The sequence below is a fragment of the Eurosta solidaginis genome, chromosome 3 (genome assembly GCF_040869045.1).
Source record: "Eurosta solidaginis isolate ZX-2024a chromosome 3, ASM4086904v1, whole genome shotgun sequence".
In the NCBI taxonomy this organism is placed as follows: Eukaryota; Metazoa; Arthropoda; class Insecta; order Diptera; family Tephritidae; genus Eurosta; species Eurosta solidaginis.
In genome coordinates this window covers 94,145,509-94,289,687 of record NC_090321.1, presented here as the reverse complement: position 1 = coordinate 94,289,687, position 144,179 = coordinate 94,145,509, and the positions used below count along the sequence as shown (strand labels likewise).

General features: G+C 36.9%; 2 protein-coding genes across 7 annotated transcripts; one reads left to right on the top strand and one right to left on the bottom strand.

Moving 5' to 3' along the window:
* Window positions 1-38,010: 38,010 nt before the first annotated feature.
* On the top strand, window positions 38,011-129,696 carry LOC137244166 (sodium-dependent nutrient amino acid transporter 1-like). 5 transcript variants are annotated; one of them, XM_067772779.1, is made up of 10 exons: window positions 38,011-38,072; window positions 104,173-104,437; window positions 104,528-104,831; window positions 127,027-127,252; window positions 127,320-127,590; window positions 127,661-127,764; window positions 128,584-128,773; window positions 128,853-129,129; window positions 129,201-129,377; window positions 129,441-129,696. In XM_067772779.1, exons 2-10 carry the CDS (start codon window positions 104,267-104,269, stop codon window positions 129,689-129,691), a joined length of 1,971 nt encoding a protein of 656 aa, XP_067628880.1. In that variant the 5' UTR covers window positions 38,011-38,072; window positions 104,173-104,266; the 3' UTR covers window positions 129,692-129,696. The 5 variants fall into 5 exon arrangements, with proteins under 5 accessions (XP_067628880.1, XP_067628883.1, XP_067628881.1 ...); XM_067772782.1 differs by having other exon boundaries at window positions 38,039-38,072; window positions 104,237-104,437; XM_067772780.1 differs by lacking the exon at window positions 38,011-38,072 and adding an exon at window positions 38,082-38,243.
* On the bottom strand, window positions 92,837-95,887 carry LOC137246535 (nuclear valosin-containing protein-like). 2 transcript variants are annotated; one of them, XM_067777635.1, is made up of 3 exons: window positions 94,560-94,584; window positions 94,077-94,490; window positions 92,837-94,009 (listed from the first exon to the last, which is right to left on the bottom strand). In XM_067777635.1, the coding sequence occupies exons 2-3, from the start codon at window positions 94,227-94,229 to the stop codon at window positions 93,764-93,766; spliced, it is 399 nt and encodes a 132-aa protein (XP_067633736.1). In that variant the 5' UTR covers window positions 94,230-94,490; window positions 94,560-94,584; the 3' UTR covers window positions 92,837-93,763. The 2 variants fall into 2 exon arrangements, with proteins under 2 accessions (XP_067633736.1, XP_067633735.1); XM_067777634.1 differs by having other exon boundaries at window positions 94,077-95,887.
* Window positions 129,697-144,179: the final 14,483 nt, after the last annotated feature.

Sequence of the window (144,179 nt, the reverse complement as noted above, 5' to 3'; positions counted from 1 at the left end):
ATCTTAGCTGAAAAATACTAAAAGTTTATCCACATTTAAGCAACTCTCCACATGTTCATAAAGTATGAACGCTCGACTTTTAAAGAATTTCTGCTGCATTAACCGAATTTCGGACAGGAGGATGATAGGTTCCATCAACTACTAAGAGCTGCCCAAAGAATTATAGGTTGACTTAATTTTACATATTTTTTTATCTTTATGTAGAATTATGTATAGTATAAGTCAGAGCGTGCCACAATTCCCAAAATAATGGAGATTTCCTGGCGTGAATGTGTTACTGCTGCCAAATAGTAACACATTAACGCGATGTAGGGACTGAAATCGAAGGCCTATATAAATAATTTTTTTGTGACATTTTAAAAATATTGGTCCTTCTTTTGTTCTTTCAAAAGGAATTTTCGTCCAGAAAAAAGATATGTTGTGGCAACCGTGATCATGAAATAGTGACCAAGGCTGCCGAATTTCAGCGAAAAGTACCCAATTCCTTCTTCAAATACCAGAATGGTACATTTTTTCTGCTGATTTTACCCACAGGGGAAAAAAAGGAAATTGGAAATGAATATATAGCTAAATTATTCATTTCATAAAATATTTCAACCGATTGCTCCCCTCGCAGCGGGGTCATTATACACATATTGTAATAATAAGTATTAAAGAAGAAAGTGTATTGGTTAATGTTCCCAAGGTTGGTTTTGAAATAAAAGGTTCAAAAAAGCGCAAAAAGTATAACATTTCGGTAAAGACTATACTAATTATCTCACTCCGATGAAAGGATCAAGTGAAGACCCATGTGGCATTCCTTGATGCTTCCAATTTTGTCGGCAGGCAACGAAACGAGAGAGAAACTATCCAGCTTTATTTGTCGGGAAAAATCGTGTAACTGATTAATTACGTAAGCAAGTACACTGTTACAAAGAATAAGCAAAATTTAAATAAACTTTGTTTAGTTCGATTTAATCGATTAAATCGATTTTTTTCTAGAATTGAAAAAATCGATTCTTAAAACAATCGAATCGAATCCAGTTCTAGCAACATACACAAGTCAACTGAAATAATCTTTATTTATGCCGAATATTATGAGATCTCCCCAAATCAAAGCAAATATGTCAATAAATATAGGTATGTATTTATTTACGATAGATGGAAAATTTCTAAGTAAGGTATCTGTGTGTACATGAACTACATACATGAATACAATAAAGGTCGCGGCACAATGACATTTTTCATATACATAAGCCGTGTTTTTTTTTTACACGCGTAGGAGACCCATCTAGCGGCAGTGGTTAAATAAATAGCTACAGAAAAGGGTGTACCGAAAAGCGGAGACACAACCCTCTGATGGCCATAGTGTATAACATATAGCTGAATCAGTTGTCATGAATTGTGGACACGCACCATTTTAAGAGGTGATACATAGAATTAGTGTAGAGGTGAAACATAGACACATATTTCAGTTACATCTGAGTATAATGCGTATTGAAATTTAGTAGTAGTAATTTTATGTGCAGCAATTTCAGAGGAGTATTTAAAGTTTGACCCTTAGCAGTCCACATATATTGTAACGAATTTACTGCAATTCCTCTTATTTGCAACCTTCTACTAACGTTCGAATCACTAAACTGTTGAATAAATAACTCCACTATTCAATAATGCAAAATGGCCTTTATTCAAGTATTTCACAATACTGCTACTTCTCGACAGATAGCGTGCTTAAATCAAACTCATTATGATTCTCAGCTTTACCTCCTTTTATACTCTGTGATTTCTCGTTCGCATACTTCTAGGCGTTTCTATTTCTAGAATTTACTTCTCGTTTACAAGCTATAAATTTCTCAGCTCTAACTACAGATGCACGATTTTTTAGGTTCTCGCAGAGCCCACGCGCGTGCATATGTGAGTGATACTTGCACATATGATTGCATACTTTCGGGAGTATCTCAGATATATGCATGTGTTTGTGCGTTACTCTCCGCTGCTTGTATGGACACATGGGTAGACATAATGATTGATTTGTTGATGTGCATACAAGTCACTGTTTTAGTATCGGCTTAGAGATGATAATATCCCTTAGTGTTGCTAATATTCGTCACAATATTTTCCATGTCAGATGGTGCCAGTGCCTCCCAATCTACCGGTCTGCATAAAAATAGATGCAATACACTCATAATGCCTAAGATTGAGTTAAACGCATCTATATGAAAAACTGCTTATGTAACGGGGCTTTAAATAAGTGCATATAGTTATATACGTCTGTTAGATCGACCGCTATTTGCCAACAAATATTTTTTTGTTGAGTAGGAGCAACAACTAGCTACGATGGTTAAGTAGTTGTTATTACAAAGCCCATTTGCTTTTTTTAAATACATTCACGCATTTTTAGCAAGCAATTATTTAAATTTGTATTAATTGTTTGGGAAAAATTTAAATTATAGCTAGTTGTTATTGCTCTTACTCAACATAATAAAGAACAAGTAAGGGCGGGACTGTCTTCGGCTGTGCCGAAGACTTCATACCTTTCATGAATGGGGCTGAACAATAATCTTATACCAATCGTAATCTCAAAATAATGCGCTGTATAAGATAAGAAATATATAGTGAACAGATGTATATACCTAAACGATTTTAAGATAAATATAAACAAATTCCAAACAACCCCCTTATCTGAATGATCGGTTGTATGGGATATATATTATATATAGCTCCGATCGAAATGATTTTTAACGGAAATCTTCTATGATATATTAGAATATATATCACCAATTTGCACGATTTTATATTGGAAACTAAGGGAGAAATGGCCAAAAACCTTTCTATCTGAAAGATAGGTTGTATGGGATAGGTATATACTATATACATATAGCTCCCATCAAAGGGATTTTTTCAGGAAATCTTCTATGATATATTAGAATAAATATAACCACGTTTAACGTTTTTATATTGGAAATTAAGAGAGAAATGGCTAAAAATCTTTCTATCTGAACGATCGGTTGTATGGGATATATGTATACTATATATAGCTCCGATCAAAGTGATTTTTTCAGATAATCTTCTATGATATATTAAAATATATATCACCGAGTTTCACGTTTATACTTTCTAAACTAAGGGAGAAATGGCCAACAATCTTTCTATTTGAATGATCGGTTGTATGGGATATAACTATATATAGCTCCGATCAAAGTAATTTTTTCAGGATATCTTCTATGATGTATTAGAATATATATCACCGAGTTTCACGTTTATAATTTCTAAATTGCGGTAGGAATGACCGGCCGGGATCCCCGGCACCTCTGTGAAAAATTAATATTTCCAAAATCTGCCCGCACAGTTGACTTGGTCGTTCCTGGCTACAGATTGTGGAACTCTATTCCGGCATTTGGACACTGCCTTCTGGCGTCACATGCCTTTAAATTAGCCTTGGTGAGTGATAGCAAGTGTAGGACGTTTTGTGCTCGTGCCTTGCGCTTGGCAGGCTAAAATACCAGTGATCAAGCTGTCAGATCTAGAAGCAGCAAGTGGCATAGGCCCTAGAAAGTATTTGCTAAGAAGACGAAGTTTTTTTATAGCATAGGTCCTGGTTTTTGATAAGGTTTTTCAGTTTGGTCAGTAACACTACGGACTCATTCAGTCTATGTGAGGTCCTCATGGATCTTAAATATAACTAGCTTAACCCATTAGCGCCGGGGTACGTAACCCGTGGACCTATTTTTATGACCTTTTATACACAAGCTACTTTTGTCCCCTGTATGCAAAAAATGATTTACACAAATTTTTTTTATGACTACGCCCATTTCCCAGGCTGTACTTTTTAAAGTACAACCGGCGTTAGTATATACTATTTTTCATGTAATCACATATTTGTTTATACAAAGCAAATGATTTTAGTTTTATTGAAATATAAGTTCATAAGATAAAAGTACACTTTCGACTTCAACATAGATTACAAAAAAAACTCATAAACACAAAAAATAAGAGTAATATAAGAAAATTAGGTATGATATTGCGCGAAACAATCTCGTATTATGGAAAGCGTTTTTTTTGCACATGGCACATGACCAAAACATCCTTTGATGGCACACGACGCAACGCAATTGTCCTGCATTTTTTTGTGGAATATGTCCATTAGTACTCCTTTCCACAGATGAAGATGGTGCACGTCTTTTTCTTGGGACTCGTGCCTTACTTTATACATTTTGTCTGTGGAATTATTGATCTTAGTGTTGTCTGCAAAATGAAGGTACCTATCTTTTTATTTCGACATAACGATCTCTAGTCATGGCTTCTGAGGCTAAGGGTACACCAAGATCCTCGTCGAGCGACCAGTATGCACGTTCTGTTGGTAACTTATGGTAACCAGTAAAAAACAAAATAGCTATAAAGACTCTCATCTCCTCAACGTTAATTCTAAGCTTTGGATTATTTTTATCGGAGTGTGCATATAACATGGTTTGATCACACAAATTGAACTATTTCGTCCGTTAAAAATTCTTCGAAAACCATGGTTGGTGTATACTCAGCAAAACTCTCTTTAGTTGTATCAAATGTTTCAATATATATATTGTCATTGTATTGGATGGAGTATCTTGGACCTTTTTTAACCATTTACAATTTCGTGTATCTATAAAAGAGAAGTAGGCAAGCAGTAAATGATTAGGGTACAAAATATTCCATAACTAGCAAAAAGCATAGGTAACCAATTACCAATTGCTAGGTATTTCTCTGAAATGGAGTTCGATGAAGACGTTGAAGGTTGATCCTGCTTTTTTAACGGGGAGTTTATTACTGATGCTGAGCCCGTGGATTGATCACACTCAATCATATCCTCATCGATATCGAGTTTAACACGTCCTGGCAAATCTGTTGGCAGCATGTTATCATCTAAATTGTCCTCATCAAATTCTTCGGAGTCGGTTAGTGGGTCTAGCTCGGGAGGAATGATGATAAAGTCGGGGTTTGCCACATCATTATTCTCACTATCATCATACAATAGTGCATTAACAGCTTCAGCAAGCCCTCTGAAATCATTTTTTGCGTGGAAACTATATTTCGTTTTGTTGCAGACATTTCTAAATTCGGGGTAGAAAGAAGAAAATATGAGAGCGTATATACCGGCTGTACTTTATAAAGTACACCAAATTTTCACACGTGAAAAGTTAAATATAATTCCACTTCACAAAAAACCTTCAATATAGGATGTCTACTCTTACCTTATGGAAAACTTTTATAATTACCAAACTTATTCAAAACAAAACAATACACTTTTATATCACTTTGTAGAAGCACATCTCTTGAAACACGGAATTTTTTTGTAATTGATTAGTTTTGACACTTCATAAATGTCAAAATGTAAATCCAATGGCTTTGAAAAAATTATAAGGTGTACGTTAGACTGTCAACTAACTTTACAAGTAATAACTTCACAAAAATCGATAACTGTTTGTCCATGAAAATTTTCGGAAAGTACTCTGTACTTTGTAAAGTACAGCCGGCGTTAATGGGTTATATACATACATATAAATACATTTTCGGATTTGCTCTCTAAATTTTTTTATGCAATACCCTTCGGGCTGAACTTATGCATAATTTCAAATATTATAGGTACGTGTTATACTAGGTTCAAACACACACCAAATTGGCAATTTATACTATTTGGGCAATTTATTACGCAATTTGTCATATAATAAATTGTAATAATAAATTGCCAATTTAAAAAAAATTGCGTAATAAATTGTTTCAAACTGCAAATGCAACATTGTAAAGTGTGTTTATTGAGTATATTTAAAAGTCAGTTACGCATGGCTGAACTATATGGTTGGCTCATCTCATCAGCTGATTTTATGTCTTTCATTTCCCTGGAGTAGGGATTGTCAAAAGAAGATGGCAAAATCAAAATGAAACCAAGACATTGAACACATTTTCTTACAACACACACAAATTTCAAAATTTTATGTTTTCATTCCATTCCATTCACCTAATACCATCACGCATATTTTGACAGTCTCAACAAAGACATGTTCTTACTGCAGAGATGAGCCAACCAGCTATCAAATTACTATTGTGTAAGCTATATAGAGTTGTATGAACACCACTCAATTTAAATCGAAATAGCCTCAATTTATTTTTCTGTTTGAACATAGCATTATGTACATGAATATCAATTAATTTTTACTTACTTTTTCTTTCTTTTTTACCTGACATTTCCGATTCACCAAATTGTACTGCTATGTTTTATGATTTAATGTTTTGATATAAAAGATACTAATCTATTACTGCACTAATCTCTGTTGAAATTCAAATTCAAATTACGACTACTGGTGCGGTAATGATGGAAGGTTTTACAGACCCACTTGGAAGTGATCGTAATAGCGCAAATGTGTTTCCATCCCTAAAAACCGTACAAATATTCAGCAGCATTTTTGTTGGTTTGGTGGCCACCGTGGTGTGATAGTAGCGTGCTCCGCCTACCACACCGTATGCCCTGGGTTCACACCCCCGGCAAAGCAACATCAAAATTTTAGAAATAAGGTTTTTCAATTAGAAGAAAATTTTTCTAAGCAGGGTCGCCCCTCGGCAGTGTTTGGCAAGCGCTTTGAGTTTATTTCTGCCATGAAAAGCTCTCACTGAAAACTCATCTGCCTTGCAGATGCCGTTCGGAGTCGGCATAAAACATGTAGGTCCCGTCCGGCCAATTTGTAGGGAAAATCAAGAGGAGCACGACGAAAATTGGAAGAGAAGCGCGGCCTTAGATCTCTTCGGAGCTTATCGCGCCTTACTGTTATTTATTTATTTATTTGTTGGTTTATCGTTATACAATAGATCCCCCTTCGTCGCTCAACTTCTTATTTTACTTCGTAATTTATATTAAAATTACCAATTTTCCTTCCGATTTAGCAAAACAATACAAGAGAAAATCAAAATCTCTATATAAGCACGTACGTGGGAAGGTAATATTAATGTTTAATTTTGTCATGGAGTATACAGTACTCCTGAAATTCCATATCGTCTGTCACAACGAAGACTACCTCAGTTCGTTATTTGTGTCGAAGACTATTTCAGTTCGTTTTGATTTTTGAAAAACTAACAGCTTTCGCTTAATTGCTAATTTTGTATTTTTTTGTTTAATTTTGCTTATTTTTGTATTTTTTACTTTATTTTATTTTTGTCTAGGTTATCTTATTTTATTTATTTTTATTTATAAAATTAATTTAAAAAAAATAAATAAAAATCTAAGTAATTAACACAAAATAAACAAAATAAAATAATACAAAAATAAGTAAAATTGAACTAAATAATACAAAATTAGCAAACAAGCGAAAGGTATCAGTTTTTAAAAAACAAAACGAACTGAGGTAGTCTTCCAACCAACCCAATAACACGGGAAGAAATTATTGAGAGATTGAGTGTTAAGGAGCGAATACTAAATTTCGTTTTATAACAAACAGAATTAAGGTTTCAAAAAAAGATTTTCAAATTAATTGAAATAAATGAATAATAACGCAATTTAATTGAAATAATGCAAGTATTTCCTTTGAAGTTAACCATTTTGCATAAGTATATGCATGTATATATATATGGGGTATTCCATCCCATTTCGACCAATTTGGAACCCGACCCCTTTAGAATTGGCTGAAAGTTTTTCTTCTTTTTCTAGCTTACGAAAGACGTTTTCCAGAATTTTTTCAAATTCTTTCATCCATCTCAAAAAAAGTTATGAATTTTAAAAAAAACACCGTATTTTTTTTCAAAATGCTATAACTTTTTCAAAAATTCACCGATTGGGATCTTTTTTTTTAAATTTGTTTTTAAATGTACTTTTCGGAAAAAATACAAAAAAAATTTTAAAGTTTTTTTTTTTGTAATTTTTCAGTTTTTCGAGATTTTTCGAATTTCGCCATTTTTTTTTTTCTCATAAAAACCTTCAATCAATTCTGCAATCATCTCCACTAATCCCGGAGTGGGCCGATATATATATATTTGTTTTTATTTAATTGAAAAAAAAAAACTTTAATAATTTTTTTGTATTTTTTGCGAAAAGTACATTTAAAAACCAAATTTTAAAAAAAAAAAGATCCCAAACGGTCAATTTTTGTTATAGCATTTTGAAAACAAAAACGGTTTTTTTTTTAAAAATTCATAACTTTTTTTGAGTTGGATGAAAAAATTTGAAAAAATTCTGAAAAACGTCTTTCGTAAGCTAGAAAAAGAAGAAAAACTTTCAGCCAATTCTAAAGGGGTCGGGTTCAAAATTGGTCGAAATGGGATGGAATACCCCATATGTATATGATGGTAAGTATTGCTTCTTTATAAAGAAATACACACAGATGGTAAACCTAGTTACTGTGTGTATTTAACTTCTATTTAACTTAAAATAAATGATAGCTCATCCCCCCTTAGCAAAATTCTGGATACGCCCCTGGGTGGTGTTATTGTAGGAGTGACAAAAACAATCCCCAAAGTCTTCGGTAGCGCTGAACAAGGCAAAATCCTTGGTTGGATATGACGTGAGTACAAATAGTTTGTTTTAAAAAATACTTGTTTCAGTTTGTTTGGAGACAAATTAAACATATAATTATTATAAACGTCAACATGTGATCGTAATATTTTGGCATGGCCTTACTTCTTGAAGTCAACACCGGAAATACTCAAGTGATGAATCTATTTAATAAAAGACAGTATGGGTCCATCGATATTCACCTTTTTGTTAAAAAAGAACTAAAAGTAGCATATTCTACTCCTGAAAAGTGCAAAAAACAACAATTTTTTTGCTACAGGTTAGGTTGAACTGACCGGGCAATAAAGACCTCACATATACTGAATATGTCCATAGTGTTATCCGAATTTGTTTAACGACCAAACGGAAGAACCCTAATCAGGTGCCAGGACATATGTTAAGAATAACTCCGTCCTCTTGGCAAATACTAGCAGTTCTCTAGGACACAGCTTAATTGCTGCCTCGAGATCTGGCAACTCTGCCACCCACACAGAATGTGCACAACCGTTTCTTCCTGCAGCTCACACTTCCTACACTTACTGTCACTGATGAGGCCTAACTTATAAGCACGTGACGCCAGAAAGCAGTGTCAGTCACTAGCCTTAAGTCTTCTCTACTCCGTCTCAATTGTGGCCCCAAGATCTATTTGGAAGCTCAGGCACGGGACCATATATTCTGTTTGCCCGATATTAGATGGCGCTATACTGCTGTCGCCATGAGGCCTGCACTCAAGCTGCCCCGTGTCGTGAAGCCTTGTTGCAGTTGCTAACGTGATATTTTTGGCCGTTAGGTCTGCAGGCGGGATGTGTAGAACGGCATGCAATGCTGCTGTCGGGCGCATCCTCTTGCATGCTTCCTTCGCTCTCTCTTCCACATGGAGTTTCCACGACAACTTACTATCTAGTATAATTTCTATCCTCTCTGGTAAAGCGCCGAATACCGCCGCTGCCGCCGCGTATATTTTTGACATTCGGCGGCAGCAGCGTATATCTCTAGTAATAAAGCCCAATGCTATGTTCAAATGGACCTTCTCTAAATATCGCGCTCCCTGTAGAAAACTTGTTTATCCTTAATGGAATAGGGCCCAAAGCTATATTCAAAATTTCAGGTCACTGGGTTATTGGGAAATTCTTTAAAACTCGAAAGCCAAATTTTGAAGTTAAGAAGTTTTTTTTAGAATTTTCCCGATCCCTGGACCACCTAAATTTTTTTCCTCGTGTTAAATTGTCACCGTGCTCCAAGCTTAAAGACTATAGCTCTCTCGGAAGCTACTAAAAAATGTATTGCAAGATTCTCCAGTTTTGTATGGAATTTGGCGAAAGAACACCAAACAATACTAATACTGTTTTCACACAGAAACTTAATGATCTCATTTCACCTGCTAATGAAATCGTAAATTTTTTGCTTTCACACAGAAGTAACTGCTCGATTAGTATGAAGGATGAGACAGACAATCATGGCGGAACGATACAAGGTGGGAGCATGGTGACATACCTACAAACAAAAAAAATTCCATGTACTTGTAAATTCGATGGACAAATGTCAAAATCGTACTGCGCCGGTAGTTGATGTATCAAATCAAATAAAAAAGGTTATAATCAGCTGTTCGATGCGGCCACCTTGTATCGTTCCGCCATGCAGACAATGACATTTGCTTTGAAAAGTAAGAAACGGAAACGGAACGCTGCCAACAGAGTTGCATTGTGCTTTTGACTTCATTAGGCATTCGATTAGCTACTAATGAAATAATAATAGATTCGAATTTTGTAGGGAAGATTGAGCTCAATAAGCGTCTTAATGTAGAAAATTGCCTTTATTATTCAATAAGCCGTCTGTGTGAAATTAGTATAATATAAAGTAAGTAAAAATCGTACCGCCCCGCATGGCCATAGGGTTATATTAATTTATTTTTTTTTTGTAATTTTCCATTTGTTTTGCAATACCGATTTCCATTTTTTAGTGTTGCTTAAAATTAAGAGTACTTACTACCCTACAAGATATTTTTACATATATTTTTTGGGCTTTGAAACTGTAGCGCGGTGAAACGCGAAAAAAAACACAAAAATTTACATTTCCTCATGCAGGCGAATATATGGGCTGTAATTTTACAGCAATTAGTGTACGAAAAGGTGCTTGCTTACTCATTACTCATGGGCATGCAGCAGCAATAAGCTTTTACCCAAAAAAGACGGATACTAATTTGTATATCATTCGTTAAAAAGAATTCTAAACACAATTTTTTTTATCGGGTAAGAAGGAAGGTAAATATTCATATGTAGGGTAGTCTTTATATATCATTTGAAGGCGATGGTACTTTTTCCTACATGGTAATGTATTATTTTAACATTTTAATATATAACATTAACATTTTTAATATATAATAACAGAATTCTTGTGTTTTGGCCAGGCATGCTTAAGCGCCAAATACACGACACGAAAATATCCGCGAACATTCCGCAATCTTGGTCGCAGCTTTGGCCATACACCATACAAACTTTTGGCCGAACATTAGTTCTCTTTCAGACAGCGATGCATGCGGACAACAATCGTGCTGCAGCAATATTGCTCGCTGTGGCAATTAAGCGTAAAAAAAAGAGAAGATCGCAAAAAAAGAATTTGGTGCAAAGAATGGTTTAAAAAACGAGCAGTTCTTGGACAAAGTGAGCTTATTAAAGAACTGGAATTCACGTCACAAAATGATTTTAAAAATTACGTTCGTATGAGCAAGGCAACATTTGACCAACTTTTACAAAAAATTTTGCCACTCATAACGAAACGGGATACAATAATGAGAGACGCGATTCCCCCTCATCACCGCCTTGTGGCAATAGCTTTGAAGACTTAAAATTTTTGACAGCAATTGCGCCCAAACGATTGGGAAAATAGTTACAGAGACTTGTGATGCCATAATAAGTCAATTGAAAGATTTTATTAAGGTAATTATTTATTGATTAAATTATTTGTTTTCGACTAAACAAGAAAAGTTTCATGTGTACATATGTGTGTCTGGAAGTTATTGGTTTTTTGAAGTAAAAATAAAAATAAATTATTCGTCCGTTTCAAACGATGCAAAGAAATTTTGTAAGTTTTCTACCGAGCTCGAATTAATGGATGATGTCGCTTCAACGATTCATACGTTTTGTGTGACTTAAGGTGACATTCTACTACTGTTTATGGACGAGCCTCTACTTAAAGGAGTCGGAACTCTTATTGTATAATTCTGCATGTGTTGGGGCACCGCGTAGTTAATTTGCGTAGACGTGGGCATTGGGTATTGCGGAATGACATTTGGTGTTAATATTTGACTTGGGTTAAAAACATTTTGGATTTAAATTACGTGTCTAAATTCCAATGCTCCCAAGCAACCTTGAAATAAAACATCTGATATGATTTTTCGCGCAATCTTTTCTGGGAGGCCTCCATTTCACTATATTGCGAAGCCCACGATTGAGCCACGGAGTCACCTTCTGTGGGTCCGCGGCTGTTGGCAAGTCTCTCGCATGCAATTTTAATAAGTGTATCTTCTTCAGAAACTTTTCTTTTGCTTGGTCGAACAGTGAATTCCTAAAAAGAAATATTTATAAGTTTTTCATTACTTTTCAGCTTCCACAAACAGAAAAAGATTGGAAGGTAGAAGCGAAAAATTTTGATGCACCCTGGAACTTCCCAAATTGTATAGGCCCAATTGATGGAAAACACGTCAATATAACAAAGCCACCTGGATCTGGATCTTTTTATTATAATTATAAAAAAAAATGTTCCATCATTTTAATGGCAGTGGTTAATACTAATTACGAATTTTTGATGGTGGATGTTGGCACAAATGGAAGAGCGTCTGATGCCGGTCTTTTTAGCGAAACAAAATTTTTTTCATCTCTAAAAAATAAAACATTGAAAATTCCTGACCCTCAGCCGCTTCCAAACTACGAAGAAAAACTACCATTTGTATTCGTAGCTGACGATGCTTTTCCCCTGTTAGAAAATATCATGAAGCCATTTAGCCACAACACACTCAAGGAAGAAGAAATAATTTTTAACTACAGGCTTTCTCGGGCGAGAAGAATTGTTGAAAACTGTTTTGGCATTTTAGCATCAAGATTTAGAATTCTCCTACAAACTATTAATTTATCACCAGAAAAAGTCACGAAAATTGTGTTAACCTGTTGCTACTTGCATAACTTTTTACGAAGGCAAAATGAGGAGACGTATTTTGAAGGTGGATTCTTTGTTGAAGAAACAGATCCCGGAGCGATAGAATACGCCGATTGGCATAATGACCATGGGCTTACAGCTCTTCAAGCTTCAAGTGCAAAGAATGCATCCAATTTAGCAAAAACTACTCGAGAAAAATATTGTAATTATTTTAATACAGTGGGAGCAGTTCCGTGGCAGAACAATATATTAAATATAAGAAAGTGAATCATTTACGGAATAAAAACAAAATGAATGTTTGTGTTCACAAAAAAAAAGAAACAATAGAATTACTGTGTTTGCGAGGAAAAAATATACAATATACAGTGGCTCTAAAACTAATCGCTGATAATTCTAAAACTGTTCGCTATCAGGGTTTCAGGGTTGCCCTTTTTATACCCAGCTGTACTTGTACACAGGGTATTATAACTTTGATTGGATAGCGGTTGGTTGTACAGGTATAAAGGAATCGAGATAGATATAGACTTCCATTTATCAAAATCATCAGTATCGAAAAAAAATTTGATTGATCCATGTCCGTCCGTCCATCCGTGTGTCCGCTAACACGATAACTTGAGTAGCAATAATTTATTTTAAGTTAAATAGAAATTAAGACACACAGCACACAGTAACTAGGTTTACCATCTGTGTGTATTTCTTTATAAATAAGCAATACTTACAATCATATACATATATACATGCATATACTTATGCAAAATCGTTTACTTCAAGGGAAATACTCGCATTATTTCAATTAAATTGAAAAGCTTTATTTAAGGCTTTAATTATGTTATTGTTATAAAACGAAATTTAGTCTTCGCTCGTTAACACCCAGTCTATCAATACTTTCTTCCGGTGTTATTGGTACATCGAGATGCATCGCCAACATTGTCAAACCATTCAGCCCAGCAGTGCACTTTTGATTTAAGATATTTGAAAATTGTTGAAGTGATTATATCGTTGGTTCCATGGAAGACTATCTCAGTTCAAATTGCGTCGAAGACTATTCGTTCGTTTTGTTTTTTAAAAACTAACATCTTTCGCTTGTTTGCTAATTTTGTATTATTTAGTTTAATTTTACTTATTTTTATATTATTTTATTTTTTTTATTTTTGTGTTAGTACAGAGTACGTGATGTGTGCTTTAGTACAGAGTACGTTTTACACCGCTGGGTGACTAGGGTCTCGAGATATAGGCCAACACACATGGACCCGGATACCCCTAGAATGTGTGTGTATTATGGATATCAAATGAAAGCTGTTGCTGAGAGCTTTAAAGTAATTTTCATTGCGATATTCGATTTAGTCGCATCAACCTGGCAAAACTGATAAATATGCATGCGAAGCCGAAATAAAGACAAGAATTAATAATACCCAGATACCTATTTACATACGTCCTATTCGATTTGCCTGAAATTTGGTATATAAGTTTGCCTATATTAGTATTTACGACGCTTTTTTCCGGGAAGTAGACCAGAGACGGACTGGGACTGGGATTAGGACTAGGACTGGGATGGACACTGAGACTGACACTCGGAGTGGGACTGGCACTGAGACTCGGAATGGGACTGGAACAAAATACATATCACCCTCTGGGAGTGGCAATAAGATATGAAGAAGAATGAGAAAAACTTGAGAGAAGAGAAAAGAGAAAAGGAGACTGAGAAAGAGATAGAATGAGACCAAGATGGAGATAGATGAAGCGAAAAATGCGTAGGGGGGAGTGAACAGAAAGATTAGGAAAAAGTGTAGAGGAGCGAGGGCAGAGTTAGACGGAAAAAGCTTATTAAAATATATGCAGATAGACCAAATTTAGGGGAGAACAACGTCTGCCAGGTCTGCTAGTGCAATATATATGTATAATAAGTATATCCATCTTGAACTTTTCTACAATCACAAATAATCACTTATGCACTCGTATCCTTAACTTGATTCTAATTGGGGCAGGTCAGCATACACAATACCAGCAAACACAGTTTCTAAAGTTAGAAATATTTTGTAGTTTTATATTAGTTCTCAAATGCATTTCGAATCGAAAACTAGGTTAGAGAACTAGGTTGGTATTCGACTGTGAATCGATTCGAATAACACTAGAAATGCAATGTTATTATTATTGTCACAGTTATCGATTATTTTCACGACATGATCACTCATCCATAGTGTTATACAAACAAAATAAAAATAGTCAAGAGTTGTGTGGAAATATTATAAGCTGCGCAATAAGTTCTTTTATTTATAATAATAAATACTAGTAAGTGAAAATAATAAAAAAAGTTAAAAAGGGAAAGCGAGAAAATTATTGAAGTGCTCAAACCAATGCCGAGCTCAATCCTGAGGAAATAAGTGGATGCGAAAATTTCAACACAACAACTAGTACTGAAAACTGTGAAACATAAGATAGGATTTTGAATAATTTTTATTATAACTTATAAGCTTATAACCAAATAAAAGTATTTGATACAATGAAACAATGAAAATTTCGCTGATTTTAAATAACTGAACTTAATTGCGCATCACTTAAAAGTTCTCATTGGAAACCCATTAGCACTTGACGTTAGAATTCGATTAGAATTCTAACCCTTTTCTTGATATTGAGAGCGAACTCCCCTTTTTGTCGAGAATGCTATAATTCGCGACAGTTTCGCAAATCGTCCTCTAACCTTCTACCTTTTTTCAATCCATTTTTAACTAACTTCCTGGTTACCTAGAGACTTGAAACTTGACACTTAGTTAGAGGCCTGGTGACAATACAACTTATAGAAAACAAAGTTCGCTAGGTGGCGCGCAAGTCAAGATAACTGCAAATCCTTTAAAAACAGGGGGAATCTTGCGATCGATTTTCGAGTAACTTGCCGATGAGCTAGAGACATGAAACTTGGGCCGTAAGTCAGAACCCGGTGACAATGCAATATTTTATCAAAAAAATTTCGCTAGGTGGCGCATGGATCGAGATATTGAAAAAACTAGTTTTAAATTGGCAATCTTGCAATCGATTTTTAACTAACTTCCTGAATATCTAGAGACTTGAAACCTGAAATATAGTTTAAAACTCGGTGACAGTGCAATGTTTGATCAAAAAATTTGAGCTACGTAACGCACAAGTCGAACTATTTAGAAGATTAGGCCATACTTTCATGGCTAGCCTCCTGAGTGTTGCAGGCGTTGTAGAATTCCACCTCGTTGAAGGCCCAACTCAATGCACGTCTTTGCATACTTTTAGGCGTACGCGACTTTCACCACGATACTTTTAGACTTTAAGGCGTATGCGAATTTCACCACGATTTTCAGCTGTGCAAATTAAGTAGCTGACAAACGAGGTAGAATTCTCTTGTTATGATGCGAGGTGAAATTCTGTTGTTTTCGCCAGTGTTGTCAGCGAAAATTCCGCTAATTCTCTTAAATCTTGCTATTTCGAACAAATAAATAAAGATAAGAATTTTCACTTAGGAATTACTTAAACCAAAGTTGGAATTGCCTTTTTGTAGGCCGTACTAAAAAATTTAAAAAGATGAAGGACTACACGCCCACTTTTTAAAAAATTTTTTTTAAAAGTCAAATTTTAACAAAAAATTTAATATCTTTACTGCATATAAGTAAATTAAGTCAACATTTTAATGATATGATGCAACAAAATACAAAAATAAAAGAAAATTTCAAAATGGGCATGGCTCCGTCCATTTTCATTTAGTTTGTCTAGAATACTTTTAATGCCAAAAGTCGAACAAAAATTTACCAATCCTTCTTAAATTTGGTAGGGGCATAGATTCTATGACTGTAACTGTTTTCTGTGAAAATGGGCGAAATCGGTTGAAGCCACGCCCAATTTTTATACACAGTCCACCGTTTGTCCTTCCGCTCGGCCCTTAGCACGATAACTTGAGCAAAAACCGATATATCTTTACTAAACTTGGTCCACGTACTTATCTGAACTCACTTTATCTTGGTATAAAAAATGGCCGAAATCCGACTATAACCACGCACACTTTCTCGATATCGAAAATTACGAAAAATGAAAAAAATGACATAATTCTATACCAAATACTAAAAAAGGGATGAAACATGGTAATGTCATTTGTTTATTGACGCAAAATATAACTTTAGAAAAAACTTTGTAAAATGGGTGTGACACCTACCATATTAAGTAGAAGAAAATGAAAAAGTTCTACAGGGCGAAATCAACAGCCCTTGGAATATTGGCAGGAATACTGTTCGTGGTATTGCATATAAAAATAAATTAGCAGTACCCGACAGATGATTTTCTGGATCACCCTGGTCCACATTTTGGTCGATATCGCGAAAACGCCTTCACATATACATCTAAGGGCCACTCGCTTTTAAAACCCTCATTAATACCTTTGATTTGATACCCATATCGTACAAACACATTCTAGAGTCACCCCTGGCCCACCTTTATGGCGATATCTCGAAAAGGCGTCCACCTATAGAACTAAGGATTACTCCCTTTCAAAATACTCATTACCACCTTTCATTTGATACCCATATCGTACAAACACATTCTAGAATCACCCCTGGCCCATCCTATGGCGATATCTCGAAAAGGCGTCCGCCTATAGACCTAATGCCCACTCCCTCTTAAAATGCTCAGTAACACCTTTCGTTTGATACCCATATCGTACAAACATTCTAGAGTCACCCTTGGTTCACCTTTATGGCGATATCTCGAAAAGGCGTCCACCTATAGAACTAAGGATTACTCCCTTTCAAAATACTCATTTCCACCTTTCATTTGATACCCATATCGTACACACATTCTAGAGTCGCCCCTGGCCCACCCTAATGGCGATATCTCGAAAAGGCGTCCACCTATAGACCTAATTCCCACTCCCTCTTAAAATGCCCAGTAACACCTTTCGTTTGATACACATATCGTATAAACATTCTAGAGTCACCCTTGGTTCACCTTTATGGCGATATCTCGAAAAGGCGTCCACCTATAGAACTATGGATTACTCCCTTTTAAAATACTCATTACCACCTTTCATTTGATACCCATATCTTACAAACACATTCTAGAGTCACCCCTGGCCCAACCTAATGTCGATATCTCGAAAAGGCGTCCACCTATAGACCTAATGCTCACTCCCTCTTTAAATGCTCAGTAACATCTTTCATTTGATTCCCATATCGTACAAACACATTTTAGAGTCACCCCTGGTCCACCTTTATGGCGATATCTCGAAACGGCGTCCACCTAAGGAACTAAGGATAGGATAGGTTAGGTGGTAGCTGCCCTGATAAGGATAGCTCACTTGGACAACACGAAGGTCCGTTGTGATACCACATACACCAAAAATAACGGTGACCTAGATCCAGCTACTTAGAGAATCGTTGGGTAGCAACGATAAAGCTCCGAATGATACCGATCTCAACTTTGGATATATCCTCGGGAGATCCAAGTGAGTCGCGACCGAAGTACTTTCGCCTAATTCTGGCAAAAGCTGGACAATCAAGCATAAAGTGATTTGGTGATTCCACCTCATCATCCTCCATACAGCTGCAGCAGGATGGAGTTTCCAGTATATTGAGACGTACCGCATGGATACCCATGGGACAGTGCCCTGTCAAAACCCCAATGACCATTGATAGGTGAGCCTTAGTGAACCCAATTATTTCAGCAGACCTCCTGCCATCCACTTTCGGCCAGAAAGATCTTGCTACCCTGCAAGACGTGGTATCCGCCCAACGTTTGCTGAGCTGATTCGAGGCCCAGCTATGGAGGAGCAATCCACAGGTGGCCAGCGGGATCCCGAAGTCCCTACAGCCATCTTCATCCGGTTCAGTTGTACCGATGCGGGCTAAGAGATCCGCTTGACAGTTACCCGGGATATCACTATGGCCCGGGACCCAGATAATCTTAATTGTAAAATAATTCGATGCAATCGCAAGCGAGGTCAGGCACTCCCAGACCACCCTCGATCGCACTGTAGTTGAGCTCAAGGCCTTGATAGCCGATTGGCTATCAGAGTAGATGTTAAATTCCCTAACCGTGGTAGCACTGGATAGCATTCCATCCACCGCATCCTTAATCGCAGCAATTTCCGCTTGGAATACACTGCAGTGATCAGCCAACTTAAACTTGCGGCTTAAATTTAGCTCTTGACAAAAGACCCCCCCACCAACCTTTCCATCCAGCTTTGACCCATACGTGAACAAGTTAACCGGTCCCATGCCCCAGATAATTCCTCTTCTCCAATCCTCTCTCTCTGGAATAACTGGGGTGAAGGTTGTATAGGGAGCTGTTATCGGCATACAGTAGTCCGTTCTGTCCGGGATGAAGTCGAAACTGGTAAGAAGGCTAGAGTGTCCGCGGTCAGAAAGTCTATATCCCATATCACGAAGCCTGACCAACGACCTTGCCGCGGCCGCCTTTCCCGCAATATCTACTGGGTATATGTTCAGCATGACGTTCAGTGCCAAGGTAGGCGTTGTTCTGAGAGCGCCACTGATACCGATCAGCGCCGTCCGTTGCACTGACACTAACATTTTGGAGGTGCTCGCCGTGTCCAGTGCTTTCCACCAGACCAGCACCCCATATAGCAGAATCGGTTTGACCACCATCTCATAAAGCCAGTGTACTATTCTTGGCGAGAGTCCCCATCTCTTTCCGATAGCTCCTCTGCAGCAGTACAAGGCAATGGCGGCCTTCCTGGCCCGATCTTCCACATTGGGTCTCCAGGACAGTTTCTTGTCCAAAACAATCCCCAAATATTTAACCCTATCAGAAAGTACCAACGGTACCCCTCCAATCGAGGGAGTTCTGAAATCGGGCACCTTATATCTTCTTGTGAAAAGGACCAATTCCGTTTTTCCCGGGTTGACCGCCAATCCACATGATTCAGCCCACCTAGCCACAGTATCCAGGTAGCCCTGAAGAACATCGCGCAGGGCGCCCAGAAATTTGCCTCTGACTAGGATAGCGAGGTCATCTGCATAGGCAACCACCCGACAACCATTGGCTTCCAGCTCCACAAGAAGCTCGTTGACTACCACAACCCAGAGGAGAGGAGATAGGACACCCCCCTGTGGCGTGCCCCTGCACACCTTCCTCTTAATTATGGCCCCTCCCCACTCCGCTGCGACAATTCTGCCGCATAGAAGTTTGCTAATAAATTCAACCAGAGCCGCCTCGACTCCTAAACCCACCAGAGATCTTTCGATTGACCCCGGTAAGACATTGTTAAAAGCTCCCTCGATGTCTAGAAAGGCACCCAGAGCATACTCTTTGTGTTCTAGGGACCCCTCTATTTGCTTTACAATCGAATGGAGAGCCGTTTCCGTCGATCTGCCCTTGCAGTACGCATGTTGTGAAGCCGACAGTAACCCCCGAGGTATCCTTTCCCGTAGGTACAGGTCAATCAACCGCTCAAACGTCTTAAGAAGAAACGACGAGAGACTGATTGGCCTGAAATCCTTAGGTGATACATGAGAGCTTCTGCCGGCCTTCGCAATGAAAATAACCCTAACCGTGTGCCAAGACTTCGGGATATAGTTAAGCCTGAGGCAGTTAGTATATATGATGGCCAACCAGCGGCAGGAAATCCCCAAAGACCTTTGAAGCTGCGCAGGAATGATTCCATCCGGGCCCGGAGACTTATAGGGCTTGAACGACCCTATAGCCCAGGTTATCTGACTTTCCCGTATTGGAATGGCAGGCACTTCTGCATGGCCAACGACCGCCGACCATGCAGGCGAAGATCCCTGCGCAACTGGGACATCGGGAAAATGATTGTCCAGTAAAAGCCTTAGGGACTCCTCGCTACTCATCGACCAGTCCCCACCATCATCTCTCAGATACCCCAGAGGAGCGGGGTTCCTAGAGAGTATTTTTCTAAATCTCGCGGATTCATTGCAGCCTTCTACGTTTTCGCAGAAGCTTCGCCATGCATCTCGCTTGGCTATCCTTATTTCATATTTATAAATCCCCAGACTCACCTTATAGAGCTCCCAGTCCGAGGGTAATTTACTCCTCCTGGCTCTGTTGAAGAGCCGCCGACTGGACGCTCTTAGGTCGTCAAGAGAATCCGACCACCAGGGCGGCTTGCCCTTCCCCCTGTAAGTTTTCAATGGGCAGGACAGCTGAAAGGCGCTATTGCTTGCCGAGGTGAAGTTTTCCACCAGAACGTCTATCTCAGATTCGGACAGGCCCGAACTAATGATAGGCACCGCAGGCAGTAGCTCTCCCAGCTTCCTACAATACAAGTCCCAGTTAGTACTTTTAGGGTTCCTAAAAGATATTTTACCGGGACGTTCTTCGTTCACTGAGAACTGAATATATCGGTGATCAGAGAAGGAGTGCTCGTTGAGAACCCTCCATCCAGATATCCGACCTTCCAGTTCTCTACTAACCAGGGTGAGGTCCAGGACCTCCTCCCTTAACGCAGTAATAAAAGTCGGGTTATTCCCCCTATTACATATACAAAGTCCCTCATCTACAATAAAAGTAAATAAAGACTCACCTCTAGTGTTGGTATGCGAGCTTCCCCAAATGCTATGATGGGCATTTGCATCGGCACCGATGATCACGCCAACACCTCTCCGCCTTGCTTCAGCGGTGATTTCACCCAGTATCGCAGGTGGTGGTCCCACTACGTCCCCGTGGGGCATGTACGCTGAGACCACCCACATTTCATTACTTCCTCGCTCGAGGCAGACCGTGGTTACGTCAGCATTGCTGAAATTAGAGAGAATAAAAGCTTTAATCTCTTTTTTAACAAGCACACAGGATCTGGGCCTACTTGCCTCCCCATGCACCAAGGTGTTGAATTTTCCAGTCCTTAATCCAGAAATCTTACTGCCGTTACTACTCAGCCACGGCTCCTGGACAAGGACTATATCCACTCCGCCTTTTTCAAGGCAGAGCAACAAATTTGCGGAAGCCGCCTTAGAGTGCTGAAGATTGATTTGACGGATTTCCATCAAAAGCGCTCTTCTTCCGCACCCCATCCCCCCCACTAAGGATCACCCCCTTTTAAAATACTCATTAACACCTTTCATTTAATACCCATATCGTACAAACATATTCTAGAGCCACCTCTGGTCCACCTTTATGGCGATATCTCGAAAAGGCGTTCACCTATAGAACTAAAGCCCATTCCCTTTTAAAATACTCATTAACACCTTTCATTTGATGCCCATATCGTACAAACACATTCTAGAGTCACCCCTGTTCCACCTTTATGGCGATATCTCGAAAAGGCGATCACCTATAGAACTAAGGCCCATTCCCTTTAAAAATGCTCATAACACCTTTCATTTGATACCGATATCGTACAAGCACATTCTAGAATCACCCCTGGCCCACCTTTATGGCGATATCTCGAAAAGGCGTCCACCTATAGAACTAAGGATCACTCCCTTTTAAAATACTCATTACCACCTTTCATTTGATACCCATATCATACAAACACATTCTAGAGTCACCCCTGGCCCACCTTAATGGCGATATCTCGAAAAGGCGTCCACCGATAGACCTAAGGCCCACTCCCTCTTAAAATACCCATTACCACCTTTCATTTTATACCCATATCGTACAAACGCATTCTAGAGTCACCCCTGGTCCACGTTTATGGCGATATCCCGAAAAGGCGTCCACCCATAAAACTAAGGCCTATTCCGTTTTAAAATATTCATCAACACCTTTCGTTTGGTACACTATTTACATTGTTCATTTTGAGCGCGGTTCCGTTAAACTGCACGATCTTAAAAGCAAAGTAAAATCCCTATTTCGTGTTATTGTAAGGTGGGACTACCAACGCAAATTGAAAAACAGAATAATACAACGTCGAAACTGTCAAATGTATAGGCATGGTGAACGTGGATGTTTTGTGACACCAAATTGCGCAAATTGTGCTGGAAAACACAAAACTTCTTAATGTTTCAATGCGAATATAGTGCGATGCGCAAACTGCAACAACAACCATAAAGCAAGCGACGTTACGTGTCTGAATCGAAAAATGTACATACAAATTAAAGAGAATATAGTCGCCCTCGTACATTAACACACACTTCGCTGTATAAGAGAAACAATCAAACAAATTTTGAATTTTCTGATTCACAATTCCCACCTATCTCTGCAAAAGAGCCGATACCAGCAATGAATACAGCAACTAAGCCACAGGCATGGTTCTCTCCTGACGGTGTTGCAGCAGAAACAGCTTGTAACAGCAACTTGTTTACAGAAAATGAAATTACAGAACTTACTTTTGAGCTTATATTAAAACTAAAAGAATGTAAAACAAAACATGAGCAATTTAATGTAATAGCAAAATTAGCGATTAAGTTTGTGTACTCTAATTCTAAATGATAGGTACAACAAAACTAAAGGTAATATTTAAGAATTGTCGTAGTATACGAAATAAATTTATGGAACTTTTTGATTATCTCGTTAAAAATGATATTGATATTTGCTTACTCTCTGAGACGTGGCTTAAATACTCAGACAAATTGTATAACCCAAACTATGTTTGTGTACGTAAAGACAGAGAAGCAAATGCAGGTGGCGGTGTTGCCATATTAATTAAGACGTGTATTAGTTTTATTATGATACCGCATATAAACACGGAGGTAGTGGAAAATATCGGAATTCAAATTATGTCTTCAGACAATAAAATAATTAAACTGTTCAGTACTTATTTTCCGGTTGGCGCTAATAGCTTGGAACTTAAGAACAAATATAAAAAAGATTTAAGAAAACTTTTCAATATCAGTGGAAATTTCCTATTTTGTGGCGATTTTAACAGTAAACATCGTAATTGGGGATGTATAAGAGCGAATAGCTGGGGTAACATACTAAATGAGTTTACCACTTTCTTTCCAATAACAATATCGCATACAAACCAGCCAACGTATATACCAACATCTAATACTTTTGCCCCCTCAAATTTAGATTTAGTACTCTCAAATATTCCCTTGCATCTAACTCAACCAGTAGTTTTGAATGAATTTAATTCAGACCATTTGCCTGTCAAATTTTTACTGAATTTAAATTTTTCCTACTGTCAAAACCTTGAAATGGATTACAGTAAAACAAATTGGAGTATTTATCGTCGATCAATCAAAAATGCACTGTACAGTTTACCAACAAATGTCTATGATATTGTCTTAACTGAAGAGGTTGACAAAAATATAGAAGTCTTCTATGATAGTATAAATGTTGCTGTGAGAAGTGCTGTTCCGCTTAAAGAGCCAAAAACAATTTTTTTAAAACTCCCTTATTTTATTATCAATATAATAAGGGTCAGAAATTACCATCGCCGACAGTGGAGTCGATATAGGCAAAAGTCAGACTATGACCTTGTAAAATACTATTCTGCAAAAATTCAAAGTGAGATTTTCAAATTTAGAAATGAATCGTGGAAAAAGAAGCTTAGCTCGCTCGAAAAAAGGAGCGAACCTCTTTGGAATATTTGCAAATTGCTACGAAAAAAGCACATACAAATACCACCGTTGCATGACCATGATAAAATCGTTTTCCCCGATGATGAAAAGGCAAACCTTCTTGCTTACAAATTTCTCAATAATCATAAAGCGTCTGCTCACTTAGGTACATCACAGATAGAAGATTTAGTAGCCCAATCAGTAAGCCAAATTCATTCACAGTTTTTGGACACTCCCGAGTCTGAATACGTAACAGAAGAGCAGGTTCAAGACCTTATATACCAGGCGCCATTACGAAAATCAGCAGGTCATGATGATGTCAAAAATATTATGTTAAGGTATCTGCCTAGGGAAGCAGTGCTGTATTTCACGTATATTATAAATTCTTGCCCTAAATTGCAATATTTTCCCAAGACCTGGAAAACAGCCAAAATTATACCTATTTGGAAGCCAGGTAAACCAAACAATATTGCTGAAAGTTATAGACCTATAAGCCTCCTAAGTTCCCTATCTAACATTTTTGAAAAAGTCATAAAACACAAATTATGTCTATTTATTGACTTATACCAAATTTTGCCATATGAACAATTCGGATTTAGGCAGTATCACAGTACAACGCATCAGGTAAAACGCATATCCAATTATGTAAAAACTAGTTTTGGTGTCAGGAAGTCTACTGGTTTAATATTACTTGACATTGAAAAGTCCTTTGACTCAATCTGGCATGATGGATTGATTCATAAGTTAATCAGTTTTAACTTTCCTCTGCATATCGTAAAGCTGATAAAACGTTTTTTGGCCAATCGTTATTACAGTGTATGTTTGAATAATGAATACTCTGACTTAATTGAATTACCCGCTGGAGTCCCTCAGGGATCAGTACTTGGCCCCCTGTTATATATTATTTACTGTTCAGATTTTCCACAAGTTGAAAATTGCCAATATGCTATGTACGCTGACGATATTGGTATATTCTATTCGCATGAAATTGGCGATGAAATTGTAGCAAAACTGAAGCGTGCGGTACGTAGTATTTCTGACTATATGCAAAATTGGAAAATTAAGCTGAATGCTGGAAAAATACAAGCCATCTTTTTCACCAGAAAAAGAAGTCCTTGTTATCTACCTAGCACCAGGGTAAGGCTAGGCACTCATCAAATACCATGGGAGAAATCTGTTAAGTACCTCGGAGTAATTTTTGATAAGAAGCTCAATCAATTAGAACAATTAGGACTGTGATATAAACTGTAAGATTTAATAATTTAGGTGTAAAGTTTTAATGTTAAAAATATATAATTATGTACAATATAGAATTTTTTTGTCGCAGACGAAAAAGCCTAATTATCGTGGCGGCCACCGTGGTGTGATGGTAGCGTGCTCCGCCTATCACACCGTATGCCCTGGGTTCAACTCCCGGGCAAAGCAACATCAAAATTTTAGAAATAAGGTTTTTCAATTAGAACAAAATTTTTCTAAGCGGGGTCGCCCCTCGGCAGTGTTTGGCAAGCGCTCCGGGTGTATTTCTGCCATGAAAAGCTCTCAGTGAAAACTCATCTGCCTTGCAGATGCCGTTCGGAGTCGGCATAAAACATATAGGTCCCGTCCGGCCAATTTGTAGGGAAAATCAAGAAGAGCACGACGCAAATTGGAAGAGAAGCTCGGCCTTAGATCTCTCCGGAGGTTATCGCGCCTTACATTTATTTTTTTTTTATTTCTTTAGAGTCAATTTATTGTTTACTTTTTAGTTAATTTTATTAACCAAAATAATAAAAGCTTATTTTTAAAAAAGTTTTTTTTTTCTTTAATTTTATTTTTTACTTTTTAGTTCGTTTTATTAACAAGTAATAGAAGCTTGTTCTTATAAAAGCTTTAAATATAAGTATAGGGGGTGAAACAAAAACACATATATCAGTTACATCTGCGTATAATGCGTATTGGAATTTATTAGTACACATTTTATGCGCAGCAACTTCAGAGGTGTATTTAAAGTTTAAAGCATTGTAAATATAAGTATTGAAGTCATGAGCCTGGGCATTCGCGCAATTTTAGTGATGTAAATTGCATGGCGCCAGCGCCAATGCGGTGCCAGCTCAATGGTAGCTCATTGACGAAATTACTCCAAGCGAATTTTTGACGCTTCTTAGTAGTGAGTGCGTAGTACATTTTACTTGCGCTATTGAGTGAAACGACTTTTGTGTGTCAGGCACGAGTTTGGTGTTATTAGCGCTACTGGCAGTGATGACACTGAGCTGTTGACGGTAGCGCTGGTAGTTCAGATTTTGAATCAGAGAAAGAATTGATGACCCGTGTGAATTATTATGGCTTTGGCCGTGTAAATTATTATGGTGTATTTGTATATTTTAGATTTAATGCACAATTAATATTTGTGTGTTTGAGCGGCCAAATAATAACAGTAGTATTGCTAAAGTGCTGCTTAGTTGATGGAATGTCGCTAATTTCTTAGCGATGATCAGCAGATTGTCAATATTTCGTTCAACGGACGCGCGAAATTGCCACATCTGCTCAAATTTTTCAAAGATTTTCCATTCTTGATTTAACTTAAGCTGTTATGCCAATATTTTTCAGCCAGCTTTTTTCAAATAGGTAATTTTTCCAAAAGCAAAATAAATTACAGAAAAGATTACAGGGTTAAACAGCCTTAAAAATTCAGCTATGTTGGTTATACACAGAAATACAACAGAGGGTTGTGTCTCCGCTTTTCGCAAGCGATGAGATTCACCACGCGTGACACGTGATTCACCACGTCCAAATATCACAATCCACGGATAGGTACCGGCGTGTTTGTATGGGACTTAGGCTGTTATGCCAAAGTAAATACAAATCTTTACCGATAACTGTGTTATCGATTAATTTATCGAATTCTAACAAAGTAATATTGCATTGTCATCGGAGTTATACATGTGTGCAAAATTTCAGCTCAATCGGACACCGGGAAGTGTATCAAATTTAACAAGATTCCATTACAGACAACAAAAGTGAAAGTAAATAAAAGCTTATAAAAATGACAAAAATTTTGCCTATAAACCGCACAATACACTAAGGAGAATCTTTACAAAAACAAAAGACAGGATAGACAAGGAACAGCAAAGCAACGTAGTCTACGAAATCCAATGCAAAGGCAACAACAACAATAACTGCAATAAGTGTTACATAGGCACAACAAAAAGTGCATTAGTATCGAGACTATACGAACATCAAATGGACGTGAAAACAACAACAGCGCTTTCTCAACACCTGATCGAAAACGAACACACAGCTGATTTTGCGAACGCTAGGAGTTTGGATGTTGACAGAAGAGAAAAAAACGGATGACACTGGAAAGTCTCCGAATTCAACAGCAACTCACAAACGTAATGAATTTTAAAGAAGACGTGGACAACACAAACAGCGCTTACACAGCTGTGATCAAACATGTAAACAAATAAAAATACAAAAACAATATGTTTAATGTTAATATGTGATGTTTTTGTAATTTAAAAAATTAATCAAATTAATGTGAGTAAAGTTCCAAATGTTAATTTTTATGTCTATTGATTGTGTTGTATTCTTATATTTCATTTTGTGTTTTCATGTTTCTGTTTTTTAAAATAAATGTAGACCTTCCTGATGATGACGCGAAAGCGCCGAAATGCATAGAGGGGAAAAGCAAAAACTTTTTGGTTTTTCTTTATTAATCTATCGGCCGAAGCAGCTCCTACCCAGCAAACATTTTAAAAAGAGTTTGGCCCAACTAAATATCAAAAATTTTGAATTAAAGTTTTTCGTATGAAGTTCAGGACTTTTAAATGAATCAATATATATATATATATGTGAGGGCATATGGGAGTGCTATGCACATTTTTTTGTATATTCAAAGTGTGAATTTGCATCTGTGCCTTTTCTTTAAAGCAAACCAAAAACAAAAGTGTTATAAGTATATAGAGGTTGAGCAGCTCTGCGTAAAATGCAAAAAATTCAACTTTTTTCTTTATATTGTACCATTTCTTAGATATTTCTTTCAATAAAATTAACATCTTTACATCGTTCGAAGCACAAAAACGTACTGTATTGAATGACCGAAAAATTGATCCAAGAATAAACAGATGGAAAGTTATATACCAGTTTATATCTCCGCTTATGTAGAACGATTCTTTATCCCGGATTTTGAGCAAGTATTCCAAACTCCAGGTAGATGCATATTTAATTTACTCATTTACCCTTAAAACTTGAGGTATGTCTCGCAGAGAATATATTTTCAATGATATATACTGTTACTCATTGAGCGTAAAGATATTTGAGATTTCGTACATCTACGGGCATAGGGTCTCCTTTCACCTTCAGTCTCTCATTTGAGCCGTTTATTTTGAAAGTGGCATAAGTCATTTCATGTCGTTTAGGTTCAGTGATAATTTGTTTGTATCTCTCCTCGCCTCCAGTTTTTATTACAATTTCCAGAATTTTTTCTATGTTCGGCAATGTATTTATCGGCCTTAGTTCTTCTGCCATTACTGAATTTTTTACTTTCCTAATTGGTACTATTGTCGAAATTTTCCACATGTCTGGCACTATTCCAGTAGTCATGGATTTGTTTATAACGGTTGCATAGAAGAAACCCATGTACGATACCGAATATTTAATTACGCCTTCTGAAAGTAAATTTTTCCCCCCAGTTATATGTTTGAACCTTTTTGCTATACGTATAACATCCTCAACCGTAATTTCTTCGAATTTTAAACATGACCTAGCTGTAAGTTGGAAGTCGTTCTGACTCTGAACAACTTCAATTTCCCTGTTTATATCAACAATGCTATCTATAAAGAAGGAGTTCAATGCTTCAGCAATATCGCGAAGTGTATCATATGTCACCCCTTTAACGATCACCGTCAAGATCTTTTCTTGTGGCCCCGTTAAGTTAACAGCATGCTTAAGATGCTTCCACATTAGCTTGCTATCTGAACTATTGATGTCAATATTATTCTCCATGTATTTAATCTTTTTAAATTTGATTAGTTTTTTGTAGTACTTCGCGACCATGTTATATTCGGTATAGTCACCCGTTGTTCCAACTTGTGAGTGCAACCGGTATTTTAGTTTATTCAATTCTGTCAATTCTTGGTCATACCATTTATTTCTTAACTTTACCGTATTGTTTTTTTCAAACGTTAGTACTCCCATACAATCTAGTAAACAAGTATTTATATAGTTGACCATGTCGTTGACATTCATGCTTCTTATTAAACTAATATCGCAATTCCTCAGTAGAGCCGTCAAGTTATCGGCAGAATAATTCTCCCAAGATGTTGATGAAATGACTCCTCGTAACGGGTTTGAATTACTTACTTTTATAGCAAATGAAATAGTTTCGTGATCGGATATTCTGTGGTCTTCAAGATTTACACAAGACAGTATATCAGCGTTTGCATATAATAAATCTATTTTTGTTTGAGAAGTTTCCGCGACTCATGTATTGAAATTTATTTTTTGTTTCATTCCGCTACGAGTACAAATTTCATTCAGTTTGTAGCTACTCGAAGAGTTGATATTTAAGTTTATATTGAAATCTCCAACTAGAAGTGAATTCGTACCTGAAAAAATACTCTCTACGTGATTAAAAAAATCACTGTCACTAGAACTTGGGGAATGGTACAACACACCTATTTGCCACTTAATGTCCACTTGCTTTAATTTTACTATAGCACACCATACCTTTCTATCAATTGATCGATTAAACCTGACTTTGTACTTGATTTCCTTTTTCAGTAATAAAACGAACCCTCCCGTATGTCTACTATGAGAGTCGCAGCGAATTAATGTATACGGTGCAATATTAATTTCAGAATCAAGAATATCTGAAGTTATACGTGTTTCTGAGCATAAAACAATGTCCGGATCCACTTCTTCTATCATTTTTTCGAGCTCTGCTTTATTTGCTAACAAACTACAAATATTCAAGTAGACACATTTCAAATCGAAAACATTTATTACTGGGCTTGTACGTCTTGGTTGCTAAAAACCAACTCGTTGTTTTTCCAGTTTAAGTTTCCTTTGATAAACTGGGCAGTCATGGCTCATTATGTTATGGTCTATATTGAGCTTAAAACCTAACTGATTATTGGCATCTACGCAATTACCACATTTATTAATGGGCATGCTCTCCTTGCAGTTTTCTGCCCCATGTTCTCCCAGACATTTACTACACCTCTGTTTCAGGGTGCAATTGGCAGCTATGTGGTTAAACCCTAAACATTTGTAGCACCTTTTTACAGTTTGACCGTCATAAACTGGGCAGCGATCCCATCCAACATTAATTTTCCTATGTCTCAGGATAGCCTCATAATATTTATGCTCTCTTTCTATAACTGCATTAATATGTTGTCCTCTATTTTCTTTTTTAGCGCGTTTAATTGTAATACATTTCATTTTAGCTTCCCTCAGTGTATCATTCTGCGCAAGAATCCGGCTAACTATTTCGCTCTCGGTATGCTCTGCACTAATATTAGCTACCACAACTCTAGGAAAATACACTTTTGGCTCAGCTATATTATACACATTTTTATCCAACTTTTCTGTTAGCGTATCTCTAATTTTGTGCTTGTCGCCTGCTGTATTAGCGCTTATAATTATGGTGCCATTATTTTTGTTTTGTACCCTATATTTAAATGGGATGGATCTATTTTGTTTAAATCCGTTTTTGTTTTCTCAATGGCTTGTTTCACTTTGGGCTTAATAACAATTGGGGGGATGCCTTTTGTAACAGTGGCATATGTAGAAACCTTTCCACCGTCAAAACCTTTATTTTGATTTGCAGCCTTCTTAACCTCTTTTATAATTTCCTCTTTCTGTTTATTAAATGCCTCATTAGGGATATTAGCAACCTTTTTAACTTCATTAATAATTTTATCCTTTTGCTTAGTGAACGCCTCATTTGGTATACTAACTTTACTTAGTTTATCCTTATTTTCTAAGCACAAGCATTCTATTTTTTTCATTAACTCTAGTTTTTCTGAGTTCACCTTATAGATTTTTTCTACTATTATTTTCATCTCTCTTTCGTTGTGAGTTATGGAAGCGTTTATTTCCCTTTTAAGCTGGAGACATTGGTGCTTTATCGGTAACCGTATCGGTAACCTTTTAACAGCTGATTCGACCAACCTTATGAGAATCAATGCAATCGATTATTGGTGCCGCTAAAGTCGTAACCGTATCGTAGCCAACCAATTGGGTTTTGGTTTACCGTCGTAACGATAAACAGCTGATTACGTTAGGGATACGGATACAGCGATACGACATACGGCACCAATGACTCCAGCTTTATGCTCACTCAACATTTTTTCAATTTCGCTTTTATGCTCTTTCAAATTTACTTTGTTTACCTCTGAAATAGCCAAGATTTCCCTTAGAGGTACTAAGAAATTTTTTTTTAATCCAGGAGAGTCTTTAGTTGTTCCATGTGCAAATTTTAAACCGAATTTCAAAAGCAACGAATATTGATAATGATTTTATGCCTGGGTCTTCGAACAGTGAGACAATAAAAACATCAAACAAAAATGTATGTTTACATGAATCCGAAATCGTAAAGCTTTCCTGGTGACACTGATGAAGGTTCATCTTCAAAAAGTCTTCCAACAATGCCACCAACTCTGTATCAAAGTCCAGATTATTTAAACGACTTCGATATCGGTACCTTGAAAAATGAGTTTTTGCGATCTGAAGAAGTCAAAAAAATAATTCATCGAGGTCATCAAAAGTGTCCTGTTATTTTTCCATGTGATTGTCATGACGAGGCATTTCCTACCTCGTTGTTAAACAGAATCTTGCTAAATGGAGAGAAAGTGGAGCGTGACTGGTTAGTGTAAAGTGCCAGTAGCAATGCTTTTTATTGCCTGCCATGTCGTCTCTTAAGCACCAATACTTTAAATCGACCTAAAATTTTTTGTCCTGGCGGATATTCGAAATTCCAGGTATGGAAGAAGCTATACGATAAACTGCCATCACACGAAAATACTCAAGATCACATTAAATGTTATATTCAATGGCGATCTTTACAAAATTCAATTCAAAAGGAGGCTACAATTGATACACTTATCAATGACCAGCTAATCACTGAAACTCAAAAGTGGAAAGAAATTATATATAAAATTTTGGACACTATTTTATTTTTGGGTGAAAGGGGCCTAGCTTTCAAAAGCGAAAGTATATATCTTGGTGAACGAAACGATGGACATTTCTTGGGCATCTAAGATCTCATAAGCCATTATGATCCGATACTTAGAGATCATTTGGAGAAAGTTAGGATTTCACAACAGCAGCACAAACGTTTACAAGTTCACTATCTTTCCCCAGACAATCAGAACGAGTTTATAGAAATTTGTGCAAAGCACGTGAGGGAAACTATTAGATCAAGGCAAGAAAGCCAAGTATTTTGCTATTATCGTTGATGCTATGCCTGATGCTAGTCACGTTGACTGCGTTCATTTTGCGCTAACTCCATTTCAATTCGAAAGCACAAATTTTACAATTCAAGAAAATCGCTGATCTAATTTGCCGTACTCTAGGTAAACATGAAGTCCCATTAAAAGATTGTCGTGCACAACGGTACGAATAACGACGCCAATATGAAAGGAGTATACAACGGAACACTACGTCAGATTGATGTTGCAGAATGTTGTACGGCTGCAATTACTTTCCTCGGAGTTGTACAAAAATGTTTTGCTATTTTTAGCAGAAGTCCACAACGATGGGATATCCTCAAAAAAAATGTACCGAGCTCTCTTCATAGTCTTTCTGACAAAACCAAATTTGACAGCGCAAGCATACGGAGATGTTACCGGCATTCTCAAGTACATCAACAAGTTCGAATGTATCTTGCTGTCCTCAATTTGGTTAAAATACTGACTACCATTAATGAAAGAAATGTGGTCCTCCAAGCTAGAGACGACACCATAGATATTAAGGTCCGACATCTAGATGCCTTATTAGCTGATTTGAAGTTGATCAGGAACCAATTGGAAACAATTTTAAACGAATGCAAAACAGTTGCTATTCAGTTGAACATCTCGCCAAAGTTTCCGGACAATTGAAAGAGAAACCCCAAAAGACGTTCTGAAGATAAGTTAAATGAGATGATTATGGACGATTAAGAGTCTTATTTTAAAAAAAATATATTCCTGGTGATCGCCGATTCGGTAATCACTGCCATTACTGAACGATTTGCAGCTATGAGAAGTTTGAGCGAGACGTTTTCTTTTTGTGGCAATTTGAAAACATGGATGAAACTATGATTCCGCCGAGCACAGCAAAATTTGTCGAAAAATACAAGTCGGACATTTCGCAATGCTTAGAATGCGAAATAGTTCACTTGGAACACATTTACGAAGCAAATTTTGATAAAGGTCTGTCACCATTGGTATTGGATCTACATATGTTCAAAATCTGTATATTATTTTCCCCAACATTTGTGTTGCTTTACGTATCTTTTGCACTATACCTGTCACTGTAGCTAGTGCAGAATGTTCCTTCAGCGTCCTTTCAAGAATCAAAAACTTTCATAGATCGTGTTCATCTCAAGAGCGAGTTTCAGGACTTGCCACGCTTTGTGTTGAATCTGTTTTCGCAAAACAGTTACATTTTGATATTTAAAGCTTTATTTAATATTTTATTTTTTTTTATTATTTAAAAGTTGTTTTACAATTTATAATTATTTTTCAATGAATATTTTTATACATCAAAAAATGAGCAACAAAGAAAACTATCAAAAGATAGTTATTTTAAAGTTATTAATGTTCAAGTGTATTTATGGTTTACAGATATTATTATAAAAAAAAGCCACTCTTTGATATCCGAACCTTCTATATTGAATAATTAAAATTTATAATCATCATTAAATTTATCAGAAATGTATTAAAATGTTACCAAATAACTAGAAAATATTATTTAAAACAATATGTGGCTGTTTTATTTATTTATGTGGCTGTTAAAAGAGAATTTTATTTCCACGTTACAATAAAATAGTATAAATAGCAAATATTCTGTGTTAATTTTATTTTCAGCTCTTAGTCCAAAAATCATTTAGTTTATGTGGCAAAAATTTTTTTCTAAGTAATCCATCAATAATGATTCATGAATGAGACATCATTAATTCAAATTAATCAAATGTATGAGTGGATGTTTTATAGGGGGCCCGTAAATTGTTTAGTCCCGGGCCCGGATTTTTTCTCTACGGCCCTGGTTACGCATATTACATCTTTTATTATCAATGAAAAAATAATTTAGGACTATAATACTACTTCATTGATCGATACTTTATATAAAAGATTTAAAAGAAATCATTTAAATTCTAACAGTTCTGAAATAAATCGTAATATAAAAGAGCATTTAAATTATATTCCTCGAATCGCATCACATGATTTTAGAGCTTCTTCTTCTAAATAAAATTCTTTGATGGCAGGAAAACTATCAGAGATTTATATAATGATTTTAAAATACAGCAAACAAATAATGGCAAAGAATCTAGATGAAATGCAAGCCGCTATAAAATATTTACCCAAAAAGGATCAGTGTGATCTCTGTGTCGCATATATGTAGCTCTAACAATATTAACCCAAATCACGAGTTAGAGGAACAATAGAACTCGTGTTTTTAAGAAAAAGGTTTAAGTAGAATCGAAATGGTCAATGACCGTAGAAAAGTAAATAATATCTTAAAAGTAGCTGTATATTATTTGGAGGCGGTCTTACAAAGTTCTTTATAAATAAATTGCTACAACTTTGCTGTGACAGAACTAACTAGAAAATAATCAAAAAAACCGTACGAGAACGATCGTTATTATTTTTTGTCCGAGTGTATGACATTACTTTAAAAACTTTAGCGACCAAAGAGAGAAGGAAATTGATAAGATATTTTAATCCGATCTCAAGAATAGTTTTAGGGATGTAGTGCACGTGAAATTATTTATTTTAAAACAAAAGGTTTTTTAATGAAAGTGTATTATTCAGAACATGGTTCAACTATATGGTTGACTCATCCCTACAGCAACAACATACCTTCGCTCAGATTGTTTAAATCCGTATGTTGGTGTTAGGCGAATGGAATGGAGAGAAAGCATCAAATTTTGCAATTCTTGTGTGTTGAGGGAAAATAATGCGCTTAAATAGATAAAAACATAACTTATCTTTTTATAAAAAATTTAGCACCACGGCAGTAAATAATTGTCTATGTGTTGGTTACATTTTGCGTTTGCCATCTCCTTTTGACAATCCATATACCAGTGAAATGAAAAAAAATTAAATCAGCTGATGAGATTAGCCAACCATATAATTGAGCCATGATCCAGAAATACTCCGCATGAAATTACTTTCCAGTTAATAAATTTTCATATTAAAGTGAATGAACTCGAAATGAAAAAAGTAAAGCTTGGATAAAGAACTTTCCTTTAATTAATATGAAAATAAGATCGCGGGTTCAAGTCGAGCTCAAGGCCTAACAATAATTATTTCATAATTATTATTATGATAAATTATTATAATAAAATAATTTTTCCTTAAAGGAAATTTTTTCTCGCTTAAGGAAAAAATTTATGATAATAATAATGATAAAATAGTTGTAGTTAGGCCTTGAGCTCGATTCGAACCCGCGATCTTACAAATCAGTAGGCCGATATAACAACAAAATTTGTTAATATGAAAATATTTTTTAACCGTGTAATAGCTTAATAATTGTAGTTCAACTTAATATATTCCAAATTGGCGTCAACCCTTCGGAGCTTTCGTTATAAGCCGGAGAATTGAACTCTTGAAAATCAAAAAGCTTTGGCTGCGTTTTCCCAAAAAAACATTGGATGGCATCTGTTTACAATAAAACGTGTGCTATGTAGGCAATTCACAAGAGTGCAGGGGTGCTATCACCTCTACTGTGGACGCTGGTTATCAACCAACTGCTCAGGCAATTCGATGAGGGACCCGTAAAACTTACGGCTTACGCAGATGACGTTGCAATTGTCATAAGTGGAAAGCGCCTTCCAACGATTAGCTCTTTGATGGATCGGGCGCTTCGGGATATTCATAACTGGGCATCAAATGTCGGGTTGAAAGTCAAATGTCGGGATGGAAGTCAACGCGGAGAAGACGGATATGGTCTTGTTTACAAAGAGGTAAAAGGTCTCAAATTGGATCAGGCCTAAGTTAGCAGGGGCGACCCTACAGAAGAAACCTTGCACAAAATATCTAGGAATTATCCTAGACAGTAAGTTGTCATGGAAGCTCAACGTGGAGGAGAGGGTGAGGAAGGCTTCAACGGCACTTTATGCATGTAAAAGAATGCTGGGTGTACGTGTGGCTTATCGCCCTCTCTTTCTCATTGGGTTTTTACAGCGATTGTAAGCCCTATTCTATACTATCAACTCTATATACAACAACCACCTCAAAAATTTAGAGGGGGTATGCGGACTATCAATGCTTAGCGTTACGGGAGCCCTGAAAACAACCCCGACGGCTGCACTGTATGCCATTCTGCACAATCCACCTGTAGACCTTGTAGCAAAGAACATATCGTTAACAACTGCAACCAGGCTCGGTGTCTCGGGGCACCTTGAGCGCCGACCATACGGCCATAGTAGTGTAGCGTCATCAATCACAAGACGAACAGATTACCTGACTTCTTATCTGCGCTTCGAGGGCGATCTTATGGCCACAATAGAGGTGGACGGTTGGCCCAAGCGTGCTCAAATGGCACACGAGGTGATACATGTGTACACAGATGGTTCCAGAGTATTGGAAGGAGTAGGGTCTGTGGTATACTGTGCTGATCCGGAAATAAACAGATCCTACAGGCTGCCGGATTGCTGTATCGTTTTCTAAGCGGAAATAGTAACCGTTACCAAGGCAGTAGAAACCCGGGAAGAGAATAGCCTAAGCTGCAATCGTGTTAACTTTTATACTAACAGTCAAGCAGCAATTAAGGCATTAATCTCGCATAACACAGCATCTAAATACGTGTTAGAGTGTAAGCAGTCTCTGGAGATAATCGGGACAGGGAGAAGCATACATCTATATTGGCTCCCATCCCTTGAAGCTTGCTCCGTAGACGTCCCAATTAGACTGGGCGAGATTAAGCGAAGGCGAGAGGTGCACATGATCGGCCAAGCAGGAAAGGCGTGGGTTCAAGCGCGGGGCTGTAAAGTGTCGAAGATTATGTGTAGGTATTACTTACTTAGTTGGCGCTTAACCGTCTAAACAGTCAGTGATAGCAGATGTAGGAATTGCGGGCTGGAGGAGGAAACGATCGAGCACGTTCTGTGCTCGTGCCCTGCGCTTGCCAGGCTAAGACCCCAGCTATTAAGAGTGATACAGCTGCCAGATCTAGAAGCAGCAAGTGGCTTAAGTCCTACGAAGCTTCTAGTATTTGCCAAGAGGACGGAGTAATTTTATAACGTAGATCCTGGTTTTTGATAGGGTTTTTCAGTTTGGTCCTTAAAACAAACTTCTGGTAACACTACGGACTTATTCAGTCTATGTGAGGTCCTCATGGACCGGCCAGTTCAACCTAACCTTACCTTTTTTGGGAGATCTGAAACAGTTGGCCTAGAGGTAAGGTGTTTATTGATCATAGTCTTAAACTCCAGAACGTCTATAAAAAGTCGATGTGAATACATGAATGACAACTCACTTTATCTAGACATTTGCTTAATTTAGTCTTTAGCAATTGAAAACAATCCCGAAATTGTATAAAATATTTATATGTATTTCAATAACGGTATCGACAACGATCATTAATAGCTACACGAGAACCCATGTACATATGTGTGTGCTTTTGTATATTTGTGCCAATATGCATTCATAGTATCTAGTTAACTGACTTTGGTGGTACCAATTGCTTTTATTGTCATTGGCTCGACGTCACTTCTGAAACAGGTATAGGTACCGCTGATATTTATAAATGAGACGCCGCATAACTCAGTTTAAGAGTAACTGCCTAAATAACAACACCTATCGTAAGAAGTGAGTCGACTGAATCGCAGAATTTATTTTAGTTACAGTGACTAAATAATCTATTATTTTTAATTTGAAACAAAAAAAATTTTTTTTTTGGCAAGATTATAACATTGTGTATATTCGTGTATTAAAAATCAAACACCAGTGTCATTGGGTTATTATATTAATATTTTTTTGGTAAATAAATAATGAAATAAGTGAAACCATAGTTGAACCGCAAAGGCTTACAAACCAATCAGATACAAAAATTTGTGCTTTAAGTGGGGAAATGTGTTTGTATATAATGTTGGTTTGTATAATTACTATTGTAGCATTGAACGCCAGGGACCCTGACTGACATATGTACGTTTTCTATATAATTTACATTCCTCTTAATGGTTACTTCTGATTATTTAGTAGTGATTGCATTTCAATTTTTATTTTTGAATCAGGAAATATATTACGGACTATTTTTTTTTATCACTATTACAATATAGTACATAATAAAATCCTTATTATAAATTTTTTTGTGAAGGTAATAAATTATCTCTTTTTTGATAGTGACATACACGCTTTGAAACTTTCTTAGCACTTATTTTGTAGGATAACTGTAATATTACCAGAAACCATTTTATCACAGTGTACTTAAGTCATATCAAAAATAATGCGTCATTTATATTTATTTACGATGTATTATAGTATTACAGACCATTAAATTTGAGTACAACAAATTTCAAGTATCAAGCTCCTGCGCAGCGTTAAATTTTAACATTGTGCTGTACTCTGTTTCTTATGATTTTTGAATTAGAAAATGCAAAATAGACAACAGCAATAAGCGTACTACAAACAAACTAAAGGCAGCAAAAAAAAACTTTTAACAAACACTACGGACCCTGTTTAAAACTTGATTGGTATAATCTTAAGTTCTCAATTGTTAAAATATTTTATAGCTGCTAGTACAAGACTTAAATATATACAAGTATATGTGTGCAATTATGTAATTGACCATGATTTTTTAATTTATTTCGTGTTATGTTGGTTTTTGTGCAATGACGGTAGCATGCAACAATGTGCATACGCACCCCGCAGAAAAAGAAACTAAGTTAGCATAAGTTGGGTTTAAATAAGCCCAAATAAGTGCTCATTTTTATTAGATTATTTTTTTTTATTTTATGACAATTGCCGGAAAAAAGTTAAGAGGCGGTCTTCCCTGCTTGACTTGACAACCAACAAGTAGTGAGTGGTGGTGGTATTGCAACTAGTTTAATACCTGAATTTAAATTAAAAAGCAAAAACGTCGTGCAGAAGAATGTCAAGTCAAAGGAAATTTTTCATTGATTTCGATTAACTGACATATCGAGCCTTTACCGCCAAATTGGTGTAAGGGACAAATAACAAATTATACAGGGGGAGGTTTTTTTTTAATTATCTCTGTTAATAAGCAAAGAATTTGAACTAAATTTTGTACACGGCCCTAGTTGTGCTCTAAGTACATAACGCAATCAATTTCAGTAGGTAAAATAAGTCGTGGTTGTGTTTTTTGTTACTTACATCAATTTAGCTGGCACACTCACCACCTGCTGCTGAAATATTATGTTACTTACATCAAAATAATCATAAAGTTTTTTCACATATAAACTTTTATTTCATTCAAAGAACGTTACAGTATATTTTATAAAATTAAGAATAATTCGTTAAACGTAATTTAAGCATATCAGTGACCGTAAATAACAACTGCTAGCCAAAATTAAACCAAAAATCCGAAATTCACAAATTAACTTATTATTTGTTATTTAAAACCTAAAATGTAGCTTCCTCGTCAGTTTCAGGTAACTCATCTGTCATTGTTGCGCTTTGTTGCATATTTAAAAACTCATTGTGAAACTGTTTTGGTATAGCGCCTTTTTCGCAAAGTTTTTTTTAAATCGTTAAAATTTTTTAAAGAAATTTTCAAGGGCTTATCATACAGAGAAAGGGGTCCTTGGTTTCTAATGGAAATATTGCGTTTGGACTGACGCATTGGAGCTAGATTGTATTCTTTTATCTGTGAGTTATTGCAGTATCCATGCTTTAAAGTCATAAGAGATTTAAAAAAAAAAAGCGAACATAGCAAGCATGGCTCTGTTTCGATTTTGTCCTGCACAACTGTCACAGTAAAGGCTAATAAAGGTATACGTTCCTTTTTTATCAAGGAGTTTTAAGTACTTAAAAATTACTGTGCATATCTCATTACATCCCCGTTTTCCGTCCTTTTCGCCCCACAAAAAGCAATAACCATTTCTTGTAACACCTTCATAAATGCTTTCATTGTAGTAGGCGTATTTTCTCGAGTAAAACAAATTTACACTTTTTGAATGGGGCGTATTAAGCAGCTTTTGTAAATCAAAGCTCTAACATAAGAATGAAGAATTTGTTCGACCTTGCTTTTGGTCATTTAAAAATACTTGATTTGACGTTTCTTTATCCTTAAGGTGCTTTTGAAATTCTTCAGTTTGCCTTAAAAGAATCTGAGTTTCACTGTCCGAGTCCTTAAATTTTTCACATAAAGCACATCTATCTTTTTTGGGCATATGGGAGCCAATGTGAAAGTCGGTATTAAACATTTTTCTAAACACTCTTAAAGATAACTTAGATGATTCCTTATTAATGTGATTTAAATGACTTAAATAATACTTATACAGAGTTAATATGTTTTGGAATTCTGATGGTAAATAAAGTTTACTGCTTTTATTATGACAGTAATGTGAAGGTCACCGTGGTGTGATGGTAGCGTGCTCGCCTACCACACCGTATGCCCTGGGTTCGCACCCCGGGGAAAGCAACATCAAAATTTTAGAAATAAGGTTTTTAAATTAGAAGAAGAATTTTCTGAGCGGGGTTGCCCCTCGGCAGTGTTTGGCAAGCGCTCCGGGTGTATTTCTGCCATGAAAAGCTCTCAGTGAAAACTCGTCTGCCTTGCAGATGCCGTTCGGAGTCGGCATAAAACATGTAGGTCCCGTCCGGCCAATTTGTAGGGAAAATCAAGAGGAGCACGAGGCAAATTGGGAGAGAAGCTCGGCCTTAGATCTCTTCGGAGGTTATCGCGCCTTACATTTATTTTTTTTTAATGTGAAGGTACAGCAGGCAACTGTGTAATAAAAGATTTCAAAAGTGCTACTTTATTTTCATCAGACTTATTGTGTCGTTTAAATTTTTTGTTAGCTTCTTTGGTTGTTTGTAGACACTGTGCATTATTTCTAGTATAGATTAGCATGTTTTGAGATACACTGAGAGTGTGAAGCAAAAACTTTTGGCATATTTTTGCTTTTATATTATTAAAACGTATTGTGTACTCAAAACTCCACTTCTTTTAGTACTTTCGGATGCCTTATTTTATTCCCCATACCCCAGAAGTGCTCGCTTATTGCCACACTATCTGATTCCGTAAATTTGTCCGCACATGATTTTCCACAATTTTTATTCAAACAGGGGTTCGGTTTAACGCCAGTGGATTTCCGACTCTTGTTTTGCGGTTTTTTTCGGATAACTTTTGACTTTTTAAAGCTCCTATTACCAACACACGTTTCATCATCAATGGAAATATTGGACTCACTTTCACTATAGTGGACGAGAGCATGTATCTTTGCAAACTAAAGAAAACAACGATAAACTCATTTATTACTAAGCCCTAAATAGAAAAGTTCAATTTTTCCTATTGCTTGCAGCCAAAATAATTACCTCTGGTTCAAAAGCTTCCATTATTCGCACAAAGAACTATTTATTATGTTATTTTATATATAACTTATCTCCGTGAAGCGCATTTAGTTTATTCGAATTAAATATTTTTTGCTGCAAGCAACAAAGCACACTAGATATTTTTGATGTAACTAACAATGTGCGGTCATGGAAAAATATAAACAAAGTGTATTGCGCATTTACACCAAAATTGTTTCTGCTATAACTTTATAACGGTAAAACAGAGAACTATGAAATTTTCGGAGATGACAGACCAGGACAAACATTATCGACTTCGATAATAAAAAAAAAAATCGATATTTTGTCCCTTACACCAATTCGGCTGTTAAGGCTCGATATTGTTGTACAAGGCGTTGTAAGGAAAGTAATCAAGAAGGAGCAATCAGCTGTTGGGATAACAACATTAGGTACTGAATTTTCTTTGAGCCTTACAAATTTTGACAGCAAAATGTGACTTAATGCGGCCGCATTTTAGCTTTAGTATTTCATTTTGTCATCAGTATTTTAATGCGAAAAACAACCTTGCATTCTTCGAAAAATTTCACGAAACGTTGGTCATGCCGATTGTTTTTCTTTTTTATTTTACCCACTGTCATTCGTTGTTTGTTTACAAATGAATTGTACTAAGGGTTGCCGCTAAGATACAATTGTATCCGTTATTAATGAGTGGACACAAAGATACAAAAAACCTTTAATGTATACATTTTTAAGCTGGAAGATTAAATCAAAGTTTAAAAACTGTTATAAAAAAAATTCAGTAGGATTAAAAAAAAAAACAACATTAAATATCGGAATGATATCTATGCAAGTTGGAACCACATAGCGTTAACAACTGCAACCAGGCTCAGTGCCTCGGGACAGCTTGAGTGCCAAACATATGGCCATAGTAGTATAGCGTGATCAATTACAGGACAAACATACTACCTGATTCCCTATCTATTGTTAAGTTATTGTGCAGTGGATTTAAAATATAACAAGAACAATCTTTATTGTATGAGATTTTATAACAGAAAGACAAAATAATTTTTCTCTATTTGAAAGGTATTGAATCAAATGCTAAGCTTATTTTGTAGATCAATAAAATACAAAGTATAAACTCAAACAAGTACATTGAAATTGATATTTCTAACACTATCTGCGCTGCAAGGGAGATCTTAAAGCCACAATAGAGGTGGATGGTTGGCGCAAGGGTGCTCAAATGGCGGGCGAGGCGATAGCACACAGATGGTTCCAAAGTAGTAAGGTCTGCGGTATACTGTGTTGATCCGGAAATAAACAGATCCTCAGATCCTACAAGCTGCCAGATCACGGTAGCGTTTTCCAAGCGGAAGGATTAGCCGTAACCAAAGCAGTAGAAACACGGGAAGAGAATAGCTTAAACTGCAACCGTGGTAACTTTTATATTTATAGCCCAGCAGCAATTAAGGCAGTAATCTCGCATAGCATAGCATCTAAAAGTGTGTTAGAGTGTAAGCAGTCTCTGGAAAGAATCGGCACAGGGAGAAGCATACATCTATATTGGGTGCCAAGACATATGGGAATAGATGGGAATGAAAAAACAGATGAACTAGCTAAAAAGGGCGTATCAGTTGAAGCTTGTTCCAGAGACGTCCCAATTAGATTGGCCGAGATTAAGAGAAGGCGAGAGGTGTACATGTTCGACCAAGCGGGAAAGGCATGGGTTCAAGCGCAGGGCTGTAAAGTGTCGAAAAATTAGGCTTATTCAGTGATAGGATATGTAGGAAGTGCTGTTTGGAGGAGGAAACGATCGAACACGTTTGGTGATCGTGCCCTGCGCTTGCCAGGCTAAGACTCCGGCGTAGGTAACACTACGGACTCATTCAGTCTTGTTTTGGAAGCACTAAAAAATTCTCGAAGTTCTCAGATATTTGTTGCCGAGGGTGTTGAGTAGAATTTTTTTCAAACTTATGTTCTATGGAAGTGTTTAGAACAAAATGCTTTAAAGTCTTTCGTTTTTTATTATTCATTCCCTATAAAAAAATTGGTTCGTGTGTATGTACATGCGTGAGAAGTTATATTTCTTTCGCATTAAAAAATAGTTTTTAATTGCATGCAAATAATTATAAAAAATAAATAAATAAATGTAAGCCGCGATAACCTCCGAAGAGATCTAAGGCCAAGCTTCTCTTCCAATTTGCGTCGTGCTCCTCTTGATTTTTCCTACAAATTGGCCGGACGGGACCTACATGTTTTATGCCGACTCCGAACGGCATCTGCAAGGCAGATGAGTTTTCACTGAGAGCTTTTCATGGCAGAAATACAATCGGAGCACTTGCCAAACACTGCCGAAGGGCGACCCCGCTTAGAAAAATTTTCTTCTAATTGAAAAATCTTATTTCTAAAATTTTGATGTTGCTTTGCCCGGGTGAGAACCCAGGGAATACGGTGTGGTAGGCGGAGCACGCTACCATCACACCACGGTGGCCGCATACTAATTAATTATAGTAAAATAAAAAAAGAACTGTTAAAGGGTAATCAGCAAAGCCAATAAAGTTCAGTTAAAACTGCAAAATGAAATAAATAATTACTAATTTTCTTACATTAAGTGAAGCACAAATTTGCTAGTTAATCGAATGTTTTTTTTTACATTATGTCCACTGCCATAGCATCTTCCGGTAATCACTGAATCGGAACTTCAGTTATCAGTGGCTTATGATAAAAAGGGCTACTTACATATAATAGGCTTTATCGGCGGTGGCAGCATACTTACTATAAATAACTTGATTTTCTCATTTATAAAAGTAATATTTAGGGAAGGAAATCGACAGTTTTACCATTTCTGACCTCCCACGGCAACCGGTCCTACATATATACTGGAGTGATCCGGGCCTAGCCCTCACACCGAATGCCAGCACATAACTTATAAGACTGCGAAATCGAATTCATACCATCGTCGACGTCGGTTTCCTAGAAGGTCTAGGTGTAGCCACAAAGGCTTTCTGGCGAATGTTCTTGCCGCTTCATGCTGCCAAGCCACATAGCCCACAAGAGTCTATTCGAACCACCTTGAAACGTTAAGCAGTAGCTATTCGGCCACGGATGCCACCCTCGAAATCATAAGCTGTTGAAGTGGATATCACTGCGTTACTCATGGGTGAAAATCGTATAATCCTCGGGGACTATACATAATTTCAGTTTTACAAGTGGGCGCTGAACTTCTTTATGCTAAACTGTATAATTTGCAGACGTTTGTCTTCGAAACATTGATTTTAATAATCTTTGTTAAACCAAAGCATTAAACTAGACATTCTTAAATGAGTATAAAATACAGAAACGCACCGAACGCCGCCGCGCCGATATTAATGACATTCCATGGCGTCGTGCGAAAAACGACAAAAATCGGCAGCCGTTCACATCTCTACTACCTACCTATATAGCAAACTTCAGGCAAATAGAACAGTGAATAGAAGTTGATCGAATAGGTCGGTACCTAGTCTATTTCAGGAAAGGAACTTCACAGGAACACTCCCCAGGTTCGCACAATAAATACCCTGGTCCAATTTCCGAAAAGAGAGGAAGGAAAGTATAGGGGACACAAAATTTCAACCAAATCGGCCTGGTTCAATTCCCGGAATGAAAAGTTTCTCAAATATTATCTTCGTCAAAGAGGTAACCCAGTACCGAATCAAGCAAATCGGGCCATAAATAATATTTTTTAGAATATGTCTGTCCTGTTTCACTTCCCGGAAAGAAAAGTTTCTCAAATAATCAGCTAGTTACGAAAGTATCCCTATACTTAATTTCCAGCAAATCGAACCATACACTGCTTTATTTGGAAAAGGTCGGTCCCTGGACCACTTCGGAATGAGAAGTTTCTCAAATATTTTATTTGTAAAAAAGGTACTCCTGTACCGAATTTCCGGCCTTGATCCACTTCCCTGCCCAAATTGTGATCTTCAAACCCCCTTGCACACACACACAAAATTCTGCAAAAACGGTCCAATCATTCAGTAACAAAGACACGTACATACATAAGAAATATGTATATAACATAGATTAAAGCGGGAGTCATTGGTGCCGTATGTCGTATCGCTGTAGTCGTATCCCTAACGAAATCAGCTGTTTATCGTTACGATGGTAAACCAAAAACCAATTGGTTGGCTACGATACGGTTACGACCTTAGCGGCACCAATAATCGATTGCATTGATTCTGCAGCTTTAAGCTGCAAACATTGGTGCTTTGTCGGTAACCGTATCGGTAACCTTATAACAGCTGATTCGACCAACCTTATGGGAATCACAATATGTGTGAAGGCGTTTTCGAGATATCGACCAAAATGTGGACCAGGGTGACCCAGAACATCCTCTGTCGGGTACCGCTAATTTATTTATATATGTAATACCACGAACAGTATTCCTGCCATGATTCCAAGGGCTTTTGATTTCGCCCTGCAGAACTTTTTCATTTTCTTCTACTTAATATGGTAGGTGTCACACCCATTTTACAAAGTTTTTTTATAAAGTTATATTTTGCGTCAATAAACCAATCCAATTACCATGCTTGAACCCTTTTTTCGTATTTGGTATAGAATTATGGCATTTTTTACATTTTTCGTAATTTTCGATATCAAAAAAGTGGTAGTGGTCATAGTCGGATTTCGGCCATTTTTTATACCAATAGAAAGTGAGTTCAGATAATTATGTGAACAGAGTTTAGTAAAGATATATCGATTTTTGCTCAAGTTATCATGTTAATGGCCGAGCGGAAGGACAGACGGTCGACTGTGTATAACAACTGGGCGTGGCTTCAACCGATTTCGCCCTTTTTCACAGAAAACAGTTATCGTTCTAGAATCTAAGCCGCTACCAAATTTCACAAGGATTGGTAAATTTTTGTTCGACTTATGGCATTAAATGTATCCTAGACAAATCAAATGAAAAAGGGCGGAGCCACGCCCATTTTGAAATTTTCTTTTATTTTTGTATTTTGTTGCACCATATCATTACTGGGGTTGAATGTTGGCTTAATTTACTTATATACTGTAAAGATATTAAATTTTTTGTAAAAATTTCACTTTCTCCGATTTTGCTAATTTTTATTAGGCATACATATTGTAATAGGAGTAACGTTCCTGCCAAATTTTATCATGATATCTTCAACGACTGCCAAATTACAGCTTGCAAAACTTCTAAATTACCTTCTTTTAAAAGTGGGCGGTGCCACGCCCATTGTCCAAAATTTTACGTATTTTCTATTCTGCGTCATAAGTCTAACCCACCTACCAAGTTTCATCGCTTTATCCCTCTTTGGTAATGAATTATGGCAATTTTTCGATTTTTCGAAATTTTCGATATCGAAAAAGTAGGCGTGGTTATAGTCCGATATCGTTCATTTTAAATAGCGTTCTGAGATGAGCGTCCAGGAACCTACATACCAAATTTCATCAAGATATCTCAAAATTTACTCAAGTTATCGTGTTAAGGGACGGACGGACGGACATGGCTCAATCAAATTTTTTTTCGATACTGATGATTTTGATATATGGAAGTCTATATCTATCTCGATTCCTTTATACCTGTACAACCAACCGTTATCCAATCAAAGTTTATGTACTCTGTGAGCTCTGCTCAACTGAGTATAAAAAATTAGTCAGAAATATATGAGCATTGGCGGATCCAGGGGGGGGGGGGGAGGGGCGCAGGGGCACGTGCCCTCCCCCGACCGGACTTTTTTTGTACTGTTGAGATTTTATCAGAGTACATATTTTTGGAAATGCACTCGATAAAATTTCTTTACAAATTGTTTATTGGTTTCAAGGAATTTTTGCAAAGTGATTTAAAATTCACATATTTTCCAGTAACAAAAAAATCTAGTTAATTAAAAGTTTTAAAATTAAGTAGGAAATAACGTTTTGAGTCGCCTAATTTTGCTGTTTTTACCCGTTTTTTTTTTTTTAATTGTAAACAATAACTCAAATAAATCAAAACCATACTTCTTATAGATTTTGAAATTCTACAGAAATATCTATGTTTAATGAAAGTTTCTCTTGTGAACTGTATATTTATATACATATATACATACATAATATTCGAATTTAATTTTAAGGAAATGGACTTTTTAAATTTATTTTCACACTTCTTAATAATTTTAAAACAGAGAATTTGAGTTATAAACAACACTTCGAAAGTTACAAACCAAAGATATTGATATAGTTTCTGCAGTTAAGCTTATTGATATGATCACATCAAGTTTACAGGGACAACGTGAAACTAGCACTGACTCTTTTAAAAAACTTTTCAACCAGGCTAAGGCCATCGCGAATGAGATTGGTGCAGAAATCACGGTCCCCAGAACCACCGGGCGTCAAAATAATCAACCAAACTTTCAGGCTCAGTTAGTTGAGGATTGTTACCGAGTTGCAGTATATATTCCTTTTCTAGACTATATTATAAACGAAATGTCATCCAGGTTTCCTAACGCCTCCATGCAAAGACTTGGGCAATGTAAAAGTTGCTGTCCCAAAACTCCAGCGATGAAGATTTGGAGAATGTTTTACAAGGCGCAGAGGTATATAAAGAAGACCTTCCTTGTTTTCAAGCTTTGAAGGGTGAAGTAAAAATTTGGAAAGAAATGACAGAAAATATCCCAGATTCTGCAGCAGATGCCTACAAACGAGCAACGGCGTTGCCAAATATTAGAACTCTTTGTCAATTGCTTTATACGTAACTACCACCACTGCCGAGCGATCTTTCTCCACCTTACGCCGATTAAAGTCGTATCTTTGCGACAGGATGACAGAGCTTTTGAATGGATTGGCTTTAATGCATATCAATGAAGATATTGCGGGAAAAATGGACCCTAATGAAGCGCTGGACATTTTCAACAGAAAATATAAAAGAAAAATGTCTTTACTGTACACATGATTTTTTATTATTTTGACACTTTTATAAGCCTTCCTATATATGTATGTATATACTTGAACCTCTGTAAATAAATTTGAAGTAGGTATGTTACTTCTAAATATTTATATAAGTTATTGTTAACTTTTTTGCGGGTTCGTTTTGTGTGCCCCCTCCCAAAAAAAATTCTGGATCCGCCCCTGTACGAGAGGTTAGTGTCAGGTTAAAGGCTCCATTACTGATACTTAGCATAGACTTGACTTGGCTTGCGAACTGTCACTTACAGTTCTGTTAAATTAACATTGCATGTTACTGATTACTCAAAACTTAACTTAACTTAAGGCTCCATTACTGATACTTAACATAGACTTGACTTGGCTTGCGAACTGTCACTTACAGTTCTGTTAAATGAACATTGCATGTTACTGATTACTCAAAACTTAACTTGACTTAGAAGTCTGTTGAATTTTGATTTTCTATGTAAGTTCTAAGTGACGTTTACATTTTGAGATGCCATTTGTTTGTTTCCATTTCATTTTGACATTTTGTCATACAAATTGACATTTATTTAAAAATAAATTTCAACGCTGATTATGATGCCAGATTTTATGCGCCAAGTGGAGTATAATCGTGGCTAAGTTGCCAAGTTTACGCCAAGTCAAGTCAAGTCTATGCTAAGTATCAGTAATGGGGGCTTTAGAAGTCTGTTGAATTTTGATTTTCTATGTAAGTTCTAAGTGACGTTTACATTTTGAGATGCCATTTGTTTGTTTCCATTTCATTTTGACATTTTGTCATACAACTTGACATTTATTTAAAAATAAATTTCAACGCTGATTATGATGCCAGATTTTATGCGCCAAGTGGAGTATAATCGTGGCTAAGTTGCCAAGTTTACGCCAAGTCAAGTCAAGTCTATGCTAAGTATCAGTAATGGGGGCTTAACTGTCAGTTATAGTGTTTTATTTTCTACACGAAAATGTCGCCTTCACGCCAACTCTTCAAAAAGTTGTGTTCTGTTGTAAAATCAGCGTAGCCTCAATAGAGGGCATCGCTGCTTTTCGCAACAACCTACCCCTAAAAATGGCCAAAAATGCAACATTACTTGCCCTCGCTACCACTGACGGTGCAGAGAACAACTCTGTTAATCAGCTGATGAATCACATTGACAAATAAACACAGTATACTATCTGTCACTTCCTAGCAAACATAAATCACCTACAGGGTTATGCTTGAAACATAATGCCCTGACGCCGCGAAATAAACGCGACGAACTTCGCCTGGTCAAAAATAGAATCCCATCACCACATGAAGGTGGACATAATGAGAGAGAAGAGCGAAATTTACGTGACGTGAATAAATCTATCGTCGCCGCCGGCGCTGAAGACAAACATCCCAAGGGTTGCTGCTGTTAAATTTTTTTAAGTATAAAAAAAGGAAACATAATATCCAAAAACAAATTTTTGGTTTTTTTTTTTACATATAATTCTTAATTTTACTGCCAAAACACTTTCAAAAAATGGGGAGGGATTTCGAAAGACGTGTTTCGGTATCATTATTAATAAACCGCCAACTACTGATTAATATTATTAAAAACTAAGAGGTAATTAGCACAAACATTTGCTAAATTTTCGTTTTTTCAATCAATGTTTTCAACTAACCGGGTACGTGTTTATGTTCAGTCTCGTATTACACTCAATGAGATGAAACTAGCGGAAATAGATGTCTATGCATAATATATAAAAAACACGTGTCACACAATTGAGGCCAATGGATTCCCAAACTTCTGAACCGATTTTGAATTTGTTTTGCACCCCGTGTGTAGTTTGATCTAACTTAAAATATAGGATAGGTCTCTAGGGTCTCGAGATATAGACCAAAACGTGGACCCGGGTACCCCTAGAGTGTGTGTATATAATAAGGATATCAAATGAAAGCTGTTGATGAGTGCTTTAGCAGAGAGTAATTTTCATACCCCTGGGCGACTAGGGTCTCGGGATATAGGCCAAAACGTGTACCCGGGCACCCCTAGAATGTGTTTATACAATATGAATATCAAATGAAAGCTGTTGATGAGTGCTTCAGTACAGGGTAGTACCCCTAGAGTGTGCTTATAGAATATGGATACCAAATGAAAGCTGTTGATGAGTGCTTTAGTAAAGGATAATTTTCATACTCCTGGGTGACTAGGGTCTCGAGTTATAGGCCAAAACGTGGACCCGGTCACCCCTAGAATGTGTTTATACAATATGGATATCAAATGAAAGCTGTTGATGAGTGCTTTAGTATAAGGTAGGCCAAAAATTGGACCCGGAGACGTGGGCCAGGGAATGCCTAGACAGTGTTTATACAATATGGATATCAAATGAAAGCTGTTCATGAGTGCTTTAGTACAGAGTAATATATTATCCAGAGACGGACTGGGACTGGGATTAGGACTAGGACTGGGACTGAGACTAGGAATGGGACTGTGACTGGGACTGGAATAAAATACATACCACCTTCTGGGACAGGCAATAAGGGATGCAAAAGAAGGAGAAGAAATTCAGAGAAGAGAAAAGAGAGAAGGAGATTGAGAAAGAGATAGAATGGGACGAAGATAGAGATAGATGAACCGAAAAAGATGGAGGGACGAGTGAATAAAAGGATTAGGAAAAAATGAAGGGGGGAGGGCAGAGTCAGACGGAAAAAGCCTATTAAAATGTATGCAGATTTGCCAAATTTAGAGCAGGACAGCGTCTGCCGGTCTTCTAGTTGTTTTATAAATTTTGCTAATTAAAAATGCTTTGATTTTTAAATGTAAGATGAATCAACCCGAAATAAATCTGTATATGTAACACCATAAAACATGATTTATTACTATTATTTTTATACTACACCGATGCATTCGGATGCATAGGAAAAATATAACAAATTCTTCAAGCTATTATAAAAATATTCTTTGACAGAAAATTTGCCACCCACTTCAGTGCCCTAGAAATTAGACGGAAAATTCGACCATATGATATGACAAAACTTGAATTGCATTCTCCCAAAAAACTTAAAATTTGAGTTACATCTGTTTACAATAAGACGAGTGATATATATTTCTATAATTCTTTTATTTTTCCATCAAAAACACAAATTTTATAAAACTGCTAACGGCTACTGCCTAGAAGTATTAACTTCGCAAATACACAGGCAACCAACCTTAGACCAAGTCTAAGGACCCAGGTCTATTTGGCGTTATTTGTAATTAAAAACAAACAAATTCAGTCATTTAATCTCTTTTATACACTTCATGAAATATTTATATGAACGGGGACTTTTACAATTATTACCGGGCTTTGCATGCGTTTCATTTATGGGCTCATAAAATTGCCACATTTCACTTCTTTTTTTACTATAATTTGCTGTCATCTTTCACTCGGTATTAAAACGGATTTTTAATAAATATAAATACAATCAAATTTACGCAGCCAACCAGATCAAAACGTCGTTTATAAAAATATCAATTCAAAATAACGTCGCCTGAAAGAGCAAACTAGCTAAAAGTAAACACATTCGAGTGAAGAAATATCGCTTCATGAAGAAATATCGCTTTTGGATATTAATATATCTATTTGGATAGCAACTAGTGATGAACGATATTTCACTATCGGTGATTGCATCGCCGCTATCACTATTAGTATTAGAATTTCATGCTGAAGAAAAATCGCCAATCACTGATATTTGGATATTTGGATAGAAATAGCTATCACTATAGATATTTTTCATTCGCGGCGATGCAATCACCTATAGTGAAATATCGTTCCATCACTAACATACAAACATACAAACGTGCCAAAAATAGAAGCACTATTTCTTTTTTGTTGGTATCCTGCAAAAATTGTTGGATTACGTGTTCCATTTTCTTCATGTTGGAGTACTCCAACAATACTCCTTTGCAATGCGTTTGCGGACCACCATCAGCCGATCATAGCTCGTTTTTTAACGACAGTGATCACGACACGATGACGATCGAACAGAGTTGCCAAAAGTAAAATATTTCATGCAAATAACTAATAATAAAATTTTACTTTGGCAACTCTGATAAAATTCAACAGCTGGTTTTATGTATACATACTATAGTATGTATAGAGAAATATTAGTTTCTTTATTCACGCAAATACTAAATAACATAAGAGTATTCGTAGTATAAAATATAAAAGTTGTATTGCCCCTCTTCACTTGCTTTCATTTTGAATTAAATTCACTTCGATAATTCTTTCCGACACAATTCCTATTTAGTACTTTGGAATATGATCCTCTGTGGGTGCTCCATGGAGTACTACAGTGAAAGTACTTTGGAAAGTACTCTCACGTATGTACTCTATTGCATACTCACAAACAAAGCGAGAGTGGGATCACCTACTCCTCTCCTAGGATATCGCAATGTTAATTGGAGCACATTTTTTGTGTGAATACAGATTAGATTTGGAGCAGTCCTATACTCCCAAAGGCGTATTCCTTACATTATTTATAAAGTACTCGCGTTTTTTGAAGGGTAGCTTTTTTCGAGGACATACACACATACATATGTACCACTCAAAGCAAGTTTGCTGGTACAATTCACAGCGAACGTACACACGAACTGCATTTTCAACCTGTGACTTTTGTTTCACTTTTTTATACTCAGTTGAGCAGAGCTCACAGAGTATATTAAGTTTGATTGGATAACGGTTGCTTGTACATATATAAAGGAATCGAGATAGATATAGACTTCCATATATCAAAATAATCAGGATCGAAAAAAAATTTGATTGAGCCATGTCCGTCCGTCCGTCCGTCCGTCCGTTAACACGATAACTTGAGTAAATTTTGAGGTATCTTGATGAAATTTGGTATGTAGGTTCCTGAGCACTCATCTCAGATCGCTATTTAAAATGAACGATATCGGACTATAACCACGCCAACTTTTTCGATATCGAAAATTTCGAAAAATCGAAAAAGTGCGATAATACATTACAAAAGACAGATAAAGCGACGAAACTTGGTAGATGAGTTGAACTTATGACGCAAAATATAAAATTAGTAAAATTTTGGACAATGGGCGTGGCACCGCCCACTTTTTAAAGAAGGTAATTTAAAACTTTTGCAAGCTGTAATTTGGCAGTCGTTGAAGATATCATGATGAAATTTGGCAGGAACGTTACTCTTATTACTGTATGTACGCTTAATAAAAATTAGCAAAATCGGAGAAGGACCACGCCCACTTTTAAAAAAAAATTTTTTTTAAAGTAAAATTTTAACAAAAAATTTAATATCTTTAGTATATAAGTAAATTATGTCAAGATTCAACTCCAGTAATGATATGGTGCAACAAAATACAAAAATAAAAGAAAATTTAAAAATGGGCGTGGCTCTGCCCTTTTTCATTTAATTTATCTAGGATACTTTTAATGCCATAAATCGAACAAAAATTAACCAATCCTTTCGAAATTTGGTAGGGGCATAGATTTTATGGCGTTAACTGTTTTCTGTGAAAATGGGCGAAATCGGGTGATGCCACGCCCAGTTTTTATACACAGTCGTCCGTCTGTCCTTCCGCATGGCCGTTAACACGATAACTTGAGCAAAAATCGATATATCTTTACTAAACTCAGTTCACGTACTTATCTGAACCCACTTTACCTTGGTATGAAAAATGAACGAAATCCGACTATGACCACGCCCACTTTTTCGATATCGAAAATTGCGAAAAATGAAAAAAATGCCATAATTCTATACCAAATACGAAAAAAGGGATGAAACATGGTAAGGTAATTGGATTGTTTTATTGACGCGAAATATAACTTTAGAAAAAACTTTATAAAATGGTTGTGACACCTACCATATTAAGTAGAAGAAAATGAAAAAGTTCTGCAGGGCGAAATAAAACACCCTTAAAATCTTGCCAGGTATTACATATATAAATAAATTAGCGGTATGTTCTGGGTCACCCTAGTCCACATTTTGGTCGATATCTGGAAAACGCCTTCACATATACAACTACCACCACTCCCTTTTAAAACTCTCATTAATACCTTTAATTTGATACCCATATCGTACAAACTCATTCTAGAGTCACCCCTGGTCCACCTTTATGGCGATATCTCGAAAAGGCGTCCACCTATAGAACTAAGCCCCACACCCTTTTAAAATACTCATTAACACCTTTCTTTTGATACCCATATTGTACAAACAAATTCTAGGGTCACCCCTGCTCCACCTTTATGGCGATATCTCGAAACGGCGTCCACCTATGGAACTAAGGAATACGCCCTTTTAAAATACTCATTATCACCTTTCTTTTGATGCCCATATTGTACAAACAAATTCTAGGGTCACCCCTGGTCCACCTTTATGGCGATATCTCGAAAATGCGACCACCTATACAACAACCACCACTCCCTTTTAAAACCCTCATTAATACCTTTCTTTTGATACCCATATTGTACAAACAAATTCTAGGGTCACCCCTGCTCCACCTTTATGGCGATATCTCGAAACGGCGTCCACCTATGGAACTAAGGAATACGCCCTTTTAAAATACTCATTATCACCTTTCTTTTGATACCCATATTGTACAAACAAATTCTAGGGTCACCCCTGGTCCACCTTTATGACGATATCTCGAAACGGCGTCCACCTATAGAACTAAGGCCCACTCCCTTTTAAAATACTCATTAACACTTTTCGTTTGATGCCCATATTGTGCAAACGCATTCTAGAGTCACCCCTGGTCCATCTTTACGGCGATATCTCGAAAAGGCGTCCATCTATAGAACTTAGGTCCACGCCCTTTTAAAATACTCATTAATACCTTTCATTTCATACCCATATCGTACAAACGCATTCTAGAGTCAAACCTGATCCACCTTTATGGCTATATCCCTAAATGGCGTCCACCTATAGAACTATGGCGCACTCCCTCATAAAATACTCTTTAATGCCTTTCATTTGATACACATGTCATACAAACACATTCCAGGGTTTCCCTCGGTTCATTTTCCTACATGGTTATTTTCCCTTATGTTGTCACCATAGCTCTCAACTGAGTATGTAATGTTCGGTTACACCCGAACTTAACCTTCCTTACTTGTTTTTTTTAATTTCACTCTTATCAATTTTTCATAACGCGCCTGAAGAATTATAACTTCAAAAATTCCCTACAAGATGCGTTCTGTGTGCATTAATTGTAGCTTGCAATCATTTCTTAAGCATTTCTTAAAGGGTCCAAGAAATGCTTATAGGCTTAAATTTATGGTTGCAGCACAGACTTTGGAAGAAGTTTTATAAAGATGAATAAGAAAAGGTCATACGAGTTTCCAAATAAAAACACTTCAAGTTTTGCTTACAAGGGTGATATAAAAAATATTATACAAAACCGCATTTCTTCTACATAAAAAACCGAAGTATAAATAAAAACCCGTCGATATGTTAAATAGTAAAACTTTTATAACAAAGGATTAATTAAAAACTGAGCTTTGGAAAAATTTTATAAAACTCAGTAAAGGCGTTCCGTTTAACCAAAATAGTACGGTGATGTTTTGCTCCAAATATTAATATTTTGTGTTATGCTCAGCGTGCTTTGCACGCAGAGTATATTAACTTTGATTGGATAACGGTTGGTTGTACAGGTATAAAGGAATCGAGATAGATATAGACATCATCAGTATCGAAAAAAAAATTTGATTAAGCCATGTCCGTCCGTCCGTCCGTCTGTCCTTTAACACGATAACTTTAGTGAATATTAAGATATCTTCACCAAATTTGGTACACGAGCTTATCTGGACCCAGAATAGACTGATATTGAAAATGAGCGAAATCGGATGGTAACCACGCCCACTTTATTCATATATAACATTTTGGAAAACACAAACAACCTTATTATTTAGTAAATAATACCCTAGAATGTTGAAGTTTGACGTGTGGTAGTTGCAAATGTCATTGCGGTTGCCAGACTTAAATATGGGATTTATGGAGCATATTTTCCACGAGTCCAAAAAAATTCCGCCGTTCAAGCAATTTTGAAAGAGATGAGCTAAGGGTTCTGCAATGGAGTTTGCGCATATTTTGAAAAATATCGGAGAAAACCCCTCAGTATCTGAGTTTGCACTACTTGTCGATTTAGGAATTGACAGAAGAACATCATCTGCGGTAACAACGAAATTAGTAATTTGGCATTGGAATGATTTAGCAAATAAGTTGCAGGCATCCTGTTGATTACTGGACTCTGCGCCATCATACTCCATGGTCGTTGGAAAGCCATTGGTTTTTCTTTTGGAGTTAATAACCTACCAGAAACTGGACGGCTTTGACTTTAGTTTTGATTCGAGTTTAAGCATATATTGCTTAAAAAGACACTTATAGCTATGGTGAAAACTATTTTACAAAATTGGAAATGGACACTCAAGGCATGATATTTTTAAATCAGCAGATCCAAAAACTAGATCTAAGAACCTACCATTATTGTTTGGTTGAGAGTTACATTGTTTCAGACCGTATGAAAATAAGGTGCTAACAACTAGCATATCGATGTCGGATTTAATATTTGAAGGTAAAGTATTACAATCATATTGAGATGAAACCAGGATCCCAGGTGGGCGGGGCACGCTACCAATACACCCCGGTGGCCCCCGGCATAACAGTAACATTAAATATTGACCACACACAAGGTAAACGAACTTTATAATGAGTTCCTTTTCTATGATTTCAATGGAAAGTTAAGTTTTTTTCCTGCCAAGTAAAATTTTGTTTATGTCGGTTAGTAGGTTTGCGCTCTAAGCGATATAGAAAATAATAGGCCTTTTTATACCTTTCATGAAAATGAAATGGTATATTAATTTCGTCACGAATCCCAAAATTGTAAGTCCTTAATGGAAAATAGATAGAACCACATTAAGTATACCGAAATAATCAGGATGAAGAGCTGAGTTGATTTAGCCATGTCCGTCTGTACGTCTGTGCGTCTGTCTGTTTGTATGCAAACTAATCCCTCAATTTTTGAGATATCGTGATAAAATTTGGTGAGCGGGTGTATTTAGGTGTCCGATTAGACATTTGTCGGAACCGGCCGGATCGGACCACTATAGCATATATCCTCCATACAACCGATTTTTCAGAAAAATTGGATTTTTGTTATATCACTCATTTGTGCAACGTCGTCATAACTCAAAAAACATGACTTTTGAGTTAATAACATATAAACGTACATGATCTGTGTTGTATAAAAAATCTTCGTGATCAGTTAACAATTTAGCACGTGTTATAAAAATGAATATATGCCTTTATATGCGCAAGATATGGCAGTTAAAATCTTTGAATGGCTCTCCTGAAAAATTGTGTTTTTGAGTTATGACGACGTTGCAGCAAATGAGTGATATCTTCCTCAATTTATCAGATTGAAGCTTCAAACTTCACCATATGCTTTCGTATATTGCACATATTCTTGTCTGAAAAATATATAGTATATATCCCCCACAACCGTTTGTTCAGGTAAGAAACTTTTCGTAATAACTGCCCCAGTTTAAAGCTAGAGGCTTCAAATTTCAACGAATGCTTACGTACATATTTACGTACATATATGGCATATATTGTTGTCTGAAAAAATCATAGGGATCGGTGGTATACACATTATATACCCCATATAAAGTGTCATTTTTGCCACTTTTTTACGGCTAGAAACTTAAAATTTCATCAAATACTTACGTTTATGTCATATATTGTTGAAATACGTAATTCGTATTCATAGTTTTTACATGCAGGCAACAAAAAACGTGAAACTTTGCATCCTCACACAAAGTACCTACCTATTTTTATACTCGGCGTGCTTTGCACACAGAGCATATTAACTTTGATTGTATAAGGTTGGTTGTACAGATATAAAGGAACCGAGATAGATATAGACTTCCATATATCAAAATCATCAGCATCGAAAAAAATTTGATTGAGCCATGTCCGTCCGTCCGTCCGTTAACACGATAACTTGGGTAGATATTGAGACATTTAATTTAATACACGAGCTTATCTGGAATCAGAATAGATTGGTATTGAAAATGAGCGAAATCGGATGATAACCACGCCCACTTTTTATATATATAACATTTTGGAAAACACAAAAAACCTGATTATTTAGTAAATGATACACCTAGAATGTTGAAATTTGATATGTGGACTGATATTTAGACTCTTGATACAAATTTGAAACAAAAAAATTTTTAAATGGGCGTGGCACCGCCCACTTGTGATAAAATCAATTTTACAAATATTATTAATCATAAATCAAAAATCATTAAACTTATGGTAACAAAATTCGGCAGAGAGGTAGCCTTTACTATAGGGAATGCTTCGAAGAAAAATTAACGAAATCGGTTGAGGACCACGCCCACTTTTATATAAGAGATTTTTAAAAGGGTCGTGGTGGACGAATAAAATAAGCTATATCTTTGGAAAAAATAGCTTTAAACCAATGGTATTTCATTTCCCAAGTGCATTTATAACAATAAATAGGAAAAACCTCAAATTTTAAAAAATGGGCATAGCAGCGCCCCTTTTATGAATAAGCAATTTTCTATGTTTCGGGAGCCATAACTCGACGAAAAATTAACGGATCGTAATAAAATTGGGTACAAATAATAAGCCATAACTTTGCTAAAAAATAGTTTTGAATCAATGATATTTCACTTATCAAATTTTATTGTAAGAGGAATTTTTTTCTTTTATCGGGCGGTGCCACGTGTTATGTAGAAAAGTAATTTATCTGAAATTAAATATGCAATTGAAGCTCACGCTGAATATGTAATGTTCGGTTACACCCCAACTTAGACACCTATCCTTGTTTTATTTTATATTTATCTTAGAAATCGCTTAGGTATGTACATCTGGTCACTATATATTTTTTATGTTATACAGCCGATTATTTGGAGGTTACGAATGGGATAAGATTATTGTTCAGCCCCATTCATGAAAGGTATGAAGTCTTCGGAAGACAGTCCCGTCCTTTTTTTTTTTTTTGATTCGCTTTTAAACTTTTTCTGCTCGCTTTCAAATTTTATTGAAAAGTAACAACAAACTAGACAACATAGTTCTGCTCTCTTAATATGTTTTTATTTTTCAATTGAAATTTGTTTCTAAGCATGCATAAATAATTTAGAAGCAAGAGACAACAAGAAGGGACGGGACTGTCCTCGGCTGCGTCGAGGACTTTATGCCTTTCATGAATGGAACTGAGCAACAAACTTATCCTATTCGTAATATCCGAATAATCGGTGAATAAGATATGTAATATATAGAGAACAGATACACGTATGCGACATTTTCGATATATATCAAATATCTAATAGATGAGGTAGCTATGACCATGAATCTGTTATCTGAACAAAAGGTTGTATGGGATATGTGCTAAGTATACATACATATATGCGACCGATCTATAAGATTTTTTCAATCATTTCATTTTGCCATATACGGAAGCATTTGATAAAATTTGAAGCATCTAGCTATTAAAATGGGGCGGAGAGCACGAAACGATTATGATCCAAATAATCGGTTGATGAGATGTATGTGTTAGAAAATATCCGCGGCAAGTATGCCTGTTGTAAGAGGCGTCTAACATACTAAAATTATTCAAAGGGTTGCCAGCGCAATTTATAGCTTCTCCAACCCTATTGTTAACCTCGCCTTCCCATGGCGAATCCTGTTTATTTAACAGAAGAGGCTCTGGCGACAACAAGCTCCTTATAGGTCTAGAGGCGGGAGGGCGGTATAGCCTAAAAAGTTTCATGGTGTCATACTCAATTGTTCACGAGATGGTCGTGCTAGTTCTTAACAGTGCTTGTTGTCGGAAAGTACCAAATCTGCATCCGGCAAAGGACCATATACATCATTAACACTCCCCAAAACCTTCGGGGAGTGTCCTTATCGCTACAACAACAAAATAGGATATAAGCTGTATACACACCTATCTCTACGATTTTTTCAGAGAACAATATACATATGTCCTATGAGTAATCACTTAATGAAATTTGAATCCTATGTCTTATAAACTGAGAAAGATATGACAAAGAAACCGATCCGGCCGTCCGACAAAAAAAGACAGATAGACGGACAGTGCTAAATCGAGTGAACTAAGTCTACCCAATCAATTCGGTATACTTATTGGACAATTTTGAGATGCGAGGCAAACTTAATATACCATTTTATTTTCATGAAAGGTATAAAAACGGCAGTGTACATACATTGCGTATTGTGCCTCTGATTGTAGAATAAAGTACAAATGAATAATGTTGAATTGTATAAATTCACACTCTAATTACGATATCATACATTTTTATTGGATATCAAATTAAGTGCGAAAATACTACAACAGCTCATTGATTTGTAGAGTTACACACATGAGCGTACAGGATCCATTTACCATAAATTGAACATTTGCGTATTTCGATGTTTGTGGTGTACAATATGATGCCCGAAAAGTAGGCAGGGTGTTATTATTATTATTTTTCTATTAAAAAAGAGGAGGCCCCGACCCCGTTGGAAAGATCATGTAGAAATTTGAAGAACTGCTTATAAAAATACAGTCTATTTATATGCAATATGTTTACTATGAGGTATAAGGTCACGAATTGGTCTAGGTCAAAGCTAAGAGGTGTGACACTGCAGGAGAAATCTTGTACCAAATATCTAGGAATCATTCTAGACAGTAAGTTGTCGCGGAAGCTCAACATGGAGAAAAGAGTGAAAACGGCCTCGGCGGCACTTTATGCATGTAAAAGAATGCTGCACTGTACATTCGGCCATAGTAGTACATCGTCATCATCGACGGATAGACAACAAGGACGGGTATGATGAGCGCTTTCTAGAGCGTGCTTTTTGTTCGTGGAAAGAAGTCTTTGTTTTTCAATTGCCTACTCAGGCCAAAGTAGCATTTATTGGCAAGAGTTATTCTCAGTTTCATTTCTTAGGTACATTGTTTTCGCTGTTAATGCTGGTTCCCAGATTGACGAAGTCCTTCACAGTCCCGAGATATCCATCAAGAGTGACGTGTCTGTCAAGGCGCTGATTTACCGCAAGACCCACTTATTTTGCCCCTTTACCTTATCCAGAAATGGCAAAACTTACGACGCATTTTTTAAGGCCGATATATCAATATCATACGTATGCCTTTAGGCTCGTTTGGTGTCGAATGGCTCGGAGAGGTCCTTCCCAATATTTACGGAGATGGTGGTGCTGTTCAACATAATTTGGCAGAGCCCTACTAACTTTGCAGAGCACATTAATTCAGACATATCAGCATACAAGTAATTTTTTTCCGCGCTGACAAAGGCTGGTTTAAAGTCGACAAAAAGATGTTGAGTGTCGATTCTCTTATAGTGAGTATTCTCCAGGACCTGTGGCATGGTGAAGATCTGATCGATAGTACATTTACCAGGTCTCAAGCCACACAGTACGCTGAAATGGGCCGATCAAAATCAGTGGCAATGTAGCTTAAACCTACGAACTGACATAAAAAGATGTTACATGGCAGACAACAAACTAATTAAATTGCTCATGGAAAACTTACGAAGTAAACTCGTCATATAGTTGTTTTGCTTTGTGTGTGGTCAGTACTTGATACTACTGTTATGCCTGGTTGATGCATTAGCTCCTGCTCTTTCAAACAACACTAAGAAGTGAATTTTAAAACAAGTAAAAGTGTCTAAGTTCGGGTGTAACCGAACATTATATACTCAGCGTGAGCTTCAATTGCACATTTCATTTCATATAAATTACTTTTCTACATAACACGTGGCACCGCCCGTTAAAAAAAATATTCCTCTTAAAATAAAACTTGATAAGTGAAATATCATTGATTCAAAACAATTTTTAACTAAGTTATAGCTTATTATTTTAGTATACGACCCTTTTAAACTTTTTTTGCATCTAAGTTGTCATGGGCTTTAACCGATCCCGTTCATTTTTACTAAAATATTTTCTGCTATAGGGAAAATTTGTGTACACAATTTCATTACGATCCGTTAATTTTTCTTCGAGTTATGGCTTCCGAAACATAGAAAATTGCTTATTCATAAAAGGGGCGGTGCAACGCCCATTTTTTAAAATTTGAAGTTTTTCCCATTTATTGTTATAAATCCACTTGGGAAATGAAATACCATTGATTTAAAGCTCTTTTTTGCATAGATATAGCTTACTTTATTCGTCCACGATCCTTTTAAAAATCCTTTATATAAAAGTGTGCATGGTCCTTAACCGATTTGGTTAATTTTTCTTCCAATCATTCCTTATAGTAAATGCGGTGCCACGCCCATTTTAAAAATTTTTTTCGACTTTTTATCAAGAGTCTCAATATCTTATAGTAAAGGCAACATCTCTGCCGTATTTTGTTATGATAGTTTTAAAGATTTTTGATTTATGATTAGTAATATTTGTAAAATTGCCATGCCCATTTTAAACATTTTTTTCAAAATTTTATCAAGGGTCTCAATATCAGTCCACACTTCAAATTTCAACATTCTAGGTGTATCATTTACTAAATAATCAGGTTTTTTGTGTTTTCCAAAATGTTATATATATAAAAGTGGGCGTGGTTATCATCCGATTTGCTAATTTTCCATACCAATCTATTCTGGATCCAGATAAGCTCGTGTACCAAATTTGGTGCAGATATCTCAATATTTACTCAAGTTATCGTGTTAACGGACATGGCTCAATCAAAATTTTTTTCGATACTGATGATTTTGATATATGGAAGTCTATATCTATCTCAAAGCACGCTGAGTATAAAAAAATGTACTTAGCGGGTTTACACTTTAGGGATAATACTGTCGACCTTCTGCGAAATAAATTTGGGAAAAGCATACATATTAATTGTTTATACGATCTGGAAATATGCTATATCTAGAGATCTGGTTATTGGGACTTAAGAAAAGTCGGGATTGGCATCTTTATACATTCAAATTTATACAGGTTGTTTAAACAGCTATTAAGTAATAATAAAAATCACAGATAAATAAAAATAATAAAATACATAGGTACGTGCTCGCCTCGCTATCTTTATGACTTTCGTCTTAATTGCGGGATGTTATCAAGCAGTATTTAAAATATTTGAACTATGGCTAACATAAGATATACTTTTGAAAGATTTTGATTTTCATATACATATTAGGTACTTCATAGATCTAAAGCATTTTTCGCACACACAGCGGTACATTTAAAAAAAAGCACTCACCTAAAATGAAGTAAACACTGTCTAAAATATTTTGAGGAAATTTAATTAATTGAAAATTCTATTTTTTGCAATTTATCAATTTGAGAAAAAAAATTCTTTTTTTTTTTTGTTGTTATATCGGCCTACTGACTTGTAATAATAAATATTTTATCTTTATTGCCATGATGCATTTTTTCTTAAAATTGTTTAAATTAGAATAAAAGAAAGAAATAATTTAGACAACTTCCAAAGCTCGTTGTATAGATCCATTTCTTACATTTTTTCAATCGAGAATGATTGAATATTTCTCACAATATTTACATGTACGAGTTAGCTCAGTGAATTACAGTACTGGACTGTAAAGTTGAGCATCTGAAATAGAAATCAGCGGCCGTAACAGTACACCAATTAAATTCTTTTAATTTATTTTATACAATTTTTTCAAAGTTTAAGAAAATTATTCTTATTACGAATAAAATTAGTTTTTGAGAAAGTTGTCTAGATTAAGAGAAGAGTTTCTATGGCGCAAAATCAATTCAATTTTTGCTTCGTTTTCAGGATTTTTGTTTGTTTTACTTTTTTATGTAGTCGCATAGTAATTATGATTCTTTAGAATCTATCTGGTCCAGTTCTCGGAAAAGTCTTAGCGGAAGCTCTGAGTGTCTATGCAGCTATCTTGGAAATTAAAAAAAAAAAAACCATAAATGCTAAAAAAGTTTTCACAAAAAAAAAAAAAAACAAAAACAGTTTCAACGGATCGTGATTCCCAAAGTGAGTAAATTCATGTGTGAACGAAATCTCAAAATCTAGGAGAACTGAAGGGGAGGTGGCGCAGGGTGGTGTCTCTCCCCGATTCTGTTGAATTTATATACATCAAAGCTCTCTTCACCACCATGAGCTACTGTACGATTGCATGCTACGCGTCCCCGATATGGTGACCAAGCCTATATGTTACTCACTGGAAGAAAATACAGGTCTGCCAAAATACAGCCCTCAGAACCGCTCCGGGCTGTCTTATGTCACCAGAATACCATCTACAAAATGAGGCGAGAATACTCCCCATTAGGGAGAGAAATGAAATGTTAACCAAACAGTTCCTGCTGAATACCCAGAAATCTGGGTATCCTTACAGACATCTGATTGATGAGGCTACACCGCCTAGGGGCTTAAGGGGTAATCTCCGTAAGCATTATGAAGAAATACGGCATCTGGTAACACAGTCGTATCAAGCAAAAAAAGCACAAACAGGTCCTAAGTGATGTCTACAAACAGGCATCGGACCTCTATGCCGGGAATTGCCCGGCAAATCCGGTACTCAAAGAAAAATAGCCAGAACTAGCAGAGGAGGAACGCACTCTATCTAGGGAAGCGCGCGCCACTCTAGCTCAACTTCTATTTGGATACTGTAACAGCTTAAACTTTTACCTAGCCAGAATCAATCCCGACATACAAAATGTATGTCCTGCTTGTAATATGACACCAACCATCTCTTAAATTGCCATGTGGAACCAACGCCTCTAACACCCTTCTTATTATGGTCCACCTCTGTTGAAACAGCAAGTTAGAGCACATTGATGACAGTTTGTGATTGGTCGCACCCATTGGATGGGGCGAAGCACTACTAAAACGACAACAACAACTGCGCGATAGTGGCAACAAGCCCTGGAACCTCAATAAACAAATAATGTTCCAAAATCAATAGTTATCTACCAAGCCTTTCTGCTTTTTTTCACCTCGTGCGATCTGAGCAAGTTCACGGCCACTCTATTTAATTTGTGCAAGGAAAATATGACACAGATAATGGACATACCCGTCGATGGCGTTACGCTATCTGTCTAAGCTTTGGGCAATTGAGGGCGAGCAGTTTAATAAGAGTTATAAATGAGTAATTTTATGTGCTTGTAAGCGTATGAGTCGTGGCACAGTGGCTGACGTACCCGACCAAACGCCCGGGGTTGCGGGTTCAACTCCCACCAAGCATTCCTTTTTTAAATTTATAAATTATTATTATTAATGGACTGTATTGAGTTTATGGGGTTTTTGATTTAATGTATTCCATTTATTGAGTTGGGTAGTTTTAGTGTTATTGGTGTATTTAAGTCATGGGAGGATGCATAGCATCAGTACACCTTTATTTATTTAATTTGGGGGCGAGCACTGGGGGGCTCTGAGGCTTCGCTCTACTGAGCCACCTCATCCTCTATTTGAAGAACCCTTTAAAATGTGATATGGAGGCGAGCACGGGACGGCTCTGAGGTATTGGCACCCCATTTTCTACAAGAAAAACCTCTATTTATTTAATTTGGGGCGAGAGTTGGGCACTCTGAGGTTTCGCTCTAATGAGCCACCTCATCTTCTATTTGAAGAACCCCTTCAAAGTGTGATATGGAGGCGAGCACTGGGCTCTGATGTATTAGCACACCATCCGAAGAACCTCAATTTTAATTAAAAAACTCAAACTATGTCTTTAGAATATTTCACTAACCAGTTGAGAATTACAAGCACACTCAATGGCTACTGAAACAAACGAACGAAAAATGTTCATAGTTTAAGTCGCTTAAACACTATCAACTGTCAGTCACCCACATATTAGGTGTAACTCTCGACAGCAATTTTATGTTTCACGCACATGCCTCCGAAATTGTATATGAAGTACGAAGCCGCAAGAAAATCTCCAAGTGACTGCCCGGTTTGGTTACCCGTGGGGCATAAATTAAATTTCCTGAAAACGAAGATAAAATACGATTGATTTTCCGCCATAGAAACGTTTCCTTTAATTTAGACAATTAATTCTCTTAAAAACTCAGACCTTTTTATTACTTGGTTAAAAATGTAGAAAATTGTATGAAAAAAAATTTAAAAATTAAATCATGTAACTGAAACAGCCGTGAATTTCTAGTCGAGGCTCGCAACTTTATATTCGAGCATGATTCAATTTACAGAGGTTTGCTCTCTAATAAGATCGGATTTTGTAGAAAATTGTTTTCGAAAACTACCTTTAGTAGTTATTAGTAATGATAATAATTTTGTATTTAACAACAGCTTTTGGGGAAATTATTTGTTTTTTTTACTAAATATTTAGAAAAATGTTAAAAATTTTGTTTGCTTTGATCATTCTTTCAGAATTTGTTTGAAGAACGCCGAACTTCAGAATTTTATTCAAAAATACACTATCTCAAAATTTGTTTCGGAAACTCCCTACCTGAGCATTTATTCAGTACATTTTAACATAAGATAGAGCGTTTATGAAAAACATTCTGACATTCTGATATAGGGCTCTTTTGAAACAAATCCTGAAATGAAGAAAAAATATTTTGAGATAGGGATATTTCGAACCAGCAACCGACATAGTATACTTCACTCAGCAGTCGCAGTGAACTCACAAAAAAAAAATTAAAAATTGCTGATTGTTTTAGAACTTTATATTCCGGCTTGAAAGAAGAGTTCACTCAGTTTTCGCTGGGACACAAATTTAGCCGGGGCTTGAAATCTTGTGTCTTTTTGGCGAAATTTGGGTAACATTTTTAATGTTTCCAATGCTCTGTTTGAATAAGGTCGATCTAGTGACTAGGGTGACAGCATTGTAGCTTTATGGATCTGTTAATGCCTAAAATTGAGCTGGATATGACTATATTCGGGCAAGTTGATCGCCCTGAATCCACCAATTCATATATGAAATTCATATGTACTAGAGAAATACGCCTCCCATAAATGCTCGTCGTTTTTCGCACGCCACCGCCGAATGTTAAAAATATCGGCGGCAGCGGCGACGTTCTGCATGTTACTGTATTTTTTACTCATTTAAGACTGTAGTACTTGGGCGACCGAGCTTTGCTCGGCAATCTTCGAGTATGCCGCATAACATACTTTCTCTGTTTTTTTTTTACATCTATAGACGTTAACGCTTAAACTTTATATGGACTGCTAAGCGTCAAACTTTAAATGCACCTCTGAAACTGCTGCGCATAAAATTTGTCATACTAAATTTCAATACGCATTATACTCAGATGTAGCTGAAATATGTATATATGTTTCACCTCTACACTAATTCTATGTATCACCTCTTAAAATGGTGCGTGTCCACAATTCATCGCAGCTGATTCAGCTAGATGTTATACACAGCCATACAACAGAGGGTTGTGTCTCCGCTTTTCGGTACACCCTGTGCTGCAGCTAGTTGTTTAACCACTGTCGCTAGGTGGGTCTCCTAGGCTTAATCTAAGCGAGGATAAGCGTTTTTTTACGCGCAAACGTAAACGTAATCGTGTAAAAAAAAACCACGGCTTTTGTTCTACATGTCATTATTAATCAAACTCTACTTTTTTTATATGTACATATATTATATATTTTTACTTACCAAAATTTGTTTTCCTTAAAAATATAATTATTAATTTCAAACATTTTTTAGTTATACACTATGAAAATCTCACAATTTTATTACATTCCAAAAACTTGTAAATTTCACGAATGACAAATATCAGCTAGTTTAATTAAATCAACTTACTTTCCTAAGCGCCATCTGTTGGTAAGTATTTAAATGGTTAGATGTCGTTTTCAAATTGAACATATGCCTCTAGTGTTCAACGGTAGCAAATTACCATGGTGAGATATGTTTTTGCTATGGCGAGAAATCTTTCTAATAGTAATCTGTGAGAAATTGCAATTATTCATTTCATATTTGCCAAAAATATGTATTTAAATATATTTTGCTACAATTTGCCACCGTGCCTTGATATTGCATTTCAATTTTATTAGCGAGTGTGAAATTAAGAAAATTAAGTCGAATCATATGTAAGATTTTTTACGAAGAATTTTAACTTTAATGCTCTCCTTTAAATCTTTAATAGAATATGAGTAAGTAGAGTATTTCTTCGTCTAACTACCCCAACCATAAATGGCAACCCTACTCAAACATGTCCCTATTGTAATGCGGATTGAAATACCTTTCGTTTGATACCCTCGAAATTTCTGTTAATTTGTATCCATCGCAAAAACATGTTGAAACAAATGCGCACAAATCGTTAATTCGTAATTGACCGTTTTAGTAATCAAATGAACAAAAAACAAGTTGTTGTGACAGCTTTGTACGACAGCCTCTCTCCCAATTTGCGTCGTGCTCCTCTTTTTTCCCTACAAATTGGCCGGACGGGACCTACACCTTGCGAGGCAGTTGAGTTTTCACTGAAAGCTTTTCATGGCAGAAATACACTCGGAGCGCTTGCCAAACACTGCCGAGGGGCGACCCCGCTAAGAAAAATTTTCTTCTAATTGAAAAACCTTATTTCTAAAATTTTGATGTTGCTTTGCTCGGGTTGCGGACCCAGGGCATACGGTGTGGCAGGCGGAGCCACCATCACACCACGGTGGCACTTACTAACCGAACGTCAATTGGGCTTACATAAAATATGCTGACACACATTAAAATTATACAATTTATTATTTTGTTTTATTAAACGCACTTTCACCAAATTTTATATTTTATAATTTATCTAATTTATAGTTTTGAACTTCGCTTTGCAAATAGAAATGAAAATAATAGTCACAAAACTGATTCTCAATTCTTTCGGTTGCAGCTGAGCTCATTCTCAATTTCTTCTCTCGCATGTAGTTGCCACACTTGATTGTTTCGAACAAAACTTGTATAAATGTTTGACATAACATTTTAAACAGAGAACTTGTAAGTTATAGAAAAGTAAAGAATCAAATCGCAGGAAGGTAATTCACCACCGGAGTAACTTTACATGTAATTCGGCAAGTTTAATTCTCGTAAAACTTTGTTTTTAAACGATTCCAAAGCAACTCAAACTTTTATGCTGTCGGAAACATCAACATTAAAACAGATGTTTTTTAATATCTTATTAGATTCGTTCGCGTGTGTGAAAATTCGTAAAAACTTGAGCAAAATGTTACTAACTTTGGAAAAATCCTGTTCGTTCAAACAAAACTTTTGCAACAAGAGGGCGCAATTTCGCATTTCGCTTGGAGGAGAAGTTGCAAAATTGTTCCCGATAAATAGGTGTCCCGGTATCGCATAATTTTTTGCAGTGCTATGCACAGTAAATTCAAAAAAGAGTTTTTTCGTTTTGTATTGATAACTGAAAAACTAGTTTTTTATTTATATGAGTTAACCGGGGATTGCCCGTATCGCTTTAAATGTATGAAAACATTTATTTCAAGCAATTTTTAATTTTATAATTTATTAAATAATTTGGGAAAAATTTAAACAACGTGACATCAGGACGGACAAGGCGACAGCTGTTTCGATTATACCTTGCAAATCTCTTCAAAGCCTTTTCTCCCGGGAGTGGGAGTCGAACACGCACTCCTACGATAGTTGAAATGGTTATAAACGCATTCAGCTACGTCATGCCATAGTTGTTGTAAAGTTTTTCCCAATTGCCTTCTTCGCATATATTATCTTCCACACATTACATAATTCGTATGTAGTTATGTGTTGAAGTTATGCCTGTTTGTAAGGCGGTTTTCAGAGAAACTTGGTATTTGTTGTTGTTTTTCTTTTTATAGAACTACAACGAACTAGCCAAATGTTGTCTACTTATATGAGTTAACCGGGGATTGCCCGTATCGCTTTAAATGTATGAGAACATTTATTTCAAGCAATTTTTATACTCAGTTGAGCACAGCTCACAGAGTATATTAAGTTTGATTGGATAACGGTTGGTTGTACATATATGAAGGAATCGAGATAGATATAGACTTCCATATATCAAAATAATCAGGATCGAAAAAAAATTTGATTGAGCCATGTCCGTCCGTCCGTCCGTTAACACGATAACTTGAGTAAATTTTGAGGTATCTTGATGAAATTTGGTATGTATGTATCTCAGATCGCTATTTAAAATGAACGATATCGGACTATAACGACGCCCACTTTTTCGATATCGAAAATTTCGAAAAGTCGAAAAAGTGCGATAATTCATTACAAAAGACAGATAAAGCGACGAAACTTGGTAGATGAGTTGAACTTATGACGCAAAATATAAAATTAGTAAAATTTTGGACAATGGGCGTGGCACCGCCCACTTTTTAAAGAAGGTAATTTAAAACTTTTGCAAGCTGTAATTTGGCAATCGTTGAAGATATCATGATGAAATTTGGCAGGAACATTACTCTTATTACTGTATGTACGCTTAATAAAAATTAGCAAAATCGGAGAAGGACCACGTCCACTTTTAAAAAAAAAATTTTTTTTAAGTAAAATTTTAACAAAAAATGTAATATCTTTACAGTATATAAGTAAATTATGTCAAGATTCAACTCCAGTAATGATATGGTGCAACAAAATACAAAAATAAAAGAAAATTTAAAAATGGGCGTGGCTCCGCCCTTTTTCATTTAATTTGTCTAGGATACTTTTAATGCCATAAATCGAACAAAAATTAACCAATCCTTTTGAAATTTGGTAGGGGCATAGATTTTATGGCGTTAACTGTTTTCTGTGAAAATGGGCGAAATCCGACTATGACCACGCCCACTTTTTCGATATCGAAAATTGCGAAAAATGAAAAAAAATGCCATAATTTTATACCAAATACGAAAAAAGGGATGAAACATGGTAAGGTAATTGGATTGTTTTATTGACGCGAAATATAACTTTAGAAAAAACTTTATAAAATGGTTGTGACACCTACCATATTAAGTAGAAGAAAATGAAAAAGTTCTGCAGGGCGAAATAAAACACCCTTAAAATCTTGCCAGGTATTACATATATAAATAAATTAGCGGTATGTTCTGGGTCACCCTAGTCCACATTTTGGTCGATATCTGGAAAACGCCTTCACATATACAACTACCACCACTCCCTTTTAAAACTCTCATTAATACCTTTAATTTGATACCCATATCGTACAAACTCATTCTAGAGCCACCCCTGGTCCACCTTTATGGCGATATCTCGAAAAGGCGTCCACCTATAGAACTAAGCCCCACACCCTTTTAAAATACTCATTAACACCTTTCTTTTGATACCCATATTGTACAAACAAATTCTAGGGTCACCCCTGCTCCACCTTTATGGCGATATCTCGAAACGGCGTCCACCTATGGAACTAAGGAATACTCCCTTTTAAAATACTCATTATCACCTTTCTTTTGATGCCCACATTGTACAAACAAATTCTAGGGTCACCCCTGGTCCACCTTTATGGCGATATCTCGAAAATGCGACCACCTATACAACAACCACCACTCCCTTTTAAAACCCTCATTAATACCTTTAATTTGATACCCATATCGTACAAACACATTCTAGAGTCACCCCTGGTCCACCTTTGTGGCGATATTTCGAAAAGGTGTCCACCTATAGAACTAAGCCCCACACCCTTTTAAAATACTCATTAACACCTTTCTTTTGATACCCATATTGTACAAACAAATTCTAGGGTCACCCCTGGTCCACCTTTATGGCGATATCTCGAAACGGCGTCCACCTATGGAACTAAGGATTACTCCCTTTTCAAATACTCATTAACACCTTTCTTTTGATACCCATATTGTACAAACAAATTCTAGGGTCACCCCTGGTCCACTTTTTATGGCGATATCTCGAAACGGCGTCCACCTATGGAACTAAGGATTACTCCCTTTTAAAATACTCATTAATACCTTTAATTTGATATCCATATCGTACAAACGCATTCTAGAGTCACTCCTGGTCCACCTTTATGGCGATATTTCGAAAAGGCGACCACCTATACAACAACCACCACTCCCTTTTAAAATCCTCATTAATACCTTTAATTTGATATCCATATCGTACAAACACATTCTAGAGTCACCCCTGGTCCACTTTTATGGCGATATTTCGAAACGGCATCCACCTATAGAACTAAGGCCCACTCCCTTTTAAAATACTCATTAACACCATTCGTTTGATGCCCATATTGTACAAACAAATTCTAGGGTCACCCCTGGTCCACCTTTATGGCGATATCTCGAAACGGCGTCCACCTATGGAACTAAGGATTACTCCCTTTTAAAATACTCATTAACACCTTTCATTTGATACCCATATCGTACAAACGCATTCTAGAGTCACCCCTGGTCCACCTTTATGACGATATCTCGAAACGGCGTCCACCTATAGAACTAAGGCCCACTCCCTTTTAAAATACTCATTAACACCTTTCGTTTGATGCCCATATTGTGCAAACGCATTCTAGAGTCACCCCTGGTCCATCTTTACGGCGATATCTCGAAACGGCGTCCATCTATAGAACTTAGGTCCACGCCCTTTTAAAATACACATTAATACCTTTCATTTGATACCCATATCGTACAAACGCATTCTAGAGTCAACCCTGATCCACCTTTATGGCTATATCCCTAAATGGCGTCCACCTATAGAACTATGGCGCACTCCCTCATAAAATACTCTTTAATGCCTTTCATTTGATACACATGTCATACAAACACATTCCAGGGTTTCCCTCGGTTCATTATCCTACATGGTTATTTTCCCTTATGTTGTCACCATAGCTCTCAACTGAGTATGTAATGTTCGGTTACACCCGAACTTAACCTTCCTTACTTGTTAATTTTATAATTTATTTAATAATTTGGGAACAATTTAAACAACGTGACATCAGGACGGACAAGGCGACATCTGTTTCGATTATACCTTGTAAATCTTTTCAAAGCCTTTTCTCCCGGGAGTGGGAGTCGAATCCGCACTCCTACGATAGTTGAAATTGTTATAAACGCATTCAGCTACGTCATGCCTTAGTTGTTGTAAAGTTTTTCCTAATTGCCTTCTTCGCATATATTATCTTCCACACATTACATAATTCGTATGTAGTTATGTGTTGAAGTTATGCCTGTTTGTAAGGCGGTTTTCAGAAAAACTTGGTATTTGTTGTTGTTTTTGTTCTATTTATAGAACTACAACGAATTAACCAAATGTTGTCTACTTATATGAGTTAGCCGGGGATTGCCCGTATCGCTTTAAATGTATGAAAACATTTATTTCAAGCAATTTTATAATTTATTTAATAATATGGGAAAATTTAAACAACGTGATATCAGGACGGCCAAGGCGACAGCTGTTTCGATTATACCTTGTAAATCTCTTCAAAGCCTTTTCTCCCGGGAGTGGGTGTCGAACCCGCACTCCTACGTTAGTTGAAATGGTTATAAACGCATTCAGCTATGACATGCCTTAGTTGTTGTAAAGTTTTTCCCAATTGCCTTCTTCGCATATAATATCTTCCACACATTACATAATTCGTATGTAATTATGTGTTGAAGTTATGCCTGTTTGTAAGGCGGTTTTCAGAGAAAATTGGTATTTGTTGTTGTTTTTGTTCTATTTATAGAACTACAACGAATTAACCAAATGTTGTCTACTTATATGAGTTAACCGGGGATTGCCCGTATCGCTTTAAATGTATGAAAACATTTATTTCAAGCAATTTTTAATTTTATTTAATAATTTGGGAAAAATTTAACCAATGTGACATCAGGACGGACAAGGCGACAGCTGTTTCGATTATACCTTGTAAATCTCCTCAAAGCCTTTTCTCCCGGGAGTGGGAGTCGAACCCGCACTCCTACGATAGTTTATATGGTTATAAACGCATTCAGCTACGTCATGCCTTAGTTGTTGTAAAGTTTTTCCCAATTGCCTTCTGCGCATAATTATCTTCCACACATTACATAATTCGTATGTAGTTATGTGTGGCTTTGAAGAGATTTACATGGTATAATCGAAACTGCTGTCGCCTAGTTTTTTATTGTTTTCCCAATTTGTGTGTTTTTCGATTTGGTAGTTTTCTTGTTTTGGTTTTTTTTTTAACAAGTGGCACCATCGTCATCAGTACAAAGTTGAGAGCGCAGTGAGCGTAAAATAGATTGACCAGGAATCTGTCAATTTTACAGAATTTTGTTAACTTAAGAGCGACAATTTCTCTTCTGTTGAAATGACTAAACTAATTTGTTCGTTTGACAAAGAACTCGGTCGAATTAACCGTAATTCGATCAATTTCACCGAATCTCCGTTAAATCAAGAACAACAGAACCGATTAGTTGATTTTACTAGCACCATTTCTTTCAGTGTAAAGATATATTCAATACTTGGAAGAAACATTAGCAATTAAAGCTTCAGGTGATGTCATAATTTCTCAAAAACTTGCAGGAAGTTGTTTAGCAAAAGCTGCTGCTGAAGTGTTTCCACCAAAATGCCTTCTCATATTTCTAAAGAGAGTAAATTTTTGTACGTAAAGCTGTCCATAGACGAAAAAGCACGCATTTACTTCAACTGCGGCTGTTCCAACAAGTAACAGGAAAGCACCACATTTGGGATGATCATTACACCTTAAATTCGTAAGGGTTCGGTCTAAAACTTGCAGCGACATCGCACACCCTCACTTCGGGCTGACCCTTTGATTATGTTGCATATCGGTGTATCAGATGTTTGCAGACTGTGGTCATTTAAATACAAAGGGTATCCGCAGTATCTGAGAAAGCAACTGCCATAGTGATTTCTCTTTTTGATCTTACTTATCAATTAATGGCAAATAAACCAGTAATGTTTTTTTCCGGTTCCTCCAGGCGTATCCAAAAATACCAACCCTAAAGATAACATAAAAGAATACTAAAGTAATAACAGCCAAGCCCAACTCTGCAATCAATCTTTACGTGTTGAAATAACCTAAGTTTTTAAGGCAGCCCTAGTTCTGAAAGTCCCATTTGTCTTGTTTTTTTTTCAATTCCATATAGCTCCTTAACAATTTTCATTATTCCATTTGTATGGGGGGTGCCACATCCCTTCTTACTCACCTCTTATTTTCTAAGTGGTGTTAGGGATTGATCCAATTTAACTCTTTACTCGATTTCAATGTTCTTGCATGAATACTTCCAGAGTTATGTAGTAACAAATATTCATTTTGCATGGGAGGTGCCACGCCCCTTTTATATATTGATATTATTTTTAGCCTATGACCATCCTTGGAAGATTTATAGTGGGTTGTGCAAATTTGGTTGTGATCGGTCAATCCGTTTAGGACGCAACTCGATCTATACCTACATACATACATAATTTGAATTTTATATACATATACACATAGATAGATAAGATATGCCGTTAATTGTTCATGTGGAAAATTGTTCCGCTATGGTCGAAAGGGGTATGTGCGCAATTTAACTCTTTCAAAGTTAAGAGCTATTTAAAAGACCAAGCGCTTTCAATGCCAGCTCGACATAGCAACGGACATTTCACCAACTTATTAAAATAAAACACGAAGAGAAAAATTATAGCTGGTCCAGCTGACATGGAAAGATCCATATATAAAATAGAAATACGCATTTAGGAGCATTTTGCATTTGTATGGTTGCACACAAATCATGGTTCAATTATATACAGGTTAGCTCATCTTATCAGCTGATTTTATTTATGTCGTTGCATGGTCGGAGGGATTGTCAAAAGGAGATGGCAAACTCAAAATGAAACCAACACATTGGCAACATTTTACTTACACATACAAAAACACCAATACACAGATTTTGACAATTTGAACAGACATATTTTGTTGCTTTACAGATGAGCCAACCTGTATATAGTTGAACCATGACACAAATATTGTAACTCTTTCTTAAAAAGGGTTACCAAAGATTAATTTTAATCAATGATTAATCTCTTGCCAGCAGACTCAATTTGGTTCAAATACCCCTATGAAATGATTCTCACCTCATACTTAAGTGAAGATATACGTATGAGAAGTGTTTGAAAAATTACTTGGCATTATATTCAAACATCTGGTGTTTATTTACGAAACTATAAAATAGCCTCTGAAATGTTAATTTCGACTTTCACACTTGGTCGTTGCCAAACCCAAGTTTCTAGTCCCTTGGAGTGAATCACATTGACTATAGCCTATCAACCAAGTTTAGATATCATTTACACGTTACGGCATAAGTATTTATCAGGTGAGGCTCCGACCTTTCCATGAAGACTATAAGAAGTTCTAAAGCAAAAGCTTTCCTCAGACGGTCGAGCAAATGACCGGGTGTCGTTTTAGTTTAGAGAAGACTATTGCAACCAATATTTCGTACACAAACGTCTGCAAATTTTGAACTACATTGTACAAGTTATATCCGGGGTCCTTGCAAAATTTAAATTATGTATATGATTTTCATCCATGAGCTACGCAATTATATCCATTTAGACAGTTTATTATTTCAAGGGTGGGATCCTTGGCCGAATAGTTACTCCCTAACGTTTCAAGGGGCGGTCTGACACCTCCCAGTTGAAAATGTTGGCCGCATCCCTTGATTGTGGTAATCTAAATTGCTTCTAATGAAATCTAAAGCGTGGCTCAAATGCTAAAGTTGTGTCTTATAGTGGGAAATGATATTTCCCCAAAAAGACGGATAAAAAAATGAATCGAAAGGTCTAATTGTTGTTGAACGTTTCAAGGTGTTTCTCTGCTGATTCGTATAGTCTCTTGTGGGATATGTAACTCGGCAGCATGGCGCGACAAAAACATCCGCCAGAAAGTGTTCGGAGCTACTAGGAAGGTGACGTCGACGAAGGTATGAACTCGAAGTCACAGTTCTATAGGTTTTGTATTGTGCGAGTCCAGGAGGCGCGGCAGCAACTGGTGGTTGGGATTGCTTCTGTAGGTTAGGTTAGGTTAGGTTCAAGTGCCTGCCGTCCACATTGGAGCGGCACACTTAGGCCTTTATAAGCCCATTGTGAAACCACACGGATTTGTTCCTACTCTCCTAATCAAACCACTTCGTTGAGTTTTTGAAGCTAACTAAGCGTCGTGTATTGACCTTAGCTATATCAGTCGAATCTACGAGAAAAATCTGGCCCATAAAACGTTGCCTTCTTCTACCGAGCGCTGGACATACACAGAGTAGATGGCTCACATTTTCAGGCTGTTCTTCGTTGTCGCAGCTTATATAGTAATCATTAAATGGAGCGCCAATCCTTTCCGCATGCGGTCCGATACAAACATGACCCGTAAGAAGACCTACAACTAAGGAAATATCCCTCTTACGGAGGGTGAGAAGCTCTCGCGATCTCTTCTCATTCCATTCCGGCCATGTGAATTTTGCCGTGTGGCATCTACCATGATGCTTCCTACTGGCTCCCGCTTCCATCAGTAGAGCCTCCTTTATCTTGATCTTGCAGGTAGAGAGCGGCATGCCCAAACTCTTGCAGGATGGCGAAAGTGGAAGGGAGGTACTCTTTCTTGCAAGCTCATCTGCCATCTCATTACCTGGTATGCCCTTATGTCCCGGAAACCATACCAGATGCAGAGTAAACTGTTCAGCCATCACGTTAAGTGATCTGCGGCAGCTTCTACAGTTACAGAATTAGCTGTGACAGAGTTAAGAGCTTTCAGTGCTGCTTGACTGTCTGAGAAAATATAAATGTGCTTCTGAGAGACTGCCTTCTCCCTAAGGCAGTCCACAGCGTCTTGTATGTACGCATGCTCGGCCTGCGTATTCGTTTCCATTTATTGATCTTGGTAATGGTCCGACCGTATTGATCTGTACTATATCGAAAGCCTCCGGAGGTGTCTCCGTTATTGTCATTGGCTACTTTGCATGCTTATTTATTTTATTTTTCTGACAGTGGATGCAGCTTTTTACGTATTTTCTTACGTCATTTTTCATGTTTAGCCAGCTATATTTCTGCTTGATCTTATTTGTCATGCGATTTATTCCTGGATGGCCACCACTAATAGGATCGTCATGATATTTTGGCAGAATTTCTTTGATTTTCCCGGGATTAGTCACGTATATAACCTCTGCGGTTAGTGCAATTGTTAGTGATTTGAGAACCTTGTTTCCAATTTCAATAAATTTTTCTACTGCAGTATAATTTCTTTTAAATAATTTGTCCCCTAAGGACAGCTGTATTGGTACAAGGCCTAAATTGCCGGCTTCTTTTTCGAGCCTGGTAAAGAATTGTCCTAAGTCAATCTTGTCCTCAACAATTAGGTTGCTTTTATCAAAATCGCTACAAATTTTCTTTCCTTTTTTGAAATGGAATTTCGAAGGATTGAAAACGACCTCGACTAGTCTTTTTACTTCAAATTTATTTAGCGCTTCATATATTTTGGGGTTCTTAGTGTGACTTTCTTTAATTTTAACATAATTTTTTATATTTTTAGCTGCTGATCTAGTTGTGACTTTCATTACTTTGCATGCTTCCACTGACATTTCTTTTAAGTTTGTTATATTAATGCGAGACAATGCGTCCGCGACGTGGTTTTGTTTTCCGGCAATGTACTCCACTTCGAAATCATATTCTTCTAAATTGAGTCTTACTCGTGTTAACTTAGATGAAGGACTCTTTATCGAGAAAAGGTATTTTAAAGGACGATGGTCGGTTTTAATTATGAATTTTCTGCCATAAACATATGGTCTGAAGAAGGTTATATCCCAATGGATTGCTGCTAGTTCTTTTTCTATTGTAGCTTTGTTTGTTTCGCCTTTTGTAAAGGATCTGTTTGCCATCGTGTTCTTCGCTAAGGACTGCTCCGCAAGCATACCCACTAGCGTCTGTTGTTATGCAGACTTCTTTATTGAAGTCGGGGTATTGCAAAAGTTTTGGGCTGATTAATGCTTCCTTTAAGTAGACAAAAGCTTTTTGACATTCTTCGGTCCAGTCGAAGGAAACATTCTTTTTGCAAGCCTAGTTAATTTTCTTGAGTGTTCTGCGAAATTCGGTACGAATATTCTGTAATAATTGCAGAACGCTACGAATATTTTAACTTCATGTGCTGTTTTTGGTGTTGGATAGTTTAGAACTGCTTCAAATTTGCTTGGGTCGGGTAGTATTCCCTCGCTTGTGCATTTATGTCCTAAATAAGTTACCTCTTGGCTGAAAAATAGGCATTTATCTGGATGTAATTTTAAGTTATACTTCCTACAAGTAGAGAAAATATCTCTTAAGTTTTTCAGCATGTGTTTTTCTGAACACCCTAGTACAACTAAATCATCCGTATAGAGAAATGCTTGGGATGGTTTGAGGCCTGCAAATGCGAGTGTCATCATTCTTTGGAATGAGTTTGGTGCTACTTTTAACCCATAGGGTAGTCTTTTGAATCTATATGTACCATTTTCTGCTGTGAATGAGGTTACATCTCTAGAATCTGGGTGTAATTCTATTTGGTGAAAACCAGACATAATGTCTAGGCATGAAAAATATTTTGCTCTTCCAAGTTGGTCTAAAATATCATTAATTCTTGGAAGTGGGCGGCCACCGTGGTGCGATGGTAGCGTGCTCCGCCTATCACACTGTATGCCCTGGGTTCAACTCCCGGGCAAAGCAACATCAAAATTTTAGAAATAAGATTTTTTAATTAGAAGAAAATTTTTCTAAGCGGGGTCGCCCCTCGGCAGTGTCTGGCAAGCGCTCCGATTGTATTTCTGCCATGAAAAGCTCTCAGTGAAAACTCATCTGCCTTGCAGATGCCGTTCGGAGTCAGCATAAAACATGTAGGTCCCGTCCGGCCAATTTGTAGGGAAAAATCAAGAGGAGCACGACGCAAATTGGAAGAGAAGCTCGGCCTTAGATCTCTTCGGAGGTTATCGCGCCTTACATTTATTTTTTATTTTCTTGGAAGTGGGAATTTATCCGCTGCTAATTTTTTGTATACTTGTCTGTAGTCAATTACCAGTCTCCATCTTTTTTCTGTATTACCTGGTAGTGATTTTTTAGGTACCAGTAAAATTGGACTATTGTACTCTGATATTGAAGGTTCCATAATGTCATCTTCGATCAATTTATTAACCTGTTTACTTATTTCCCCTTTCTGTGTCTCGGGCAATCTATAGTTTTTTATGTAGACTGGTGTGCTGTCTTTCATGTGTAATTTTTGCTTGTAAAAATTATTAGAGCAAATTCGTTCTGTTTCTAGTGCGAATATGTCTATGAATTCTGTGCATAATGAAGTTAATTGTGAATTGACAAATTTTGGGAAGTTTTTAGTTAATCTTTTTAGATTTTCTGGGTCATTACTCTGGTTATTTGTATTTATTTGTATTTATTAGGCAATTCATCCCAGCACAACAATTTGACAAAAATTATTTTACAGTGCTAGTCGGTATTGTGTGTGCTTGTTTTAATTAAATTGTAGATATCTAAATTTTCAGTATGTATTTTTTAATTTTGAATAGTTGTGTTTTTATGTGTGGTGTTAATAATTCTGACAAAAGTTTGATCTTTATTTGTGATTGTTTTCGCTATGAAAATGCCTTCAGATAATTGTTGATGGGGTATGAAGATGGGTTTATTATCAGTGTTTACTGTTACCTGTCTAATGACTTCAGATCTAGCAGGGATCGTAATTGTGTTAGCAGACAGACAATTTGTTAGGTACATTGTGATGGTTTGGGGAAAATAATATGGTCTTGGGATTAGTTTATCCTCTGTTTTGCCATAACTTAGAATACAATTATATTTCTTTATAAAGTCTAAACCTATTATTCCATCGCACGGTATTGGAAAGTCGTCCTCTACCCCTGACCAATGCCCTTTATGTCTGTTATTTGTTCTGTATTTATTTTTGCATGATTAAGTACTTGATTCTTTTTAATTATGGAGATATCTGCTCCTGTGTCTACTAAAAAATTTGAAATTGAGTTATTTAATGATGTTTGTGTAGATTTAGTACGCATATTTTCTTATCTACTGATTTTGAAGTGGAGTTTCTTGGTTTTCCTGCTGGGTACAATTTCGCACGTTATGCGTCTGATTGTACTGTCCGTTGTCATTTTGGGTTTGTGGTCCTCTTTGAGCATTGTTATTTGTTCTCGAATTATTGTTGTATCTCGGCTGTGGTCTAAATCTTCTGCCTCGGTAATTCCCATAGTTTTTACTTCGGTAACCTCCGCGGAATTGATTTTGTTGTCGTATATTTTAAAATTGTGTTCGAGCTGCCTGTGATTTCCGTGCAGCTGTTTGTGAACTTTGAAATTGCGTCGTTCATTGTTGTGAAAGCACCCGCCTGCATAATCATTTTCACTTTATCATTGGAGCAGTTCTTACACATAGCTTTGACTGCTGCTTGGGTAGCATATCTCGTTGCCAAGTCTGGGTTTAATCCGTCCGAGATATAGGCTCCCTCCAATGACCTAGTTATCTTTTCTATCTCCTCAGTGTATTGGTTTGCAGTTTTGCTACGCTGTTGGATATTCAGAAGTTTTGCTGTCAAGACTTCTACTGATTCGCCTTTGATTGCAGTTTTTAATTTTAGTTTTATTTGTGTGATTGTATTCTCGTTACTTATGAAGTTTCTTGCCGTGCCTTTTAGCTTGGTCTTTATCATGGTTAACGCTAAGGCTTCATGATTATCCTTGATTTGGTCTAGAATATCAAGGGCATCTAAGAAACTGTGCAAATTTTCAGGCTTGCCATCAAACTCTGGCAGCACTGATGAGACAGTTTTGATAAATTCTACTACTGTTTGTGCCATTGTAACGTTTATGTGTGGGATATTTAGTGGTTTATGTTCTTCCACCGATGAATTTTGACCTAATGTTGGTGAAGGGGTGCGGTTTCGTGAGGATTCGGTTAGAACTGTGCTAAAATCAACTTGAAGATTTTCCTCTATAGTAGTTGGTATGGGTATTTCTATGTTGTATCTCGCTAATGAGGATACTAATTTGTCACGTACGTGTGAAAATAATTGGTAAGCTTCGTTTTGGTGTTCTTTAGTGAGTATATTATTTACTTTATTGATTACCTGTCCTATATTATTTAGGGATTCTACGATTGTGTTTAAGTGTTTAATTATAGTTTCTGGCTTTATCGTGGTATTTTTATTTATGCATTTATATGCTTTTTCCGCTTTAATTTTTTCTTCTGATAATTTGTTGTGAATTTCTTGCCATTTACTCATTTTATTTAGATGTTTTCCTTACCAAATTCATAGCTTGATATTGCTATCATAATGCCTTGACCCAGCTTAGTCCACCGAGGCATTTTAATGAATTTTCCTAACCATCTTCTATCAAGTTGAATAAATTGGACAAAGAAGAAGTTTTTTTTTTTATTTAATTTATTTTCCTTAACTCTTGAATTTTTTTTAACTTAATCCTATCTGCTGTATTTGTTGTAACGTTCAAAACCTTGTAAGTTTCAGCTATTTCTTTTCTTTTTTAAATTTTTTTTTACCTCCCCGCTTCCTTCTTTGGATTTTTGGGGCAGGCACTTTTGGTATTTCTTCTGTTTTGTTCAATTTGTTCCTCTGCCGATACTTTTCTATAGTGATCGGTTTCGGACCTTGCTTGTCTGCTTTATTTTTTAAAATTTTTTCTGTAATCTTTATAAAATCTTTGATTGTGTTTTCGCACTTCTCAAAAATTCTATGGAATTCCTCCTCTGTTGTTCTTTCGTTCATAACAAAGGAAATAAATGAAACTGTGTATATGCAACGAAAGTTAACAGGGTATTTAAGAAGCTTTATGAAAACGCCCTAAGCATTCCAATTTACGAGCTTAAATTTTGAAATTTAATTATTTAATTAATTCTCTTTTTTTTTCAAATCATTGTTTTTTAGATTTTAGCTGAACAAATTAATTAACTTTTAACATTGTAAGTTTGAAACATTCTTTAATTTTTAATTAAAATTCATGATTTAAAAAAAAAAAATGCCTAAGCAAAATTAAAATTTTTGCTAATGGGTAAGCGTTCCTCCGGCCGCTCAATTTATTGTAAAAATTTAAATAATTTAAATATACTTAATATAAATAATATTCGCTGCGAGTCGTATTGTCTATTATGTCCTGTTAGTTTGCCATATAATATTAGTTGCCAGTCTTATCCCAATTATGTCCTGCTGGTTTGCTACTCTGCATTTATTTAGTGTCCGGCCAGATATTATGATTATTGCACTCCATTTATGCGTTTAATTTATTATTGCGCTTCCGTTATTTTGCTTCAAACAAACGTTCATAATTAATTGATCCAGATAACCACCATGAGTTTATTCGTATTTTCCATAAATCCGTTAAAATATTATTGTTAGTAGTCATACCAAATTGCGTGGGGTGATCTAGCATGCGATGTAATTATTGCTCCTTTTCTTCTGTGCAGGATTTTTATCCAGCATGATATCAAAAAAAAATGTTTTCTCTATGTTTTAAACTTGGCAGGAACTTTCAGATTTTTAGCCAAATCTGTCAGGATCTTTTCCTCCAGCAAGATCCATAGCAGTTTTGCCAATTTCTGATCAAGCTGGCAGGATCGCCATGTAAAAAGGTAGACATTTAAAAAAGGTTTATGGAGAAATAAAAGCAACGTGAATTACTGGATGCGCTAATGTTCAGCACTGAAATTCAATTTCAATTGATTTTTATTAATAAATGCTTTCCTTTTTATAGGAATTTTTTTTACAATACTATTACAATATTTTTGTATAATACTTACACACTAAAAATAACTACATTTTATTTCTATTTACCTATTCAGTGCCATATTCTTATTACCTAACTATGTAATAATGTTTGGTCAGTGGCACCGAAAAACCGACGCTGTCATTCAGTTATGTTTATGGGTTAAGCAACTGTAAATGGATGGCGGCCACCGTGGTGTGATGGTAGCGTGCTCCGCCTACCATACCGTATGCCCTGGGTTCGCACCCCGGGCAAAGCAACATCAAAATTTTAGAAATAAGCTATTTAAGTTACAAGAAAATTTTCTAAGCGGGGTCGCCCCTCGACAGTGTTTGGCAACCGCTCCGGGTGTACTTCTGCCATGAAAAGCTGTCAGTGAAAACTCATCTACCATGCAGATGCCGCTCGGAGTCGGCATAAAACATGTAGGTCCCGTCCGGCCAACTTGTAGGGAAAATCAAAAGGAGCACGACGCAAATAGGAAGAGAAACTCGGACTTAGATCTCTTCGGAGGTTATCGCGCCTTACATTTATTTTTTTTTAACTGTTAATGGATATGGTTCCCCGCTGGGTTCTATGTAACTTAGCTATGCCGCTATGACTGTGTCGCTATGAGTAATTTGTGTGTGTTTGAAAGTGAAATTCATTTCCTTATACATTTCAAGCTAGACCTATTCTGGTATGTACATAAGTACAAAATATCTTGTATTGCGGTAATACCATAATACGCTACATCGCAGAGAGTTTGCGGAAACTTCCCACTTATCACCAAGGCAAGGTCGTCAGCATATGCTATAGCTTTACAGCCCCTCGCCTCCTCCATGTCCCTTAGCAGCTGATTCACCGCCAAGACCCACAGCAGAGGGGATAGGTCTCCACCTTGAAATGCCGTTCCCGTTGATTTACCCTTCATATAGGCGTGTTGTGCTTCAGAGAGTTGGTCATTAACTGCCTCCCTGATATATGTTTCCATCAGCCTCTCCATCACCTTTAGTTGAAACGAAGATGGGCTGATGGGTCTGAAGTCCTTAGGCTTAGCGTGGCATGCTTTGCCTGCCTTGGGAATAAATACCACTTTAGATATTTTCCATATACGTGGGATGTGGTTTAGTGCAACGACACCTATTATAGCATATAACCAGCTACTGCTGCATTTCAGTGATTGTTGCAGTTGTATAGGTGTCACTCCGTCCGGCCCTGGAGTTTTGAATGGTTCAAAAGGTTGGATCGCCCAAGATATCTTATCTCTTGTAATTAGGTTGTGCAGTAGACTGGGTTGTGAAATCCAATAATTATATACATACATATACATATTTTCAAATAGCCCCTGTGGCCTCTTTCCATTTCTAAATACAGTGCTAGCGAATTAAACAGCCCCCATACAAAAAAAAAAAAGTTGCTAATGTCCGCCCCTAAATTTGAAGATTATGTTGAGAGGGTTTCGGAAACATTTTTTTTTATTTTTTTTGATCCTTCGAAATACAGCCGAAACGGTTTTTTCGTTGTAACTTTGTTATTTGACGTCCGATCTTTAAAATTGATATGCCATTATTTTGGCCTTGAGAAGCTTCACATTTCCGTTTAAGGTCCTTTTAAGCTATGAAGTCGTTTTCACATGATTAGCTCAGCTAACAACAACAAAATTTGTTTCTACGATATGGGTATCAAATGAAAGGTGTTAATAAGTATTTTAAAACGGAGTAGGCCTTAGTTCTATAGGTGGACGGCTTTTCGAGATATCGCCATAAAGATGGACCATATGTGACTCTAGAATTTGTTTGTACGATATGGATATTAAATGAAAGGTGTTAATGAGTATTTTAAAATGGCGTGGGCCTTAGTTCTATAGGTGGACGCCTTTTCGAGATATGGCCATAAAGGTGGACCAGGGGTGACTCTAGAATTTGTTTGTACGATATGGGTATCAAATGAAAGGTGTTAATGAGTATTTTAAAAGGGAGTGGGCCTTAGTTCTATAGGCGGACGGCTTTTCGAGATATCGCGATAAAGGTGGACCAGGGGTGACTCTAGAATTTGTTTGTACGATATGGGTATCAAATGAAAGGTGTTAATGAGTATTTTAAAATGGCGTGGACCTTAGTTCTATAGGTGGACGCCTTTTCGAGATATGGCCATAAAGGTGGACCAGGGGTGACTCTAGAATTTGTTTGTAAGATATGGGTATCAAATGAAAGGTGTTAATGAGTATTTTAAAAGGGAGTGGGCCTTAGTTCTATAGGCGGACGGCTTTTCGAGATATCGCGATAAAGGCGGACCAGGGGTGACTCTAAAATTTGTTTGTACGATATGGGTATCAAATGAAAGGTGTTAATGAGTTTTTTAAAAGGGCGTTGGCCTCAGTTCTATAGGTGGACGCCTTTTCAAGATATCGCCATAAAGGTGGACCAGGAGTGACTCTAGAATTTGTTAGTACGATATGGGTTTCAAATGAAAGGTGTTAATGAGTATTTTAAAAGGGAGTGGGCCTTAGCTCTATAGGTGGACGCCTTTTCGGGATATCGTTATAAAGGTGGACCAGGGGTGACTCTAGAATGCGTTTGTACAATATGGGTGTCAAACGAAAGGTGTTAATGAGTGGTTTAAAATGGAGTGGGCCTTAGTTCTATGGGTGGACGCCTTTTCGAGATATTGACATAAAGGTGGACCAGGGGTGACTCTAGAATTTGTTTGTACGATATGGGTATCAAATGAAAGGTGTTAATGAGTATTTTAAAATGGCGTGGGCCTTAGTTCTATAGGTGGACGCCTTTTCGAGATATGGCCACAAAGGTGGACCAGGGGTGACTCTAGAATTTGTTTATACAATATGGGTATCAAATGAAAGGTGTTAATGAGTATTTTAAAAGGGAGTGGGCCTAAGTTTTATAGGTGGAAGCCTTTTCGAGATATCGCCATAAAGGTGGACCAGGGATAACTCTAGAATGCGTTTGTACGATATGGGTATGAAAAGAAAGGTGTTAATAAGTATTTTAAAAGGGAGTGGGCCTTAGTTCTATAGGCGGACGGCTTTTCGAGATATCGCGATAAAGGTGGACCAGAGGTGACTCTAGAATTTGTTTGTACAATATGGGTATCAAATGAAAGGTGTTAATGAGTATTTTAAAAGGGAGTGGGCCTTAGTTTTATAGGTGGACGCCTTTTCGAGATATCGCCATAAAGGTGGACCAGGGATGACTCTAGAATGCGTTTGTACGATATGGGTATGAAAAGAAAGGTGTTAATGAGTATTTTAAAAGGGAGTGGGCCTTAGTTCTATAGGAGGACGGCTTTTCGAGATATCGCGATAAAGGTGGACCAGGGGTGACTCTAGAATGTGTTTGTACGATATGGGTATCAAATTAAAGGTATTAATGAGGGTTTTAAAAGGGAGTGGTGGTTGTTGTATAGGTGGTCGCATTTTCGAGATATCGCCATAAAGGTGGACCAGGGGTGACCCTAGAATTTGTTTGTACAATATGGGCATCAAAAGAAAGGTGATAATGAGTATTTTAAAAGGGAGTATTCCTTAGTTCCATAGGTGGACGCCGTTTCGAGATATCGCCATAAAGGTGGAGCAGGGGTGACCCTAGAATTTGTTTGTACAATATGGGTATCAAAAGAAAGGTGTTAATGAGTATTTTAAAAGGGTGTGGGGCTTAGTTCTATAGGTGGACGCCTTTTCGAGATATCGCCATAAAGGTGGACCAGGGGTGACTCTAGAATGAGTTTGTACGATATGGGTATCAAATTAAAGGTATTAATGAGAGTTTTAAAAGGGAGTGGTGGTAGTTGTATATGTGAAGGCGTTTTCTAGATATCGACCAAAATGTGGACTAGGGTGACCCAGAACATACCGCTAATTTATTTATATATGTAATACCTGGCAAGATTTTAAGGGTGTTTTATTTCGCCCTGCAGAACTTTTTCATTTTCTTCTACTTAATATGGTAGGTGTCACAACCATTTTATAAAGTTTTTTCTAAAGTTATATTTCGCGTCAATAAAACAATCCAATTACCTTACCATGTTTCATCCCTTTTTTCGTATTTGGTATAGAATTATGGCATTTTTTTCATTTTTCGCAATTTTCGATATCGAAAAAGTGGGCGTGGTCATAGTCGGATTTCGTTCATTTTTCATACCAAGGTAAAGTGGGTTCAGATAAGTACGTGAACTGAGTTTAGTAAAGATATATCGATTTTTGCTCAAGTTATCGTGTTAACGGCCATGCGGAAGGACAGACGGACGACTGTGTACAAAAACTGGGCGTGGCATCCCCCGATTTCCCCCATTTTCGCAGAAAACAGTTAACGCCATAAAATCTATGCCCCTACCATTTCACAAGGATTGGTAAATATTTGTTCGACTTATGGCATTAAATGTATCCTAGACAAATCAAATGAAAAAGGGCGGAGCCACGCCCATTTTGAAATTTTCTTTTGTTTTTGTATTTTGTTGCACCATATCATTACTGGAGTTGAATGTTGACATTATTTACTTATATACTGTAAAGATATTAAATTTTTTGTAAAAATTTCACTTTAAAAAAAAATTTTTTTTTAAAGTGAGCGTGGTCGTTCTCCAATTTTGCTAATTTTTATTAAGCATACATATAGTAATACAAGTAACGTTCCTGCCAAATTTCATCATGATATCTTCAACGACTGCCAAATTACAACTTGCAAAACTTCTAAATTACCTTCTTTTAAAAGTGGGCGGTGCCACGCCCATTGCCCAAAATTTTACTTATTTTCTATTCTGCGTCATAAGTTCAACCCACATACCAAGTTTCATCGCTTTATTCGTCTTTGGTAATGAATTCTCGCACTTTTTCGATTTTTCGATATCGAAAAAGTGGGCGTGGTTATAGTCCGATATCGCTCATTTTAAATAGCGATCTGAGATGAGTGCCCAGGAACCTACATACCAAATTTCGTAAAGATACCTAAAAATTTACTCAAGTTATCGTGTTAACGGACGGACGGACGGACGGACGGACATGGCTCAATCAAATTTTTTTTCGATACTGATAATTTTGATATATGGAAGTCTATATCTATCTCGATTCCTTTATACCTGTACAACCAACCGTTCTCCAATCAAAGTTAATATGCTCTGTGAGCTCTGCTCAACTGAGTATAAAAATGGCAAAAAACCCCCTAATCTGAACGATCGGTTGAATGGGATATATATTATATATAGCTCCGATCGAAATGATTTTTCAGGAAATCTTCTATGATATATTAGAATATATATCACCAAGTTTCACGTTTTTATATTGGAAACTAAGGGAGAAATGGCCAAAAATCTTTCTATCGGAATGATCGGTTGTATGGGATAGGTATATACTATATACATATAGCTCCGATCGAAGTGATTTTTTCAGGAAATCTTCTATGATACATTAGAATAAATATCATCAGGTTTAACGTTTTTATATTGGACATTAAGGGAGAAATGGCTAAAAATCTTTCTATCTGAACGATCGGTTGTATGGGATATTTTTATATATAGCTCCGATCGAAATGAGTTTTTCAACTAGCTGGCTTAATAAACAAACTGATAGCTTAAATGAAACTGACTTTCAAAATAATACTGCTATGGCTCGCTAGATAGCGTCTTAATCGAAACTGCTTGATAGCTCAAATCAAACTGAATTCCAGCGCCTCTACATTTGCTGCCTTTTATACTCTCTGATTTCAACGTTCGCATCTTCTAGGCGCTTCCATTTCCAGAATCTACTAGATGCCATCAGCTCTCAAACTTCTCAGCTGTAACTACAATTGCACCATTTTATAGCTTCTCTCATTGCATACTTTCAGGAGTATCTCAGATATATGCATGTGTTTGTGCATTGATTCTCCGCTGCTCGTATACGTACATGGTACATATGTGTAGACGCAATTATCGTTTTTATGTAGATACATAATGATTGATCTATGGATGTGCATGATATCACTGTTTAGCATCGGCTTAGAGATAGCAGCACCCTTAGTTTTGCTAATATTCGTAACAATATATTAGAATAAATATCACCAAGTTTAACGTTTTTGTATTTGAAATTAAGGGGGAAAATGCCAAAAATCTTTCTATCTGAATGATCGGTTGTATGAGTTATATACTATAAATAGCTTCGACCAAAGTGATTTTTACAGGATATCTTCTATAATATATTAGAATATATATCACCGAGTTTCACGTTTATACTTTCTAAATCGCGGCAGGAATGACCAAAATCGTGTTATCTGAACGATCGGTTGTATGGGAGATATATGTTATAGTGGCCCGATCCTACCGGATCCGACAAATGTCTAATATAATTCAAAAATACATCCTTGTGCAAAATTTCATTGAGATATCTCAAAATTTGAGGGACTAGTTTGCGTTCAAACAGACAGAGGAACGGACAGACGGGCATGGCTATATCAACTCAGTTCGTCGCCCCGATCAATTCGGAATACTTAATGGTAAGTCTATCTTCTATATTTCTCAACGTTACAAACATCGGACCAAAGTTAATATACCATTTCATGTTCATGAAAGGTATAATAAAAAATCCACTTGAGAAAGCGGCTCTTAGCCCCCTCAAAGTATTAAAAGTGAAATTTTTTGTATCTCTATCTATTATAATGGGTTCAAAGTGTATTGGGAAAGTGATTATTAAATGTGTAGCATAAACTGTTGAATCAATTGGTCTTATAAATATCGCACACCTGGATCAATAAATAAAGGAGATAAGTAAAAAATCTGAAACTCTTTAGTATTGCATACTGCCGGTTTCCTTATTTCAATTATTATCTACGAATCAATTATTATGTCTACACATACATATGTACGTACACCAAGCGGAGAGAAAACGCACAAACACATGCATATATCTTATCTGAGCTGCTCACAAAAGTAGGCAATAATTTGTGCAAGTATCACTCACATATACACGCGTATATGAGAAGCTATAAAAGTAGTTATAGCTGGTAATTTTATAGCTGGTAACTAACTAGAAATAGAAGCGCCTAGAAATGTGCGTATGAAAGCGGCAACAGTGAGGCACGAAAGTCAGTTTGATTTAAGCAAGCTATCAGTTGCGAAGTATAAGTGTTATTGTGAAGTACTTTAATAAAGGCCATTTTGCATTATTGAATAGTGGAGTTATTTATTCAACAGTTTAGTGATTCGAACGTTAGTAGAGGATTTGGAATAAGCGGAGTTTCAGTAAATTCGTTACAATTGGTGTCAGAAGAGAAATTGTTGAATAAATTCCGAAGATTTCGAATACGACTTGGACAGGATCGGTGTAAGACCACGGCAATATAGATATAAAAGAAGTTTAAAAGGGTCGTAGACTAGAATAATAAGCTATAACTTAGCAAAAAATAGTTTTGAATCAATGATATCTTACTTACAATAAAGCTTGATTGTAAGAGGAAATGGGGAGCCTTTTTTTTAACGGGCGGTGAAGCTCACGCTGAGTATATAATGTTCGGTTATACCCGAACTTAGACACCTGTACTTGTTAATGGTAGGAGTAACTTTGCTAGTCAATGGTCGATCATGTGCAGCTCTCGTCTTTTCTCAATCTCGCCTAATCTAATTGGGACTTCCACGGAGCATCTTTGCCCATATGCCCTGGGAAACAATATAGATGTGTGCTTTCCCTATACCGATTCTTTCCAGGGATTGCTAACTCTAACACACTTTTAGATGCTGTACTATGCGATATTATTGCCTTAATTGCCGCTTGGCTGTCAATATAAAAGTTGGCGCAGCTGCAGTTAAGCAATTTTCTACCAGTGTCTCTACTGATTTGGTTATGACTACTACTTCCCCCTGGAAAACGCTACAGTGATCTGGCAGCTTGTATGATGTGTTTAATTTCGATATACCGCAGACCCTACACCTTCCATTTCTTCGAAACCATTAGTGTAAACTTGTTTCGCCTCGTCCGCTAATCAGGCATCCTTGCGCCAACCATCCACCTCTATTGTGGCTCTATGAGCTCCTTCAAATCGCAGATAAGGATTCAGTCCGATAGTCCGTTCACCCTGTTATTGATGACGCTATACTAATATGACCATATGGTCTACGCTCAAGCTACCCCGAGGCACTGAGCCTTGTTGAAGTTGTTAACGCCATATCCTACAGCACAGCCGTCGGGTTTGATTGCAGGGCTTCCGTAACGCTAAGCATTTATAGCCTGCATACCCCCTCTAATGTTTTTACGTTGTTTATTTTTTGTGTGGCTGTCCACCAAACTCCATAGGATAGGCTTTAAAATCGCTGTAAATACCCAATGAGAGAGAGAAGGTGAAAGACCCCACGTACACCACAGATTAGTTAACTCTCTCCTCCACGTTGAGCTTCCGCGACAACTTACTGTTTAGAATGATTCATAGTTATTGTGTGCAAGTTTTCTCGTGCAGGGTTACATCTCCTAGCTTAGACCTGGTCCAATTGGGAACCATGTTCCTCTTAGTAAACAAGACCATTGCAATAAGCAAGCAGAAAAAGATACAATCAAAGCGAACAAACGTAAGCACGCACCAAGTAAAAATGCAACCGGTCGCTTTTAGCAGTTTCCAACGAATGATCGTCTTTATTATCTCAAAATGGTGTCGTCGTGAAAAACAAACAGTGCTTAATGTTATACTTGACATATAATTTTGTAATGTTGGCGTTGCCAAAGTTAATCTATTACATCTTGATATTACATTAACCCTATTCGTACTACTACAACTCGGCCATCCTGCAAAATAGAATCCCCTGATTCTAGACCGAGTAAACAAAGTATTCAGTACATATGTGTTTAGAACATGAAACACTGAAAACTTATGAATATAAAGAAATGCGTGCGTTTCTTGTATCTTTTTTTTTTTAAATACATGGAATACATGTACATACATATACAACATAATGGTACATTAAAATCATGGTTCAATTATATACAGGTTGGCTCATCTCATCAGCTGATTTTATTTATGTCATTGCATGGTCGAAGGGATTGTCAAAAGGAAATGGCAAACTCAAAATGAAACCAACACATTGGCAACATTTTACTTACACATACAAAAACTGCTAAGTTTTATGTTTCCATTCCATACCCCAGTTAGAACACTACTTGTTATATAATGCATTAAATTATCCGTAGTGCTACAAAAACTATGCGTGAGAAATTCAAAAAGTTTACATCAGTTTGTTAAGACAGAGTGACAAATCCTCACGTATATTTTTCTATACATGTGAGCAGCCTTCTCTTTTACGTTCACTAAATTCTGGTATTAAGCTTTCATATATTTTGCTCTTTTCAATATGCTATTCATATGCCATATATAACATGATTTATACAGCAACGAATGTCATAAAGCTATGCGTTTAATGTTATGGCATAAATAACATATTATCTAACTGTTGTATTTATCTGATATTCCTAATGCATATATAATGAAGTAAATAACAAATTATCTAGCTGTTATACTTATCCCATAGTCCTAACGCATCTATAACGAAAAAAATAACACTTAATTTTTTTTTATAAAATTTTTATTAAAATGAATATTTAAAAATTTGGAATACATTATTGGAATACAATTGTGACACAACTATACGTTCCATATCTTTTTGTACAAGCGAACGATTCAATGATATAGCATCAATTTCATCATTAAATAAAACGCTAGGTGCATAAATTGGCGCTTGCTCGAATACCTCGCGTATACGTTCTTCAGATTCATCCGACACGCCAGCTATTAATTCTGTAGCAGCAACATCTATTAATGGCAAATTTAATTGCTGTAAAGAAAAATGTATAGTATATATAGAATAAAGGTTTACGTTCATAAATTGCATGTATATATACCCCAGCAATTGCATGCGCAAGTAACGTTTTTCCAGATCCAGGCGGTCCGTGCAATAATAAACCACGAGGTGGCATTAAACCCAAAGCAAAATATATATCCGCTGCTTCTATATATATTAATAATTCGCAAAGTTCTTTTGAAGTTTTCTCCATACCACCAATATCTTGAAAAGTTTCACGCGATTTACGTAGTACTACCTCTTTTTTGAATTTACGTTGCCGTTGTTGATTAATTTGATTGGGAGCAACACTTGAAAATGGTCCGGCATCGTTATTTTGTTGTTGTTGCTGATAATTGGATAAACGATTCCAACGTTGATTTTGTTGATGTTGCAATTGTTGCTGTTGTTGTTGACGGTATTGCTGTGCATGTTGGTCATTTCTATCATATTGTTGAGACGAAGCCCTATCGTTCTTTTCTCATGATATTAAGCGTTCATTAAAATTTTCGTTCGTATATTGTGGAGATATACTAATACATACCTCCGTTCAACAGCAACTTACGCTTTTTATTATAAGCTTTTATTTAGTTTCACTTTTGTTGTCTGTAATGGAATCTTGCAAGTTAAATTTGATACACTTCCCGGTGTCCGATTGAGCTGAAATTTTGCACACATGTATAACTCCGATGACAATGCAATATCACTTTGTTAGAATTTGATAAATTAATCGATAACACAATTATCGGTAAAGATTTGTATTTACTTTGGCATAACAGCCTAAGTCCCATACAAACCCGCCGGTACCTATCCGTGGATTGTGATATTTGGACGTGGTGAATCACGCGTGGTGAATCTCAACGCTTGCGAAAAGCGGAGACACAACCCTCTTTGGTATTTCTGTGTATAACCAACATTGCTGAATTTTTAAGGCTGTTTAACTCTGTAATCTTTTCTGTAATTTATTTTGCTTTTGGAAAAATTACCTATTTGAAAAAAGCTGGCTGAAAAATATTGGCATAACAGCTTAAGTTAAATCAAGAATGGAAAATCTTGGAAAATTTGAGCAGATGTGGCAATTTCGCGCGTCCGTTGAACGAAATGTTGACAATCTGCTGATCATCGCTAGGAAATTAGCGACATTCCATCAACTAAGCAGCACTTTAGCAATACTACTGTTATTATTTGGCCGCTCAAACACACACATATTAATTGTGCATTAAATCTAAAATATACAAATACACCATAATAATTTACACGGCCAAAGCCATAATAATTTACACGGGTCATCAATTCTTTCTCTGATTCAAAATCTGAACTACCAGCGCTACCGTCAACAGCTCAGTGTCATCATTGCCAGTAGCGCCAATAACACCAAACTCGTGCCTGACACACAAAAGTCGTTTCACTCAATAGCGCAAGTAAAATGTACTACGCACTCACTACTAAGTAGCGTCAAAAATTCGCTTGGAGTCATTTCGTCAATGAGCTGGCACCGCATTGGCGCTGGCGCCATGCAATTTACATCACTAAAATTGCGTGAATGCCCAGGCTCATGACTTTGTTAATCCAGATGGTGAAAACGAACACTCAAAGGAATGCAACCTTGCAAACAACAGCCGTCATTTTCAAAGTGTAAAAATTCTGTGATACAACGAACGCTAACGCGGTAAGTGTTGCATACTTTTCTGCGCACTTGATTTTGTTTTACAGATTTTTGGCGATGGAATTTTAGCTAAGCGAAAGTTGGAATATTAGCCGTGTTTTTTATACACGCGTATAGGTTTACGTTTGCGCGTGAAAAAAAACGCCTATCCTAGCTTACATAATGCTTAGGAGACCCATCTAGCGGCAGTGGTTAAACAACTAGCTACAGGTACAGCGTGTACCGAAAAGCGGAGACACGACCCTCTGTTGTATGCCTGTGTATAACATATAGCTAAATCAGTTGCGATGAATTGTGGACACACATAGAATACATAGAATTAGTGTAGGGGGTGAAACAAAAACACATATTTCAGTTACATCTACGTATAATGCGTATTTGAATTTATTAGTACACATTTTATGCGCAGCAACTTCAGAGGTGTATTTAAAGTTTGGCGCTTAGCAGTCCATATAAATTATAAGCGTATAGACGTTTACGTGTAAAAAAAAAAACATACGGCTATTATTTTAAAACAGATTTAACACACAGAGCAGAGATCTGCAATGAGTAGTTGTAAACTGAACGCTACATAGGCCAAGTCACAATAAAATATGATTTTAAGTTAGTTAACACTGTTTGACACAATTTTATATGTGCTCTCTGTCAAAAGCCGAGTTAGGTCTTTAGCACGTATTCGAATCGAAGAACTTGACTGTTCAAAGTTGACTTCGAAGAAACCCTGTAATGTTGATGCATTAAAAGAAATGGATAGAATGAGAAACGTTACAAATAACTAAGTAAAGTTTACGTAACTAATTTAAACAATATTTTACCCTACTAAAAATTAAAAAAAAAAAAATTCATATTTAAATTAAATTTAAGAAAAAGGCTTTTCTAAGAACAAGCTTCTATTACTTGTTAATAAAACGAACTAAAAAGTAAAAAATAAAATTAAAGAAAAAAAAACTTTTTTAAAAATAAGCTTTTATTATTTTGGTTAATAAAATTAACTAAAAAGTAAACAATAAATTGACTCTAAAGAAATATAACACTTTATAAATTCATTGTAAGCTTAAACGATAATTAAGCTTTTTCGTCTGCGACAAAAAAATTCTATATTGTACATAATTATATATTTTTAACATTAAAACTTTACACCTAAATTATTAAAGCTTACAGTTTATATCACATATGCATAAACGCTTTTATGTGCTTATCCCATAAAGGGCTCCTCTCATAGTGTATAAGTACAAGTGTGTTGACTTATCTGTCAAGCATTCTGACAGGCACTCGCTGGATTCGGAATGACAGCGAATTCAAAATGGATACCATTACCGAGTGCGCCGAATGATTGAAAAAGTCGATACGATTGGTAGTCAAAAATGTTGTCGTTGAGACCAAAAATGCGACTCTAGACCTGAGATTTCCATCAGGTGAGCGAGGCTGTTTGTAGTTTTCACGTTTATCGCTTAGTGAACACACTTGTATAGGTACACTATGGCTCCTCTTTGCACACAATTAATTAACTTTTCCATCGCACAACCAATTAGTTTTTCACAGTAAATGCACGCAATTTAATAAACGGAATCAGACAAAACTGAACACGCGCGAATTTATCGGCAGTGAAAAACAACAACGGCCGACAACAATTTGGTGACCGGTTGAAATGTACATGATAAAATTATACGAAGGTAACTCCATTCTCTTTTCCCAGGGCCATAATGCTTTTTTGATTTTAAAAAAAATTTGAAAATCACTCTCCCAAACTCTGTGGAAATACCAAATCATAGCGGAATGATACAGGTGGCAGCATGGTGACATACCTACAAACATAAATACAAATTCCATGTACTTTGTTTTTGTAAATTCGATGGACAAATGTCAAAATCGTACTGCGCCGGAAGTTGATGTATCAAATCAAATAAAAAAAGTTTGTAATCAGCTGTTCCATGCTGCCACCTTGTATCGTTGCGCCATGTACCAAACCACAGGAAACAAACAAAAATTTTGTATATTTGACTTTTCCAAATGCCAAATAAAAACTTTTAAAAAACAATAGAAAAATGTTTTGAATCGTTTACTGTTCGGATTTTTCACATTGTTGTCGACTTGGAGGATTTAACCTCCTTGGCAAGTAGGGTGCGCATTTTTTTGACATATATTGGCTCGGTACATTCCTCGAGATATGGAAAATGGATTGCAGAAAAGCCACGGCACGCGCATTTATATAGGAAGTGTGTGTTCTTTTTCTGTTGTGACTAAAAATGCGGTTTAATAACGGGGTTCATTGAGCTGATAAAGCAGTTGTCTGCAGGGATGCCTCGTTTTGGAACAATCTAATAGGCCCCGCTTTTTCACAAGTCGTTCTTTTGTATAATGTAGGGCACTTCCTCACTATGTAGGTGGTGCTCGGGCGTTATAAGGAGGCATTCCGTGTGAAGTTTTGTCAGGCCTGCGGCATTCTTCAAAGGGATAGTGTAGATCGGGAGCCAATATTGGCGAAGCTATCACTAAATTGTCAGACCAATTGCCTTGTGCAGGCATGCTTAACCAACGAAACGATATCATTTCGTTACGATAATCAACGTTAATAAATTTACAACAATTTGGACTGTGATATAAACTGTAAGTTTTAATAATTTAGGTGTAAAGTTTTAATGTTAAAAATATATAATTATGTACAATATAGAATTTTGTTGTCGCAGACGAAAAAGCCCAATTATCGTTTAAGCTTACAATGAACTTATAAAGTGTTATATTTCTTTAGAGTCAATTTATTGTTTACTTTTTAGTTAATTTTATTAACCAAAATAATAAAAGCTTATTTTTAAAAAAGTTTTTTTTTTTTCTTTAATTTTATTCGGTTATTGTTGGTTTTCTTGATCAGAAGATTCTGGGAATTCGTGGCGTTTGTGGGCTCCAGTTGCTGCTACAGACCCAGCACTGCCAATTGCATCTGCACTTTACTAGACGATCCCTTGGTAGAGTCAGCATTAATTTTATTTAGTATAACTCCAGAAAGGGATTTTCTACTATTAGAAGCGGTGGCATCTATTCTTTTTTAATTCAATTGAAGTTTCAGCATTAAATTAATTAAATTTACATACTATTAATATTTTTGACGCGTGCAATCTGTCAAGAAAGCAAAACAAATGAGTGGGAATGCATACAATAGACAATAATGCACAAATAATATATCCCCTTCCCTCTCTGACATTCAGCCAGAACCATGGCGGAACCATACAAGGTGGTAGCATGGTGACATAGCTACAAACATACATAAAAGTTCCACGTACTTTGTTTTTGTAAATCGATGGACTAATGTCAAAATCGTAATGCGCAGGAAGTTGATGTAGCAAATCACATTAAAAAAAGACAAATCAGTGGTCACCGTGATACCACCTGGTATAGTTCCGCCATAGCCAGAACAAACTTGTTTTTGTTGTAGAGGAGATGACAGCTGAAGATTTTGCATTTGTATACGTGAATGCGTTAGGCAGTTTTTGCTGGGACCATTCGCACCAACACCAATACACAGATTTTGACAATTTGAACAGACATATTTTGTTGCTTTACAGATGAGCCAAGCTGTATATAGTTGAACCATGATTAAAATTTTATAGACAAACATAAGCATGCGTTTACATACATATGTTATTCATATATATAGTACTTCTATATCAATACCTTCCTATCTTCCTAATGTGCAAATTTTCTGTCAATCATTATTTGCTGAAACTGTGCAAATGTATATTTTGCGCATGCGCGGGCTTTGTTAGTGTTAGTGAATTGTAGTAGCGTGTGTAAAAAAAGTATTAAAGGGGTTAAACGGGTCACTATCCCCTTTACCCAACTTCTGCACACTAATTGTTATAAAATCTCAGTAAATACAATACAAGGCTTGATGTATATATTATTTAAACATGGACTGCAGCCATACAAAGTACATTATTTACATAAATAGTAAAAAAAACAAGGCGAATAATTCATATATTTGAAATGAAAAAAAAAAAACTCAAATATACATGTATAAAAATATATACATACATCCCAACAAGCATTGCTTTAAACATTTTTAAAAATAATTTAAAGTGAATTAGAAACGATATATAAACGTTTTCAAAATTTTACTTATTTTGGGTTTTTTAATGAAGTAAAGTTTTGATGAAGTAAACAAAATATAAGTACTGGGCTGGCTCCTATTGGTGTTGAAATAATATCAATTTTGTAAATGTTTTTCTAACATATTCTTTTTCGTTCCTTACACAGATGTGTCCGGTGTTTATTAAAGATGTCATTGCTAAATAAATTTTCGATGCTATGTGATCGTCCATGATACTATTGGAGAATGCATCACTTGTATTTTGAAAAAATTTATTTATTAAACTTAATTTTGCATTTCCAATTGGCCACGCCTTGAGAACTTGTCTTAAAGCTTTCTCGGACACTATACAAATATTACATACGTCCACAGATGGTGCGACGAACGGACCTTTGTTTTTGTGCGCTGAAATATTTAAGCTCCTTCTTTACAAAAATTTAACGACAGCCTTGAGATTTTGTCTGCTTCCCTCGTTGTATATCTGTACTGTAATGTTTGACAGGCTGCACAGTTCAGTAGCAGTGATATAGAAGTATTACATATATTATGTTATTTACAAGTTTTTTTTCTATTTATTTATTATTTTTCTTTACAATTAAGCCATGGTTTTAGATTCGATACAGCCTACACTCCTTTATAGGGAATTTGGGTTTGTTGAAAGCCCTCTACATCTTCTACTTCATAGCGGTCGTTCTCCAACACCCTAGTTATTTTATATGGTCCCTTGAACTTTGGTATAAGTTTGCTTGATGCTCCTACTTGTAAACTAACGTTAGAAATCATTACAGTCTCCTGGGTCGAATTTTCGTGGCCTCTGCCGAATAGCATCTGCATACTCCTTATTGTAGGATTGGGCTTTGTTCTGAGCTATTTCTGCTTTATTTCTAATATTTTCTATGTCCCTATATTCTGACGGTAGGGTGGTTGCTAACACATTTTCTCTAACCGTATCTATAACTTTACCTCTTTGCATTACCCCGAACAATAGCGTCCTAGGGCATTCTATAGTTGCCTTATGTATTGTATTATTCATTGATTGTTCCACTGACTCCAAGACCTTCTCCCAACTAAAAGTCGCAGGGGCGTTTCTTAACCCAAAGGGCATCCTTAGAATTTCGAACTGGCCCAAATGAATGACGAATATTACACAGAGTTTCCTTCAAAGAAAACATGGAAAACCCCGTTCTTAAAATCTAGTTTCATGAACAACTTTTTATTTACTAGCCTATCTAGTAGTAGATCGTCTATCGGCGGAATGGGGTAGCTATCTTTTGCAGTAACGTTGTTCAATTTCCTATAGTCAACGCACATTCGAAGTTCTCCCGTCTTCTTCTTGACTAGTACTATTGGTGAAACAAACTCCGATTCGCTGGGGCGAATATAACCTTTTTTTAAATATTCATCTATAATATTTTGTTATTCTGCCTTTTCGTTATAGGAAAGTCTTCTAGGCGAACAACTAAACGGCTTATTGTCTTCTAGTACTAACCTAATTTTTTTTCTAACTTTTGGTTCGACTGGCCTACTTGCATGTAAGTATCACTTGAAGGGATTTATTATCTCTGTGGCTGACGTCTTCATCTACTTTTAATTCAGTGTCATCCACTTCGTGCATATCTATGGTTAAAATTTCCTTATCTTTATTATTCGCATGACCTTTGTTTTCGTCGCTAACCCTTGATGTATGGCTTTCAACACCCTCAATTTCGCCTAACTTAGAAAATTCTACACCTTTTATGATAAGTTTAGCTTTACTATCATCCAAAAAATGTCTGCCTAATATGGCTGAATAACTAATCGCCTCGTCATGAACAACGATCATTTCCGTAAATATACTTTTATTTGCAAACTTAACATGACAATTCACTTTTCAAAAAGTTTTTAATATAGACTTATTAATTCCAAAATATGTTTCTTTTACTTCTCCTTTTTCAACACTTGACGGGACGATACTGTTTTTTATTAAATTGACTGGGCTTCCCGAATCTAACAGGAACTCTATATTTAAGTTAACGTTAGGTTTTGCTACAATATCTATATTAAGTACACTTACATAGTTATTTTTCGACTGCTTTTTGTTGCAGGCCAACGCAAAATGACCACGTTCACTGCATACGAAGTACGTTCCCGTTTCCCGACTGGGTTTTGGGCAATATTTTGACAAATTTCCGAAACCGTTGCAGTTATAGCATTTCGTTCTTTCCTGATTTGCTGGTTTGCGCTGACGTAGGTCGACTGTGCGGAAAGATGCCACTAGTTCATTTGCTGTTTTGCAATTTAAAATTTTTGCATGTACTTGAAGCTGCCAATCTCGTATACCATCAATTAGGTATTCGACAAGTTCTTTGTCGCTAAGGTTAATGAACTGCTTAGCAGGCTTTTTTCGTTTACGTAGCATAAAAATCTTTCACCGACTTTCCAGTGGCGTTTTTCGAACTTACGGCGTGCGTCAAGCGTACATACTTTGTTGGCGAAAACTGCTGACATCTCGTTAGGTGTCTCGGGCGTAGTTTTGGTAAACATTTTGTTAGAGTTATACCATGTTAGTGCTGCGATTTTTAATTTTAGCCGTAGGACGACACCTAACGCTTCGTTATTTACCTTCAACGCGTCTTGAGTATGTCGCAGCTGAGATAGCCACACGCAGAAACCTTCTCCGCCGTCGTAGTCTGTGATCAGCTCTTTTAATGTTTTTAATGGTATTACCGGTGCCGCCCTGTACGTAGAAGTAGTTGCTATACTAGCCTTTTGTTTCTCGAAGCTCAATTGAAATTTCAGGAGTTCGATTTCTTTTTCCAATATTTTTAATTTAATTTTTTCGCGTTGATTTAATTCGGACACTCTGTCTTCAATTGCGGTGTGCTGTACTTCGGCTTCCTTGGCTACCGGTATACCCAATGTCCCGTTATGAACTCACAAGATATTTTCGCTGGACCGATCACAGTTACCATTTGCGGTGCATTGTATGCCGTTGTCATTGCCTGCGCCGTCTGCGCCGTTTTCGTTACTTAAGCGCCAAATACACGACACGAACATTTCCGCGAACATTCCCGTTATGTCATGTTTCTGCGACCTTTTCTGTCGTGTATGGTGGTGTTTGCCAGGTCGCGCAAATGTTCGCCAAAAATCTAAATATTTTAATTTTTGGCGAACATTTGCGCGAACTGTTCGTGCGTGTATGTCGAAATAGCTCATAATCGTAGTAATTTCTGAACGGAACAGACGTGCGCGGAAAATTAAAATGGACAATAAAAAATTTCTGAGTGAATTTATTGAAATGTATAAATTTTTTTTACGCTTAATTGCCACAGCGAGCAATATTGCTGCAGCACAATTGTTGTCCGTACTCATCGCTGTCTGAAAGAGAACTAATGTTCGGCCAAAAGTTCGTATGGTGTATGGCCAAAGCTGCGAACAAGATTGCGGAATGTTCGTGGAAATGTTCGTGTCGTGTATTTGGCGCTTTACGCCATCTGCGTCGTCGTCATTATTATCGCTGCTGCTGTTTGCGACCTCGTCGTCGTTTGCTTGATTGCTGTAGTTTCCGCCGCTTGCTCCGGTGTCTACGCCATCATTTCTTTCTGGACACAATCCTCTGGCTTCAGCCGATAAATCGCTGAGTCTTGCGGCGAGTGATGCCTTTGCGCCGCTGGCGTTAATTCCTACCGCTGTACCCCACGCTTTCAGCTGCATCAGCGAGTATTTTTCCGTACTAATAGCGTCTTTATTCATACTTTCCGTTTTAAATTATGTTTAAATGTAGGATGGTGGTTTCGAAGACCACTTCTGATGCAATAAGCAAGCAGAAAAAGATACAATCAAAGCGAACAAACGTAAGCACGCACCAAGTAAAAATGCAACCGGTCGCTTTTAGCAGATTCCAACGAATGATCGTCTTTGTTATCTCAAAATGGTGTCGTCGTGAAAAACAAACAGTGCTTAATGTTATACTTGACATACCATTTTGTTCTGTTGGCGTTGCCAAAGTTAATCTATTACTTCTTGATATTACATTAACCCTATTCGTACTACCACACCATATTCGTCTTTTACGTGTTGGCAGTCAACCCGACATTAGATGCCCAGGTATGTACATATATCCCGAAGCCCGATCCGTCACAGAGCTAAAAGTACTACTTGTTAATATGGAAAAAGACAGAACCCGACTAGTTGGGATTATCGGCAAATTGGTATTTATCTAGTATACAACTAGATGGTTTGCAGGATTATATAAAAGTAATATGAGAGAGCCATTCTTACTGATCTTTTTTTTTACATTTATTTACCGATATATTTATAGGCTTTTGTTTTATTCACTTTTAAAATAAATCCATTTTTTTGCCCTCATTTATCCAATTGCTCATATTAAGTTTATTACTTTTGTTTTTCGCTTAATTCCACCCTCAGTGCCATGCTGTGCTAATAGTAGACATTGAACCAATACCGCTACGTATTAATTATTTTTATTAAGATCTAACCCAGTAAGCTTAAGTGACCTAAAATGGCTGATGAAAATGGTTTCGTTAACGAGTCATTTGTAACAAACTCAGCACATACCTCAACAACATCTATACCAGGAGAATATCGGAGCAATTGCGAACCGCGAGGTAATGATTGTAATGGGAAAATAGTTACTCCAATGCCGAAAGTCAACAAAACACCTGCCGAACAGGTATTTTAAAAAATATTATCAGAGCCGTTTGAATGAAATACGTACATGTTTAATTAACCACAGTTCTTAATCCTTACTTTTCTTTAATAGAAATCTAATGAGGCCGTTGAATTACCCAATGACAATGGAAGCATACAATCTAACACAATGAAGCGAGATAACTGGGGCAATGACATTGAGTTTCTAATGTCATGCATTGCGCTGTCAGTCGGTTTGGGGAATGTTTGGCGTTTTCCCTTTACTGCACTGGAAAATGGTGGTGGTGCTTTCGTGATTCCGTACATTATAGTATTATTTTTAGTGGGTAAACCAATTTATTATATGGAGATGTTATTGGGACAATTCTCCAGTCGTGGTAGTATTAAAGTATTTGACTTTGCACCGATAATGAGAGGTTAGTTTTTATATGTTTACCTGTATATGTAGATACTTGTACTAAGGGAAATATCAATCTATATATACATAAATACGCCACACGCAAATTTTTCACCTTCTTTTTTGAACGGTGCTTGGGCGATTTGGATGAAGGAAATATGTATAATTATTCAGTGTATAGGGGATATTTTTGGTGTTTAGTGGGCGTGGCATCTGATATATATAGCAACAGATGGAAAATCAAATATCTCTAAGAGTAGTAATATCAGGCAAATGATACTTGTCAGGCAGATGGCCAACATCGATAATATATCAGTCAAGAAAAGTGGAAGGAATTAGAAAATAGGGTTCTTCAGTGCATGTTAACAAGTAGGCGCGTGGCATTTGACATATATATCAATAAATGAAAAATTAAAAATCTCTGAGGATAATATTACCAGGGCAGTGATACTTGGTAAGCAAATGCACAACATTGATATTTTATCAGGTGAGGAATTGGAAGAGGGAGTGTGACACCTCCCATTCAAATTTCATTTCCATATCGTATATCTGGTATACCGATTAATTCGTGTTCCTGAACTTAGCCGTCATTACTGATAATGTCAAAGTTTTAACGAAAGTTGGGGTAGATTGAAAAGAGAGGTGTGGCACCTATCATACAAATTGAAATCTTCATTTGTGCATATCCGTAACCACGGAATCTGATTATTCGCTGCATATTGCTAATATGAGATGAATTGCAAAATAAAGTGTGCACTCATTGAACTCTATTATCATATCGTCGGATTGGAGTGTAAACCTGCTAATTAGGTACAGAGGAGTAGAAATTTAGCGAAAGGGACTATGGCACATTTCAAATAAAGATAAATTTTTATGTCCCATGTATAGAAATCAACATTATTTTATTACTTTTGATATCCCTTATTTAAGAAATTTGGTCGAATTTTCGACACCGCCCGATACTAGTTAATATAAATATTACATTAAGATTAATAATTGATGTATATTGGAACGATTTCCGTCATCCCTTCAGTGTAATTTTTCGTACTTCTCTCTATTTATAATCTTGCTCCATTAGGTACTATAGATGAGCTGGACTTATCATAGCAACGGACCTATGATAAGTCCAATATTTAAGTGATACAAAATATGCGTAAGGAAAACATTAATGTGGATAAACACAGCAATTATTAGAAAAACTCCTGGAAATTAAAGACGCCCAAAGTAGTGAGAACTCTGTACCTTTGTCATATAAGCTCTGTGCTCTACCACAAGGGTTAAAGAATTCATCACGTTTTGTTTGTAAACATTCCAGTCATATTAAATTTATGAGCTTGATGTAATGTTGTTATCAAGTTTTTAATGTACAAGAGGTTTGTAGCTGTGCTGGGGTTTTTCAAAAGCGCATACCTCAGTGATACTTAGCTCGAGATCATTTAATACCACTTGAACGTTTTTTCTCAGTCGTAATAAGTGTAATAATTATAGTTTCACACTTCACCTGAGGAGTGCTATTTTAAAATGCTATTTAAAAATTCATGGGGTGGGATTTAGATTAAAAACTCGTTTGCGTTGCTTGGCCTGATATATGAGTTCTATGTATGACGCACCTGTATCTTGCACCACAAAGTTTGTGGAGCGTAAAGCAAAGCAGAAAGTTGAGATAAAATTGCTAAGAAGGAAAATCGAAAACTCGAAATTAAATTACAATGTTCTGTCTCACAGGTACGACTTTGTGAATACATTAAGCTAAGGTCACACTTAGCGGCACTACACTACGCAACACTTTTTTGCTTATCTGATCAACTTTTTCACTTATTGCCGCGTCGCGTGGTGGTTGTGCTGCTGCTGATAGGAATGAAGTTTCTATATGGGACTGTTATCGAGATATTAAGAAATATGTAGAAAGTCCATTTACAACATGTGAAATCTTGCGACAGCTATTTGAGTAACATCCAGTGGAGTTTCGGACTTTATTGCATTGGAATATTTAGGATAAATGAGTTTACTAAATGGAACAGAGATCAAGATATTTAGAGATATCTAGAAAGTTCGTTTAGAACGTGTCTAATCTTTTTTTTTTTTTTCTCGGACGTGCAGCGCACTGCCCTCAAGTGGAGGCAGTGGCTTCTTAAACGCCGAGATTTAAAACCGCTCAGCTACAGAGAAACTCATGAGCTGAGAAATATAGATTCCTAAACTACAATAGATTAAAAGTATAAATATAATTTTTTAATTATTAAGAGAAGATAGAACCGTTTCTTTTATGGCAAAGAGCGAGTCCGAAATATCAATGATTCTCGAGTGAGAGTTATAATCTTCACACAAACATAGAAAAGGTTCGTTTAGTTGGAAATTGCTTCTGCATTGTTTAAGAATTATAGGTTTATAATGCCTTGAAACTCGGCATGGAACATTCAATTTTACTTCGTTCAAAAGAAATGGGCTTGAAATCGATCCATTTAAAAGTCTAGCCATAAATAGTACACCTAGCATTTCTCTACGACTTGCAAGGGTAGGAAGATTTATTAGTTTTAACCGACTAGTGTAAGGAGGAAGATTATACGGAGAGTCCCATTGAAGATTTCTCAAGGCGAAAAGTAAAACCCGTTTTTGAATTGATTCTAGTCTATCCACATGAACTTGATAACGCGGATTCCAAATTATCGATCCATATTCTAATATCGGCCTCACCAATGATGTAAAAAGGGTTGTTGTAACGTAAGGATCACTAAACTCTTTTGCCCATCCTTTCACAAATGCTAAAACTTCTCTGGCTTAATTGACTGTGGCATTAATATGAGGGTTGAAACTAAGTTTGCAGTTCATTGTAACTCCCAAGTCGACAAAAACAACAACGCTTTCCAGAGTTTGGCCACTAATTGTGTAAGAAGCTGGCTGTACGATCCCACGTGAAAAACATTCTATGTTGAGCGGCATAAAATTCGCTATACACCAAGTAACTAAACAATTTAAATCCGCCTGAAGTACAGAACTTTCTCCAACTGACGCGTATGACTTAAAAAGTTTTAGTGGCATACACTAAAATTTTAGAATATTTTATAGTTGTGGAAATATCGTTTACAAAGAGCAAAAACAGAACAGGACCGAGATGGCTGTCCTGAGGCACACTGGAGAGAACATCGATGACAATCGAACAAATGTTTTTAAAAATGACTCTTTGAGTTCTACCGCAAAGATAGGAGCAAATCCAGCGAGTTAGGCAAAGTTGAAAGCCAAGCAATTCGAGTTTATAAACAAGTAATGAGTGGCGTACTTTTTCGAATGCTTTGCTGAAATCAGTGTATATAACGTTTGTATGATTGTTTCTAAACCCATTAAAGACGTGAGTTGTAAATTCAAGCAAATTGGTTGTGGTTGATTTGGCTCTACAAAAGCCATGCTGAGAACTATCTATCAATGTAGAAATCGAAAATTTAAGGTGATTAGTAACGATTGCTTCGAAAAGCTTAGGGATAATGGAGAGCTTTGCTATTCCACGATAGTTTTCAATAGCCGACTTGCTTCGTTTTTTATGGAGTGGGATATGGAAAGATACCTTCCAAGCCATCGGGAAAATGCCATTCTTTAAAGAGAGGTTAAGCAGATCAGTAAGGGGCTGGTAAATGTATTCCGCACATTTTTTTTAAGAAAACATGTTGGGATCAAATCGGGACCGTATTTGAAGGATTATATTAGGGTCTTCAGATGTAATAGAACATATTTAGGCAACAAGTGTGGAGCATATATTGAGTTACTAGAATGGGGCTCATATTGATTATTTGTAGGTGATGAATGAACCACAGCAGAGTAATTAGAGTTAAAGAATTGAGCGAAGACATTTGCAATCTCTTGATTGTCGCTGGAAATGCTATTTCTAAACTTCATGGCAGAAGGAAACCCGTTAGTTCTGCGTTTAGAATTTACGAAATCATAAAAAGACTTGGGGTTGCAAATAATGATTCTTTTAATTTTACATATGTAAGCTTTATAACACTTTTTATTAAGTTCAAAATACTTATGACGGAAAATAGCGTACTGTGCATAATCAGAATGAAAACCGGTTCTCTTATATAATTTGAATGAACGTGATTTCTTAGTTTTTAAAGCTTTTAGCTCTTTAGTAAACCAGGGTTGCTCTGGTTCAGTGTACGAGCATGTTCGTTTGGGCACACGTTTTTCAAATAAAGTATAAATGGTGTTATTAAAATGTAAAACGTTTGGCTCTAGATCCTCTTTATATCGAGGCCACGTTATCTCAGAAAGCTCTTTATTTAAATTGTTAAAATTATTTTTGGAAAATCAAAGCACCTGGTAGAGACACGTGTTTTGACAGTGTAGCCGACTTCGTTGCTTATGATTTCGTAAGTTTTCTCAAGAGAAGGAAGGTAAACGTCTTCTGGCAAAACAAGAGGTTCACACAGATTTATAGAGAATTTAGATATGTCGTCAACAAATGCTAAGTCTAAGAATTTTCCATGCTTATTCGGAGAGAAGTTGATCTGATTAAGGCAAACATCAGTAATTCCATCCAAAAAGTCATTGTTATACTTCTTGGATGATCCGGGGACCATATTGTGATCCACGTTATTCCAAGATATATGTGGCAGGTTAAAGTCGCCCAATACAATCATTGACTCCGTGGGCTTTATCATCGAATTGACTGTTTGTAACAGTGAAATATGGTGCTTATACACTGATAGATCAGAAGACGGTGGAATATAGCAAACGGCTAAGTAAATATGACCCCGGCCTAGTAAGATTCGGATGCATTTAAACTCGATGGAATCAACTTCGGGTAAATTAACATCCTCAGATGGAATTAAAGAATGTACAGCTACCAAGACACCACCTCCGGTCCTATTTAAGCGGTCATTTCTATAGGTCTGGTACTCACCGCAAAAAATTTCGGAATTTAAAACATTGGGTTTCAGTCATGTTTCGGTAAAAGCAATAATATTATAGTTACAGTGAATGGTTTTCAAATATAAGTCAGTTAATTTAGTATTTAAGCCTATAACGTTTTGATAGTAAATACTTAAGCAAGATGTTAAATTAAGTTTTTTGGATCGGAACTTTGAGGAGGAATTTTTGCTACATTTTGAGTAATCTCAATAGTCTTATGCATAAATTCGCGAACAAAAGCCCCCGGCGGCCAAAATGCGCTGTCCAAAAGTTTATCAAAATCTTTTGAGTAGACATCAATTCTAAATGAAGAAATGTTTCTTTCATAATTAAATTTAAATTTTCTTAAAGTCAATCCGTCAGCCTTAATTTTCGAAGTGACATAAGACTTGATATCCTCAACGGAAATGTCTTTGTCAAAGCGAGATACAAAAATCGATTTTTTGAGCGGGACTACAACCAGCTTCTTAGCCGGTGCTTCTAAATAAAAAGTCACAGACTGAGAAGTTATAGTTTCAGAAGTTACAGTTTGAGACTCTAAGGTTTTTTCCGCGGCCTTAGAAGTGGATGGAACCACAGCTTGCGGATTAGGGGAAGCCAAGTCTTTGAGCTGCACTTGCGGAAGATTAATGTTCTGAGCAGGATTAAGATTCAAAGCGTTAGGTGAATCTTTGGAGCGTTTTTGTTTATTATTGCGGTTGTCTTTATTTCTATTTAAACAATGCGGTAACTCATCCAAACACTTGAAATACTTGAACAAGCTATCGTATTGATTGAACTTTTCCGTGATTATGGAAAACTCTTTAGCAATTTCAGAAAATGCATTTCGAGTTTGTCTAAACAGTTTAGATAGGTCAATTTCAGTTGATCTGCATTTAATGCATGACCAACGTACTCCCTTTTCCCCATCATTGACAGTGTCAACAATTTTAGCCGTCGGTCCCGCGAACTTTCCATGGGCGAGCCCATCGCAAAGCCAGCAAGAGACAAAACGTTCGAATTCGCTTTTTACCAGACAGTTTTTGAAAATGCAAGTCATTTTTTATAGAAATATAATGAAGATAGACCATTATAAGAATATAGAAATAGTAAAGATATGTTTGTAAATAACAAAGAAAAAACAGTTGAAATAGTACTGAAAATGAGAAAGGTTATATATAAAAAAGCAACTCTGGAGCTTAGCGGTAGCTAGCAGTTTTAGAGTCACTATCACTTGACACTTGAAATGCGACGCAAACAGCTGCGAAGAGAGTAAATGGTAAATAGCGAGAAAAACAAACAGAGTGCGCACAAAAACAATTGAAGGGATGTGTGGAATAATGGTATAAGTCGAGTTACACCGTTTTTCCATAAATCAACTATATAAAAAAAGCACGATTACATACACATATCATATTAATCTTAGAAAATAATAGTGATATTTAACAAAGATATTAGCTTCATTTTTGGAAAAACGGTATAGGTAGGTTGAACTGGCCGGTCCATGAGGACCTCACATAGACTGATTGAGTCCGTAGTGTTACCAGAAGTTTGTTTTAACGACCAAACTGAAAAACCCTATCTAAAACCAGGACCTATGTTATAAAATAACTCCGTCCTCTTGGCAAATACTAGAAGCTTCCTAGGACTTAAGCCACTTGCTGCTTCTAGATCTGACAGCTGTATCACTCCTAATAGCTGGAGTCTTAGCCTGGCAAGTGCAGGGCACGAGCACAGAACGTGCTCGATCGTTTCCTCCTCCAACCCGCACTTCCTACACCTGCTATCACTGACCAAGCCTAATTTAAAGGCATGTGACGCCAGAAGGCAGTGTCCAGTCAGAATACCCGTCATGAGTCTACAGTCCTCTCTTTTTAATGATAGAAGCAACTGTGTTAGTCTAAGGTTGTAAGACCTACACATAATCTTCGACACTTTACAGCCCCGCGCTTGAACCCACGCCTTTTCTGCTTGGTCGATCATGTGCACCTCTCGCCTTCGCTTAATCTCGCCCAATCTAATTGGGACGTCTACGGAGCAAGCTTCAAGGGATGCGCCCTTTTTAGCTAATTCGTCCGCTTTTTCATTCCCATCTATTCCCATATGCCCTGGGACCCAATATAGATGTATGCTTCTCCCTGTCCCGATTCTCTCCAGAGACTGCTTACACTCTAACACGCACTTAGATGCTGTGCTATGCGAGATTATTGCCTTAATTGCTGCTTGACTGTCAATATAAAAGTTAACACGGTTGCAGCTTAAGCTATTCTCTTCCAAGGTTTCTACTGCTTTGGTTACGGCTAATATTTCCGCTTGGAAAACGCTACAGTAATCCGGCAGCCTGTAGGATCTGCTTAATTCCGGATCAGCGCAGTATACCGCAGACCCTACTCCTTCCACTATTTTGGAACCATCGGTGTACACATGTATCGCCTCGTCCGCCATTTGCGCACCCTTGCGCCAACCGTCCACCTCTATTGTGGCATTAAGATCTCCCTCAAAGTGCAGGTAGGGAATCATGTAGTCTGTTCGTCTTGTGACTGAGGACGCTATACTACTATGGCCATATGGTCGGCGCTCAAGCTGCCCCGAAGCACCGAGCCTGGTTGCGGTCGTTAATGCTTTGTTCTTTGCTACCAGGTCTACAGGTGGAATGTGCAGAATGGCATACAGTGCAGCCGTCGGGGTTGTTTTCAGGGCTCCCGTAATGCAAAGCATCGATAGTCTGCATACCCCCTCTAATTTTTTGAGGTATGTTGTTTTTTGTGTGGCTCTCCACCAAACAAGAACTCCATAGTATAGAATAGGGCTTACAATCGCTGTAAAAACCCAATGAGAAAGAGAGGGCGATAGGCCCCACGTACACCCCAGCATTCTTTTACATGCATAGAGTGCCGTTGAGGCCTTCTTGACCCTCTCCTCCACGTTGAGCTTCCATGACAGCTTACTGTCTAGGATGATTCCTAGATATTTTGTGCAAGGTTTCTCCTGTAAGGTCACCCCTCCTAACTTAGGCTTGGTCCAATTTGGGACCTTGTACCTCTTTGTAAACAAGACCATATCCGTCTTCTCCGCATTGACTTTCAGCCCGACATTAGATGCCCAGGTATGAATATCCCGAAGCGCCCGATCCATCAAAGAACTAATCGTTGGAAGGCATTTTCCACTTATGACAATTGCAACGTCATCTGCGTAAGCCGTAAGTTTTACGGGTCCCTCATCGAATTTCCTGAGCAGTTGGTTGATGACCAGTGTCCACAGCAGAGGTGATAGCACCCCTCCCTGCGGCGTGCCCCTGTCCACTGATTTCGTGGCCTCGTAAAATCCCCATTGTGATGTAATCTTTCTGCAATTTAACATGCAGCCGATCCATCTGATTAAGGCAGGATGTACTTTAATGTAATTAAGACCATCCATAATCGCCCATTTTGCAACATTATTGAAAGCCCCGGCAATGTCCAAGAAGACTCCTAGAGCATACTCCTTATATTCCAGGGATTTCTCTATGCTTATTACCACCCTATGCAATGCGGTGTCTACCGACTTGCCTTTGGTGTACGCATGCTGTGTTGTGGAGAGCAGCTTTCCATCCACGTTGGACTTTATGTACACATCTATCAGCCTCTCAAAGGTTTTGAGCAGAAATGATGTTAAGCTAATGGGTCTATAGTCTTTGGGATACACGTGACCGATCTTCCCCGCCTTTGGTAGAAAAGCTACACGAGCAGTTCTCCAAGAGTGCGGAACATGATTCAGTCTTATGCACCCATCGAATATTATTTTAAGCCATTCCACGACCGCCCTGCTTGAGAATTGTAGCATGGCCGGGAATATACCATCTGGGCCCGGCGATTTAAACTTAGAAAATGTCTTCACTGCCCACTCGATCTTGGTATCGGTCACCAAGCCCGGCACCACTAGCTCCGTGATCGAAATGTGAGTGATGTCTGCTGGTTCTTCTAAACCGTCTCCCGATGGGAAATGTGTATCGAGAAGCACACCAAGGGATTCCTCACTATCACGTGACCATTCCCCGTTCTCTTTCTTTATTAGTCCCTGGACTATGTTTCCCTTTGCTAGGACTTTTTTCAACCGTGCTGTTTCACTGGAGCACTCTATGTCCGTACAGAAACTTTTCCATAAGTTTCTCTTCGCCCTGGTAATTTCACGCTTGTAGATCCTCAGTAGATCCCTGTACTCGTCCCGACACGCTTCGCTTTCCGCGGTCTTTGCGAGTTTAAACATTTCTTTTACCTGTCTTCTTAGAAGACTCAGCTCATTGCTCCACCATGGCGGCTTTGCTTTTCCTCTGAATCTTCTTAGAGGGCAAGCTTTGTTATACGCAGTCATAAGCGTCCTTGTTAGGAATTCATTCGACTCCTCCAGTTCCTCTACATTAGCAACCTCTTTGGGTTGTCCCAGTTTCGTTTCTACATGTTTCTGGAATTTAGTCCAATTCGTTGCCCTAGGGTTTCTAAAGGTTCCTCCCTTCTCTACCCTCTTTAGTGGGATGCTGAAGCTTATATACGCATGGTCGGAGAAGGATGGTCTATCGAGAACCATCCAATCATACCTTGATATATCACGCTCGGAGCTCAATGTAATATCCAGAACATTGCTGGATGTTGGACCAATGTATGTAGGAACATTTCCCCTGTTGGCTATCTGCAAATTGGTTTGCAGGATGTAACAAAATAGAGATTCGCCTCTCTCGTTCGTATCTGCTCCTCCCCACGCATTGTGGTGCGCATTTGCATCTGCGCCTATGACCAACCGCCCTTTGCGCCCTTCCTCCTGTACTAGCCTTTTGCACTCCATCGGTGGAACCTCCGCAGCATGGGCCATGTAGCAGGACGCCAGGATAAATGCCTGCTTATTCTTTTGCTCAACGGCCACCGCTACGAGATCCTCGGTGGTGTAATTAGGCAGCATATATGAATGCAGCTGTTTCCTTACCATTACTACAGCTCGCACCCGTCCTTCCGTTTGTGCGTAGTAAACGCCAAACCCGCGCGCGCTAAGTCCAGAAACCTTTCCTCCCGATGAGAGCCACGGCTCCTGGATCAGCGCCACGTCAAACGAACCCTCCTCAAGGGTTAGGAGGAGTTCGCTCGGCGCCACTTTACTGTGTTGGAGGTTTATCTGTAGGACTCGCAGCACCATTGGGCTGTTTGTCCCCCTCCAGCCCCTTCGTCTTGACGTCGTCGTCCTCCTCTTGCCCTTTTGGTTTAGAGTATTCGAGGCCCCCTTCAGCCCCTCGTGAATGTTGTGCCGTGTGTTCCTCTGTGCGAGTCACAGCACCATTTAGCGGTTGGTCCTCTTCTAGCACGTTCGTGGTGACGTCGGGGACCTCCACCTGTCTTTTTTCCCTTAGGCTTCTGAGGTCCTTTTCGACTTCGCCCACTTCCAGCGTGTTAGGATTTTTATCCTCGGGACTTCTTTTCCTGAGTCGCATGTAAATTTTGCCAGTGCCAAAGGACATTTTGCCAAGCTGCGTGTACAAAATATCCTCCGCCTGCTTGTTTATTTGGAAGATGTAGAACTGACCATCCTCGGTAGGCCGAGATACAGTAAGTACCTTCCAATCCTGTGTCGGTATGTTCGGATTCTGATTCTGCAGAAGTCGCAGTGTATCCTCCGACTTCATCACGCATGGTATCCATACCTTAACTTTTGGTACCGTGGGGATTTGCGCTTTATCCACCACCTCAAACCGCGCGTTCGTGCCTTGCCTTTGGAGGTTTGGAACGACTTCCTCCAGCCACCGCAAGCTCGCGATGTTGTCGCACGCTATCATCTTCACACCATTATACCATCCCCCCGAATCAAAGGTTGGAAGGGGCTTACTTGGTTGTTCCCGCATCATCTTAAGCATTAAGCTAATAAGCTCCCTTTCCACAGATCTCCACCTTTCAGTAGTCATTTGTCCGAACGGACTGCTACGATCAACCAGCGCCACAGTCAGTGACTGCTTTGCCACATCACTCATCTTCTCGGGAAAAGCAGGAGTCTTAGTGTTATCTCCCTTTAGAACCTCCGAGAACACCGGAGTCTTCGCGTTAACTCCCTTTAGCGCCTCCGAGAAAGCCGGAGTCTTAGCGTTATCTCCCTTTGGCTTATCTCCTACTTCCGTAGTTGGAACTTCCCTCTGACTGGCAGCTTTCGAGGTAGTTGCTACCTCGCTATTGGAACCCATCTGTCTTACAGCTTTGGGCCTACTTGTCTTGTCTATGCGACTGCCCTGCCTCGCGGCTCTAGGACTGGGTCCTTTCTGCCTCTTGAAAGCAGGCTTGTCGCCTTCTGCCGAACGTTGCCTCTTCATTCTGCCATTCGACGCTTCTTCCTCCTCGTACCGGTTGCAGAACCGAGGGTTTCTCGCAGCAAACCTTTGGACTGCCTTCGACCTACTTCTACCGCTTCATGGGCCCATTCCAAGCGCTCGATCTCCACTCCTGTTGGGTCGACCACTGCTCCCAAGCGTTGTACAATTCTTAGTGCTGCACGGTACTGCGAGAGAGCTCTTTTACTTCCTCTGCTCCGTACCCTTCTCCACTCTTCTACTCCGTTTTCATTTGTGTGCTTCTCCAACACGGAGTTCATTGAATCAGCACTACTCTCGCTCCCCGAGTCCGACGCATCGCTTAATTCGTATTTGTCGTCCTTGGATTGCGACTCAGTCCTCCTCTTTACATCCTCCTTATTACATTCAGGTAATGAGTTGTTCATCTTGGTCGTACGACCACCTGCCCGACAAGGCGGGCTCAGCGGTCCAGTATTATATACGGGGAAAGAACCGTCCGCCACAGCAGCGCCCCTTACTGCGGTAAGGCCATAAATACTTCCCGAGATGGCCCGGTATCGGGAGGGCTCCGTTCGAAAATTTATCCCCTGGCTGCAAATCGTCCAATAGGCACGGTCCGCATAACACCCTGGATTAGGGGGTTGGCAGTTCTTGGTCACCGACATCCCGCCGCCCTCCTATGAGGCGAAACGGCGTAGATGCCAGTCCTAAACAGCTCCGCCTCATAGTCGGGCGCTATGGAGTTCGGCTAAGCCCTCACACCAACGACAAGGTGCCTACCCTAGAGAGGGGAAAAAAAACAAAAAAAAAAAAAAAAAACGGTATAACTCTCTAATAAAATTTTACAGTAGTGAAGCATCGAAATGGTATGAAAATATATTCAATGTCGCAGACCAGAAAGAACTGAAAAATAAAAGACTTGAAGCGGTTTCAAAAACGACTAAGCAGACAGAGAACTCCATTGTTAAAAATAGAAAAAGTTTAAAAATTATAAAAGTAGTAAAAAAATTGCTAAAAATAACAAACGGAAATAACAAATAGTTATAAGCAAATCTAAATAATAGAATATAATGTATTTAACAATGGTTATTAATGTATCTATTATTTTGTTTAATAAAGTATATCAATCAAAATATTTGATATTCGATCTATGGAATAACGGTATAACTCAAAAAAAAGAAATCATCCAATTTCTAATAAAATTATGTATATATAAAATTTGTTACTTTTTCTTATCAAAGAATCATACTGTAACGAATTTACTGCAATTCCCCTTATTTGCAATCTTCTGCCAAAGTTCGTATCGCTAAACTGTTGAATAAATAACTCCAATATTGAATAATGGAAAAATGACCTTTATTAAAATACTCCACAATAACATTTATACTTTGCAACGAATAGCTTGCTTAATAACCAACTGATTGATAGCAATCAGCCTTCTTAATATCGCATATAAGGTCCTTTCAAGTGTATTGTGCGAAAGATTGAAGCCCACCGTGAACCGGCTGATTGGACCTTATCAGTGCGGCTTCAGACCTGGTAAATCTACCATCGACCAGATTTTCACAATGCGCCAAATCTTGGAAAAAACCCGTGAAAAGAGAATCGACACATATCACCTCTTCGTCGACTTTAAAGCCGCCTTCGACAGCACGAAAAGGAGCTGCCTATATGCCGCTATGTCTGAATTTGGTTTCCCCGCAAAACTTATACGGCTGTGCAAAATGACGTTGAGCAACACCATCAGCTCAGTCAGAATTGGGAAGGACCTCTCCGAGCCGTTCGAAACTAAACGAGGTTTCAGACAGGGTGACCCCCTATCGTGCGATTTCTTTAATTTGATGCTGGAGAAAATTATACTAGCTGCAGAACTTAACCGCACTGGAACAATATACTATAAAAGCGTGCAATTACTGGCATATGCTGATGACATTGATATCATCGGCCTAAACACCCGCGCTGTTAGTTCTGCTTACTCCAAGCTGGAAAAAGAAGCGGTAAAGATGGGTTTGATGGTGAATGAGGACAAAACGAAGTACCTGCTGTCATCGAGCAAAGAGTCAGCGCATATGCGCCTTGGCAACCACGCTACTGTTGGCAGCAATAATTTCGAAATAGTAAAATACTTCGTTTATTTGGGAACCAGCATCAACATTAGCAACAACATCAGCACTGAAATCCAGCGAAGAATCAATCTTGCCAATAAATGCTACTTTGGACTAGGTAGGCAATTGAAAAGTAAAGTCCTCTCTCGGCGAACGAAAATCATACTCTACAAGTCACTTATCGTACCCGTCCTGCTATATGGGGCAGAAGCATGGACCATGACAACAGCAGATGAAGCGGCTTTGGGAGTGTTCGAGAGAAAAGTTCTTCGAAAGATTTATGGACCTCTACGCGTTGGCGATGGCGAGTACCGAAGAAGATTTAATGATGAGCTGTATGAGCTATACGCAGACATCAACATAGTCCAGCGAATTAAAACGCAGCGGCTGCGCTGGCTAGGCCATGTTATGCGAATGAAAGATGATGCTCCGGCCAAGAAAGTGTTTCTATCGGAACCCGCCTATGGAAGCAGAGGTAGAGGGCGGCCCCCACTCCGTTGGAAGGACCAGGTGGAAAACGATTTAAACTCCCTTGGTGTGACCAATTGGCGCCGGTTGGCGGAGCGAAGGAGCGACTGGCGCGCCTTGTTGGACGGCCATAACCGTTTAGACGGTTAAGCGCCAATTAAGTAAGTAAGTAAGATTGATAGCAATGATGACATGATACGAAACATTCATTCTCTCTCAATTCGTTTCCAGGAATGGGTCTTAAAGTTCATTCAATTGTAAACATTGGTTCATTCGATTGTAAACAAACTTCATTCGTTTCCAAGAATGGGTCTTGAAGATCAGAGTTGCGTAAACCGCGCAAAAAAAAATCCAAGAAAATCGGTGCGTTTTCATTATTTTTCATTTCAAGTGTATTCAACTACATAAGCGGATAAAAAATTTGTAAAAAAGGTAAAAGAAATAACAAAATTAAATGAGCTGTTATATTAACGCACGAAAAGAGATAAGTACATTTTATCTTAGCTATCAAAAAATTAAATTTCACGTGTTGTCACGGAAAAATTTTTAACGGGTAAAATAAGCTTTTTTTTGTATTTGTGATCCTGAAAAAATTCGAGTTTTTTGATATCCCATTTGACAATCTTGAGTAAGTTTTCGGTGAAAATCATAAATTAAACCTTTACCATGTAAAATACCCCAAAGTTATTCCGAAATGCCCAAATTTGATTTTGAGGATGATGGCATCTATGATCAATGTTATAAAAAATGCACATTTTCACGCGCTCTCAGAGAGCGAGAAGTTTCATATCATGTCATCATTGTTGATAGCTAAAATGAAACTGATTCTTCATCCCTCAGCCTGTGCTGCTTTTATACTCTTCGGTTTCCTCGTTCACCCATTTCTCGTAAGGTCTAGTAATTTCGTGAACCTGATGCTTGTTTATGAGCTATATACACGTATATTTGCAATTTTTATCCATATGCGTGTGTATATGTGAGCGGCTGATGATGACATGCGCTTGTGAGTATCTCTCTCTGTTGCCCCGCATGTATGTGTGCTGACATAATGATTAATTTGTTTACGTACATACAAGTGTAGCAGCTTGCTTCATTGTGTTGTGGCTTTATTTAGTATCAGATTAGTGATGGGAGTATCACTTAGTGTCACTGATATTCGTCACAATACTATCTTAAATCCTACCAAGTAGGATTATTATTAATTTATTTTTACCTGCCTTGTTAAGTTTTTTTCACTTTCCTCAAAAGGTTGATTCTTGAGTTATACCGTTATTCCACACATCCCCTCAATTGCAAGGTGAAAAGATGCCAATCAAAATTGCAAACAAAAACACAAATGCACAATGACTCGGCAAACACAAAATTAATAATAAAAAATTGATTAAAAACTTTAGAATTCACAAAATTTGAACTTTTCAAAGCAAACCAATTGTATTAAAATGAACGCTAGGGTTTCGCACCTATTTTTGTGACAAACTAGTATTACAATTTAGGTATTATAATTTAAAACTCGCAAAATAAACACAGCAAAATAAAATGCAACTTCACAGCTATAATGACGTTTGCATCTTATTCCGACCGCTATTTGAGTAACTTCTTGCGACCGCTATTTGAGTAACTTCCTGTAGTGTGTAGTTCCTATGTTCTTGATAATAAAAACGTCCTTCAGAAACATATGTCAATGCAACACGAGAGAAAAAAATGTTTCCTGGACAACCGGGATCATGCAAATTCAAAAATTAGCCTAGATATCTTAAACCTTATACAAAACTTAGAGCCTTGTTTTCGTATAGTATTTAATTTAAAAAAATTTCTAGATGGGGCAGAGATCGAGTTATGTTGAAAATCCGTGTAGAACATTTGGAATCTTACGAGCGGTTATTGAGTAACATCTCGTGGAGCTAGATTCTTGAAACATGAAACATACTTGAGAGCCCGATAACAATACAGCATGGGGGTAACAATTTTTATTATATGGCGCAGGGATCGTGAAAATTAATAAAATCATATGAATTCGAAAATTTTGCTTTCGAGCTTTAAGGAACTATTTAGGTTGTAAAATTTAGTGTAAAAAAGTTTCTAGATTGGGCAGTGGCCGAGATATTTAGAAAACTCATTCAGAATATATGTAAGCTTGCGAGCGATTTTTGTGTAATTTCTCATTGCGACAGAAACGTGAAATCTTACATTTAGTTCAGCGCACCATGACAAGAGAACAAATGGAAGAACAATTCCGCTAGCTATTGTGGGAAGTGTTCGATCAAGCCTTGGACCAAGTGCCTTAATGCATGAGCATTTCTTGGCCTCTTGAAGAATATGTCCACAAAATCCTTGCACGTTTCGAACGAAATGAATAATAAAAAAGGAAAATACATACCTTTTTATTTTCAAATTAAAAAGGAAAGAAGATAAACATTTTTTTAAACACTTCCTTTAAATAAATGTGTCCTTAAACACAGACTTAATCGTGATGAATTTTGATTTTGAAATTTTAACAGTAGCTATTGTAAACAGCTTATCAAAAACAGAACTACAAGGTTAAAGCGCAATAACCGAACTTAGGTCAACGGTTACTTAAAGTCCATCAATATAAGAAACTTCGCTGCAAAGAAGGTATAAAACATCTATGAATTGCGCACTACCTTTAGAGTTCCGTTTTTGGTAAGCTGTACAGATACCGTTAAAATTTCAAAATCAAAATTCATCAACATTAAATCTGTGGTTAAGGACACATTTATTTAAAGGAAGCGTTTAAAATTTTGAAATCTTCTTGCTTTTAATTTGAAAATATATATGTATGTATTTTCCTTCTTTATACCCAGCTGTACTTGTACACAGGGTATTATAAGTTTGATTGGAAAACGGTTGGTTGTATAGGTATAAAAGTATCGAGATAGATATAGACTTCCATATATCAAAATCATCAGTATCGAAAAAAAATTTGAATGAGCCATGTCCGTCGGTCTGTCCGTTAACACGATAACTTGAGCAAATATTGATATATCTTCACCAAATTTGGTACCCGAGCTTATCTAGACCCAGAATAGATTGGTATTGAAAATGAGCGAAATCTGATGATAGGGCGTGGTTATTTATATATATAACATTTTGGAAAACACAAAAAACCTGATTATTTAGTAAATAATACACCTAGAATGTTGAAATTTGAAATGTGGACTGATTTTAAGACTCTTGATAAACATTTTAAAAATTTTTTTAAAATGAGCGTGGCACCGACCACTTGTGATAAAATCAATTTTACAAATATTATTAATCATAAACCAAAAATCGTGAAACCTATCATAAGGCAGAGAGGTTGCCCTTACTATAAGGAATGCTTTGAAGAAAAATTTACGAAATCAGTTAAGGACCACGCCAATTTTTATATAAAAGATTTTTAAAAGTGCCGTGGACCAATAAAATAAGCTATATATTTGCAAAAACGAGCTTTATATCAAAGGTATTTCAGTGGATTTATAACAATAAATAGGAATAACTTCAAATTAAAAAAAATGGGCGTGGCCTTTTATGACTAAGCAATTTTCTATGTTTCGGGAGCCATAACTGCAAGAAAAATTAGTTCAGAATAGAACCATATGTACACTCAGAGAAAAACGCCGTTCTAAAATCCACCACCGTCGGACTCAATTCAAGCTTTTCATGTTCTTACTTTTCTGTTCTTAAAAAACGAACACCTGTTCTCTAAACAACAACCTTGTTCTTGAACTTTTCTTGAAAAGAGAACGGCTGGTCTTAAAATATGAACAAATGTCCTAATAATGAGTTTTTTTTAAGTCAAATTTTAACAACAAATTTAATATCTTTACAGTATATGAGTAAACTCCAGTAATGATATGGTGCAACAAAATACAAAATTAAAAGAAAATTTCAAAATGGGCGTGGCTCCGCCCTTTTTCATTTAATTTGTCTAGGATACTTTTAATGCCATAAGTCGAACAAAAATTTACCAATCCTTGTGAAAGTTGGTAAGGGCTTAGATTCTAGGACGAGAACTTATTTCTGCGAAAAAGGGCGAAATCGATTGAAGCCACGCCCAGTTTTTATACGCAGTCGACCGTCTGTCCTTCCGCTCGGCCATTAACACGATAACTTGAGCAAAAATCGATATATCTTTACTAAACTCAGTTCTCGTATTTATCTGAACTCACTTTGTATTGGTATAAAAAATGGCCGAAATTTACGAAAAATTAAAAAATGCCATAATTCTATACCAAATACGAAAAAAGGGATGAAACATGGTAATTGGATTGGTTTATTGACGCAAAATATAACTTTAGAAAAAAACTTTATAAAATGGGTGTGACACCTACCATATTAAGTAGAAGAAAATGAAAAAGTTCTTCAGGGCGAAATAAAAAAACCCTTGAAATCTTGGCAGGAATACTGTTCGTGGTATTACATATATAAATAAATTAGCGGTATCCGACAGATGATGTTCTGGGTCACCCTGGTCCACATTTTGGTCGATATCTGGAAAACGCCTTCACATATACAACTACCGCCACTCCCTTTTAAAACCCTCATTAATACCTTTAATTTGATACCCATATCGCACAAACACATTCTAGAGTCACCCCTGGCCCACCTTTATGGCGATATCTCGAAAAGGCATCCACCTATAGAACTAAGCCAAACGCCCTTTTAAAATACTCATTAACACCTTTCATTTGATACCCACATCGTACAAACATATTCTAAAGTCACCCCTGGTCCACCTTTATGACGATATCTCGAAAAGGCGACCACCTATACAACTACCACCACTCCCTTTTGAAACCCTCATTAATACCTTCAATTTGATACCCATATCGCACAAACAAATTCTAGAGTCAGCCCTGGTCCACCTTTATGGCGATATCCCTAAATGGCGTCCACCTATAGAACTATGGCCCACTTCCTCATAAAATACTCTTTAATACCTTTCATTTGTTACACATGTCATACAAACACTTTCCAGGGTTACCATCGGTTCATTTTCCTACATGGTTATTTTCCCTTATGTTGTCCACCATACCTCTCAACTGAGTATGTAATATTAGGTTACACCCGAACTTAACCTTCCTTACTTGTTTTATATTATATTTTTTTTAACTCTTATTTTTCCTTGAGTTCCATTCAAATATGCACAGGTAATTCTCAATCTTGTTATGCAATGTTTTAAATATATATTCAGATTGCTTCATCAAATAAGAGAAATATATGAAAAAATGCATGTTATGCGTTTTTTTTCAAATCTGTTGGAATTTTAATAATATTTTTTTTGTTATTAATATTTTTTATTAATAAAAATAAATAAATGGTACCTTCCCACTCCCACCAATGATCAAGCACAAACCGTTCTTGAATTGAGACCGAAAACTGTTAGAACGAAAAATCTTAAATCAAGCCCAAGTAGTGCTTGAAATGAGCACAGAAGGTTCACACATCAATACCAAAGTGGTCATAAAATACGAACGGTGTGCTTGGAAAAAACCGTTCTTAAAACAAACCCATCGGTCACGAGTTAAGAAAAAACGTATTTAACAGACTTTTGTCAACGAATGTTCTTGATTTAGAACTTGTTTCTTTCGTTTTAGAACGATTTTTTCTCTGAGTGTATATGTATTATTGCGCAGCCTTGTAACACTATTAATTACACAAAACAAACAACAACAGCATATCAAGTGTGCAGCTGGGTATGTAATGTTCACCCAAACTTAGACTTCCTTACTTGTTATTATTCATTTCCTTTGAAACGTGCAAGGATTTTTTTGGCATTTCTTCAAGAGTCCAAGAAATGCTCATGCATTAAGGCACTTGTACCTCTTACACAAGAAACATACATATAAAATAGAGCTTTGAGTAATTTATTTATATAATTTGTACTTACTATTTCAAAAACAAAATACAATTTTTCAATTATAGAAGAATTAAAAATTACAATAATTACACTGCGTTACAAAAACGAGCTTTATTTCTGTCCTATGAACCAAATATACTTTTTCGGAAAGGGGAGAAAAAATAAAAATACACGTGTATCGGCGATTTTCATGTACACGTCAGAATTTTTTTTATGTATAAAGTATAAAGCTCGTAGTGTCTGTCTCTCCGCCTGTGTGAACGATTTTGGATCGATTTTTAACCCTTTTTCCGTGATCCAATCGAGCTGAATTTTTGCAGGCAAACTCGTGGAAATGTCTGTATCACGTCAAATTTAAAAAAAATAGATTTCTATCACTTCTCAGATTTTCCTGAAGTATTTTTTTTTTAAATAGTTATCGGTTTTTTTGTAATGTTTTCAGCTCATTGAAAAACCAAATTTTGTTATAATTTTATTAAATTAAAATTAAAAAAGTTACATTAAAAATTTCAATGCTTTTAAAGAAACTTAGGCCTTTTAATTTGTAAACATTTGTGTCAGTATCGTGACAAATAGACCAACAGTATTCGCCAAGGATATGCGTAATGTCTTGTCCTTTAAAGCACTTTTCAATAGCCACAATGTCCTGATGGAACCTGTCCATGCTCATGCGGCTGCTATATTAAAATCAGCCGCTACTATATTCCACTGCTTAAGGCGTGAGGCAAAGAGAACAGCGGAACTCTTTGACAAATTTCCGTTTCGTACAAGGTCATTGAAGTCGGCTTGCGTTACTAAATGCGGCACAGCAGTCCCAAGTTCACTGGGTGTTGGTACAAATTCCGATACTTCTGGATTCTCGCATCTCGCATTCGATGCAAGAAATGTTGGTAGCATTGTTGGTACTACTGTTGGTTCTCCATTGCTTAATTCGGGAATATCATCAAAAATCTCCATTGAAGCCGCTATACGTTCTTCTGGTGAGCACAGAACCGCTGGAATAACCGATTCTACATAGCGTAGCGAATTTTGTTGCGGCGAAAGTATTGGTCTAAAGGGAACCAATACTGAAATTGAGTAAAAGTTACGCACAATTCATGGCAGTGATCCGTACGTTGTATCCAAATTGCTGATACAGCGTACTTTATTGTTGATCTTCCATCAGTAAACTTGCATAAATTTCTATAGCAATAGTCGCACACGACTTCCGGAGTATACCACAAGTAAGGAACATAAGCAGTCTTGAATATTTTCTGAAACGAATTAACCACTGTTTTCGTAATATTTTTAAAATTTTTACTTAGTGCGAATAAGCCACAAACGTAACAAAAGTTATTTCGGGTCGGGCACTGCATTTTTTCTCAGATGAAATATATACAAATATGTTTTCGCACAACAGAACTTAAAACAATTGTCAAAGTATACGTCTCCTAGTAGCGCAACTGTCAGCGGATCGGAACAAACACACAAACGGCACAGAATGTGTTGTATCAAACAATAAATTAAACGAATTTAAATGATGCAATATTGATTGGGCAATTCAATGTTTCATCTATCATACCAGTTGTAAGTGTTGTAAAAGTCATAAACAGTTTAGTGTTAGAAAGTTACTATTGATAAATTACAAATATATGGAGTAGGATGGGTCGAAAAACAATTTTTTTTTTTCAAAATTTTTTAGTAATTTAAAAATTTGGGGTCTCTTCAAGTTATGCCGAAAAAGCGAAAAACAAATTTTTCTTTTTTTTTTAATAAATTCAAGAAAATCTGAGAATTGATAAAAATCTATTATTTTTTGTTTTTATTTGACGTCATACAGACATTTCCACGAGTCTGTCTGCAAAAATTCAGCTCGATTGAATCACGGAAAAAGGGTTAAAAATCGATCCAAAGTCTTTCACACAGGCGGACAGACGGACACTACGAGCTTTATACTTTATACATAAAAAAATTCTGACGGCGTTTTCTACTTACTCAATACATTGGCGATGGTTTGTGTCCACTTCTGCTGAAAATGTGTCTCAATCTGTATCAATCTTCTTCATCTTCCCAAAATATCCCATCGAATAATTACTTTTTCGATATATATATATCATCCTCCTCAACACTTTTCTTCCTATCCAATCGAAACAGTTTCTAAATGCTTTTTATGGGCCATTTTGGAGTTTAACAGTACTGGTAAACACGAAAATACTCTGTTAACTCGAGTTTATAGCGCAATGTGAATGCCATATTAGTGTTGTTTTGTTAATCTATAGATATAGCTAAGTATTATCTTTAGACTTAAAGTTTTCCTAGATACTTATGTAAATGGCACTATAAATCACTTTTTAGTAAAGTAAGCGAAATACGCGTTTCAGTGTCATATTGCTACCATGTTAAAAATCTCTTCAAGTCTTGGTGGCAGTAGATTTGAAATTGCGGAAAGCAAAGGAGGAAAAATTATTTACAAAGTTGCATCGCGAAAAAACACGCTGAAAAAGTAAATTATTTGAACTAAAAATTTTATTGAAATTACTCGACCAGAATCACAATAAAGTTACTATTAGGTTTGCCAAACAAGCAAATTTATTTGAAAGGCAATGTGCATTTTCAGGTGTTGGATATGGTCAAGTTTTCGCCACTGGTATCGTCTCAACATACTATGCCACTTTAATGGCTCTAACACTTCGCTATTTGGTTGATTCGTGTTATCCGACACTGCCGTGGAGTTATTGCCGCGAGGAATGGGGAGACACATGCATGGATTCAAAGCGTAACCAAACAGATATTTCCCAAAATGTAACAAAAGTGAAAACATCATCGGCCGAGTTATATTTCACGTATGCACTTAATCAAATACACACTTTAGTTTTTAAAACTTTTTTTATGAACAAAATCTTATTTCAGAAAAATTATTTTACGAGAAAAAGAATCAATAGATGATGGCATTGGATATCCAAGTTGGTCATTGGCTATAGCATTAGCTGTTTCTTGGTTTGCAATTGCCGGCGTACTTATAAAAGGCATCAAGAGTTCCGGAAAGGCGTCATATGTACTCGCACTTTTTCCTTATGCAGTTATGTTTATCCTGCTTATACGATCATTGACATTGCCGGGTGCTATGGATGGCGTTTGGTACTTCTTGAAGCCTCAATGGGATCAGCTCTTAGTACCGAAGGTATGATTGGCAAACTAACGATATTCCTACGATATTGAAATTTTTCTTCATTTTTATCTAATGCTTATAGGTTTGGTATGCAGCTGTTACTCAAGTCTTCTTTTCGCTAGCTATATGTTTTGGAAATATTATAATGTATGCCTCATATAATCGTTTTTGGCACAATATAAAAAGGTACATATCTACATGGAACATATCGAAATCGAGGAATAATATGTAACCTAACCAATTTGTTTGGTTGATTCTACAAAAAAACTTTTCCCTGCCAACTAGAAATTTTGTTGAGTATACTTTTTTCCCCCAGAAACACTATACATAAAACTAACGTTCACCCAGAAAAAAATGTGAACATAATATAAGCCTTATTTTATATGGCCAAAAGGCTTATGGTACCAGGCCGTAATTCTATTACAAGGAATACGCCATACACCAGGTATAAAGATTATCTGAAAGATAACGTTGTGTATAACGCGTATAGCGATATAAAATGAGGCTTACATGAAGAGTTATTGCAAGCCTTTAGGAAAAATATAATCAACTTATTATAAAGCTTATGGACCAAATCAAATAAGACTTGATATGTTAGCACGTTTTATATGAGGCTTATAACACACTAAAAATCAGTCTTACATAACGCGTTATAATAAGATAATACAACGAGTACCATAACCTGATTATGAGGTTTATGAACAGGTAGCATAAGGAATAGAAGTAAAAAAAGGGAAATTCAGTTTCCTTAAAAATATAACGAAAATTTATTTATTTAGCTGGGTTCCATTTATTATGTATCGTTTCAGTTTAGGCAACATTTATTTTTTAATTTTCCGTTTATCTTAGGTATAAGGCTTATTTGTAGCGTAAATAAGCCTAAAATAAGGTGTTACCTTACATTATTTTGAGGTTTATCTGTCAGGAGTGAAACCAGTATTCTTTATTGCTTACCACAGCTTATGCCAGTTTTTGCTGAACGACTAACTGCTATTCTTATTATAGAGATTGCACAATTGTTACCACTTTGGACACATGCACTTCGCTGCTATCGGGTATTATAATATTCGGTATTCTTGGAAACTTGGCTCATGAATCTAATACGAAAGATATACAAAATGTTGTCAAGGGTAGTACTGGACTTGCATTCATCTCATATCCTGATACGATATCGAAATTCGAATTTTTACCCCAAGTGAGATTTGATTAGTTCATTGTTGTTATACATATGTACAATAAAATACCGATTCTTCTGCTTATGTGTTAACGTTCAGGTATTTTCGGTGCTCTTCTTTTTGATGTTGTTCGTATTGGGAATCGGCAGCAATGTGGGCATGGCTTCCTGTGTGATGACTGTACTTAAGGATCAGTTTACAAACACTGAGAATTGGATCATTGTTACCAGCATCGCCTTTGTATGTTATGCTATAGGTCTTATCTATATAACACCCGGTGGTCAGTACCTTTTGAATTTCGTGGACTTTTTCGGTGTGTCTTTTATTGGTTTGGTGTTGGCGATATTCGAGTTGATTGCAGTGGGCTGGATATATGGTAGAAGCAAATTTAGAACATGTCAGCACCGAAATGTATTAAAATCAGCTCAATGGCTTAAATAATTTTAGGTGTGAACAATTTTTGCCGAGATGTTTATTTTATGTTGGGTATAACAACTACAATTTACTATCGTATTTGCTGGGCAATCATTACTCCGACCTTTATGACTGCCGTTTTAGTCTATACAATAATCAACTATACACCACTACAATATAATGGTTACACATATCAGGATGGATTTTATGGTACATATTGAGAAAGTAAAAAATATAGTTAACCATAAAATGCATATTTAAAATAAATTTCAGTATTCGGCTGGTGTCTATCGGCCTTTGGTATTGGTCAACTAATTATATTTGGTATTAAAGCTATTTGGCAAAGTTCAGAGGCAACAATATGTGCACGAACAAAGGATTGCTTTAGGCACAAAGCAGATTGGGGTCCTTTAGATCCCAGTATTTTAAAGGAATATCAACTTTTTGAGGCGGAACAAAGAAAAAACGAAATGTTCAAAAAAACTGGAGTGTGTTATAAAATATACGATAATATATTTGGCTAACTTAACTTTTTTGTATGATTTTAATAATCGGGGATTGCCCATATTGCTTTTTCAAATGTATGAAAACATTTATTTGAAGCAATTTTTTAATTTTATAATTTATTTAATAATTTGGGAAAAATTTCAACTATCGTAGGAGTGCGAGTTCGACTCCCACTCCCGGGAGAAAAGGCTTTGAAGAGATTTACAAGGTATAATCGAAACAGCTGTCGCCTTGTCCGTCCTGATGTCACGTTGTTTAAATTTAACTTTTTTAAGTTTAATTATGTGGCTGTAGCCATGGTATATGGTAGGGTATTTGCCATAACGAAAAAATTGCACTAATAAAGATATAAAGAATTTTTCCAGTACTATATGTAGGGTGTCTCACAAGATAAATTCCCACTTATTCTATCCCATTTGTTTTACTATAAAATTTTATATGTTCGTATCTCCCTGTCAAAATATTTCGAAACATATTAAGATTTACGTAACCTTTAAGGCGTGAAACCAATTTGCTGAACTGGACGGTCAATTTAAACATCACATAGCCTTAATTTTTCTATATAGCTCTATAGCCCATACAATTATTCGTTGAGGAAATTTACATTCTAGATTGACTCACATATATAGCAAGATGTATTTTGTTTGTTGTATAGATAGGGCTGCTTTTATGTTCTGGCGATAAAAACGTTCATTCTTTGAAGAGCTTGCGAAATAGTTTTCTGCCTTTGGGTTCAAAAACTACCTGGGTACCTGTGCTTCGATGGCGATCCAAGAGCCACAATAAAGGTAGAAGGTGACGCAAAATGCGGACAAAGCGAAGCACGTGTACACAGATGGTTCCTAAATAATGAAAGGGGTTGATCATGTTAGATCCCTGTACAATTTTACTTTGCTACACCAAAGATTATGGTGGTCAAGTTTCAACATAATATCTTGACTGGCTTTTGATTTACGTCCTGTAAAACTTTTAAACATTCTGCTTATAATATATGTAGGCAGTGCCACGCCCATTTTCCATAGTTTTACCAAATTACTATTGTTCTACCGTTATCGGTCTTTGGTAAGTACTTGTCGTATGTTTTACGTTATTTAGAATTTCGATATCGAGTTCTTTTAAAAGAGGACGTGGTCGCCAATCGATTTAAATTATCTTCATTAAGTATATATTTTTGATGTACGTATTGAAAAACTTAAAAATTTTCTGCTTGTAAATGTGAACTGTGCCATGCTCATTTTTCAAACTTTTACCAAGTTTCTATTTATTAAATGGACGGTTGTGGCAGCGCACTGCCGTCAAGTGGCCTAAATGGCATCAAGCTAATGCTGTTCATAATTTTTTATTTTTTTGTTATTTATAAATTTTATTATTTATAAATTTTTGAAACTGCTCAACTGCAGAAGTAATATCATCATCTGAAAAACTAAACTAATATACTAGAAACAAACATATACGGCATTAACGAATAAGAGAGATAATAACATAGTCTTTTTTTTTGTAGAAAAAAGGGAGTCCGACATATCAAATGTGTTTGAGTGAGAGTTATAATCTTGGCACAAACACCGAAAAGGTTCGTTAAGTTCGAAATTGCTTCTAAATTTTATAAAAGACGAGTTTGGAGTGTCTCGTAGTTCGACAGGGAACACTAAAGTTCACTTCGTTCAGAAGAAATGGGCTTGAAATCGATCCAGTCAGTAGTTTTGTCATAAATATTAAGCCAAGTATTTCCCTTCGACTAGCAAGAGTTGGAAGATCAATAAGTTTTAATCCATTAGTGTAAGGTGGAAGATTAAATTAAGAATCACATTGAAAGTTCCTTAAGGCAAATAGTAAAAACTGTTTTTGCATTGATTCGAGCCTGTCAGCTTGGACTTGAAAACGCGGATTCCAGACTATTGAGTCATACTCTAATATCGGTTTAACCAATGTTGTGAAGAGGGTTTTCGTAACGTAGGGGTCGCTAAACTCTTTTGACCACCTTTTCACAAATGCAAAAACACCTTTAGCTCCATTGACAGTGGCACTTATATAAGAGTTGATGCTAAGTTTGCAGTTCATTGTAACTCCCAAGTCTACAAAAACATTAACACTTTCAAGGTTTTGGTTGTTAATTTTGTAAAAAGCTGGTTGTACATTCCTACGCGAAAAACACATAAATTTACATTGTTGAAGATTAAGCGGCATGTGGTTCACAATGCAGCAAGTAGGTAAGCAATTTAAGTCCGTCTGATGTAAAGAACGTTCTTCAATAACTTGAATTCGCGTAAGTCTTAAAAACTTTTACATCATCAGCATACATCAAGATTTTAGGATATTTTATAGTCGCAGAGATATCATTTATAAATAGAAAAAACAGAATTGGGTCAAAATGGCTGCCTTGAGGAACACCAGAGGTGACACTAATGATACTCGAAAACATATTTTTAATTTTTATCTCTGCCACAGAGATAGGAGGAAATCTAACGAGTGAGACTAGGTTGAAAGTCAAGCATATCGAGTTTATAGACAAGTAAAGCGTGGCATGCTATATCGAATGTTTTTCTAAAATCGGTGTATATAACGTCGGTATGAAGAGTTTCGCTGAACTCGTTCGAAATGTGAGTTGTGAACTCAAGGAAATTAGTTATGGTTGATTTGCCCATACAAAACCCATGCTGAGAACTTGCAATTAATGTTGAAGTTGAAAATGTTAGGCGATTTGTAAAGATTGCTTCGAACAACTTAGGAACAGCGGACAGTCTAGCTATGCCACGATATTTTTCAATGGACGCCTTAATACCACTTTTATGGAGAGGGATTAGAAAGGATTATTTCCATGCCGAAAGGAAAATTCCATCCTTCAAAGATAGGGTAAACAGATCAGTAAGAGGTTTGTTGATGTATTCTACACGATTTTTAAGAAAGCATGTGGGAATTAAATCAGGGCTCTATGTAAAAATTCTTTAGGTGAAATAAAATATCTTCAGGTAATAAAAGTGGAGCAGAGATTGAATTACTTGAACGCAGTTTATAAGGAAATTCCCAGGTGGCAAAGCAATCTTTAGGAACTTGACGCCGCCATGCTTTTAACAAGATTTGTCTTCCGTAAGTGACGTTGAAGATTGCGTTCTGGAAGATATAAACTCCGCTGCACGACCTATATTTCTATACTGTATAGGAGCTTTCTTGTGAATGGCTTTGGAAAACCTATGTTAGGCATGAATCGCCTCACTTTCGTTTTTATTTGCTCAGATGTTTATTTTCGTTGAACTGCGTTCCTTTTGTGTTGATTCCCAACCGTGATATTAAGGATAGTGGTGATCGGCCTCTTCATGAGGATGGCTTTCCTCGTTCCTGATGTTGTCAGCTAAATAGCGCGACTGACTATACGTCTACTTTTGCTGCGGTAGCTCTGGTTTAAACTAAACTGTGCCAGCTTGCAATTTGCGATCGCAGCAGCCACATCGTCTCCGCAAGCGAGGAGAAAGATGCCTTTTGGCATGTCCAAACGAAGATGACGGTTTTATTTACCCTCTCAGGTAGTCTCTTTAGATATCAAGCAAATATATCGATACCCTGAAAGGTGTTTCTAGTGCCAGAAGCATGTCATTCCACCTAGCTGATTTAAAGGATTTTTGATGTCCAGAATGCCTCTATTACTTCTGCCATGGCATCCATTGTGGTGTTACTTCTCCAGAAACTATGCAGTATGTGAAAAATTCTCCCCTCTTCTATGCTCATTAGAAGGGACTTGTTATTAGGATGGTTTTGCTAATAGAAACACAATTTTCTCCAATCCACATTAACATTTGGCTTAGGTGTGTTGATGGTCTTGTTCATAGTATCAAGAGAGAGAAAGGGAACTATGATGGAACGGACACCAGTCAATCAGTCGAAAAAATAGGTCACGCAAACCCGTCTTTAGTCCCCTAAGGACTGAGTCAGGGCCTATATATCAATTTCTTAGAACTTATAACAAAGGAGCATATAAATTCGGATAAAAACCACGAATTTTATACAAGAGAAAGGTGTCCGGTCACTAAAACTTACATTAATCTTAGTATTCGGACAGCCATATGCATTCTTAGAAAATCCTCTCTGAATACTGAAAAAAGAAGACAAAAACTAATGCAACTCTGTACAAACCATAGAAAATATAATAGACTATCATTGAAAAGGATTATAATGATAACTGGTAATTTCTGTCATATTTTTACTAACCGGACAGCCTGTCGGGTTATGAAACCCGTACTAAATTTTTGTTTCAATATCCGCTTATTATTTAGGCAAAGAATTTAGTTAATTGTTTTTGATTTATAAAACTAAAGTTTATTATAACAATAAGTTTAACAAGTAAAGATGTCTAAGTTCGGGTATAACCGAAAATTATATACTCAGCGTGAGCTTCAATTGTACATTTCATTTCAGATAAATTACTTTTCTACATAACACGTGGCACCGACCGTTAAAAAAAAAATGGTTCGCCAATTCCTCTTACAATAAAACTTGATAAGTGAAATATCATTGATTCAAAACTATTTTTTGTTAAGTTATAGCTTATTTATTATTCCAGTCTGCGACCTTTTAAACTTGTTTTATATAGAGTTGGCAAATATTCGTGTACCTGTGATTTTGTCACAGCTACTGAAATATCACAGCACACTTCAGCGACAGCTTACAAGGAATATTCGTAACTGATTGCCTGTGACAACATTTATTTCCCGTTACCCATCACAGACTCAAACATAGCTCCCATCACAGGAACGTCTCCCTTCTATGCTATATGCTATGAACTAATACAATGAGTAAGTTACTTAAGCTGCGACTGAATAAAAGTAGATGTCCCAAAAAATTACGCAGAGTTTATTATTCACAAAACAATCCGCAGGGAAAAATATAAAACTGTGGTAATTCTATATGACAGCATGACACTGCTAATACGCGTCCAAAAATATCGAGGGAGGTGTTAAAATACACGTATTGACCTCGACAACAATAATCCGAAGGCGGAAAATAAAAATTTTAGCTCGTTCAAAAAATAGTTACGAAAAACCGGAAAATGACCTCGGAGTGCTCCGAAACCGGTTTGGAGACCAAAACTGGTAAGTCTTTACTTTAGGGTACAACTGCTTAAACTCGCCAAAAAGACGCGTTTTGTTTGATCCCAAGACCACGAATCCGAAAGCGGAAATTCCAAATTTTATGGCCCCGGAGCGGTCCGAAACCGGGGGTGGGATCCATAGTATTTTTGCGCAGAACACCTTTCTGCATTGGTGAGCTTCGGCCGCGCTTATAAAAAATTACCCTGGGTGGGTCCAACAACGGTTTGGAGACCAAATCTATATCCGCGCAAAACACTTTTTCCCACAGTTTTTCTTGTGGGTACGCAAAATCAGCAAAATGACAACAACCACATGAAAATTTTCAGTTTTGTTTACAAATATCTCCTAAAAGAAATACAATTTCCGCTTTCGGATTCGTGATCCCGGCTCCAAAGCGCGTCTTTTGACACCTCTCCCGATATTTTTGGACGAGTTTTAGCATTTGTAACCTAAAGTAAAGAGTTACCCCAAAACTATATCCGTGCAAAACACTTATTTTCACAATTTTTTTGTGGGTATAACAAAATCTTCAAAATTACAACAACAACATGAAAATTTTCAATTTTGTTTGCAAATATCTCTTGACAAACCAAAAATTTTTATTTTTCACCTTGGGATTATTGTTGTCGAGGTCAATACGCGTCTTCTGATACCTCTCTCTCACCAAAACTGATTCCTGTTGGCGTGGTACTTTTTTTTTCAGTCACATTCACGGTTAAAGGCCGCTGTGAATGAGAGGTCACAATCAGAGATAACATTGTTCCTCAACATTAGTTTTATATCTAAGTTGCCGTGGTTTTTAACCGATCCCGTCCATTTTTACTAGAAATTTTTTCTGCTATACGGAAAATATGTGTGCACAATTTCATTACAATATGTTAATTTTTCTTCGAGTTATAGCTTCCGAAAATTAGAAAATTGCTTAGTCATAAAAGGGACGGTGCCACACCCATTTTCAAAAATTTTAGTGTTTTCAAATTTAATGTTATAATTCTTAAATTCTATTGACACAGCTCTTTTTCGCTAAGATGTAGCTTATTATTTTCGTCAACGAACCTTTCAAAAATCTTTTATATAAAAGTGGGTGTGGTCTTTAACCGATCTCGTCAATTTTCCCTAAAAATATTTTATTTATTTATTTATTTGTATCAACAATTTGTACAAGTAAGACTAAAGTCTTTTAGGTAGTAAATCAATCAGTCTTAAAGATTACAAAGGAAATATAAAAGACCGCAAGATGGATGGTCTTATTGTACTAATAATTCCCAAATAAATGAAATACTAATAACAGTAATATCTTAAAAATAGCATTATACATTTTCACATAGAAACATTTTCGGTACATAGATTAAGAATCAAAGATCGAACTATCGTTTAAGATAAGTTAATAGCTGAGGAAAGTTATAACTGCTTGTTTGAAACATCCTGCTTTTCGTATAGCTTTAGATGGAAGTGAGTTCCATATACGGATTGAACTTACAAAGAACATTCTGGATGATGATGAGTACCTAAAGTTCGGAACCAAAATATTCATAGATCGAGTAGACTGACACAAATTTAGTTTTTTAAATAAGTAAGGTGGTTTTTGGGAATACAGTAGCTTATGCAAAAAGCAAAGATTTCTCATTTTTAAGAAAGTATATACATGGCATCCGAGGATTTGTGTGGAAAATGAAGATATATGATCATTAATGATTCCTCTTAGAAAAAATGAACCGGGCCATTGTTTAAGGCCAATAGTAATTCGTTTAGCGATATCGAGTCAAGGTTACGGTATATAAGCTCACTGTAGGAAATATGAGGTACAATAAGAGATTTTACCAGCTTCATCTTAGTGTCTCGCGGCAACAAATAGGCAGTTCTGTATAGACTTCTTAGAGTACTATACGTTTTACCAATGAAAAGGTTCATATGATCAACAAAAGTCAGAGTGGAGTTGATTTTAAATCCTAAATTGGTAACCACATCGTGAAAGAATATTTTGTCTACATTAAGCATAATTTCAGGAAGGTTTTTTAAGTCATACGAGGCGTTCGATATTGCCTTTGATTTAGGTGCATTAAGGGATAGTTTATTTAATTCAGCCCACTCTCCTATGCGTCTTAAGTCTTCATTCAGCCTCAAAAATAGGTCTTCGGAAAGACCAATTGGACGAGACATGTATATTTGAGTATCATCGGCATAAAGATGAATGGAGGCATTGTGACAACAGGCGACTATGTCATTAATAAAAAGCGTAAAGAGTATTGAACCTAAGATAGATCCTTGCGGAACACCAGATGTTATGGAATTTAAAGTTGAGACTTTATCAGCACATTTTACTTGTTAAAACCGGTTACAGAGGTAGCTTTGCACTAACTTTATGGCATATGGGCTGAAGTTAAAACTAGGCGGGACGTATATCTTCTAGAATCTTGAGCATGAATGTTGCACAACTATGCCCTCTTTTAAATCCCCACTGGACTTCGGATAGCAAATTATTATTATATATGTATATGGTGAGTTATTTGCATTGCTAATAGCTTCTCAAACACCTTAGATAAGGCAGGTAACAGACTTATTGGTTTAAATTCTTTGTAAGAACACGGAGACCTCGTTTTAGGAACCGGAATAATATTTGCAATTTTCCATTGACTAGGAAACCTACTTGACATAATTAAGAAAGCAAAGATATGTGTTAGCGAAGCGGTGGCGTAGGGTAGAATAAGTTTTGTAAATCGTATGGTAATACCGTCAATTCCCACGGCATTGGACTGTATAGCAAAATAGCATCCAGCACATCGCTTTCGGTGACCACTGAAAAATCAAAGGCACTTATGTCCAGTCTTCTGTCTACACAGGTTACAACGATTCTATCATCGATATCATTCTTATTCACATCATTATTTTTTCCAATATCGTTTGTATTACCACACAAGGAATATGAGGTCATAACATTTGGGTCGTAACTGCATTCAATGTTATCTTTTTTACAGACTCCAAAAGATCGAAGATTTTTCCAGAGCACTTTAGTTGGCAAATTTGATTTAAATTTAATATTCAGGTATGCTACTTTAGCATTCCGTATGGAAAGGGTAGCTTGATTTCTCAGAAGGCGGTAATCTTCCCAGTGCTTATCATCGCGATATCTCTTCCATTCCCTATAAGTCCTCTCCTGTTTTTTAATGTGTTTCAAAACCTCCGATGTGAACCAGCGTTTTTTATGACCTTGGATTTTAAAAGATTTTAGCAGAACAAATCTATCAAAAAGGTACCAAAGCAGGTTATTAAAATATTTTACCTTTTCGTCCAAATTTGAAATGGACAAACAACCCCTCCAATCAAAACTAGAGGCCTCTTCATTAATAAGTTCCATATTAACACCTTTGTAATTTCTGTAGGTTATTACAGATTCGGGCTCTGCTGTATTAAATTTAAAATCATAGCATAAGAAGAGCATTTTGTGGTCAGAGATACCATCCATTGGAAACTGGTCAGTATGATTGATATAATTTATATTTTTAATACACATTAAATCTAGCAAACTAGGCTTACTATTAGGAGCAAAACGGGTTGCAAATTTATTTATAATTTTTAAGTCACACGCCTGAAAATTACTAATAAAACTTTTACTACGGGAATCACAGTTCAGCAGATCTACGTTAAAATCTCCACAAATATTGACGTGATCATAATTTAAAGAAAACTTTTTATATTGTGAAAAAGGTGTGTTAAATCGTTAGACCTATTGGGGTTATAAACACAAGCCACAAAACACTTTGTACTGGCATCACCTATTTCAATAAAAGTACATTCAACCTCGTTTGCATGCTCTGAACGATAAACCACTTTTGGATTTAAAACATCTTTGCAGTAAATTGCAACACCACCACCACGAATGTTATCTTTCCTGTCATTCCTCAGCAGTACATATTTATTTATAGAATAAGAATCATCATTAACGTTTGATCTGAACCAGGTTTCCGTAAGGTAAATTAAATCAATATTTTGATTGGCAAATAAATACAAAAGGTAATCAAGTTTCTGAGTCGTAAGACTCCGCACATTTAAGTGACACATATTTAATCTGTTATGACTTTTACAAATTTGACCCAAAATGCATCGCACATGTCCACTGTCAGTGCAATTATTGGTCAAGTTAACCAAACTCGTATCATCGAAGCAAAATCATATCAACAAAGCAGTAAGAGGGGGGAAGTAGAAAAAAGAAAAGAACAATCTATATATATAAAAATCAAATTCTGTGTGTGTATTACCTATGGAGACGTATTTCCCACACTTGAATCATCACCAAATTTTGGCAATAGGTTCCTTCGATCAACGGGAAGGTTTTAGGCTAAAAATAATTTGGATATATAAAAGGGGCGTGGCACCTCCCATACAAATGAAATCTTTGGTACTGCATAACTCTGAAGGTATAAATCCCAGTAAGGAATTATATGAGGCCAATCCCTAACACCACCAAGCAAATGTTGGGAAAAAAGGGGCGTGGCAACTCCCATACAAATCTATATATATAAAAATCAAATTCTGTGTGTGTGTTACCTATGGAAACGTATTTCCCACACTTCAATCATCACCAAATTTTGGCTATAGGTTCCTTCGATCAAGACGAAGGTTTTTCATATTTAAGAATAAAGAATTTTAAATTTAAGTTCTTTTACCTATGCGAACGAGCAATCTTAGCTATATTTGGGAGCATGTTAACAAAATCAACCGTTTCCTTAAATAGATTAGCGTGAGAAAGACAACCAATTATATATTTGCAAGAAATTTGTTGCTTTTGTTTTGCACCACAGTGTATGTATAATACATTTGTTTTTTTTTTTTGAATTTTTATACTGATAAAAACTTTTCGCATTATTATCTTGTTTGCTCTATAATTTTTAATTTGTGGTAAGAGCACGCTTTTACCAATTTTGCTTCCAAATTGAAGAACATCTTTAAGACAGATATCAGATAAAAAATCTGTATATCTGTGTTGCACCTTTTTTCGTAGTATTGAATTATTTTAGTTTATTTTGTCAAAGCAAAGAAACTACTGCAAAAATGTTTGTTTCATCACGCCAAGTGCTCATTAATTAACTTAATTTGTATACTAATATACTGGCAAATAAAGACAGAATTTTATAAAAACAAGTCTTTTTTGGTTGATCTGAAGCTCTCAATTAGACACAGGTTCAAAATCATCGCAAAAAGGCCCCGAAAAACTTTCCAAAACGCCCCGGAAGACTCCCCAAAATCATGACGGAAAGACCCCGAATGACTCCCCAAAATTATCCAGTAAGGATCCCGAAAGGACTTCTGAAGACTACCCAAAATCATCCCGAAAGGACCCCGAATGACTCCCCAAAATCATCCGCAAAGGCTCCGGAAGAGTCCCCAACATTCATCACCAAAAACCTCGGAAGAGTCCTCAAATTCAATCCCGTAAGACCACGTAAATACACCGGGAGAAGGGCAGAAGACTCCACAAAAGAACCCGGAAGGACCCCTGATGACTCCCCAAAATAATGCCGAAAGGTTCCGGAAAGACCCGGAAGCCTCCCCAAGAGATCCCGGAAATAACCCTGATGGCTCCCCAAACTCATCCCAAAAGGACCTGGGAAGGACCCGGAAGTCACATTAAAATCATCCTTAAAAGACCGTGGAAGGCTCCCGAAAAGACCCCGTAAGAAACATGGGAGACTCCCCAAAATGCCCCAGAAGACTGCCCAAAACCATTCCGAAAAAACCTCGGAAAAGCCCGGAAGACCCCAAATTCATCCCGAAAAGACCTGCGAAGGAACAGCAAGTATCCCCAAAATCATGACGAGGACCCCGGAAGATTCTATAAAATCATATCGATCGACAGATGAAGATCAAATTGTGAATTATCCAATTGGATTTCTAAACTCTTCAGAACCACCTGGAATGCCTGCGCATATATAACTTTGAAAATTGGCTCACCAATCATGCTTTTCGGAATTTAGACCCACCAAAATTGTGCAATGGAACCAGACTTTGCGTTAAGAAATTAATGCCGAATGTAATCGAAGTAACAACCATCAGCGGTAAAAGCGAAGATGAAGATGTGCTCATTCCACGGATCCCAATGATTCCTAGTTTTGCCATTCAATTTTAAGCTCTTATAATTTCCTGTACAGTTTTCCTTGCTTTTGCAATTACAATCAACAAAGCATAAGGACCATCGTTTACTGTTGCAGGATTAAATTTAGAGAGTCTGTGCTTTTCCCATGGCCAGCTATGTGTTGTTTGCTCTAGAGTTGGAACGCAAAAAATTTTTTTTATCTTTTAACCGAACGAAAAAACAAAAATGTTGTGTACCCACATGCATTACAATTAGATACAATAATAAAATGTTCTAAACGAAAATTTCGCCAAATATGCGTACATAATTCAATTCAATTTACAGAACAATAAACTAAATTATCAACAAACAAAACAGAAAAAATAACGCAAAATTCATTCGATATCGGGTGTTAAAACGTACGCCGGGTATAGCTAGTATAAAATGAAAATAAACTAAAAACTAATAACACATAAAGCATTAAAAAAAATAAATGTAAGGCGCGATAACCTCCGAAGAGATCTAAGGCCGAGCTTCTCTTCCAATTTGCGTCGTGCTCCTCTTGATTTTCCCTACAAATTGGCCGGACGGGACCTACATGATTTTATGCCGCCTCCGAACGGCATCTGCAAGGCAGATGAGTTTTCACTGAGAGCTTTTCATGGCAGAAATACACCCGGAGCGCTTGTCAAACACTGCCGAGGGGCGACCCCGCTTAGAAAAAATTTCTTCTAATTGAAAAACCTTATTTCTAAAATTTTTGATGTTGCTTTGCCCGGGGTTTGAACCCAGGGCATCCGGTGTGGTAGGCCACACCACGGTGGCCGCCATAAAGCATTGCATTGCAAATATAAGTATGCATTGTTGTTGTCATTGCTCGTTTACAGCAATTCGATCAGCGCTCTCTTTGTCACTGATTTTCACTGCTTCACCTTGTTGACATGTACGCACTAGAGATATACGCCGCCGATAAACGCCGCCGCCGCCGCCGATTGTAGTCGTTTTTCGCACGCCGCCGCCGAATGTCAAAAATATCGGCGCGGCGGCGCGGCGTCCGGCGCTTTACTATATTTTCTACTCGTTTATGACTGTTTAGGCCATTTATTTTTCATGTCGAAAATTGGTCGGATATGGTCGAAAGTGGTATCAACGGATGCGCATCACTGTCAGTTATAAGAAACTAATTGCGAAATTTAACTCTTTATAACTATTCAAAAGTTATTTAAAATAACAGGCGCTTTCGATGTCAGCTTAACACGGACTTTGCATCACCCAATTCAGCAAGTTATTAAAACAAAACACTAAAAGACAAGTTATATAATAAATTTATATGCTCACTTTGCATTTTTGAAAAAATTAATAATGAAAAATTAATTCAAATAAAATGAACCAAGGCGAACATGTTTTTAAATTGTCCTCAAGAATAAGCGAAATCAGTGATGCAAAATCCTTTGGTAGGTTCTAGGGAAATAAACACTCCTTTGAAATTATTCTTACCTCATACTTAAGTTGAGGATATATGTACTTATGAGAAGGGTTTGAAAAATCACTAAGTTTCGCATTCAAACATCTGTTGTTTATTTGCGAAACAACACACTTCATCCTTCAACACCCAAGTCTCCCGGTTTGACATTTACTAAAGTTGGCGGCCCTATCCAAAACTAGTCCCTTGGAGTGAATCACATAGCCTATCAACCAAGTTTAAATATCACCTACACGTTACGGCTCCTTTTACAAATGTGAACACGTAGGCACATATATCTACCAGGTGAGGCTTTGTCCTTCGCAAGAACAGTCAAAGTGTCAAAAGCTTTCCCAAGACAGTGGAACTAATGACCGTATGTGATACTATCCTAACGTAGTGGACAGTCGAACTTGTCTGAAAACTGAAGCTACGCGGTCATCCATAATGAGCTCCTATATCGTAAGGCCGGAAAACAGTAGTTAACAACTTTCACCTTAAAATCCGTCCACTTTCATTCTAAATTTAATTTAACGAAGACTAATGAAATCAATGTTGTAAACACAAACGTCTGCAATCTTTGGTCTACATTTTAAAAATTTTATCCAGGGTCCTTGTAAAATTTTAACTATGTAGATGTGCCGAGGATTATACGATTTTCACCCATGTCGCAATGACATCCACTTAGACTGCTTATGATTTCCAGGGCGGCATCCTTGGCCGAATAGGCACTCCCTAACGTTTCTCTGGTGCAGCTCGGCAGCATAGCGCGACAAAAGCATCCGTTGGAAAGCCTTCGGAGCTAAACCTAGAGCTTCTAGGAAAGTGACGTCGACATAGGTATGAGTTCGAAGTCGCAGTCCTATAGCTTCTGTACTGGCATATGGTGTGAGGCTCAGGAGGCGTGGTACCGACTGGTGGTAGGGATTCCTACTGTTCGCACATCGGAAATTGTAGCTCTTAAAAACAGCCGAAAAAACTGGAGGCGCCCTGTGCCACGAGAGTCATGAGTATTAATAGACCATTAATAGCAACCCTAAGTCGCCTTTATGCGTGACCGCCAAGGAGCGACAAATGATTTAAAGAAATTGTGTTCGCGACGATTATTAGGAGTTAACCCTAGGTGAAACTACGCTTTGCACGAGATATACAGGCAAAAGTGTGACTATTTTATGTATCTCTATTTCTTTTCAGCATACGCAGTAGTACCATTCCAAAGACCGGGGTTAGGTTCGAAGCCTCTCTGGAGCAAGCGAACGAGGGACAATCCCTTCGCAAGGAGCTACTCCTGAAAATGTTTGAAGGGTCTGCGAGATTTCGACGCAAAACCCCCGGATCTTTCCGAAATGGCCAACACGTTGATTTCCTTAAATACATATAAACAAAACCTTTCCTAAATATTATTTTATTAAATAGAAAAATCAAGCTTTTAACGTAAGAACACCGGCGTACGCCGGCGCGCCGCCTACGCCGCCGCCGCCGGTATATAATACAGCCTACGCCGCCGCCGCCGATAAAGTGATCGGCGTAAACCTCTAGTACGCACATATACATCTCCACGTATAGAGAAGATAGAAGTAAGTTTTCTCTGTTTTTTTAATTGCAGTGCATGCTGCAGTATTTCGGGATTGTTCTTAGTGAGGCACTCATGCACAAAGATCTTTCCATTTTCGTTGCGCCCAAATCACTGAGAGTCATAGACCTTTTATTTAATTTGCAAAAATTTGAAATTGCTCTTAAAAGCAAGGAGCGATCAGTGGGTGAATTCAGTTTTATTATGATGGGAGAGCTACATACCGTTTTTGTTCTTGCTCTTTTGAATGCGAAATGCAGAGCGTATTGACGGCGCGGTCAACTGAACCGAGGTTACATATTTTTGTGAAGAATTCTCC

Bases quoted from the DNA above. Each gene is read 5' to 3' on its own strand.
- LOC137246535 (XM_067777634.1), bottom strand. From the start codon at position 94,229: ATGGAGAAAACTTCAAAAGAACTTTGCGAATTATTAATATATATAGAA. The intron at 94,010-94,076 runs GTATATATACAT...TTTTCTTTACAG, and splicing joins TTGCGCATGCAATTGCTGGG to CAATTAAATTTGCCATTAAT.
- LOC137244166 (XM_067772779.1), top strand. From the start codon at position 104,267: ATGGCTGATGAAAATGGTTTCGTTAACGAGTCATTTGTAACAAACTCA. The intron at 127,591-127,660 runs GTATGATTGGCA...TAATGCTTATAG, and splicing joins ATCAGCTCTTAGTACCGAAG to GTTTGGTATGCAGCTGTTAC. The intron at 127,765-128,583 runs GTACATATCTAC...TTCTTATTATAG, and splicing joins TTTTGGCACAATATAAAAAG to AGATTGCACAATTGTTACCA.